A 144,179-nucleotide genomic window follows, 5' to 3' on the forward strand; every position below is an offset into this window, starting at 1 on the left:
ACATATTGTAAAATATTTTAGACTAAGTTCATGATAATTAAGTTCATCTAATCAAAATATTAATGAACTCCCACTTAGATTAGACATCCCTCTAGTCATCTAAGTATTACATGATCCGAGTTAACTAGGCCGCGTCCGATCATCACGTGAGACGGACTAGTCAACATCGGTGAACATCTTCATGTTGATCGTATCTTCTATACGACTCATGCTCGACCTTTCGGTCTTCTGTGTTCCGAGGCCATGTCTGTACATGCTAGGCTCGTCAAGTCAACCTAAGTGTTTGCATGTGTAAATCTGTCTTACACCCGTTGTATGTGAACGTCTGAATAAAACACCCGATCATCACGTGGTGTTTTGAAACAACGAACTGTCGCAACGGTGCACAGTTAGGGGGAACACTTCTTGAAATTATTATGAGGGATCATCTTATTTACTACCGTCGTTCTAAGTAAACAAGATGCAAAACATGATAAACATCACATGCAATCAAATAATAAACGTGACATGATATGGCCAATATCACATAGCTCCTTTGATCTCCATCTTGGGGCTCCATGATTCATCTGTGTCACCGGATGACACCGTTGTGATTCATATTTAGCATGAATCTCCATACATGATAGATCATTCATCATTATACAAGATTTGGATATCAATAATTAAAAAGCATTTGCTGCAAAAAAGTTGACCGTCTCTAATTGGTGTTGCATGTTTTACCGTGGTGAGAGTAGGGTTTGAGAATGTTTTCTTACCTAGTGAAAGACACATGTGATTTGTAACTTTTTTTACTTCATAAGGACCTTTTCATCGATCCGCTCCAGACTAAAGTAGGAGAACAGACACCGAGCCTTATTCAACTGTGCATGTTAAGTCGGTGGAACCGGTCTCACGTAAGCGTACGTGTAAGGTTGGTCCGGGCCGCTTCATCCCACAATACCGTTGAAGCAAGATAAGACTAGTAGCGGCAAGAAAGTTGACAACATACGCCCACAACAAATTGTGTTCTACTCGTGCAAAGAGAACTACGCATAGACCTAGCTCATGATGCCACTGTTGGGGAACGTTGCAGAAAACAAAAAAATTTCCTACGGTTTCACCAAGATCCATCTAGGAGTTCATCTAGCAACGAGTGATTAGATGCATCTACGTACCTTGTAGATCGCGAGCGGAAGCGTTCAAAGAACGTGGATGAGGGAGTCGTACTCGACGTGATTCGAATCACCGAAGATCCTAGCACCGAACGGACGGCACCTCCGCGTTCAACACATGTACGGAACAGCCACGTCTCCTTCTTCTTGATCCAGCAAGGGGGAAGGAGAGGTTGAGGGAGATGGCACCAGCAGCAGCACGAGCTAGTCCATAGTCAGGAAATCATGACTATCTGTTGATCAACGAGCTAGTCAACTAGAGGCTTACTAGGGACATGTTGGTGTCTATTATTCACACATGTATTACGATTTCCGGATAATACAGTTATAGCATGAATAAAGACAATTATCATGAACAAAGAAATATAATAATAATACTTTTATTATTGCCTCTAGGGCATATTTCCAACAATTATTATGGACTAACCATTTATGTTATTTGAATTATTGAGTATCCCTGGGACGGTTCTACCTCCTAGATATTCTCTGTGATTATTTTTATATATAAGCCCTTTATGTGGCGTCGCTCAGACGCCCGACTGTGGCATGTTTGTTATTTCATTTACTTATAAGCCCTTTATGTGGTGTCGCTCAGACGCCCGACTGTGGCATGCTTGTTCTTTCATTTACTTATAAGCCCTTTATGTGGTGTCGCTAGACGCCCGACTGTGCATGCTTGTTATTTATTTACTTATAGCCCTTTATGTGGTGTCGCTCAGACGCCCGACTGTGGCATGCTTGTCATTTCATTTACTTATAAGCCCTTTATGTGGTGTCGCTCAGACGCCCGACTGTGGCATGCTTGCATTATTACTTTAAGCCCTTTATGTGGTGTCGCTTAGACGCCCGACTGAGGCATACTTTATATTGTTATCCTTTCGAGGCGTCGCTTCAGACACCCGATCGGTGCATTCTATTTCTACTCGCTGATTGCATATTCATATATGACATGATTAACCTGCTTGCATGCATCATGAGCTTCATTATGACTGACGAAGTAATCATAGAATATTTCAAAGCATGATTATAGTGGCTATATTATACCTGTGTTCTTAATGTTTGCGAGTACATTCAAAGTACTCACTGGCTTGTCCCTGGCTATTGTCTTGGCCAGATTTCTTGCGTGGAAGGAGCGTTGTGCGATGACAGCCCCGGAACCTACGCAATGGTGATAGCAAGCCTCGCGAAGATAGGAGTTATCCTGGTCAGCTGTTCCTGTGGGAAATGGAGTCCCATAGACGCTGATGATCCGCAAACCGCTTCCGCCATCAACCACTAGAAACCAATTGTTGTACCCATAGGCCAGAATGGTCTTGTACTACATATTTTGTAGTTTGCTTGGAGTTTCTGTAACAAGTTGGTGTCTCATCAGCTAACAGTAATCCTGGGGCTAGGTGAGCACAAGGGCCGCTTTTGGGAAATTAATATCCCGAAAAACCGGTCCTGACAAACTTGGTATCAGAGCCAGGCTGACCATTGGCTAATCCTATCTTAGCCAGGTCGAAAAACCTAGGTAAACCAACCCACCAGACCTTAACCAAACCCCGGCCAAGCTTCTCGTGTAAGATAGCCTCACAGTGACCCGACACCTTTTGGCAGTCGGTGCCCAACCTATCAGCCTAGCCTTGTCGATCACACGCCAGTGACCGGCCCCTGAAATAGTCTTTTTCGCAAGCGTGCGAAGGAAGACTCTCCCCTTTTTCTATAAAAGGGCACGCTAGCCTCGAACCCAGCACAGCACAGCCTACCCCAAACCGAGCTAAAATGCCAGGACCCATTGTTCACAATGAGACCACAGCAACCAACCTTGGAGGTTTTGTGACCGTGCTAGCAAACCTCACCCGCCGTGCCTTTGCATTAGAAGAGCCCCCAGAATATGTTGTGTACCAAGGGTCCATGAGCGGTGAGAGCCGTCAATTTTGGGCCACTGTGCACGTCTATGGTAGGGGTCTATCGCCAGAACGCCCCTACAGGTTCACCGGAAGGACAACTTCCTTTGAGCCACAAGCCATCCAACTAGCTGCTCGAGAAGCTATAGTTCAACTCCGGCACTTGTCGCCCAGAGTTAACTGTCGCTCATTCTACTACTACCCCAGCCGTGACGGGTATGGTAGACCACCCCAGGTTGCCAACGGAGATCACGAGACGGACCCTGCATTATTGCATCTGGTGCGCTATGTAAGTGCACTAGAGGAACTGTTCGATCAGATCACCCTTGATCTAATCGCAGCTCGTGGAGAACTGATCTGCCAGACAAGAAGAGAAGATGAGCCCGACGCCGACAATCCAGTCGTGCTGTTCGGACAACCGATCGAGACCTTGAGGTCAGCCCCAGCCATCAACCAAGGTGCTTTGATGACCCCAGAAGTGCTTCGTCGCCTTTTGGGAACACACTCCAACGGGATTGTGGCCAACAATCCCCGCGATGGTCATCATCGCTACCCCGACCCTGCAGTTCCTCAACCCCCTCAGCTAACCCCGACGGTGAGGCCAATGGAGAAGCCTCGGCATCCACAAGGCACGCCCGCTTGGATATAAACGAGGTAGACTAAGTCACTCGAGTAGTACCGAGTCCTTAAGTATACAAAAAAAACACAACACAAAAGAAAAAAAAAAAAAAAACAACAAAAAGCAGAAACTGTAATTGTTGTGAGATGTATGCATATTGAAGAAATAGAATATGCTTGTGCATCCCTAGTTTTGAATAGTGGCCATGATGAGTGCGTTGGTGTACGGCTGCATTTTAATTCCGGGCGTAGCTACCAAAACCAACCCCGACGGCACAGTAACACGTCACTTTTGTGAGATGTGTGTATCTGTGGCTTTGACCCCGACCCCCATGAGAGTAGAACCAGCAAACTAGTGCCCCTCACCGCGGTAAATAACCCAGCCCAGGCTATATAAAAGGCCACTGTGACCTTGCCGAGTACCCCTCATCTTGTGCGCAACCCTCACAACCATTTCTTGCCATGCCGAGCCCTAGCATTTATCTGAGAACCCCAGATGCAACCCCGGGTAGTTTTGTTAAAATATTGTGGGACTTTACCTGCAGTACCATGGGTTCTACCCAGCCACCCCAGTACGAGCTGCTCAAGTCGAGGATCACCTCATCCACCTCGAAATATTGGGCAGTAGTGCACATCCCTCCCGTAAACTCAAAAAAGGACCCACAGAAGTCTCCTTCCTAGGGAAATCTATGCCGACTCCGCAGATGGCCATAGAAGCGGCTGCACACGAAGCGATTGTTCGCCTTCGATTCGCGGTACCCTATGCCAGCGAACGAGGGTATTATTACTTTCCGAGCCGTGAGCACCCGGAGAAGTACATCTTTCGGTGGACGAATTGAGAGAGACCCAGTACTGGCCAACCTTGTCCAGTATGTCATCGCTCAAGGAATGTTTGACCCAGCGAATTATGGGTTATCTCCAGAGCCTCGCTGATTTAAATCCTCAGATCGCCATCGACAGACCACTGAGGCCCGACCAAGAGAGACGCGTCATCGACTGGTCAACCCGCTTCCCCGATAGAAGAAGAGTGTGCCCAATACCAGAGACATTTTCTCGGGATTGTCCTTTTACCGTTTTCATTGTAAACGTCATAGCTATGTTTATTTATGTGTTGCAACTTATGCGATGTACCCAAGTTGTGCTATGAGTAAGCTGTTTGGTTTCAGCTGATAGGAGCAATATTTTTCAAAAGACCCTTAGCAAATCTCGAGGACGAGATTTTTTTCTTAAGGGGGGTAGTGTTGTGACACCCCAAAATTTTAACCTTGTTTTATTAATTAAAATTTTGCCAGGAAATTTAAACTTTTATTTTCTGGATTTCTTTTGATTTCATGAGCCATTCTTTTCCTTATTATTATGGAGTTTTTACCTCAAGTGAAAACTTTCCAAATATATTATTGGACTTGTTTGCCCCTTTCAAGAAAAACATTTCCCATTATCAGTGGATTTATTTGCATAACTATTTCTCTCTGAGCTTTATTCCTTAAAGTGGTTTTTCATTAGTTTTGGAGCTCTTTTTGAACTACAACCACTTGATAAATTTATTTAAAATTTTCACCAAAATTTGGAGATGTCATGTGATGTTTTTAAATCACTTTTATGCAAAAATATATTTCATTCATTTAATATTTTGAGCTCTACACCAATTTTTCAAATCTGGTCCAGATGGCAGTATTGCACTACAACCCATTTAAATATTTCTTTCTAGCTTCCACCAAAATTATGGGATGTTCATAGGATTATTCAACTTTATGCAAAAACCCATTGATGTTCTTTGTAAAATTTGAGTGAATCAACCTCTTTTTCATTCTGGTCCAGCTTGCTGATTTCTACTACATCCCTATTTAATGTTTGCTCTAGTGCCCTTGAGCTTTTTCCTACTTATAGCCCATGCTACAAAACCCTTAAGTCCAGGAGAGTGGACTCATTGGAGGATTTTAAATGCATGCAAACATGCCTTTTTCTTTCTGTCCAAAACTGTAGATTTGCAAAACTTGCACGAACAAGTTTTTGCTTTTGACAAACTAACTCACCACCCTCTGTATCATTAAAGAGACCCCAATATGGAAATTTGGGCCACCCCAAGAGTTGCCTAGATGCCACTAGCATTCTGTCAAACACCTTGAGTGCATGAGCAGATTTGGCATGAATTTGGTTTGCATTGTGAACTTGATCCTCTGACCCCAGCAAGCTTGTCCACTGATCTCCTTGCAAACCCTAGCCTAGACCTGCTAATCCCCAGCTCCACGCAAGCACTAGCATGCCCTGGAATTTCGCGAACGCTTGGGTGCACGCTCTGGGCACGTAGAGAGAAAAAAAAAAAAAGTATATATAAGACGCGCGCAAGAAGAAAAAAGGAAAATAAAGGAAAGGGCGGGTCCTGGGATGGCAGGAAGCCGACGCGCTCGTTTAGCCTTCCTCTCCGTCGATGCACTGACCTCCAGCGTCAGAGCTGCCTGGAGCCAGGTGGCTTCAGGTCGGCCAGGCGTCTATGCGGCGCACAAGACATCTGACGTGGATGGGCCGCCCGAGCCTGTGCCAGCTGCCCCTTGAGCAGCTCAAAAGCGCATCAAAGCTTGTCCGCAAGCACTCGTCGCCGCCACGTCCCTTGCTGCTACAGAAATGACGGTCGCCGGCGATCTTATCCACGGCCACCGTCGGAACCGACCCCGATCGCTATTTAAGGAACCCCCGAGCTCGCCAAACCCTCAAGCAACCTCTCTCACTCCCTCACTGATCCTCCCGTAGCAGTAGAAGGACCGGAGATGGTCGTCTTCTTCTTCTTCTCCGGCAACCACAGCCGCCGCCACTATCTCGACCATTCCGGCACCACCAGGGCCTCCCCCTCTCCACTCTCTTCACCAGAAGCCCTCTCTTCATCTCGTGAATCCATCCCCCTACTCAATTTTGATCAGGAACGCCGGAGGCAAGAACCCACTCTGCCCGACAGCCACCGCCCGCTGCGAAGCTCGGCGGCGACTGCGTCCACCGGACCCTAGCGACCACCGAAGGGACCTCCTGGCCCCTTGAGCCCGCGGATGGCCTCAGTTTCGAATCTGCCACCGTTCGGTCGGCGAGCATCGCCGGATCCACGCCGCTCGGACAGAGGAGGGAGAAGAGGCGCGGCGACTTGTCAAACCTGACCAGTGGCCCCCCTAGACCCACTGTCAGTGACCCCGAGCTGGCCCGCGTGTTTTAAGTGAAAGCGCAATCAACCAAAGTACGTCTCCTCTACCCGAAAGCGTATTCTTATTTGAAATGTTTCCTTTTTCTATTTTATTTTAAAAACAGAATTTGACTAAACTTTGACTGGCTATAACTTTTTATATATATATCCAAATGACTTGATTCTTTTTCTGTTGTTTCCCAAATATTGTCTAGTTTATTTTCATATTTATTTCAAAAAAATTCAAACAACTTTTTTGTACTGTTTTCAAAGTATGTGTTATTTGAATATTTTCAAAAATAGGAGTTTGAAGAAGGACAAAACTTTCAAAAAGTTTTGGAATGCACCCTGCCTCTCCACAACTTGAAGGCAAGCATTTTTGAACTCTGGCATAATATTATTGTATGTTGTTTGATATAGTTACAACACCACCGTGACACGGAGTATCCGTTACTTTTTTTGTGAGAGTATGATCATACTTGCATACTAGTGACCTCATGCTATTGGAGCTTGATATGTTTGCGATAGTAATCATTCTCACATGCCTTTTTTGCCTACCGGAAGGAAGCCGAGAAAGTCTCTGTCTTGGGTAGACATGAGCTTATCTCTGGTTCCCCGTCGGGACGGTTGTGTCCGGTATGGCAAGATGAGGTATGATGAGTAGTGATACTGTCTGTTGGATTGAATCATATTTGTTATACTAATCATGCAGGAAAAACTTAAGCCTCCTGAGTCGGCCGTAGATCGAGTCTTGTTCCAGTAACCCCCATACTTGTTTCGTGCTGCCACTTATCCCTGCCGTAGGTAGGGTACGATTCAGTAAGTTGTCACCCCCTGTCTAGCACACACCGTACAGAGAGGCCATAGTGGAAGATCCCGCCTGCAGCCGGTAGGCATGCCACTTGGTCCGGGGGCATGGGTGTTTCCGGTTGGGACTGAGAGGGGGGCACCCCTTAGAGCGCGCGATAGAAATTTGATCCCATACTACGCGAGGTTGTAGCCTCCCCACTTAGAGTTTTGCTTAACAGGTGTCATGGGTGATTCCAGACACGAGTAAAGTTAAGCTGGTGTGTGCAAGTCAGGCGTGTTTTCGACTAAAAGACCGTTGACGGAATTAGTTCCGATGGACTAAAGAAATCCGTTACTCGTGGTTAAAGAGTACACCCTCTGCAGAGATATTAAACCTATTCGAATAGCCGTGTCCATGGTTAAGGACTACAGTCTGGGATGGGTCAAGTGTCGGTCTTAGTGTCGGTCTTCGAAGGGGAAACTACGAAACCAGAACATTAATCATGACTTGTGACGTATGATGATTATGATTATTATTATTATGGACTAACCATTTATGTTATTTGAATTATTGAGTATCCCTGGGACGGTTCTACCTCCTGGATATTCTCTGTGATTATTTTTATATATAAGCCCTTTATGTGGCGTCGCTCAGACGCCCGACTGTGGCATGTTTGTTATTTCATTTACTTATAAGCCCTTTATGTGGTGTCGCTCAGACGCCCGACTGTGGCATGCTTGTTATTTCATTTACTTATAAGCCCTTTATGTGGTGTCGCTCAGACGCCCGACTGTGGCATGCTTGTTATTTCATTTACTTATAAGCCCTTTATGTGGTGTCGCTCAGACGCCCGACTGTGGTGGCATGCTTGTCATTTCATTTACTTATAAGCCCTTTATGTGGTGTCGCTCAGACGCCCGACTGTGGCATGCTTGTCATTTCATCTACTTATAAGCCCTTTACGTGGTGTCGCTTAGACACCCGACTGAGGCATACTTTATATTGTTATCCTTTCGAGGCGTCACTTCAGACACCTGATTGGTGCATTCTATTTCTACTCGCTGATTGCATATTCATATATGACATGATTAACCTGCTTGCATGCATCATGAGCTTCATGTATGACTGATGAAGTAATCATAGAATATTTCAAAGCATGACTATCAGTGGCTATATTGTACCTGTGTTCTTAATGTTTGCAAGTACATTCGAAGTACTCATTGGCTTGTCCCTGGCTATTGTCTTGGCCATATTTCTTGCGTGGAGAGGAGCGTTGTGATGACAGCCCCGGAACCTACGCAATGGTGATAGCAGCCTCGCGAAGATAGGAGTTATCCTGGTCAGCTGTTCCTCGGGGAAAGGGAGTCCCATAGACGCTAATGATCCGCAAACCGCTTCCGCCATCAACCACTAGAAACCAATTGTTGTACCCATAGGCCAGAATGGTCTTGTACTACATATTTTGTAGTTTGCTTGGAGTTTCTGTAACAAGTTGGTGTCTCATCAGCTAACAGTAATCCTGGGGCTAGTGAGCACAAGGGCCGCTTTTGGGAAATTAATATCCCGAAAAACCGGTCCTGACAGTCGTCGCAGAAGATGGTGGCGTGGTCAACGACGGCGATGGGGGCGTCACCGACGGCGGTGACGATTCCGATGAAGGTGATGACGATGCGAGCAACGCGTCCCTGGACGACGCAGCGAGCGATATCTCTGGCTGATCCCATATTCTCCTGTTGTTTTATTCTGCACGCAAAACTCGGGTGTGGCCCTTGGAAAACTTGTGAGAGCATTTTGAGAGGGGAAGCCCCTCGTGTAAGCAAATCATAGTTTTTATTTTCCTATGCAATGTGGGTATGTGTCCTCGTGAGCTCGTGAAGCTGGGGGTGAGTTTCTAGACGTGGATTACCTTAGTCAGCGCCTGCTTAGGGCTGGGTCGTGAGGCGATGAGTTCCTGAGAATCCCGCGGAGCTTATCGCCCTGTTTGAAGGGGGCCTCGGAAAGGGTGAGCACCAGGCGTAGTGCTAGCACGTGCTCTGCACGGTCCGGCTCGCGAGGAGCTTTGCGAGGGAGAGGCGACGAACGTGAGTCCCAAACCAAACAAGATCCAGAAGGCGAAAGACGGCTCGAACGAGAAAAGGCACCCCCCGCGTGCAACGATAAAAATTCAGCTTCGACTTAAGTCCAGAATCATAAAGCAAAGAAACAGAAAGAGAGATCCAAAGCAAAAGGTCGCGTCTGGCACCTAGTCTAGTCTTCGGGTCTTCAAGTCTTCTCACCAGCACGGAGCTAAGTGTTGTCTACTAGGCGTGGGAGGGAGCCCCAAGGCCTGAGGCCGGCGCTCCTGAGACTCCAGGGCGTGTACAGCCCCAACTCATTATTACGTGAGAGTGTCACGAGCGGCGAGCTTCATAGGACCGGGCCTTCTTCACAGGTACTGGCCTTGCTTCATATCGCCAGACGAGGGCCCGCCTTGCGCCACTCTTGACCTCCTTTGAGGCCGGAGACCAGGACGACACAAAGGAGGGAAAGAGGACGCCAACGGTTCCCTCGGCGACCACGGGTCCTCTGCCGGAGGAAGGGTCGTTGAAGCCACCCCGGCAGAGGGCCTACCTCGGTGTCCCCTGGTTTCGCATGCCTTGGGGAGGGGCCTTGCTCTGGCTCCCTCTCGGCGGCCCCCAGCGTGTTTCCCTTGTGAGACGGGTGCCGCCGTGCCGGGGTCGTCGATCGGTGCTGCAACCTGATTCATCTGTAGCCCATGGTTAGCATAAGCCTATTCCTGAGAGGTTAGTGGTACCCTGTAGTTCCGTCCTGGCGCGATCGCTGTGGTTCTCCGCTGGCTCTTGGAAGGCTTCGATCCTAGCGCCCCTTCTCCCCAATCTTCTCCAATGAATGAGCCGATGTCGTCCTCTGGTGCGTACCCTTGGTCCATCATGCGGGGCACGTAGGCTTCCGGGGCCGTCACCCCGAACACCTCGCCGTGGTGCCCACACTCCATGTTGCTCCGCCCATGATGGCGTCCTGGGGATGATAATATGGCATCCGGCGGACCATGGGGGTGACGCTTGCGCTCGTGCTTAGGGCGGCATGGGGGGGGGTTGGAGCCCCCTACGCCGCCAGTCGTGCTGATGTTGGCGAAGCCCCCGGGCGTAGTCGACGCGCGCAGATGTGGTGAGGCTCGCCGCGCGACCTTGCATTGGCCTGGGGGGAGTCGATAGCTGAAGGGTGGCGCTCCCGACGCCGCTGCGTCCAGCAGCTCAGCAACACGCTCAAGCAGCGTGTCCCGGCCGCTCTCCATCAGCCTGCATCGCAGCAGCTCCCTTGCCACGTTGTGAGTGCCGCTGGCTGGTTCGCTTGCCCCCGCCGTGAGCGCGGCGCCGTTGCAGCGGCGTGACTCGCTGCTCTCACCGCGACTCGTGCTTGCCGTGGGGTGAGGGTGGATGATGCCTGGCCGCACTGTCCACGCCCGGCGGAGCTTGGTGACGCCCGCGCCGCCTGGGGTGCGGGGTCGAGATCTTCATGGGAAGGCGGTGCCATCCAGGCTGGCCAGGCTGCCCAGCTGTCGGATCCGGCTCTTGGGTCGCCAGACATCGTTTCCGGTGAACATCGGAGAGCTGATTGGCGAGAAAGAGGCCCCGCCGCACCCCTACCTGGCGCGCCAAATGTCGGGTATGGGGTCCCAGCAAACCCTTAAGGTTCGAACACAAGTGTGCACGTGAAGTCTTTCCCTCCAACCGATCTACGCTCTAGCTCGCTAGGATCTTGCAGACGAACTCGACGAACACACAACACAGAAGGACACATGGTTTATACTGGTTTAGGCCACCGTTGTGGTGTAATACCCTACTCCAGTGTGGTGGTGGTGGATTGCCTCTTGGGTTGATGATGAACAATACAAAGGAAGAACGGCCTCCTGAGGTTGAGGCGTTCTTGAGCTCGGTGAGCTTGTGTGCGTGGGGGTGGTCTCTCTAGCCAAGATCAGATGCCTCCTCTCCGATCCTCCCCTTTCCGATCCTCCCTTTCCGATCCTCCTCTTTTCACCGTGGTGGTTAGTCCTATTTATAGAGGCCCTGGTCCTCTTCCCAAATATCGAGCGGGAAGGGAGCCAACAATGGCGGGCTAATTTGAAGGGGGGCAGCTAGTACAAGCTATCCTGACAAAAGTAGTCTTCGCTTGCACAAAGTTCTGGTGGTGACGCTGTTCTGGGCTCCATGATGACCTCCGTCTTGCAGTCCATGGTCTTGATCTTGTTGCACCAAAATAGCAACCTTTGCTTAAGGCCTCGGTACTCCGCGGCTGCGCTTGCCCCCTTTGCACCAAAGAGGAAACAAGGACGCTGTGTACGCTGGCGCCTGCCTGGTGTCGATCGTCATGGCTCACGTCACGAGAGCCTCGTGAGGTTCGCCCCGCCTTGATATCTCCGCTCCTCGTGAGCCTGCCTAGCTAGGCCACTCCGGAGGAGGTCTTGCGTCGTCCGCCTCGTGAGGGTCTTGGGTGCTTTGTTGGTGAAGATGGGTCGTACGGCCTGCTGGCTTAGCCACACCGCGGGCCGCAGGCAGGCAAGTCTAGGGACCCCCGTTCCCAGAGCACCGACAGTGGGCACAACCCACCTGGGCGTGCCTGGGGGGCCGAGGCATGCCGTGGTGGGTTGTGCCCCCCTCGGGGCACCCCCAGGTGCTTCTTCGGCCCATTGGATGTCTTTTGGTCCATAAAAATCCCACAAATAGTTTCGCTGCGCTTGGACTCCATTTGGTATTGATTATCTGTGATGTAGAAAACATGCAAAAAAACAGCAACTGGCACTTGGCAATATGTCAATAGGTTAGTACCAAAAAATGATATAAATGATTATAAAACATCCAAGATTCATAATATAACAGCATGGAACAATCAAAAATTATAGATACGTTGGAGACGTATATCATGTTCCTCTCAGAAACTAGGCAAGGCAAGACTTTTGTGGAGGGTGTGGGGCGTAGAATTGGCTTCATACACTGTCACATTGTCACGGTCATAGGAAAGGGGAAGTCTAGCCCTCTTCTGGGATGATTTCGTAAATGTCGAGTTAATAAAATACGGAGTCCATCATATCGATGTAAAAGTTTCTGTTTCTGGTGAAATAAAATGGAGAGGAACTTTTGTTTACGGTGACTGAGGGAGTCCTGGATTAGGGGGTGTTCGGGTAGCCGGACTATACCTTCAGCCGGACTCCTGGACTATGAAGATACAAGATTGAAGACTTCGTCCCATGTCCGGATGGGACTTTCCTTGGCGTGGAAGGCAAGCTTGGCGATGCGGATATTCAAGATCTCCTACCATTGTAACCGACTCTATGTAACCCTAACCCTATCCGGTGTCTATATAAACTGGAGGGTTGTAGTCCGTAGGCAATCAACTCCATATACAACAATCATACCATAGGCTAGCTTCTAGGGTTTAGCCTCCTTGATCTCGTGGTAGATCTACTCTTGTACTACCCATATCATCAATATTAATCAAGCAGGACGTAGGGTTTTACCTCCATCAAGAGGGCCCGAACCTGGGTAAAACATCGTGTTCCCTGCCTCCTGTTACCATCCGGCCTAGACGCACAGTTCGGGACCCACTATCCGAGATCCGCCGGTTTTGACACCGACATTGGTGCTTTCGTTGAGAGTTCCTGTGTGTCGTCGCCTTTAGGCCCGATGGCTCCTTTGATCATCAACAACGATGCGGTCCAGGGTGAGACTTTTCTCCCCGGACAGAACTTCGTCTTTGGCGGCTTCGCTCTGCGGGCGAATTCGCTTGGCCACCTGGAGCAGATCGAAAGCTACGCCCCTGGCCATCAAGTCAGGTTTGGAAGCTTAAACTACACGGCTGACATCCGCGGAGACTTGATCTTCGACGGGCTCGAGCCACGGCCAAGCGCGCCGCACTATCTCGAGGGGCATGATCTAGCTCTGCCCGGACAGTGTCCTGGAGGCCGCACACGCATCGGTTCCGACCCCTAACTCGGAGCCTATTGCGCCAATCGAGGATGAGCGGTTGGACGTCACCTCGGGGGCTGCGATCCCAAAAGCGATCGAGCCGAACGCTAGCCCCGCACTCTGCACGACCCGTGACTCCGAGGATCCGGACTCCTCCCGGACTCCGAACCCCCGCGCCCCTGCCAATCGGAATCCGATCGGGCACCGATAATGGAGTTCACCGCCGCAGACATCTTTCAGCACTCGCCTTTCGGCGTCATCCTGAATTCTCTTAAGTCTCTCTCTTTATCAGGAGAGCCCTGGCCGGATTACGATCAGCAAGGATGGGATACGGACGATGAAGAAATTCAAAGCCCACCCACCACCCACTTGGTAGCCACTGTCGACAATTTAAACGACGTGCTCAACTTCGACTCCAGAGACATCGACAGCATGGATGACGATGCAAGAGATACCGACGAACCAACGCCCATAGGGCATTGGACAGCCACCTCATCTCACGATGTGTACATGGTGGATACCCCTAAAGGAAGCGACAACGAGGAAAACGGGGACGGAACGAGAGATCGACCCCCCGAAAAGCAATCAAAGCGTCGGCGTAAACGCCGACCCAAGCCCTGCCTTGATAAAAACCCAGACATAGAGCAGGACAAGCAGGCCTTAGAGCAACTGTCCGAACATGGCAACGCGGATGGAGAAACCGAACATCCCTCCTCTCGCAAAAACGGCATTCCGAACGACCTCATGCCGGATAAACCTATGGAGCAGAAGAATCTCCACGAGAGGCTCGTTGCAACTGCACGCAGCCTAAAAAAGCAGAAGCGGAAGCTAAAAACAGCGGAAGATGCACTCCGGATTAGATGGAGCAAGGTAATCAATACCGCAGATAAATACGGCGACAGTCGCCGCACTAAAAGCTATCCGAAAAGAAAGCTACTGCCTGAATTCGACGAAGAGGCCCTAGAGCCATCGCATTCAAAAAATGAGAAAGCCACACGGTCGGATAGACGACCCCATAAAGCGGCAAGCGGCGCCGCACTTAAATCGGCATGCGACCCACTTAAGGATTCGCATCATGGCCCAGTCAGGTCCATTTATGGGCCAAGAAAGCAAGCTCTCGTAAGCAATGCTATGAAGCCATCATCAGAATCCGGCACACCCAAATACAGGGGCGCCGCACACCCTCTATGTTTCACCGATGAGGTCCTGGACCATGAATTTCCAGAGGGATTCAAACCCGTAAACATAGAGGCATACGATGGAACAACAGACCCTGGAGTCTGGATAGAGGATTATATCCTCCACATACACATGGCTAGAGGAGATGATCTCCACGACATAAAATATTTACCCCTTAAGTTTAAAGGGCCTGCCCGGCATTGGCTTAAAAGCCTTCCCGAAAACACAATTGGAAGCTGGGAAGAGCTCGAGGATGCTTTCCGAGCAAACTTTCAAGGGACCTATGTCCGCCCTCCGGATGCAGACGATCTTAGTCACATAACTCAACAACCCGGAGAATCAGCTCGGCAGTTCTGGAATAGATTCCTCACTAAAAAGAATCAGATAGTCGACTGTCCGGACGCCGAAGCCTTAGCAGCTTTCAGGCATAACGTCTGAGACGAATGGCTCACCAGACACCTCGGCCAAGAAAAGCCAAGAACAATGGCCGCACTAACAAACCTCATGACCTGCTTTTGTGCTGGGGAGGACAGCTGGTTGGCAAGGTGCAGCCCCAGCGACCCAAGTACATCCGAAACTAGGGATGGAAACGGAAAACCGTGACGCAACAAGGACCGTCGCCGGACTAAGGACAAAAGTCCGAAGAGCACGGCAGTCAATGCCGGATTCAAAGGCTCACGAAAAAATCAGGCAAAATTGCCCCCCCCCAGGATAACAGGGACGATCCATCCAACCTAAATAAAATCCTGGACAGGATATGTCAGATACACAGCACTCCCGAGAAGCCTGCTAACCATACCCATAGAGATTGTTGGGTTTTCAAACAATCCGGCAGACTCAATGCCGAACACAAGGGGCTTGACATACCAAGCGAAGACGAGGACGAACCCCAAAAGCAGAGTACCAGGAAACAAAAGAACTTCCCACAAGAAGTAAAAACAGTGAACTCACTTCAAATAACAAAATTTGCGGCGCCCGTAAAGGTACGCACCACACGGCCCATCCCCAAAGGGTCCGGCCACTGGTTGTCAAAACCGATCATCTTCGATCAGCTAGATTATTCTAGAAATATCAAGAATGCAGGCTGGACTGCCTTGATACTCGATCCAATAATTGGCGGACTACAGTTTTCAAATGTCCTTATGGACGGCGGCAGTGGACTAAACCTGATATATCAGGATACAATCCAGCACATGAGGATAAACCCAGCAAGAATCCGCCGCAGCAAAACCTCCTTTCAAGGGGTAATACCTGGTCCGGACACCTGTTGTATGGGTTTTCTCCGGCTCGAAGTCATATTCGGCTCTGCCGATAAATTCCGCCGTGAAAAGCTGACCTTCCATATCGTCCCGCTCTCAAGTCGCTATCAAGCACTACTGGGACGCGAAGCTTTTGCTCGCTTTAACGCAATACCGCATTATGCATCTCTTACGCTTAAGATGCCCGGTCCACGAGGCACCATCTCTTTGAAGGGGAAGCACTAAAGTGCGCCTCCCCAAGCAGAGGACTGTGCGGCCGCTTTGACAGTCCCACAGCAAAATGGCCTCACCGGCCAGAAAACTTCGAAATAGGTCATTAAAGACCATGAACGCGGATAGACGAGTTCGGTACAAAATCATCATGCAGGCTTAGTGGCCATATACCCCCGCACTAGGGGCTCCATGCATATACAACAAGAGACAATAAAGCTCAATTTTCTATATTTTACTTTACACTTTGTTTATTTTAAATTTTTTCGGCACGACCCGTTTTCAACTCAGTTCCTCTCTTTTACAGATGAACGTCATGCGGCGCCCGTCCAGGACACGGCACAACGGAGACACATGCGCAGACGTGCAGTAGGGACCCGTCCTAAAGGATTCTTTTTAGATTAAGACCCTGCGTAAACCTTTTTTACTGTCTCTTGTTGCTACACATCCCCTGGTTTTTTTTGATATAACCAAGGAGGAGGCTGGCGTCTTGGCATGTGGCCACGTCAGAATTTTTGCACTTACCTGGACACTAGGAGCTTTTTTAATAAAGAGTGTTGTTTCGCCCGCACTCATAAAGACCGAATACCTTAGGGAGTGTTCGGCATCACGAGTTTTGGCATTATATGCATCAGCTCCGAATCATGTCTTTGGTCAAATGTTGGGTTGCCCGGCTCCTGAGTTCGGCTACCTTACGTTCCGCTCTATCGGCTAAGGTAGCACCAGGAGAACTACTGCGATTGTGCCCCGGTTCGGCCGGGGGAGCACCTCAGTAGAGAAAGCCGAAAACTGACTGTCATGATGTAGCGTGAGACTGGTCAGCCACTCGATGACTTAGCAGAATCTATCGGATTCCTCCGCTTTAATGAAGGGCCGCTTCCCGGTCAGGCACATACGCGCCCCGAACTCGGATGAGCGCAGTCGCCACCAAGGAGCTACCTAAATAGTCTCACTATCAAGCTCCTATGGCTAAGTGAAAGTGTTAAAGCATTATAGTCCGATTGCCTGGCCCGCTGCGCTATCACCTCCTTTGTAGGACCAAGACATTGGGTTAAGTGTGAATATGCGTCTTCTGCGAGCACCCCCGCACTATGTGCGTGGGGGCTGAAGCCAACGACTGCCATCTTTCAGATTTTATATATTAAAACGGCCGCACAGGAGGTGTTACCAATACTTGAAGGCACAAGTATAGAAAGGCCACTACAATTCATCAAAATATTACTTTATAATTACATGTGCTATCATAACATAGCATCTTTCGAGCACTGTGTCTCTATTACATGAGCGCCTTCAAGGACTTCCTGAAAAAAGTGCTCGGAGGGTACTCGGCTTTTGTCCGAATCTCGGGACGCAACAACGGTGGTCTCCATCTCCGCCCAGTATGTCTTAACACGGGCAAGAGCCATCCTTGCGCCCTCTATGCATGCTGACCTCTTCATTGCATTTATACGCGGCACCGCATCAAGGAATTGCTGCACCAAGCTGAAATAACTCTTCGGCTCCGATCTCCCCGGCCACAGATGACCCATGACTTACTTCATGGCAATCCCGGACAACCTATTCAGTTCGGCCCATTGAGCCAAACGATCGTCCACTGCCGGTGGACGCTCTGGATTGTGAAACTGCGACCAGAAAAGCTTTTCCACTTCGTGATCTTTCCCATCTCGAAAGTGTTCGGTCGCATCAGCAGCACTCGCTGCCAAATCCAGATAGGTATCCTCCACACTCCACATCCGGTCCAACGGAGCAAACTTTGGGTTGCAAAATTTCCTTCGCGGCATAAAGGGCTTTCCAGCCGCAATCTGTTCGGCCTGACGCAGCTCCTCCTTCGCAGCTCTCATCGCAGAGCGCGTGTCCTTGGCATTGGCAGCGGCCTTCTCTAAGTCCGTCTATTTCGCCTTGTCTTCTTCTTCAAGAAGTCTGCAATGGTCTGTAGTGCTTTTTAACTTTTCGGCCATCTTGGCCATCTCTTCCTTGCTTCGGCAATGGGCAGCCTGTTCGGCTCTCAGCTCTTCAAGGGCTTTCTTGGCGGCCGCATCACTTTTTCTGGCTTGCTCTTTAGCTTGGGCAAGTTCTACCCTAAGACTCTCCACGGCGGCCGCACCATCTGCGTCAAGCACACATATTGTAAGACACATGCATCAAACTGTTCTTACCTCATGCCGCCCATGGAATTGCATACCTTGAGCCTCCTCAAGCCGCTTGTTGACAAGCGTGATGTCGGCTTCTGCCACGTCCAGTTGCCGCTTTAGTTCGGCAAAATCATCAGTTCGGCTCGATTCCGGACACCCTGCCGCCTACATTCAAAGGCGACATCTTAGACCTGGGATTATGATCCTCCGCGTGCTGTCATTTCTTGACGACGCGCAGAGTCTCAGGGGCTACTATCTACACAGGGCGCATCTTATTCATGCGCAACTGCCAAAAGTGTACATTATCTAATATACCTCGAAACTCGTCAGTAAACTTTTGACGGCCTCATGCAATCCGCTCTCTGCGGATGAAATCCTTTCAATCACCGTGCCCATCAAGGCACGGTGCTCCTCTGAGATGCAAGCTCGCCCCAGCAGAATCTTTAGCTCCTCCGACCGAGCACCAGACGGTGCCGGGCTCGTCCCATGACCTCTTTCAAAGTCCGGACGCGGAGAACCTCGGGGGGCCACACTATCTTCCGCTCCTGCCGGATTCGGAGAAACCCTCCGCGACGACACCTCAGGATCGCCCGCCTCGCTAGGCGGCACGGCAGGAGGAGGCGTCCCGCTCTCCATCATCTCCGGAAGAAGATCCCCCGAAGACGAGCTCTGCTGAGAAGGGTTGAGGTCCGAGCTACAAGGTAAAAGTTTGGTTAATCTTCTCAGACATAAATCAAGGATTTCCCTCATCCCTCAAAAGGAAAATCTTTCTCTACTTACGGCTCGCTGGAGGGCTGATCCCCTTGAGGGCGTAGTCCGGCCGAGGAACTCCCCGACGTCGGACCCTCTGACGAGGATTTTCTCCCCCACTTTGCGGCCATGGTTTCCGGGTCGTCAGAGGCGGCTCTCTTCTTCCCCTTAGGAGAAGAATCGTCGGTTCCTCCCTTCGGAGCAGCCTCCGAGGAGGCCATAGCTTCCTTGTCTTCCCCCTCCAAAGGCATTATCTCCAGCATCCTGACTAGCACGGGATCCGGCCTGGTTTCAGGAAGGGGAGCTGGACACCTGATCAGCTTTGCCTTCGCTATCCACTCCTGTTTAAAAGGACGGCTCTTTTAGGGGCAAGTTTATGACAATTATATGGATAGAAGGTCCGGGCACAAGGTTGCTTACTTGAGTATCCGGGCGATTGCGGCTTAGGCCTGCGTCCTCGGTTAAATCCAGACACATCTCTTGTGATCCGAAGAACAGTTTGTACATCTCCGCAGGCGTTGCGCCCATAAAGTTCTGGAGAGCTCACGGTCCCTCTGGATTAAACTCCCACAGGCGAAGGGGGCGTCGTTTGCCGGGCAATATTCGGCGAATTAGCATGACCTGCATCACCTTGACCAAGCTGAGGTCTCCTTCCAAGAGATCCTTAATTCGGCCCTGTAACAAGGGCACGTCTTTGGGCAAACCCCAATTTAACCCTCCGTTGACCCATGACGCTAGCCGTGGCGGGGGACCCGAGCGAAAGGCAGGAGGCGCCACCCATTTGGTGCTCCGGGGAGCAGTGATATAAAACCACTCTCGTTTCCACGAGCCTAGCTCCTCTTGAAAAGAGCCCTCGGGCCATGGAACATCAGCATTTTTGCTTATAACAGCGCCTCCGCACTCTGCGTGCCGTCCCTCGATCATCTTCGGCTCCACTTTGAAGGTCTTGAGCCATAGTCCGAAGTGAGGGGTAACACGGAGGAACGCTTCGCACACAACGATAAACGAGGAGATATGGAGGATGGACTCCGGAGCTAAGTCGTGGAATTCCAGCCCGTAATAAAACAGCAGTCCCCTCACAAAGGGATCTATCGGGAAGCCTAACCCCCGAAGGAAGTGAGACATGAACACTACGCTCTCACCGGGCTGGGAACTGGGGATAGCCTGTCTTTGAGCAGGCAACCTGTGCGAAATTTCGCCGGTCAGGAACTTAGCCTCTCTCAACATTAGCATGTCTTCCTCCGTAACGGAGGAGGGCATCCATCGGCCTTGAAGGTCGAAACCGGACATTGTCGAAGGTCCGAGGCACCCGGAATCTGGAGCCTAGGGTGTTGGAACTCAAGGCGACGGGCGAACTTGTTGAAGAAAAGATAAGGCCTTGGTCTCTTTATAAGAGGCTGAATACCAGGAGCCCTCCCCGTAACCGTTTGGGACTCGCCTTTAATCGAGAAAATATGCTAACGGGCACGATTGGGTTACCCACATCCGTATTGATGAGAATCCCGTAAAAGGGGGGTACACGATCTCTGCTTTGACAAGACGTGCCAAGGAATCCGCCTCGCAAAACACACTGAAGTGAAAAAGTAAAAACGATTCGTAAAAGACTTGGCCGTGGTGTGATAGCGCACTGCGGAATACGTCAGCAGATTTGATTTGTGTTAATATTATTCTCTCTATGGCAATATGTGGAAGCTTATTTTGCAGAGCCAGACACTACTCTTGGTGTTTACAATCTTCTATGAAGGACTTGGACGAGGAACCTGCCTTGCAATGCCGAAGACAATTTGCGCGCCGGACTCGTCGTCATTGAAGCCTGGTTCAGGGGCTACTGAGGGAGTCCTGGATTAGGGGGTGTTCGGGTAACCGGACTATACCTTCAGCCGGACTCCAGGACTATGAAGATACAAGATTGAAGACTACGTCCCGTGTCCGGATGGGACTTTCCTTGGCGTGGAAGGCAAGCTTGGCGATGCAGATATTCAAGATCTCCTACCATTGTAACCGACTCTATGTAACCTTAACCCTATCCGGCGTCTATATAAACCGGAGGGTTTTAGTCCGTAGGACAACTTCATCAACTCCATAGACAACAATCATACCATAGGCTAGCTTCTAGGGTTTAGCCTCATTGATCTCGTGGTAGATCTACTCTTGTACTGCCCATATCATCAATATTAATCAAGCAGGACGTAGGGTTTTACCTCCATCAAGAGGGCCCGAACCTGGGTAAAACATCGTGTTCCCTGCCTCCTGTTACCATCCGGCCTAGACGCACAGTTCGGGACCCCCTACCCGAGATCCGTCGGTTTTGACACCGACAGGGGCGACGCCGAAAGGGGGGCGTCAGCCACCGGGGCTACAGCCACCGCAGGGTAGACCACCTGATCGACCAGGGGCAGACTGGGGACCGGAGTATCCGCCGAGGGGAGGACCAACTCCGGCCCCAGTGCGACGGGAGCAGCCGAGGAGGGAGAGCGCGATGAAGAAGCCGGGCAGACGACCAGACCGACGCTGGAGATGTCGCTCGCCTCGGAGGAGGTCGCCACAGATGTCGAGGGACCGCCGAAGGCCTGGTTGAGGGCGGCCTGGCGTCCCTTGCCCCGACAGCAGGAGGAGGGGGCGAGGGGGACGGGGAGCGGGAGTCCTCCGAACCCCCCTCCTCATCCGAGCGGTGGGAGCGGCCACGGTGACGTCCGTGGTAGTCCCCATCGGCCCCCGGGTTGCCACCAGGGAGGCTGGCATTGAAGAAGCGGGGGCGACCGACGTGGTTGGGAGGCTCGGGGAGATCCTGAGTTCCAAGCCCTGGTCGTTGCAGAAAACACGAACGGTGGTGCGGAGCTTGGCGGAGTCGAGACACTTGACCTTGACCCGGACCTCCTCCTCTTTGTGCAGAGAGAGCGCATCGACCACCACCACTTTGCCCAAGAGACGGGACATCTGGCGGATGAATAGCTCAGACCGCGCAATATCAGGGAGGCCGGCCACAAGAATCCAAGTGGTGTCAAGAACGGCCACGGCCTGAGCATCAAGGATCGGCTCAGAGATGTCGACAACCAGCTGGTTGAGAGCGAGCGTGATCCGGCCACTGCGCGTCGCGTAGCCGTAGCTGATGGCGTCGGGGAAGACGACGGTGAAGATGTGGCCAGCGGTGGGGGTGACTGCCCAGTCCCACTAGCGACGGTAGAGGTGGTTGAGCTCAGCCTCGATCATCTTCGGGGAGGCCACCCCGTCGACCACCATGACGACCGCCTGGAGGGAGGGGAGGGAGACGGCACATCAGGGACCTCGAGGTGGAAGAAGCCCAGCCACTCGATGTCGTGGCCATACATCATGAGGTCGAACAACACCGGACGGTCCGGGCACGGAGGGCAGGGTGCCCCGGATCCTTGCAGAGGTAGAAGCACTGGGGGTTGACACATTTGACTTGCGAGTGGCCCGCCACCCTGCAATTGAAGCACGAAGGGCGGGGAAGGCCGGAGATGGGGCCCGGAGCGGAAGAGGAGCGCGGAGCCGGGGGGTAGGGCCGGACTGGGCGCCCCGCCCCGCGCCGCGACGCTTCTTCTTCTTGGCGGGGCCGGAGCATCCATGGGCAGGGCCCCCGCCAGGAGCAGCAGCCGCGAACGAGGGCGCGGACACCACCGCATGAGGTGGCACGTAGTTTCGGGCGGGAGCCACCGGAGGCTGGGCGGGACCGCGCGGAGAGGTCGGTCGAGAAGACCGAGGCGGAGTGGGAGATCGGGTGCAACGGGGAGCAGGGGAGGGCGAGCGGCGCCGGGAACGCCAGTCACCCGAGGCAGCCGGACGGGGGGAACGGGATCGTCCCCACGAGTCGCGGCGGCTCGGGGAGCGGCGGTCCGCGCGACATCCCTCCTGGAGGTCACGAAGCTCGTGACGCAGCTCGTCCTCACGGTGGAGCACCTCGGGCGACGGCAGAGGCGGGTCGCGCCGGTTGGACCGCTCGTCGGTGCGGCGTTTGTGCCGCACGCCGCCGTCGTCCCACTCCCGGGGCATCGGGGGCCGAGGCGCGGGAGGGGGGCGGGGGTGTTGGGGATCGTAGCAGAAATTTAAAATTTTCTACGCATCACCAAGATCAATCTATGGAGTAATCTAGCAACGAGGGGAAGGAGAGTGCATCTACATACCCTTGTAGATCGCTAAGCGGAAGCGTTGCAAGAACGCGGATGTAGGAGTCGTACTCGTAGCGATTCAGATCACGGTTGATTCCGATCTAAGTGTCGAACAACGGCGCCTCCGCGTTCAACACACGTGCAGCCCGGTGACGTCTCCTACGCCTTGATCCAGCAAGGGGAGAAGGAGAGGTTGGGGAAGACTCCGTCCAGCAGCAGCACGACGGCGTGGTGGTGGTGGAGGAGTGCGGGACTCCAGCAGGGCTTCGCCAAGCACTACGAGAGACGAGGAGGGAGAGGGGTAGGGCTGCGCCAAGAGAGAGATCGAATCGTATGTTGGGCAGCCCCCATACCTCAAGTATATATAGGGGGAGGGGAGGGGGCTGCGCCCCCTCTAGGGTTCCCACCCCAAGGGGTGCGGCAGCCCCAGATCCCATCTAGGGTGGCGACCACAAGGGGGAGAGGGGGAAGCGCACTTGGGGTGGGCCTTCACTAGTAGAAAAAGGGTCAAACGTGAAGCACATTAGTGCCAGTTTGAATTTGAGCCGGCACTAATGTGTGCATTAGTGCCGGTTCCAACGGCTAGCCGGCCGCTCTCATTAGTACCGCTACGTGGCGAACCTTTAGCACCGGTTCGTGCCACGAACCGGTACTAAAGTGAGTGGTGGCAGGATGTTGTCAGTCCGGGGCCCCTCCAGCACCTTTAGTACCGGGTCGTATCACGAACCGGTACTAAAGGTCGTCCTACATAGACCCTTCGTCCACCCGAGCTCGCTCTGCTCTTCCCCTTTCCCCTCTCCTCTCTGTTCTTTTCCCTCTTCCTCTCAAGCTCATCACACATTTTGCCCAAAATTTGTCAAGATTTGAAGGCCCCCATCCATTCAAATGATCACAAAGGTTAGCAACTTTGTCCTTTCATCTCTCATTGCTAGATTAGCTCGTGCAATGCTTTATATAGTGATTGATTTTTGAGTTTAGTAATTTGGAAGGAATTATATATATGTGCTAGTATTTGATTTATATGCAATTTGAGGTCAAAAATAACACTTAGTTTGCATATGTCGGTGTGGTTTACTTAGTACCTTCTAAATCTCCGTCGTAACCACCGTCGATCGCTCGCAACGTCCCGTCGCCGGCACCACCTTGTGGTGAGCCTCTTGTTCATGAAGTTTTATATAAAAAATTGATGTTTGTGTGATTTGGATATATAGTTACTCGTATAATTATCTTACACATACGTTGTTTGTTATACATAGTGCCATGGTTTTCATATCCATCCCCGTCGGCCCTCGTCCGGGTTATGATTCGGATGTGGTATATTCTCTTTTAAAACTATTCATTGCATTTCGTGTTTATGACAAATTATGCCCATCAAGTTGACATAGATATTTGTATGTAGGAGGTAGTTGAATCGGAAATTCCAACCGACCCTATTGTCGAGAGGTTAAATTTAGTTGAAAGAGAAAACGAGGATTTGAAGGAAAAATTGAAAAGAATTGAGAGGGAGAAGATGGAATTGGAGTTGAATGTTGCCGATGTCGTCGATGATCACAAGATTAAGATGGAGAAAATGCGCTTGAAGATTAGAAAGATTAGAAAATATGCCATTCATAGTGATGCTTGGTATCATTATGCTGTTGGATCAATTGTTACCTTAGTTGCGATCTTGATCGCATTTGTTGTTGCATTTAAATTCTTTAGCTAGAGAGTTATTTGTTTGTTGCATTTAAGTGTTGTATGATCTTTATGTATGAACTTTATGTATGTATTAATTTGGTGTTTTCGGTGCTGTGTATTGAAGATGAGCCGGCAATGAATGTACGATGACCGATGCTGTCCCGAGTTCATTAATGGCATGCGTACTTTTCTGCTTGTGGCTGAGGCAAACAAGCGGGCGGATGGTTTTATGCCTTGTCCATGTGCTGGCTGTAAGAATGGTCACAATTACTCTACGTCAAGAACCATTCACGTCCACCTGTTTGAGTCCGGTTTCATGCCCCACTATAATGTTTGGACCAAGCATGGAGAAAGAGGGGTTATGATGGAAGACAATGAAGAAGAAGAGGACGACGACAGCTATCTTGGCCATGGGTTCCCTGAATACGATGATACAACAATGAGGGAAGAAGCTGAGCCGGTAATGCGGGAAGAAGCTGAGCCGGCAATGCGGGAAGAAGCTGAAGCAGAGGCATCGGATGAGCCCGTTGATGATCTAGGTCGGGCCATTGCCGATGCAAAGAGAAACTGCGCAAGTGATTTGGAGAAGAAGAAGTTGCAGCGCATGTTAGAGGATCACAAAAATTTGTTGTACCTGAATTGCGTAGGTGACAAGAAAAAGCTGGGCACCACACTGGAATTGCTACAATGGAAGGCAGAGAATGGTGTATCTGACAAGGGATTTGGAAAGTTGCTGGTAATGATAAAGAATATGCTTCCAAAGGACAATGAATTGCCCGAGAGTACGTACGAAGAAAAGAAGGCTGTCTGCCCTCTAGGGTTGGAGGTGCAGAAGATACATGCATGCCCTAATGATTGCATCCTCTACCGCGGTGAGTACGAGGATTTGAACGCTTGCCCAGTATGCGGTGCATTGCGCTATAAGATCAGCCGCGATGACCCTGGTGATGTCGAGGGCGAGCACCCCAGGAAGAAGATTCCTGCCAAGGTGATGTGGTATGCTCCTATAATACCACGGTTGAAACGTTTGTTCCAAAACAAAGAGCATGCCAAGGCGATGCGATGGCACAGAGAATACTGTAAGAAAGATGGAAAGTTGAGAGTACCCGCTGACGGGTCGCAGTGGAGAAAAATCGAAAGAAAGTATGGGAAGGAATTTGCAGATGACGCAAGGAACGTATGGTTTGGTCTAAGCGCAGATGGCATTAATCCTTTTGGGGAGCAGAGCAACAACCATAGCACCTGGCCTGTGACTCTATGTTTGTATAACCTTCCTCCTTGGTTGTGCATGAAGCGGAAGTTCATTATGATGCCAGTGCTCATCCAAGGTCCTAAGCAACCCGGCAACGACATTGATGTGTACCTAAGGCCATTAGTTGAAGAACTCTTACAACTGTGGAATGGAACAGGTGTACGTGCGTGGGATGAGCACATGGGGGAAGAATTTGACCTAAAGGCGTTGCTGTTCGTGACCATCAATGATTGGCCTGCTCTCAGTAACCTTTCAGGACAGACAAACAAGGGATACCGCGCATGCACGCACTGTTTGGACAATACCGACAGTATATATTTGGCTAATTGTAAGAAGAATGTGTACCTAGGACATCATCGATTTCTTCCGAGCAGGCATCCCGTAAGAAAGAAAGGCAAGCATTTCAAAGGTGAGGCGGATCACCGGACGAAGCCTCGCCACCATATTGGTGCTGATGTACATGATATGGTCAAGGATTTGAAGGTGGTCTTTGGAAAGGGTCCTGGTGGACAACCTGTTCCGAATGACGCTGACGTACGCGCACCCATGTGGAAGAAGAAATCTATATTTTGGGACCTGCCCTATTGGAAAGACCTAGAGGTCCGCTCCGCAGTCAACGTGATGTACGTGACGAAGAATCTTTGTGTGACCCTGCTTGGCTTCTTTGGCGTGTATGGGAAGACAAAAGATACACCTGAGGCACGGGAGGACTAGCAACGTATGCACAGAAAAGACGGCATACATCAGGGTCATGCAAGCTACGCTCTTACCAAAGAAGCGAAGGAAATCTTCTTTGAATGCCTGCTCAGTATTAAGGTACCATCTGGCTTCTCGTCGAATAAAAAGGGAATAATAAACATGGTAGAGAAAAATTTCCAGAACCTAAAGTCTCATGACTGCCACGTGATTATGACGCAACTGCTTCCGGTTGCATTGAGGGGGCTTCTACTGGAAAACGTTTGATTAGCCATTGTGAAGCTATGTGCATTCCTCAACGCAATCTCTCAGAAGGTAATTGATCCAGAAATCATACCAAGGTTAGAGAATGATTTGGTGCAATGTCTTGTCAGTTTCGAGTTGGTGTTCGCACCATCCTTCTTCAACATCATGATGCACGTCCTAATTCACCTATGTGAAGAGATTAACATTTTGGGTCCTGTATTTCTACACAATATGTTCCCCTTTGAGAGGTTCATGGGAGTCTTAAATAAATATGTTCATAACCGTGCTAGGCCAGAAGGAAGCATCTCCAAGGGCCATGAAAATGAGGAGGTCATTGAGTTTTCTATTGACTTTATTCCTGACCTTAAGCCGATTGGTGTTCCTGAATCGCGGAATAAGGGCAGACTGGATGGAAAAGGCACGCTAGGAGGGGAACAAATAATATGTATGGACGGACATTCTCTCACTGAAGCACACTACACAGTTCTACAGAATTCCGCCTTGGTGGCTCCGTATATGGATGAACACAATAATTTGCTACGCTCCAAACACCCAGAGCGGTCTGATGACTGGATTACACATGAACAAACCAGGAGTTTCGCCAGCTGGTTGCAGACACGTACCATGCATGACGCCTCTATTGAAGATGACCTGTACTTGCTGTCCCAGTTACCATCTTCGAATATAATGACTTTCAAAGGGTATGAGATAAATGGTAATACATTTTACACGATCGCCCAAGATAAGAAGAGCACCAACCAAAACAGTGGTGTCCGCTTTGATGCAGAAACCAAGACGGGAAAGGAAACATATTATGGTTATATGCAGGACATATAGGAACTTGACTATCGACGTGGTTTGAAGGTCCCTTTGTTTCGGTGCAAATGGGTCAATATGACACGAGGCGGGGTAACGGAAGACCCGCAGTACGGAATGACAATAGTGGATCTCAACAATCTTGCGTATGCAGACGAACCATTCGTCCTAGCCAATGATGTGGCACAGGTTTTCTATGTGAAGGACTTGTCTACCAAGCTGATAAAAAGAAAAGATAAGGAAGCGAATGCATCGTACGATGAGCCAAAGCGGCACATAGTTCTTTCTGGGAAGAGAAACATCATGGGAGTGGATGACAAGACAGACATGTCAGGAGATTATGAAAAGTTTGATGAAATTGCTCCATTCACAGTGAATATTGACCCGAGCATCCAGTTAAATGATGAAGATTTTCCATGGCTACGGCGCAAAGGGACACACGCGAAGAAAAAGTTTCACACCCAAAGATCTGGGATGTGATCTGCTTCACTATCATCACTTTCTTCTGTGTTTCACACCTAGGAGGGAATCTCTGTAATAGTTAGGGTAGCTAGTTATGTGTTTTGGCATTTGAAACGCGAAGAAATTTTATGTGCAAGCAAATTCTTTCATGCATTTACTGATTTTTTTCAGCTAAATGACCCTGAAATTGAAAAGCATTTCAAATGAACTCAGAAAAGGTTGAAAGTTGGCATGGTATCATAATTTCACCCACATAGCATGTGCAAAAAAGTAGAGAGGGTTACCGCAAAAACTGGATGCACTTCGTTTACAAAATGGACAATCTCTTTCGAAGTATCAGGGTTTCGGACGAAAACTCATCCGTTACAAAGGCATTTCATTTTTTAAATAACCTAAGCATTACCAAATTGAATATAATGATAAAACATACTAATATTAAACATAATAAAAAAGAATCACTGAAAAATCTATTTTCAAAGTTAAGTTATTCACAAACTAGTGATTCACACAAATTTCAAATAATTCAAAATTTAAACTATTCAAATTTGTAAACTACCGGTACTAACAGAAAGTTTGTAATTTTTTGTACCTAAAGCAAAATATTCACAAACAAACTCTAAATACAGCAAAAAAACAACTCTAAAATAAATAAAACAAAAATAAATAAAGCAAAAAAATAAGAAAAAAGCCCACCTACTGGGCCACAGTGGCCTGCATACGACTAGAAACCCAAATTCTAGTTGGGCCAGGATGCAGGCCTACTAGCCCAGTAGGCCCAACAGGGCATCGCAGAAGAGGTAGGCCCAGAAGGCCTGCTTAAGAGAGGAGCTCGAGACAGCAGCGACGGCGGGGCTTATAAGCAGGTGCGAGTGCCCCTCGGCTAGCGAGGTGGGACTAAACTTTTGCGCCCCTCGCCTGGCAGCGCACACCCTTTAGTACCGGGTCGTGGCTCCAACCGGTACTAAAGGGGGGGTCTTTAGTACCGGTTGGAGCCATCACCCGGTACTAAAGGGGTGCCGTTCCCGCCGCTTGGCCTAGCCAAAACAGATCTTTAGTACCGGTTGGTGGCTCCAACCGGTACTAAAGGTTGTTCTATATAAGAAAACACTTCAAAAAAATTGTCAGTTTCTCATCTCTCCCTGCTTCTTTCTCCTCTGCCCCATCGCCGCCGCCCCTCGTCGCCGCCCCTCATCGCCGCCCCCGTCGCCGTCCCCGTCCCCGTCATCCCCGTCGCCGCGCCGCGCCCCGCCCCGTCCTCCCGTCGTCCCCGCCCGGCCCGTCCTCCCGTACATCGTCCCCGCCCGGCCCATCCTCGTCCCCGTCGTCGCCGCCCCATCTCCGTCCCCGTCCCCGTCGCCGCCCACCGTCGTCGCGCCTCGCCGGTGAGCTATACCCCAACCGCCAACCACACACACACACACACATTGTTATAGAATTGTTAGCAATCTTTCTGGTTTTTAGTTATAGAATTATTAGAAATGTTAGTTTTAGTTATAGAAATGTTAGTTATATAGAAATGTTTTTTAGTTATAGAAATATTAGAAATGTTTTTTAGTTATAGAAATATTAGAAATGTTAGTTTTAGTTATAAAATTTAGAATTTGCATATATGAAATCACAATCCATCATTTAAAAAATGTTACTTTACTTTTGCGGCATATAGTATTTGTTGTCGACGATGCCCGACCCGCATCCTCGCCGTCGACCCGTTCGCGACGACGTCCTGCTTCAGAGCACCCATGTCCGGGACTAGGCTCCGCCGGGCTGGCACTGGGAGGTGTTACCTTCAGGGTCGCGACGCTTGGTGAGGAACCCGGCCCCGGGTCCCGTCGTCGACCCTCATCTCCTTTGGTGGCGTTTGCGTGGGCCACTTTCGGTGCGGAGGGAGCCGGCCCCGCCGGAGGTGGTACGTCGCCGTGTCAGGGAGGAGGACGAGCACGTCCATCGCTACATGGCTGCTATGGACGTCAGGTTCTCCAATACCTGGCAGGTTCTTTTGGGAGATCACCCGAGCTATGATCCAGTGATGGTTCCTTCTCTTTGGGTGTCCTCCGCCCGCACCTCAGGAACCGCAAGTGGCCTAGATTACTCTATAGTATTCGATCTTTATTAGCTTGCTAGCTAGCTAGCTAGTGATGTATTCGATATTATATCTATTATTCGAGACGATGTATTCGAGATTATATCTATTATTTGAGACGATGTATTCGAGATTATATCTATTATTCGAGATGACGTATTCGATATTATATTCGATGATGCTTATTATGTACTATGATTGATTCAGTTTTTTCCTTATTAATTGATTGCATCCATGCATTGTAATTTGAATATATTTCTTTTGGATTAGTTAAACAAAATCTATGGCGGACAATACCGGCAGAGAGGGAGAAGAGGCCCTGTTCAATATCATACGCAATCCTCGCGGGCCAGATGATGATCAGAATGAAGAAGATTATGACGGCTCCGAATATCTAAACAACACTGGGGAGGGTGATATGATATTCGATTGCGACGACCGAATTGATGAAGTCATGAACTATGAACATGATGAAGAAAATGTTGATCTTGAAACAACAAAGACCGGCGAGGTATATATATTTATATAAGCAGGCATCTGGTGATCATCACATGTTTTAAATGACTTGAAGATATATTAACGAATCGATCTTTCTTCTTTCAGCCATCCGGATCGAGCAAATCTTCAGGCAACAGGAAACGTGGCCCGAACAAAAAGTTGAAGGAGGGCGTAAAGTACAATATCGAGGCCATCAGACCTAATGGCGAACCATTAGCGCCTAAGAAGATTGCGGACAAGTTCATTCGTCAGTGCGGAGTTCTTGTGAAGGACCAACTCCCGATCTCCCTTCAAGAATGGAGAGAGCCAGCAAAGCCATATCCAGGAGTTACTTTTGTCGACGACAGACAAAAACTTCTGCTTTGGGAAACGCTCATGGAACATTTCACCCTACCAGATCATTTCACAGATGCAGATGTGGAGAAAGTCAAGGACGCTGCTCTTAGGAAGATGGCGGTTGCATTCAAGAACCACAAGATTCGTGAATGGGCCAAGTACGTCAACGGAGGAAGGAAGACTCCAGTATTCGAGGGAACACTAGAGAAGCAAAGTGCTCATTGGGACGATTTCATGAAATTCAAGGATTCGGAATTATCTAAGGAACGGTCGAGAATAAACAAGGCCAATGCCGCAAAAAAGGATAAGTTCCATAAGCTGGGGCCAGGTGGCTATGCGGTGGGAATGCCTAAGTGGGATAAGTCTGAGAAAGAGATGCTGGATGCAGGTGTCACTCCAGAAACATTGAGCTGGCCCCCCAGGTGCAGGACTTGGTTCTATGCGCATGAGGGGGAGTTGGACCCGAAGACAGGCAAAGTTTCGAAGAAGGCATGTCTGGACGGAGCCGAAGATAAGCTACTTGTTGCAATAGAAGAGGCTCGATCAGGGTTGTTCGAGCCCAACAGAGAGAACGACGAGCTTACACGTGCCCTGGGAAATCCTGAACACCCGGGAAGAACACGAGGCATGGGCGCTATTCCGTGGTATGAGGGGTTTTCGGACTGGAACACCGACTACAGAACCCGTGCGAGAAAGAAGATTGTGGAGGAGAAGAAGAGGAAGATGGAGGAGGAGCAGAGGAAGCTAGACTATGAACGCCTTCAAGGCCTAGAATCAGCGCACGCGGACTTGGCAGTCAAATTCCAGTGGCAGCAGGAGCAGATCGACTCACTTAGCCAGGAAAGGGGGTCTCAGCAGCTAGCGGATGATCCACCATTGGATAGCACCGTCCCATCCATGCCAAGAAGCAGCGTGGGTTCCGCCCCGGGCGACGCATTGCTGGATAGCTACCCAGTGGATGACATCATGGAGAACACTAACTGCGAGCTACACTTCAAAATGAAGAACATATCCATGAAGGTGGCGGACGCCCTTGCTTTTACAAATCCCCCCGAGGCAACCTTCCATTGCAACCCGATTCCAGCGGGCTATGCTCGTGTCTTGGTTGATGAGGTGGTGGACCAATATTCGGGGCTAGAGCTTGACATTCCTGGAGGTGACGATGAGCACACACTAGGAGAGGCCAACCATCGTATCATCCTATGGAGAAAGGATTGCATCATCTTTCGAAGGCCACCGACACCGCGTCATCCGACTCCTCGTCGTAGTCCGCCACCGAGTCAGCAGACCCCTGCTCCTCCAAGTCCACCAACGCGTCAGGCCACTCCTCCTCCAAGTCCGGCACAGCTTCAGGCCACTCCTCCTCCAAGTCCGGCAAAGCGTCAGGCCACTCCTCCTCCAAGTCCGGCACAGCTTTAGGCCACTCCTCCTCCAAGTCCGGCACAACTTCAGGCCACTCCTCCTCCTCCAACTCAGCCACGTCAGCCGTCTTTGCCGCCTCAGCAATCACGGAAGAGAGCCGCCTCAGCTATGGTGCGTAGCGGTACAAGTCGAGGTAGTACTGGAGGTACAGGCGGAGGCAAGCGATTTCAATATGGTCCAAGCCTCGCGCCTCTTCCGCAGAGGCCTTACGACAAGTCCGAGGAGGAAAACGTAGCCATATCGAAGGCCGAGGTGGAAGCCCATTTTGCACCAAAACCGCCACCGCCGCCAAGGGAGAAAGTGCCTCTGGAAAAGATTGACCACTTCATTCGTATGGCTAGAGCACCAGCTCCCAAGCCTGTTGACACAGACTATGAGCGCCACATCAAGAATTTAAATCGAGCACGTCTACAGAAAGAGGCGAGCTCGGGCAAATCAGCTGGCAAAAGGAGCGGTAAAACCGTTCCCCAGCTGGGAGAACAGGCGGCGCAATCAATCCCCCCGCTTGTTGTGCCAACAACACATGAGAGTAGGCGCGCCCAATATTATTGTGGGCAAACCATTAATGTTCCTGGGGTGAGCGATGTGGTAATAACCGAGGAGCATATTGTGCAGGCTGAATCAATCGGGATCACTGTTGGACAACTCCTCGATATCGAGCCCATGTCTCCGACTAGAGAGGAGGAAATAAAACGGAAATATGCCCGGGGCCAACCTTTGGTCGAGCCAGAGGAGGTCCATAAGCTCCCAACGAGAATGTATGAATTGCATCAATGGTACATGGACATTACCAAGATTTCCAATCGAGAGTCCCTCATGGTGAATGTCAACAAGGATCATTACTACCATGAGAAAGCTGTGATCGTTGAGTATTCAGAACTATTTTAGCTATACAATCAAGACGCACTCGACAAATCTATCATCAGTTGCTATTGTTTGTAAGTGATTTCTTTCTGTAATTTAAGTCTCAAGCTAGCTGTAGTGATCATTTTGATCAATCATTACCTGTAATTATCCTCACTATATTCTTTTCTGTGGTATTATGCAGGATGAAGATTTATGAAATGAAAAAAGGTGAACGCTATGGCATTGGGTTCGTTGACCCAAATACCATAAATGAATACACATGGAAAATAGATCCATATCACGAAAAAAGTGTAGAGGAAAGCATGCTACAGTTCTTCAAGGAACTCAAATACAATGAAGATATACTACTTCCTTACAACTTCCAGTGAGTCACACTGTCTTGTACTACAAATTCTGTTTTTCCCTACTAGCTAGCTACATGTTTTTGCTTACATATGCCCGCTTAATTAAGACATGCAAACGTGTGTGCATGCAGATTTCACTGGATCTTGTTAATCATTAAAGTTGATGAAGGAACAATTGAAGTACTAGACTCACTACTTAAGAAAGCAAGTGACTACACCATCGTGAAGGGGATAGTCAACAGGTAATTTCAATCATTATTAACTCTATCTCGGCCTATTTAATTAGTTTGTCATTTCCTAATAACAACTATTTAATAACCCATTTATTCATTTTCTTTGTCGGCGGGCAGGGCTTGGGCAAAGTTCATCAGGGCCACTCCAGGCGCATGGAAACAAAATCTAAAATGGTATCGACCCAAGGTAAGTAATTAAGTAGTACTAGCTAGCTGCCATCTCTTTAATTATCATGCTTGATTAATTATTATCTGATCAAATTCCATTCTCGTAAAGGCCCTGAAGCAGGCGTCGGGGAATGATCTATGTGCATACTACGTTTGCGAGAACATTCGCATGATGGCGTCTGAAAGGAGCAAATCTCAAAGACAGGAGTGGGTACGATATCGATTGTCAGAATACTATTCACAATTTTTACATCATTCTCGATATCTAGTCACACAACTAATACACATGCATATTGATCTCCTTCTTAACAGTTCAAAGAGGTGCGGGACAAGCTCCTAGCACATGACCGCATAGAAGCAATTCAAGAGGAAATAGCAGGATTTTTGCTCGGCCAGGTCATAGATCCCAAAGGAGAATACTATTACCCGCTACCGCCCCCATGAACCACTTCCAATTGTTATCGTGCTCCGAAGGCACCAATTAGATAGGCTAATGCCACTGGCTCCGAAGGCACCAATTAGGAGAAATTGTGTGTGTGTGTGTGTGTGTGTGTATATGTGTGTGTGTATATGTGTGAATTAATTAATGGTGGTTGTGAGACATTCGATGATATATATATATATATATTATGATCGGTTCTACTAGAAATTCTATTTATATATATGCATAACGTGTACAATATGTAGTATCATAAAATACCAGCAAACGAAAAATAATTAAATGGAAAACACAAAATTAAATAAAAAAGAAATCATAAACCCAAAACCCCCCAACCTTTTAATACCGGTTGGTGACACCAACCGGAACTAAAGGGCTCCCTGCCCCCGAAGTTGGCTCGTGCCCGTGGTTGCCCTTTAGCACCGGTTCGTGCTGAACCGGTACTAAAGGGGGGGGGGGCTTTAGTGCCTACACTTTAGCACCGGTTACCAAACCGGCACTAAAGGGCCTTACGAACCGGTGCTACTGCCCGGTTCTGCACTAGTGCTTAGGGCCCAACTGCCCTAGGGTTTGCCCCCCTCCTCTCTTGGAGGCGCCTTGGGCCTTGGTGGGAGGCTCCCCAGCCCACCTAGGGGCTGGTCCCTTCCCACTATTGGCCCATGTAGGCCTCCGGGGCTGGTGGCCCCACCTGGTATGTTACCAATAGCACCCGAAACTTTTCTGGTGACCAAAACGGGACTTCCCATATATAAATCTTTACATCCGGACCATTCCGGAACTCCTCGTGACATCCGGGATCTCATCCGGGACCCCGAAAAACATTCAGTAACCGCGTACATACTTTCCCTATAACCCTAGCGTCATCGAACCTTAAGTGTGTAGACCCTACGGGCTCGGGAGTCATGCAGACATGGCCGAGACAACTCTCCGATCAATAACCAACAGCGGGATCTGGATACCCATGTTGGCTCCCACCTGCTCCACAATGATCTCATCGGATGAACCACGATGTCAAGGATTCAATCAATCCCGTATACAATTCCCTTTGTCTATCGGTACGATACTTGCCCGAGATTCGATCGTCGGTATCCCGATACCTTGTTCAATCTCGTTACCGGCAAGTCTCTTTACTCGTTCCGTAACACATCATCCTGTGATCAACTCCTTGATCACATTGTGCACATTATGATGATGTCCTACCGAGTGGGCCCAGAGATACCTCTCCGTTTACACGGAGTGACAAATCCCAGTCTCGATTCGTGCCAACCCAACAGACACTTTCAGAGATACCCGTAGTGCACCTTTATAGCCACCCAGTTACGTTGTGATGTTTGGCACACCCAAAGCACTCCTACGGTATCCGGGAGTTGCACAATCTCATGGTCTAAGGAAATGATACTTGACATTAGAAAAGCTTTAGCATACGAACTACACGATCTTGTGCTAGGCTTAGGATTGGGTCTTGTCCATCACATCATTCTCCTAATGATGTGATCCCGTTATCAACGACATCCAATGTCCATGGTCAGGAAACCGTAACCATCCATTGATCAACGAGCTAGTCAACTAGAGGCTTACTAGGGACATGGTGTTGTCTATGTATCCACACATGTATCTGAGTTTCCTATCAATACAATTCTAGCATGGATAATAAACGATTATCATGAACAATGAAATATATAATAATAACTAATTTATTATTGCCTCTAGGGCATATTTCCAACAGTCTCCCACTTGCACTAGAGTCAATAATCTAGTTCACATCGCCATGTGATTAACACTCACAGGTCACATCGCCATGTGACCAACATCCAAAGAGTTTACTAGACTCAATGATCTAGTTCACATCACTACGTGATTAACACTCAAAGAGTTCTGGGTTTGATCATGTTATGCTTGTGAGAGAGGTTGTAGTCAACGGGTCTTGCCATATTCAGATCCCTATGTATTTCACAAAAATTTATGTCATATCGTAGATGTTTCTACCATGTTCCACTTGGAGCCATTCCAAAATGTTTCTCCATTATACGTATCTGATATCTCTACTCAGAGCTATCCGGATAGGTGTTAATCTTGCATCGACGTAACTCTTTACGTCGAACTCTTCATCACCTCCATATCCGAGAAACATTTCCTTATTCCTCTAAGGATAATTTCGACCGCTATCTGGTGATCCACTCCTAGATCACCTTTGTACCCTCTTGCCAGACATGTGGCAAGGCACACATCTGGTGCGGTACTCAGCATGGCATACCGTATAGAGCCTATGACAAAAAGCATAGGGGACGACCTTCGTCCTTCCTCTTTCTTCTGCCATGGTCAATCTTCGAGTCTTACTCAACTTCACACCTTACAACTCAGGTAAGAACCCCTTCTTTGACTGATCTATTTTGAAATCCTTCAAAAACATGTCAAGGTGTGCGTTCTTTGAAAGTATCATCAGGCGTTTTGATCTATCTCTATAGATCTTGATGCCCAATATGTAAGCAGCTTTATCCAGGTCTTCCTTTTAAAATCACTCTTCAAACAACCGTTTATGCTTTCCAGAAATTCTACATTATTTCGAATCAACAATATGTCATCCACATATACTTATCAGAAATGTTGTAGTGCTCCCACTCACTTTCTTGTAAATACAAGTTTCTAGCAAACATTGTATAAACCTAAAAGATTTTATCACTCCATCAAAGCATATATTCTGACTCCGAGATGCTTGCTCTAGTCCATAGAAGGATCGCTGGAGCCAGCATACCTTTTAGCATCCTTAGGATCGACAAAACTTTGATTGTATCACATACAACTCTTTCTTACGAAAACTGGTAAGAAAACTTGTTTTTGACATCCATCTGTCAGATTTCATAATTGAAAAATACAGCTAATGCTAACATGATTCCGACGGACTTAAGCATCGCTACAGGTGAGAAATTCTCATCGTAGTCAACTCATTGAACTTGTGAAAAGACTCTTTCCCACAAGTCGAGCTTCATAGACGGTAACATTACCGCCCACGTCCGTCTTCTTCTTAAAGATCCATTTATCTCAATGGCTCGCCGATCATCAGGCAAGTCCACCAAAGTCCATACTTTGTTCTGATACATGGATCATATCTTGGATTTCATGGCTTCTAACCATTTGTTGGAATACGGGCCCACCATCGCTTCTCCATAGCTCGTAGGTTCATTGTTGTACCACTCTGGAGTAGTACATATCCTTGTCGACCTATGAGGTTCGATAGAAACTTGATCCGAAGCTTCATGATCACTATCATTAACTTCCTCTTCAACAGACGTAGGCGCCACAGAAAACATCTTTCTGTGTTGCATCACTCTCTGGTTGAAATAAAGGTTCGACAACCTCATCAAGTTCTATCTTCCTCCCACTCAATTCTTTCGAGAGAAACTCCTTCTCGAGAAAGGACCCGTTCTTAGCGACAAACAATTTTCCCTCGGATCTGAGATAGAAGGTATACCCAACTGTCACCTTTGGGTATCCTATGAAGATGTGTTTGTCCGCTTTTGGGTTCAAGCTTCTCTGGCTGAAGCCTTAAGCATCGCAGCCCCAAACATTAAGAAACGACAACTTTGGTTTCTTGCCAAACCATATTCATACGACGTCGTCTCAACGGACTTAGATGGTGTCCTATCTAAAGTGAATCCAGCTGTCTCTAATGCATATCCTCAAAATTAAAATGGTAGATCGGTAAGAGACATCATAGATCGCACCATATCTCATAAGGTTCGATTACGACGTCCGGGCACACCATTACCCTGTGGTGTTCCATGTGGCTTCAACTGTGAAACAATTCCACAATGTCTTAAGTGTTTGCCAAACTCATAACTCAGAAATTCTCATTGATCAGATCGTAGGAATTTGATCTTCTTGTTATGATGTTTCTTAACTTCACTCTGAAATCGCTTGAACTTTTCAAATGTTTCAGACTTGTGCTTCATTAAGTAAATATACCTATATCTACTCAAATCGTCAGTGAAGATGAGAAAATAGCGATATCCACCGCACGCTTCAATTCTCATTGGATCACACGCATCAGCATGTATGATTTCCAACAAGTCACTTGCCCATTTCATTGTACCTGAAAACAGGATCTTAGTCATCCTGCCCATGAGGCATGGCTCGCATGTGTCAGGCGATTCAAAATCAAGTGACTCTAAACATCCATCAGCATGGAGTTTCTTCATGCATTTTATGCCAAAATGACCTAAGCGGTAGTGCCACAAGAAAGTGGTACTATCATTATTAACTCTACATCTTTTGGTGTGAACATGTGTATTACCATGACCGAGATTCAATGAACCATTCACATAGGGTGCATGACCATGAAAGGCATTATTCATGTAAACAGAATAACCATTATTCTCTAACTTAAATGAATAACCGTATTGCAATGAACATGATCTAATCATATTCATGCTCAACATAGACACCTGATAACATTTATCTAGGTTCAATACTAATCCCGAAGGCAGATGGAGCATGCGATGGTGATCTCATCAACTTTGGAAACACTTCCAACACACATCGTCACCTCGTCCTTAGCCAGTCTCCGTTTAGTCCGTAGCTTTTGCTTCAAGTCACCAATAATAGTAACTGAACCGGTATCCAATACACAGGTGCTACCAGGAGTACTAGTGAGGTACACATTAATAACACGTATATACTTTGTTGAAGTTGCCAGCCTTCTTATCTATCATGTATTTGGGGTAGTTCCGCTACCAGTGATCGTTCCCCTTACAATAGAAGCACTTAGTCTCGGGTTTGGGTTCAACCTTGGGTTCCTTCACTGGAGCGGCAACTGGTTTGCCATCCATGAAGTTTTCCTTCTAGCCCTTGCCCTTCTTGAAACCAGTGGTCTTGTTAAACCATCAACACTTGATGCTCTTTCTTGATTTCTACCTTTTGCGGTCTTAAGCACCGCGAACAACTCTGTGGTCATCTCCATCCCTTGCATGTCATAGTTCATCACGAAGATCTAGTAGCTTAGTGATAGTGACTAGAGAACTCTATCACTCACTATCTTATCTGGAAGTTTAACTCCCACTTGATTCAAGTGATTGTAGCACCCAGACATTCTGAGCACATGCTCACTAGCTGAGCTATTCTCCTCCATCTTGTAGGCAAAGAACTTGTCAGAGGTCTCATACCTCTCAATACGGGCATGAGCCTGAAATCCCAATTTCAGCTCTTGGAACATCTCATATGTTCTATGGTGTTCAAAACGTCATTGGAATCCCGATTCTAAGCCGCAAAGTATGGTGCACTTAACTATCAAGTAGTCATCAGGACATATCTGTCAGATGTTCATAACATCCACAGACGACGCTGGAGGGGTTGGCACACCGAGCGGTGCATCAAAGACATAAGCCTTCTGTGTAGTAGTGAGGACACTCCTCAGGCAACGGACCTAGTCCGCGTCAATGCTTACAATATCTTTCAACTTAGTCTTTTCTCTAGGAACATATTAAAACAGGGAGCTAAAGCGTGAGCTATTTATCCACAACATATTTGCAAAGACAATTTAGACTATGTTCATGATAATTAAGTTCATCTAATCAAATTATTTAAAGAACTCCCACTCAGATAGACATCCCTCTAGTCATCTAAGTGAAACATGATCCAAGTCAACTAGGCCGTGTCCGATCATCACGTGAGACGGACTAGTCAACATCGGTGAAGATCTTCATGTTGATCGTATCTTCTATACGACTCATGCTCGACCTTTTGGTCTTCCGTGTTCTGAGGCCATGTCTATACATGCTAGGCTCGTCAAGTCAACCTAAGTGTATTGCGTGTGTAAATCTGGCTTACACCCGTTGTATTCGAACGTTAGAATCTATCACACCCGATCATCACGTGGTGCTTCGAAACAACGAACCTTCGCAACGGTGCACAGTTAGGGGGAACACTTTCTTGAAATTATTGCAAGGGATCATCTTATTTAAGCTGCCATCGTTCTAAGCAAATAAGATGTAAAACATGATAAACATCACATGCAATCAAATAGTGACATGATATGGCCAATATCATTTGCTCCTTTTGATCTCCATCTTCGGGGCTCCATGAACATCGTTGTCACCGGCATGACACCATGATCTCCATCATCGTGTCTTCTTGAAGTTGTCTCGTCATCTATTACTTCTACTACTATGGCTAACGCTTTAGCAATAAAGTAAAGTAATTACATGACGTTTATGTTGACACGCAGGTCATAAATAAATTAAGACAACTCCTATGGCTCCTGCCGGTTGTCATATTCATCGACATGCAAGTCGTGATTCCTATTACAAGAACATGATCAATCTCATACATCACATATATCATTCATCACATCCTTTTGGCCATATCACATCACACGGCACATGCTGCAAAAACAAGTTAGACGTCCGCTAATTGTTGTTGCAAGTTTTTACGTGGCTGCTATAGGTTTCTAGCAAGAACGTTTATTACCTACGCCATAACCACAACGTGATATGCCAATTTCTATTTACCCTTCATAAGGACCCTTTTCATCGAATCCGATCCGACTAAAGTGGGAGAGAAAGACACCCGCTAGCCACCTTATGCAACTAGTGCATGTCAGTCGGTGGAACCAGTCTCACGTAAGAGTACGTGTAAGGTCGGTACGGGCCGCTTCATCCCACGATGCCGCCGAATCAAGATAAGACTAGTAACGGCAAGTAAATTGACAAAATCGACGCCCACAACAACTTGTGTTCTACTCGTGCATAGAAACTACGCATAGACCTAGCTCATGATGCCACTGTTGGGGATCGTAGCAGAAATTTAAATTTTTCTACACATCACCAAGATCAATCTATGAAGTAATCTAGCAACGAGGGGAAGGAGAGTGCATCTACATACCCTTGTAGATCGCTAAGCGGAAGCGTTGCAAGAACGCGGATGAAGGAGTCATACTCGTAGCGATTCAGATCGCGGTTGATTTTGATCTAAGCGCCGAACAACGGCGCCTCCGCGTTCAACACACGTGCAGCCCGGTGACGTCTCCTACGCCTTGATCCAGCAAGGGGAGAAGGAGAGGTTGGGGAAGACTCCGTCCAGCAGCAGCACGACGGCGTGGTGGTGGTGGAGGAGCGCGGGACTCCAGCAGGGCTTCGCCAAGCACTACGATAGACGAGGAGGGAGAGGGGTAGGGCTGCGCCAAGAGAGAGATCGAATCGTATGTTGGGCAGCCCCCATACCTCAAGTATATATAGGGGGAGGGGAGGGGGCTGCGCCCCCTCTAGGGTTCCCACCCCAAGGGGTGCGGCAGCCCCAGATCCCATCTAGGGTGGCGACCACAAGGGGGAGAGGGGGAAGCGCACCTGGGGTGGGCCTTAGGGCCCAACTGCCCTAGGGTTTGCCCCCCTCCCCTCTTGGAGGCGCCTTGGGCCTTGGTGGGAGGCGCCCCAGCCCACCTAGGGGTTGGTCCCTTCCCACTATCGGCCCATGTAGGCCTCCGGGGCTGGTGGCCCCACCTGGTGGACCCCCGGGACCCTCCCGGTGGTCCCGATACGTTACCGATAGCACCCGAAACTTTTCCGGTGACCAAAACGGGACTTCTCATATATAAATCTTTACCTCCAGACCATTCCAGAACTCCTCGTGACGTCCGGGATCTCATCCGGGACTCCGAACAACATTCGGTAACCGCGTACATACTTTCCCTATAACCCTAGCGTCATTGAACCTTAAGTGTGTAGACCCTACGGGCTCGGGAGTCATGCAGACATGGCCGAGACAACTCTCCGGTCAATAACCAACAGCGGGATCTGGATACCCATGTTGGCTCCCACCTGCTCCACGATGATCTCATCGGATGAACCACGATGTCAAGGATTCAATCAATCCCGTATACAATTCCCTTTGTCTATCGGTACGATACTTGCCCGAGATTCGATCGTCGGTATCCTGATACCTTGTTCAATCTCGTTACCGGCAAGTCTCTTTACTCGTTCCGTAACACATCATCCCGTGATCAACTCCTTGATCACATTGTGCACATTATGATGATGTCCTACCGAGTGGGCCCAGAGATACCTCTCCGTTTACACGGAGTGACAAATCCCAGTCTCGATTCGTGCCAACCCAACAGACACTTTCAGAGATACCCATAGTGCACCTTTATAGCCACCCAGTTACGTTGTGACGTTTGGTACACCCAAAGCACTCCTACGGTATCCGGGAGTTGCACAATCTCATGGTCTAAGGAAATGATACTTGACATTAGAAAATCTTTAGCATACGAACTACACGATCTTGTGCTAGGCTTAGTATTGGGTCTTGTCCATCACATCATTCTCCTAATGATGTGATCCCGTTATCAACGACATCCAATGTCCATGGTCAGGAAACCGTAACCATCCATTGATCAACGAGCTAGTCAACTAGAGGCTTACTAGGGACATGGTGTTGTCTATGTATCCACACATGTATCTGAGTTTCCTATCAATACAAGTCTAGCATGGATAATAAACGATTATCATGAACAATGAAATATATAATAATAACTAATTTATTATTGCCTCTAGGGCATATTTCCAACAGGGGGGCGGGGCGGGGGAGAAGGAGCCGCACCGGACGCCGGCCGGGACGAAGGTGAGCAACAGGGGGGACGCAAGGGGGACTCGGGGGAGCAGAGGGGATCGATCGAGGAGCAGGGGGCGGCGGACGATGGGACTGGGGGAATCGGGAGGCCCTTGGGGAGCCAGATCGAGGGCACTAGAGAGCTGGGCCTAGGGCACCCAGGTGGCCCAGCTCCCATGGGCCGATCCAGCTGAGGGGGAGGCCCAGTCGGCGGGGAGCCGAGGATGGGCCAGGCCGGGGCCCAGCACACCCGGCGCGGAGGGGGACTGGCCCAACAGGCGGCGCGGGTTGCACGCGCGTAGGGTTTCCCCTCCCGCGGAAGGCGCCGCCGCCACCACCACCGGCGCAGTACCGCAGTGAGCCAGCGACCGGCGAGATGGAGCGAGGGAGGGCCGGAAACGGAACGCGGAGGAGCCGAAGGCAGCGATGAACGGCCGGAAGGGCGACAGCCGCCGCACCGGGAGCGAGGGCTCAGGGCCGCTGCGAGCCGTGGGCGACGTTGGGGGCGCCACCGGGCCGGCAACGGGCACCGGATGGCACCAGGAGGAGCGGGCGGCGCCCCTTTCGGAGCGGCCGGCCACGCCCCAGGTCCGAGCGTGCCGGCGGCAAGCAGCCCCGGCCCTCAACGCCGCGCCTTGGCAGCCATTGGCCCGAGACTAGCTCAAGGGCAGCGCCTGCACCCGCGACGGCCGCGAGCCGGTGGCAGAACCCCGTTCCTGGGGGGCTGAGCCACCGGGCCGGCAGGGCCGCGCGGAGCGGCGCGAGGGGGTGGCGGCCGGAGAGGCATGCGGGGGGAAGGGAGGCTCGTCGACCAGATCCACCCAGCATAGCCGGGGGATGGGGGAGGGGGGAGAGGGGGAGGTACCAGACACGGGGGCCGCGGCAGCCGTCGACAGCAAAGGGGACGGAGCCACGAGGGCCGGGGAGGGACAGGCGACGAGAGCGCCGGCGAGGACGCCAGACGTCGCGGCCGGGAGCGCGTCATCCCGGACATCGCCAGGAGAATCGCCGGAAGCCGAAGCCGCCATCTCTTCCTTCCCTATAGGAAGTTACAACCACCGTGCATGGCACCATGCATTTGTGAACACATTTTCTCAAGACTGACTTAAGACCAGTCAAATTGGTTGTCATCAAGACTGACTCATGGCCACCTAATGAAACACGCCTTTCTTGTAATCAAACACGACTTTTTCAACATTTTCTTCCCACCTTCCTCGTTGTAAATTATCAATACTTGTATATAATAAAAAAGGGCAATCTGCAGATTTGCTGATATAAAATATGACCAATGTAGGGATCCCCTTTTTCTTCACTCCATCCCGCTTTCAGACCTGCAAATTGGAAGCTCTTTCTGCCTACGAGGGAGGCTACGACAACCGGCTACAGTCAGCAACCATACGAGTCTACTAGGAGCAAACATATCGTAGGAAAGAATACACGCATGATTCCCTGGGCATTTCATCAAACAGTTGATATGCATCTACTTACTCGTTGCAATAGTGCCAAATATCCAAGAAGATTTCAGCCAAGGAGTATCCAATCATTGTAGTTACTCTACTTACGCCTCGGCCAGGCAACGTAAGACGGTGGAAACAAAAAATTGAGGCTTACCGCAGCCTGTTGCAGGATAAGGGGCTTGCTTACACAGCTTACTGCTTACGTGGTTGAAGCAGCAGCCACCGGCGGCAGACGAACAATGCGGATCTCGCTATTTTTCGCGGTGCCCGCGAACGCTCAAGATCTCGATGAGGTGCACGTAGGGGACGCCGTCCTTGGAACGGGCGGCGGCTGAGGGGCAGGGCACCGCCGGCAGGCCTGTCGTGCGGCATCTCCTTCTCCTGCTGCTGCACGGAAGTGGAGAAGGAGAAGATGATGTGGGATCCGACCATGGCTTAGGCGGCGAGCACGCGAAGACGGGCGGCTTTGCCCTTTCTTTGATGGCGCGCGTGCTGTATCTCTCAAACCCTCTCTCAATTTATCACCCAAATCGCCTTACTAGAGCATGTTGTTTTTTGCGGCTAGTGCGTGTTGTTACAAGAATCATGGGCGCCGTGTAGATTGTGAGGGGACACTTTTAACTTGGTAGAGTGATATTAGTTGCATCTTTCATATGGTGTCTAGCTTGCATTGTTTCTAATTTGTTAAAATGTCTTCTGCTTAATTTATATACATTATAGGTGTGAATATGCCAACACCAGTGGGTCTAGCAGACCTTCAGCGTGCACCACATGTGCATGTTGTAGAATCCGTCGTTGTCTTCTTTCGCATCTTCTTCAGGAACAAACAATGTACTGATCTTGGCGGACCCTTCTATCGTCGACACCACCACGACGCCGGACAATGCTAGCCTCCTGCACCTTCCTCCAAGACTCATCGTGTCGATACTGTAGATGGCACATCATTCCATCTCGGTCACTGCACGAGAAGAGAAGCATACGAAGACCTGTGCCTAGCCACCAAGCCAAACAACTGTCCCTCCGTGTTCGGTCTAGACTTGTAGCGCTTGTCAGCAATGTTGCCTATGTCGACCACGTCCGGAGGTCCCCCGAAACGAGGTCCTAGACAACGACTGCAGCTCTACTACGTTGGTCCTTAAGGGCACGTGCACAGACTTGCCCGCTATCATCGGCAAGGTCAAGCCGGCTCCGATAGGGGGGCGGCGACAACGACACATCATTTTGGTGGCGGTGGTGGCCATTCGGTAGTCTTGAAATTTCGATGTAATTTACTTTTGATGAACTTTGATAATAGATCTGGATATATTTCAAAAAAAAAAAAAGATGGCGGTGGGCTCGCTCGACCCTGGTCCGGATTCGGCATATCAGCATTAAAAAGGTGCCGTTCCATGCTTAAGCAACATGTTAAGCAGACATCTATCCAACCATAGGTACACCATTATTATTACTCAATCAATCCAGAAATCAATGAACCAAAAGAATATAAAAAAACGATGAAATAGTCCTTCAGAGCACAACTTGCTACAGTAATAAAAATGCAGCAATGACAGTTGGCTATAATCAGCTTCAGGTTTGTCATGCCATTTTTGCTGTCAACCTTATTTATCCTCTGTAGGTAGTCCAAGTGAAATATTCACCACACCAAAACCAAAAAGGTAGAAAAAACAACAACATTACAATCTACCATTTGACAAACAGATACCTTCCATTGCCCTGCTCCGATCAAAGAGCTCCATTGCGCTTCAAGGCTTCACAAAATCTTTTAGTATTTTCAGATACCCATCATGTCTTCATTACGCCCCGCTCTTGTACCGTAAGGCTGTAACAAGAGTAATATGTTGAAGGTCTCTTTGGTTCGTATTAATGAAATGAATTTCAGAACAATGCTGCTATGCGCAGGACACATGCTAGCCGATTTATGCACGGCGTTTAAGATCAAGCCGTACATGCATAGGACTAAAGAGTTGACAGCCGCTGGATTGATTTGTCGTGCAAGGATCGGTCCATAATTATCGTGTGTGAAGCAGTTTCGATTTCAGATTAATAAAGCAGTAGAAACAGAGCAAGTTTCTCTTACCTATTAATTTCACTGACCTGTCTAGTTATAGAGGGATTCATCCGGGAAGATATTATGCCCATCTGTCGCAACATGGACTAGGATGCCTTGTTCTTCTTCCGCTAGACAATTCCTGAACACTTGGGCATGCAGGCAGTCAATCATGTACACACGTTTCAGCGAGCACAGGTTCTCTGTGTGATCCAGCATTGGGCAGTCCTGTGCAAACAGGTCCTGCAGCTTACAAAGGTTGGAAATCCTCCTTAAACATGTGTTGTTCTTCACCTTGAGCCACACAACTGCAGGAAGGTCGACAACTTCTTGAAGCTTGTGAGCACCTTCAATGTGGATTCTCTTCAAATTAACAATCATGTACATGTCTTGAGGCAGAGCTCTCAGTTTGGGGCAATCAAAAAGCAGCAGACGCTTAAGGCAAGGCATCAAAGAGAGCTGTTGAGAGTTGTCCTCCATGTCACCGCACATATTTCTTATGTTCAGTGACCATTTTTCCAAATTACCCATGCTAACGAGGCGAAGCAGTTCAAGTTTTGGGAAGAAAGCCGCTGCACTTCTGACACCTTTCCCCAGGAGTTCTGTGCCAATAGTTACAACTTCATCTGCACCTTTAATGTGAAGAACTAGCAATTCTGGCATCTGACCTGCTGGTGGAAGCACTGAACATGATATACACTCATTCAGGTGCATGTGACACAAACTTGGCATATTAAGCTCTGGTTCCGAACATAGCCATTCTGGGAACCTTATGCCCGGGAACCCATCAATATAAATATATACTAGGCTTGGTGAAGGAATAAGCATATCAAAGACTTGCTGAATTCTCTCAACCACACCAGTCTGGTAACGGGTTCTCTCTCCGGTACTGCCCATTGTGCAACCCAGTCTCAGTTCCCTAAGATTATGACTGTTCTTCAGTACAAGTTCACCCACTGGTGCTGCTTTCTCTAGCTGCTGGACCCACAGACGTTGGATATTGGGGAGGCGTCGCAATTCGTCCAATCTGAATCCAGTCCCACTCTCGAAAACTCCTTTTAGGCTATAGAGCTGCTGAAACTTTGCAATTCCTTTTGGAACATGATCAATTGCAGTCCAGTCTAGCTGCAAAAAACTTATGTTGGACAACCTCATGAGACCAGCTGGCAGGCTATCCAATTGACGACAACCAAGCAAAGAAAGGTATTCAAGGCTGATGAGCCTTCCCGTGGACTCCGGAAGTTTGTTAATCTCCGTATAGCTCAGATCTAGCAACCTCAACAACACCAAGTTTCCCACTGAGTCTGGTATGTCCTTGATGCTTGTCCCTCTGAGAACCAAGACACGGATATGCTCAAGCTTTCTGAAAATATCCTTGCGAATTGACTTGAAGTTCTTGTTATTAAAAAGTAGGAGGCTTCTCAAGCACTTGTGCTCTTCTAGAGGGGGGATTTCTTCTATAGCATGGCTGATACCTAAGCGGCGCAGATTCGACATGGAATTGTTACTTTCCGCATTCATGAACAGGGAGTGATCCTTTGTCAGATATTGCCCAAGTGACCTCAATAAATCATGCATCGTTGACTCACCTTGTCTACAAACATAGGTATTGGTTGAATAAGATTCCTCCTAATTAGCTCAAGATAATACTCTTCAGCAATTTCATGTACTGAGTAGTCATGCTCTTTCCTCACAAAACCTTCGGCAACCCACCAGTAAGCAACATCATCACGGTGGATTTCAAAATTAGGAGGCAATAAAGCACACCAGAGAAAGCACTGCTTGAGTCGAGGGGGTAAATTGTTGTAACTTAAATACAGTGGGCCTCCAAGTTCTTTCGGGAGTCCATGAATGGACCATTTGCTATCTCGGATGCTCTTCCATTCGGCAACTGTTTTTTTGGTAGATAGGACACCTGCAACGACCTTTATGGCAAGAGGAAGGCCATCACATTTCTTTACAATTTCATACCCCATATTCTTGAATTCACATATTTGCTCGGATGATTGAAAGGACTTCTTCATAAGCAGTTCTAAGCCATCATTGTAATTCATTTTGTTTACTCGGTGGATATATGTTGCATGCATTTCTGACAAAACATCCAGGTCTCTTGTGGTGACAAGGACATGGAAATTAAAGGCTCTCATGAAAGGCGATAGAAGAAGATCAATCCAGACATCAGATTTCCACACATCATCCAGCACAAGAAAAACACTCTTTCCTTTGATAGTGTCCACTAAAAGTGGAAGAAGCTCAGTCTTGGTCTCTAGTTGATCACACTTTTCTCCAGCCATTCGTATTGCCTGCTTTATCAACCCGGTCTCTGTGTAGCTCTGCGAAATGCACAGCCATATATGAACTTGGAATTTCTCTCTTATCATCTGCTCATTATATATCTTCTGGGCTAACGTTGTCTTACCAATGCCTCCCATTCCTTGAATCCCCAGAACACTTCTACTATTCTCATGGCAGCCACTGACAATCATTTGTACTATGTTACCAACAGATTGTTTGATTTCTCTTCCAACAACCTCTAGTTCATCTATAGGAGATGTCTGATTTCTGTCCACAGTTGTTACCTGGAACTGTTGACGAATGGATCTATCCAAGCTGAACATCTCTGTGTTCATTTTAATCTCATCAAGCTTTTCATTTATGTCCTTAATTCTTCTAGCCACCTTGTGATCAAATAAAAGCTTTTCAAAACAAGAGACCATAGGCTGATTGAAACAGAGGGATCTAGCTGGTAGCAAAAATTTCTGTGATTGAACCATAACAAGATCTATGATGACATCAACATCAAACATAACATCACTCATGTTCTTCCACCATGCCTCTATCTGTCTATCTTCCATGGCCAGAGCTTCCGCATCCTCACGAACTGCGCGGAAGTGTTCCAGATTTTTCTTCAGCCTTTTGATGTCCTTTTTCACGCTTAGTGTCATCACAATCTCATCTTCAATAAGCTGACTCAGCCTTGTCAAAAATTTCGAAGTAAGAGCATCCAAAACTGTGCCCATGGTGCCCAAACCAGTGGATTCTGACTTTGATGCAAGTGTGCCTCCTTTGATGTTTCGCAGGCCTTATGCTGTGTGAGTTCTACCCTCCTCCGTTCATCACAGGATCATTGTCCAAACAATGCTCTTCTCTGCATAAGTCAGTCATAATTTATGTCATCACACCAAGCTCAAGAAACACCCCCCCCCCTCCACCCCCGAAGACAAATTCGTACAAGAAAAACAATGGGGCACACTAGTTCTTTTTGTAGAATAAAATAGCCTCATCACATTAAAAAAAATCCTTTATAGTAATCGACAAAGTGAAACCCATGTGGCAGATTTTTATAAATCAAGAACGAATAAGATTTCAAACTTCGAAAAATCAGGATCTTGAAAGCAGCGACACAGGAGTTTGCAGTGACAGAGAATGAAGGTAAACTTAAGATTGTACCTTTCTCCTCCATTGACAGATGAAAAAAGGAGCTGAGCACGTGATGGCGGCACTTCCTATGATTTTATGGTTGAAGCCATGATCATTTGTGGAGACATCTGGATAAATAAAAGATGGATGGTTGCCCCAAGCCAGGACCATATAAGAGGCCATATGTGCAATTCAGGATTTCAGGCACGGGGGATAAAAGAAGCAATCATACCACAGTATACATGAGCGGCTTTGACTCCAGCCTAGCTGAGATCTTGCTTGGTTGCACAGACTAGCTTCTTGGATGCTTGCTCCCACCTCATGGCTGCTTCGTTTACATGGAAGGTGGGAAGACTAGCCGGTCTGTCTCTTGTCAAGCTTGTCTTAGGACCGATCCGTCCCTGTCATAGCCACACAATCAAACATGTGTTTCTTTGCATTTTCCTTTCCACCTTCCAACTTGCAAGGTGAAGACCCTTTCAGTATCTATCCTTTCCTTGATTTTACTGAGATTCCAGATCTGCAAGTTCGAAGCTCTTTCTCCTTATGACAACCAGCTACAGGAACCATACGCCAGAGACTTCAACTAGGAGCAAATATATTTGCGAAATACGCAGACATGTTTATTTGGGTATTCATCAAACAATTCATAAGCAAAACTAAAGAAAGCGTGGAACCCAAATACAACTCATAAACAAAACTAAAGAAAGTGACAAGAGAATGAAGGTAAACTTAAGATTGTACCTTAATAAGATTGTAATGACAGATGTGAGAAGGAGCCGAGGAAAAGGCAGCTGCGCAGTGGTGGTCTCTTGCTGAGATGAACAACGAAAGGATTCTTGCAAGCCAGGAGCCCAGGACGATGTAGTATATGAAATTCAGGGTAAGAAAGAAGAACCGGCCATGGTGTAGACAAGCAGCGGCGGCCCTGCTCCAGCTGGGAAGTGGTAGAAGGGGGATCTGTTGCTTAGGTGAGATCAAACAGCTCTTGTTGGATGGTTGCTCATCAGAACGTCAAATGCAGAATCGGTCACCTGATCAATTTCTTACAGTATTTGCATCGGATTCCATTAGTATGAAATTAGCCAGGAAAGGACAATCATTGATGCACTTGAAGTCCTTCAGTCTGTTTAGTTTATTGATCCATAATATAGTATGGTTGTCCTCATCTACTTGCACTGACAAGGCCTGGGTTAGGTGTAGAATCATTATATAGCAAGTGCCAACTTGGCTTGTCTCCTAGTACAAGGTTGCAAGATTTTGATTAGGGTAGCGATTTTTTAACGCAGAAAACACGTAGCAGCGAGTGAGATTAGGAAGCGCACCTGAGCATTTCGTCGAACAGCTCGCATGCATCATGTGACTGAGTTGTTGTCTCAAGCAAATATTCAACGGAATGCTAGCATCCAACTGTTTCCGTTCCTGCTCTCCCTGTGTCTCACGAGTCACCGAAGCAATCAGGGAGGCATCAAAGTTAGTCATAAGAAAACGATGGAAGTAATATGCTAGAAGGGGCTTATACAGTCAGGCTCAGCAACCACCGGGGCGGTGGGCAAGGGCAAGCAAGCCGGCGAGACCGGTCAAGGCTTGGAAAATGCAGCGAATTTCGTTTAAACCAAGAAACAGAGGAGCAGCTGGTGAGATTAGGAAGCGCTAGCGAGCATTTCGTCGAACAGCTCGTGTGCATCCGCTCATCTGTTGTCCCAAACATTTGCATTCAGTGGAATGAATGCTAGAGCAGTAGAGCAGCAACCACCGGGCGGTGGGCAAGCCAGCCGGCGACACCGACCAACAATCACATGGCGGTTGGTCCTCCCATGAACCGAGCAATGAACGAACGAGCAGAGCAGAGCAGCTGGCCCGGAACAATGAGCCGGCAAGTCCGAGGCAGCGAGCTGCTCGTACTAGATCGGGGTGATGCGGCACGAGCAGATGGGAGGCGGCGAGAGCAGTTTGGAGCCGGCCAGCCGGGGACCGGGGATGCCGACGCCGAGAACCCACCACGGCGAGGCTCAACCCTGCCAAAAAAAAAAATTTGTGTTGATTAACTAAGCTTGACTAATAACCCTGCCACCGCAATATACTTTCTTGGAGAAACAGTAAAAACTTCTGTGGCAAGAAAACGCTACCGCTATACAAAGTTCTCGCGGATGGCTATATTGGCATATCATTCGTTAGTGAGTGAGTCAAAATCTTCTTATTATTCGGACACGCGTGACATATTAGAGATTCGCCCATACATTCTGTGTGGCATAATTAGGAGGCGGCCCATACAGGTCATGTATAAATGAACATTAGAACTACCCACATGTGTGGGCGCATCTACTTCGTGCCACACGTCCAATAAGTACTCCCTCTGTTTCAAAATAGATGACCCAACTTTGTATTATTAGTACAAAGTTGAGTCATCTATTTTGGAACGGAAGAAGTACTACTCATCCCTACCCCATGCGTGTGGCACGAAGCAAATATGCCCATACGTTCTGGCGCAGCTACGTTAGTTACCGTGGAATGACGCTTTAGTTACCAATGCATCGGCTGAAAAGAAAAAGCACAAATATTTTACCTCTTCGACATTTCATCGACCACTTGGCGGCCACAAACCCGAGCGACGACTGCACGGGCCGAACGCACTAGATAAGGGGGGGAGGGGAGGGTGGCTAGAGACGGGGTACGAGCAGCCGGACAAGGACGAGGTGTCGGACTCGCCATCTTCTTTGCCTCCGCCCTGGCGAGCACCTTCATGACCACCGTCGGCTTCATCGCCCGCTTGCCATCGACCGGATCAAGGTGATTGCGCCCTGTCGTCACCGGGGCCGATGTGGCCTTGCCACCGCCCTTGCTTCCGGCCTTGATTGACGATGTGGCGACCCGAAGCAAGTTTTTGCTCCCCAACCTATTCCTTTGTGCGGGCGGCGGCATTGCGCTAGCGGTGGTGGCCGGCAGGGTGGCAGAAGGGTTGTGGAAGGGTCTTGATGTTACATTCCAGAAGGAATCGGGGGCAATGGTGGCGAGAATGGGCGGCTGCGAGAAGTGGTGGTCGGTTAAGTGGGCAGGGAGGCCCGACAATTTTATTTTTTTACTCTGGGAGGCCACCTTAAGTATATTTGAGAGAGTTGGGCTGCTTTTTGCGGCCGACTCTTATAATATTTACTCCTCTTAACGGTTTGAGAGGTCGGCTAGGTGCGCTTAACTCCTCAAAGGTTCTTAAGGGATAAGTTAGAGATTCTCTTCATAAACGTTTTTTTAATGAGGGTTTCGTTGTTCCAACAGTACAAATAGGTATTTTTTATACAAAGGATTTTTATAGAAATATTTGAAGGATTGGACCATTTTTGGATTTTTTTTATGTTAGTTGTTTAATTTGTACGATTGTGTCATGTAGGAAATTTTCGTAAGTTCTCTAAGACTATATTTCATAGGAAAACTTTGAATCTCTTGAAAAATAATACTTTTGAAATGTACTCTCTCCGTCCGCGAATAAGTGTACTTCTAGCTTTTGTCTTAAGTCAAAGTTTTAAAATTTTGACCAACTATATACAAAAGAATAGTAACATATATGACATCAAATTGATATATTATGAAAGCACAATTCAAAACGAACCTAGTGATAGTAATTTAGTGCCATAAATGTTGCTACTTTTTCCTATAAAGTTGGTCAAAGTTTTAAAACTTTGACTTAAGACAAAAGCTAAAAGTACACTTATTCGTGGACGGAGGGAGTAGTGCCAATTGTTAGGAATAAGCAACTTGTATTCCCATGAGGCCATAGGCCGATATATATATACATGTACAGGTGTGGAACATATGCAGGAAACCTCTTATACAACGGGATAAATACAAAGGGGTACATGACTTATATTATAACTCTAACACCCCCCTCAAACTCATGGTGGATGAACAACACTGAGTTTGGAGAGATAAAAGCCATGTTGTGCTCTAGTCTGAGCCTTCGTCAGGAAATCCGCCAACTGTAACTCGGAAGGCACATACTGAAGAGCAATAACCTGATCCCGCACACCAGTGCGCACATAGAAAGCATCAACACCAATATGCTTGGTGAGCTCATGCTTCACAGGATCGCGTGCAATGCTGATAGCACCTGTACTGTCAGATAAAAGCAGAGTCGGTGTAGTGACAGAAACACCAAAATCCTGAAGTAACCACCGTAACCAAGTCACCTCTGCCGTCAAAAGAGCCATTGCTCGCAACTCAGCCTCGGCACTCGAACGGGAAACTGCAAGATGTTTCTTCGTCTTCCAGGCAATGAGAGAACCACCAAGAAAAACACAGTAAGCAGAAAGTGAACGGCGATCGGAAGGATCACTAGCCCACGTAGCATCCGAATAGGCTTGGTGTTGGGGAACGTTGCAGAAAACAAAAATTTTCCTAATCGTTTCACCAAGATCCATCTAGGAGTTCATCTAGCAACGAGTCATCAGATGCATCTACATACCTTTGTAGATCGCGTGCGGAAGCGTTCAAAGAACGGTGATGATGTAGTCGAACACGACGTGATTCAAATCATCGATGACCAAGCGCCGAACGGACGGCACCTCCGCGTTCAACACACGTACGGGACGGGAGACGTCTCCTCCTTCTTGATCCAGCAAGGGGGGAGGAGAGGTTGATGAAGATCCAGCAGCACGACGGCGTGGTGGTGGATGCAGGGCGTCACAGTAGCAGGGCTTCGCCTATACTACGAGAGAGAGACGTAACGGGGAGAGAGGGAGGCGCCACGGGCTGGTATATGAAGTCCTCCCTCTCCTCAACTATATATAGGGGTGCCAAGGGGGGGGGGCGCCGGCCCTAGTAGATGGATCTACTAGGGGGGGCGGCGGCCAAGGGTGGGGGGCTTGCCCCCCAAGCAAGGGGGCGCCCCCTCTAGGGTTCCCCCCCCAACCCTAGGCGCATGGGCCCTTGGGGGGTGGCGCCCCAGCCCACTATGGGCTGGGTTCCCTCCCACTTCAGCCCATGGGGCCCTCCGGGATAGGTGGCCCCACCCGGTGGACCCCCGGGACCCTTCCGGTGGTCCCGGTACAATACCGGTGACCCTGAAACTTGTCCCGATGGCCGAAACAGCACTTCCTATATATAATTCTTTACCTCCGGACCATTCCGGAACTCCTCGTGACGTCCGGGATCTCATCCGGGACTCCGAACAATATTCGGGTTACTGCATATACATATCTTCACAACCCTAGCGTCACCGAACCTTAAGTGTGTAGACCCTACGGGTTCGGGAGACAAGCAGACATGACCGAGACGACTCTCCGGTCAATAACCAACAGCGGGATCTGGATACCCATGTTGGCTCCCACATGCTCCACGATGATCTCATCGGATGAACCACGATGTCGAGGATTCAATCAACCCCGTATGCAATTCCCTTTGTCAATCGATATGTTACTTGCCCGAGATTCGATCGTCGGTATCCCAATACCTCGTTCAATCTCGTTACCGGCAAGTCACTTTACTCGTACCGTAATGCATGATCCCGTGACCAGACACTTGGTCACTTTGAGCTCAATATGATGATGCATTACCGAGTGGGCCCAGTGATACCTCTCCGTCATACGGAGTGACAAATCCCAGTCTTGATCCATGTCAACCCAACAGACACTTTCGGAGATACCCGTAGTATACCTTTATAGTCACCCAGTTACGTTGTGACGTTTGGTAGACCCAAAGCACTCCTACGGTATCCGGGAGTTACACGATCTCATGGTCTAAGGAAAAGATACTTTGACATTGGAAAACTCTAGCAAACGAACTATACGATCTTGTGCTATGTTTAGAATTGGGTCTTGTCCATCACATCATTCTCCTAATGATGTGATCTCGTTATCAATGACATCCAATGTCCATAGTCAGGAAACCATGACTATCTGTTGATCAACGAGCTAGTCAACTAGAGGCTTACTAGGGACATGTTGGTGTCTGTTATTCACACATGCATTACGATTTCCGGATAACACAATTATAGCATGAATAAAGACAATTGTCATGAACAAGGAAATATAATAATAATGCTTTTATTATTGCCTCTAGGGCATATTTCCAACACCTGGAGCTGTAAAGAACTGGAGCGAGGAAAGAATAGACGGTGAGAGATCGTGCCTCGAAGATATCGAAGAACACGAATGAGATGACTATAGTGAACCGAGGTGGGGGCAGAGACAAACTGACTCAGAATATGAACCGGATAAGAGATGTCCGGACGAGTGACAGCTAGATAGACAAGACTGCCAACAGGATGACGATAACGCGTCGGGTCAGGGAGAGGATCACCATCAGTAGCACGGAGGTGAACGTTGAGCTCCATAGGAGTCTCAACAACGCGCTCGTCAGTAAGAGCAGCACGAGCAAGAAGATCCTGAATATACTTTTCCTGGGATATAAAAAAGCCATCAGAGGTAGAAGAGACTTCAATCCCAAGAAAGTAGCGAAGAGGTCCAAGATCAGACATAAGAAACTGCTCACTAAGACGGGCCTTTACAAAGGCAATATACTCGGGGTCATCCCCCGTGATGATCATGTCATCAACATAAAGAAGAAGAAGAGTCCGACCACGAGGAGAAAGGTGAATAAACAATGCTGGATCATGAGCACTTGCTAAAAAACCAGCAGCAGTGATCACAGAGGAAAAGCGCTCAAACCAGGCGCGGGGGGCTTGCTTAAGGCCATAGAGAGAGCGACGAAGACGACATACCATGCCATCAGGAACAGAATACCCAGGTGGTGGCTGCATGTACACCTCCTCACGCAGCTCACCATTAAGAAAGGCATTCTTAACATCAAGCTGAGATATAGACCAGTGGCGTGCAGAGGCAACGACAAGAAGTGTACGAACAGTGGTCATATGAGCCACAGGAGCAAAAGTCTCATCGTAATCACGACCATGCTCCTGCTGAAAACCACGAGCCACAAGACGAGCTTTGTGACGCTCAAGAGAACCATCGGAGCGAGTCTTAACCTTGTAGACCCACTTACAAGTGATCGAACGGACTCCGGGAGGAAGAGAAACAAGATCCCAGGTACCAGTGCGTTCAAGAGCAGAAATCTCCTCTGCCATCGCAAACTGCCATTCAGGATGAACAACAGCCTGACGGTAAGAAGTCGGCTCAAGAACAGCAGCACCAGCGGTGGGAAATCCAAAGAGATCAACAGGCGGACGAGGACGAGAACGCAAGCCATAAGTAGGCTGAGAGGAAGATGATGACCCATCCACAGAGGCATCGACTGGTCGTGGACAACGAGTGTAATGTTGAGGAAAAGATGGAATAATAGAAGGAGGAATCGGCAAGGTAGAATCAGGGGGTGGCGACGAAGAAGTCACCGGAGATGAAGGTGTAGAATCCGGTGACAGGCTGGGAGAGGAGACCAGGGAGGAAGTCACCGGAGATGTAGGTGGAGAACACGGTGACATGCTAGGAGAGGAGACCGGGGAGGATGGAGGCTGCAAATCAACTAGATGTGGAGAAGGAGAGGAAGTGGAACGGAGAGGTACAGTCTCGGCGGGGGTGATAGGTGAGTCAGGAAAAGTGAGGAAAGAGATATCCTGCACTGAAAAAGTCGAGGAAGATGGGCGTGGGTAGAAGGGACGAGACTCTTCAAAAGTCACATCTCGAGAGATACGCATCCGACGACCAATAGGATCCCAACAACGATAGCCCTTATGCTCATCACTGTAGCCTAAGAAGACACACTCAACAGATTGAGCGGTCAGTTTGGTGCGTTCGCGAGGGGCAAGAAGAACATAGCAAACACAACCAAACGAGCGAACCATCAAATAATCGGGAGAACGAGCAAAAAGTCGCTCAAAAGGAACACCACCCTGTAGAGCAGCGGAAGGCTGTATATTGATAAGATAGGTGGATGTGGAGACGGCCTCAGCCCAAAAATGAGGCGGGGAAGAGGCAGCAATCATCAATGCACGAGCCGTCTCAAGAAGATGTCGATGCTTTCGCTCAGCCACACCATTCTGAGCATGAGCACCAGGACAAGAGAATTGAGAGAGAGTCCCATGCTCAGCAAGAACACCACGCAACATCTTAGAGATATACTCGCCAGCGGAGTCAGCACGAAAAACACGAATGGGTGAAGAGAACTGAGTATGAACCATGGCAGAAAAACGCTTATAAATAGACAACACCTCAGAACGAGAAGTCATGAAATAAAGCCATGTGTAACGAGAGAAATCATCTATGAAAATAATATAGTATTTATGACCACCTTTCGAAGCGAAAGGGGCCGGACCCCATACATCAGAATGGACTAAATCGAAAGGACGCTTAGACACTGACTCACTATGTGAATATGGTAACTGAATCTGCTTGCCAAGACGACAACCCTGACACTCTAAAGAGACATCTCCTGAGACAGACCCCAGAAGACCTCGATGAACTAAAGAAGACAACGGAGAACCACACAGATGACCAAGACGATGATGCCACTGCTGGAAGGAACCAGTGATGGAGGCGACAGAAGCGGAAGAACTGGCAATGGTGGTGGCAGCAGAAGGAACATGAAGCCAGTCCAACTCCCAAAGACCCTGAGAATCACGGCGGCGAGGGCCAGCCCCAACCAGAGTGTGCGTGTGACGGTCCTGGACAGAACAAGAGTCAACATCAAGGATGACGCGACAACCAGAATCCGTAAGTTGACCAGCAGAAAACAAATTCATGGTAAGTCGAGGAACATGAGCAACATCAGGAACAGAATAAGGAGTAGTAAGATTGCCTCTACTAGCAACAGAAAGTGGAGTACCATCAGCAGTGAAGACATGAATAGGAGAATTCAGTGATCGAAGAGAGGACAAAGTGGAAGAATGAGAAGACATATGAAAAGAAGCTCCAGAGTCCAGAACCCATGGGGATGTACCTGACTGTGTAGAGGGTGATTGCTCAGTGCGGGAAGCATCAGTCACAGAACCGGCAGTACCCGTCGAGGAAGAACCTGAAGCCGCGAGCAGACGCTTAAGTCTCAGAATATCCTGCTCAGTCAAAGCAATGGCTGAAGCTGTCGAGGTAGAGGACGAAGTCCCTGAAGATGATGATCGAGCCTTGCGCAGGTGTTTCTTCTTCGTGTAGCACTGAGACTCAAGATGACCATCATTGTTGCAATAGGCGCAATGTGGACGGGGGCGACCTGAGCCTCCAGAAGGAGTGGGCAAGAGCGGCGGAGCACTCGAGCGAGAAGGGATCGGTGGAGCAGGTGGCGTAGGAGCACGAGTAGCGAGCACAGAGGGAACCTCCAGCAAACCAGCACCACGTAAGCGAGTCTCCTCAGCACGAATCTCAGAAAGCGCCTCCATGAGAGAAATACGGCCACGAGCAAACAACTGAGCACGCCGGGGCTCAAACTCCTTACGGAGCCGAGACAGGAACTCATAGACGCGATGAAACTCCAAATTGGCCTGGACAGCCTGGCAACAGGGGCAGGTACGACACCCAGCACTACGGAGAGAATCAAGCTGGCGCCAGATAGCAGAACTCTGTGCATAGAAGTCATCAACAGTAGAGTCACCCTGCTGAAGAGCATGCTCCTGACGGATCACAGAGAGGTATAAGGCATCACCAGAGGGCTGATAGCGCTCACGAAGATGGGTCCACATCTCAAAGACAGTAGAAAGACCCAGAAATTCAGAAGCAAACTGAGGCAGAACACTAGCAGTGAGAACAGCTGCAGCATGAGCATCATCATCAAGCCACTAGGTGTAAACAGACGGAGCACCATGATATGTCTGAAGAGCCTCCTCATAAGCCAAAACCCTCTCATCATAAGCACGATCAGCAGCCTCATCAGCAACCTTAGCCGCATCCTTGGCGGCCTGATTAGCATCCGTAGGAAGAACCGATGGAGTTGGCGGAGTAGGGGCCACCGGAGGAACTGGACGTGGCGGACAGCAGACCTCGCCAGAAAGAACACCCCAAAGACGGATGCCACGCATGTGAATGCGCATAAAGCCAGTAAACTCGGTGTAGTTAGTACCATCGAAAATCACCGGACAGCGAGGTACAGCAACATAGCCAGATGCAGCAGGCATTTTTTTAGGAAACAAGGACGAGACGATCCCGACGAGAACCGCAGACAGCCGTCGCTAGCAGCAGGGGACGGCTGCAGGAAAATCGGCGCTGGCACCCAGGCTGCTGCCGGGAGTGCTGGATCGCAGGAGAGGCAGGCGCGGCTGGAGCCAGAGAAACGACTTCAGTGCACTGGATCGGGCGACGGGATCGGAGCGGGAGCAGCTTCGAGCGGGAGCGGAGTCGATCCGATCAGGGCTACTAGAGCAGGAGCGGCTTCGAGCGGGAGCGGCTTCGAGCGGGAGCAGGGCCTGCCGGAGTCCAGGGCAGGCGGGGCCGGCTGGAGGGAGGACCTGCGTTGCTTGGGGCTGGACAGGATCGGGGCCGGACGGGATCGAGAAGGACGAGTTTCGAGCGGCCCGGTTTGGTTAGAGATCGATCAGGTGGAGATCGATCGGATGGATCAATCGCACGAGTTGCAGCGTGCAAAAAATTGACCTAGCTCTAATACCATGTTAGGAATAAGCAACTTGTATTCCCATGAGGCCATAGGCCGATATATATATACATGTACAGGTGTGGAATATATGCAGGAAACCCCTTATACAACGGGATAAATACAAAGGGGTACATGACTTATATTATAACTCTAACACCAATAAATCTGGAGACCTTTTTTTTCCAAGGTTCACTCCAACAGATCAAACAACCAAAATAATTTATTTTCTTCTTCTTAGAATTCCTATACGATCTTTTGAATCAAAGAGGTCTAAGTAGCTACAAAGCCAAAAATACTATTATTACTAGCAGTTTGGATCGCCTTAATTTTTCACTCCCAAGATAAGAAACACAACTCCAAACATATTCCAGATGAGTGCCTGCCTAATTCCATGCACATATTGACAAGCATAACAAAGGTGCAGCTCCATGCTTAAGCAGTTAAGCTAAGCAGGCATCTGTTTAACTTTCCCTGATACCAGATAGTCACGTTCCTCAAAGTGATAGTACAAAAGCCATTTGAAAATCAACCATAGGTACGCCATTATCATTATTCAATCAATCCAAAAACTAATGAGCTTCTGACGCCGTTTTTGTAGGCAGCCCAGGTGAAATACTCACCTGAACTCCACAAGAACACACTAAAAGAACAAATGTTACAGAGAAAAAGCAACAGCATTTCACTCCAGAACTCAACAAACAGGGACCTCCCATCGTCCGCCTCCAATCGAAGAGCTCCATAGCACTTCAAGGCTCGAAGATATGATGAAGGATTCTGAGGAATCCCCGAGCAGCAGCTCCCTGCAAAAGGCCATATCCGTAACCAATCTGATATTTTGAGCGGCCATGTAAAACAGAGAAAAGGCAACAACACTGCACTCCAGCATTCGACACTCCCATTGCCTGTCATCAAAGAGCTCCTTGCACTTCAAGGCTTCACAAAATTTTGAGTATTCACAACTAACCATCATGTCTTCAATACGAACCGATCTTGTAAGCCTGTAAGAAGGAAAATAATTAAAATAATTTCAAGTGAGTGTCCACAGTTTCAGAACCAAAAAATTAGAATAATAAAGTAGTAGAACTAGAGCAAGTTTTTCTTAGCCCGCTATTCCACTCACCTATCTAATTATAGAGAGATTCATCCGGGAAGATATTACGTCCATCTGCTGCAACATGGACTAGGATGCCTTGCTCTTCTTCCGCGAGACAATTCCTGAACTCTTGGACGTGTGGGCAGTCAATCATGTACACCCTATTCAGTGAGCACAGGTTCTCTGCCTGATCCAGCATTGGGCAGTCCTGTACAAACAGGTGCTGCAACTTACAGAGGTTAGAAATCCTCCTCAAACATGCGTTGTTCTTCACCTTGAGCCACAGAACGGCAGGAAGATTGACAACTTCTTGAAGCTTGTGAGCACCTTCAATGTGGATTCTCTTCAAATTAACAATCATGGACATGTCTTGAGGCAGAGCTCTCAGTTTGGGGCAATCAAGAAGCAGCAGACGCTTAAGGCAGGGCATCAGAGTGAACTGCTGAGAGTTGTCTTCCATGTCATCAAGCTTATTTCTTATGTTCAGTGACCATTTTTCCAAACTACACATGCTAATGATGTGAAGCAGTTCAAGTTTTGGGAAGAAAGCCGCTGCACTTCTGACACCTTTCCCCAGGAGTTCTGTGTCAATAGTTACAATTTCATCTGCACCTTTAATCTGAAGAACTAGCAATTCTGGCATCTGACCTGCTGGTGGAAGCTCTGAACATGATACGCACTCATTGAGGTGCATATGACACAAACTTGGCATATTAAGCTCCGGTTCTGAGAGTAGCCATTCCGGGAATCTTATACCCAGGAACCCTTCCAGAAAAATATATACAAGGCTTGGTGATGGAATAAGCATATCATAGACTTGCTGAATTCTCTCAACCTCATCAGTCTGGTAACGAGTTCTCTCTTGCGTACTGGCCACTGTGCAGCGCAGTCCCAGTTCTCTAAGATTATGGCTGTTCTTCAGTACAAGTTCAGCCCCTGGTGCCGCTGTCTCTAGCTTCTCGACCCAAAGACGTTGGATATTGGGGAGGCGTCTCAATTCATCTAATCTGAATCCAGTACCACTCTCAAAAACTCCTCTTAGGTTGTAGAGCTGCTGAAACTTTGCAATCCCTTTTGGAACATGATCAACTGCAGTCTGTTCTAATTGCAAAAAACTTATGTTGGACAGTCTCATGAGACCAGCTGGCAGGCTATCCAGATGATGGCAACCAAGCAAAGAGAGGTATTCAAGGCTGATGAGGCTTCCTGTGGACTCTGGAAGCATGTTAATTTCAGTATAGCTCAGATCTAGCAACCTCAATAGCACCAAGTTCCCCAGTGACTCTGGTATATTTTGGATGCTTGTTCCGCTGAGAACTAAAATACGGATATGCTCGAGCTTTCTGAAAATTTCCTTGTGAATCGACTTGAAGTTCTTGTTATTAAACAGTAGGAGGCTCCTCAAACACTTATGCTCTTCTAGAGCGGGTATTTTTTCTACAGCATGGCTGATGCCTATGCGGCGCAGATTCGACATGGCATTGTTATTTTCCGCATTCATGAATAGGGAGTGATCCTTTGTCAGATATTGTCCAAGTGACCTCAATAGATCATGCATTGTTGACACAGCCTTGTCTACATACTTTGGTATTGGTTGAATAAGATTCCTCCGAACTAGCTCAAGATAATACTCTTCAGCAATTTCATGTACTGAGAACTCATGCTCTTTCCTCACAAAACCTTCGGCAACCCACCAGTAAGCTACAGCATCACGGTGGATTTCAAAATTAGGAGGCAATAAAGCACACCAGAGAAAGCACTGCTTGAGTCGAGGGGGTAAATTGTTGTAACTTAAATACAGTGGGCCTCCAAGTTCTTTCGGGAGTCCATGAATGGACCATTTGCTATCTCGGATGCTCTTCCATTCGGCAACTGTTTTTTTGGTAGATAGGACACCTGCAACGACCTTTATGGCAAGAGGAAGGCCATCACATTTCTTTACAATTTCATACCCCATATTCTTGAATTCACTTATTTGCTCGGACGACTGAAAGGACTTCTTCATAAGCAGTTCTAAGCCATCATTGTAATTCATTTTGTTTACTTGGTGGGTATATATTGCATGCATTTCTGACAAAACATCCAGGTCTCTTGTGGTGACAAGGACATGGAAATTAAAGGCTCTCATGAAAGGCGATAGAAGAAGATCAATCCAGACATCAGATTTCCACACATCATCCAGGACAAGAAAAACACTCTTTCCTTTGATAGTGTCCACTAAAAGTGGAAGAAGCTCAGTCTTGGTCTCTAGTTGATCACACTTTTCTCCAGCCATTCGTATTGCCTGCTTTATCAACCCGGTCTCTGTGTAGCTCTGCGAAACGCACAACCATATATGAACTTGGAATTTCTCTCTTATCATCTGCTCATTATATATCTTCTGGGCTAACGTTGTCTTACCAATGCCTCCCATTCCTTGAATCCCCAGAACACTTCTACTATTCTCATGGCAGCCACTGACAATCATTTGTACTATGTTACCAACAGATTGTTTGATCTCTCTTCCAACAACCTCTAGTTCATCTATAGGGGATGTCTGATTTCTATCCACGGTTGTTACCTGGAATTGTTGACGAATGGTTCTATCCAATCTGAACATCTGTGTGTTCGTTTTAATCTCATCAAGCTTTTCATTTATGTCCTTAATTCTTCTAGCCACCTTATGATCAAATGAAAGCTTTCCAAAACAAGAAACCATAGACTGATTGCAACATACCGATCTAGGTGGTAGCAGAAGCTTCTGTGAATGAACCATAACAAGATCTATGATGACATCAACATCAAACATAACATCAGTCATGCTCTTCCACCATGCCTTTATCCGTCTATCTTTCATGGCCAGAGCTTCCATGTCCTCACGAACAGCGCTGAAGTATTCCAGATTTTTCTTCAGCCTCTTGATATCCTTTTTCACGCTTAGTGTCATCACAACCTCATCTTCGATAAGCTGACCCAACTTCGTCAAAAATTTCGAAGTGAGAGCATCCAAAATTGTGCCCATAGTGGGCAAACTAATGGACTCTGACTTCGATGCAAGTGCGCCTGCCTTGATGTTTTGTGGGCCTTGTGCTGTGCAAATTGTCCACGCAATGCTCTTCTCTGCATAAGTGAGTGATAATTTATTTTTATTTCATTACAACAAGCTCAAGAACCTTCGAGACTTAAATTCCTACAGGAAAAACTGTGGGATACTCTTTACTTTTTTTATGAATAAAATACCCTGGTCACATTCCAAACAAATCCTGTGTAATCTACAAAGTGAAACTTATGTTTCCAGACCACTAGTAAATAAGATATCAAATTTGAAAAAGTCAGGATCTTAGAGCAGCAACACATGAGCCTGCAGTGACAGAGAATGACACGTAACTAAAGGATGTACCTTTCTACTCTTTGATAATGAAAGAAGGAGTCAAGGACGTGGCGGCAGCACTGTCTAGGATTTAGTGGTTGAAGCCATGATCAGTGAATGCTGAGACATCTGCATCAATAACTGATGAATGGTTACCCAATGCCAGGATCATATAACTATAAGAGGCCATATGTGCAATTCAAGCACGGGGGATAGAAGAAGCAGCCATACCACTGTATAGACGAGCGGCTTTCGCCATACTCCTGTGCTCCAGAAGGAAAATCTCCTGCCTAGGTGAGATTTAGCTTGGCCACACAAACTAGCCTGTTGGATGCTTGCTCACACCTCATGGTTACTTCATTACATGGAAGGAGGAAGACCAGCTGACTGTTTTCTTGTCAAGCCATAGGACCTGTCCGTCCCTGTCACAGCCACACAATCAAGCACACCTTTCTTGTCATCAAACACGTCCTTGTTCGCATTTTTCTTCCCACCTTCCTCATTGTAAATTCCCACTAATGATGAAATAAAAAATGGACAAGTGTTGTTGCAGAATTACAAGGTGAAGGCCCTTTCAGTAATTATCTTTTTCCATACATCCACTTGCTAGTAAAATATATGAAAAATGATGCCCCTTTTCTTGATCCTAGTCAGATTCCAGACATGCAAGTTCGAAGCACTTTCTTCTTACGACAACCAGCTACAGGAACCACATGCCATAGACTTTAACTAGGAGCATATATATTGTAAAAAGTGGACAGATGATTATTTGGGCATTTCATCAAACAATTCATAAGCAAAACTAAAGAGCATGGAACCAAGATATGATACTCAATTTTAAAGGAATAACGCCATACCTTTCGATTTTAACGGCAGATGCGAGAAGTAGTAGAGACAAAGGCGGTGGTCCAGTGGTGGTCATTCTCCGCAAGCCAGAAGCCCAAAATGTAGCATATGCAATTCAGGCTCGCGAGAAAGAAAAACCGGCTGACAAGAAAGGAATTGGTCACCATGCCTCGGTGTAGACGAGCAGCGGTGAGCCTGCTCCTGCTGGGAGGTGGTAGAAGAGGAATCTCTTGCTTAGGTGAGATCAAACTACCTCTTGTTGGATGGTTGCTCATAGAGTCACACGCTAAGCCACTCCTTCTGCCTACACAGTCAATTCGTCAACCCAGCAGCTGGAAGAAGAGAACCTACCAATCCCCCAAAGTCAAATGCAGAATGGCTACCTAATCAATTTCTTGTAATATTTGCATCAGATTCGTTTAACATGATATTATCCAGAAAAGGACAGTCATTGATGCACTTGAAGTCTTTCAGTCCGTCTATCTTAATCAGCCAATAACATTTCAGCCATAATATACTAGTATGGTTGTCCACTTGTCCTCATCTACTTGCGGCAAGACCTCGGTTCGGTGCAGAATCATTACATAGCAAGTGCCAGCTTGGCTTGCCTCCTGCGAAGTTGCAAGATTTTGATTAGGATAGCGAATTTTTCAACCCAGAAACAGAGGAGAGGTTAGGAAGCGCGCATGAGCATTTCGTCGAACAGCTCGTATGCATCCACTGATTTCCAAACAAATATTTCAATGGAACTCCTGCCATTTTCGATGATGCTCTCTCCTTGTGCCTCAAGGCTGACGAGTCGCCAAAGCAATCAGGGAGGCGGTCTATGTTAGTCAACACAAAACGATGGGAGTGATACGAGAACGGGGCTTACAGTCAGGAACCACCGGGCGGTGGGCAAACCAGCCGGCGAGAACGATCAACTTCAAGGAGGGAGGTCGCGATTTGCAAATCCGCTTCCGCCGCCGCTTGACTCCCACAATCGCATGGCAGTTGGTCCTTCTCCCTTGAACCGGACGCCGAACGAGCGAGCAGAGCAGAGCAGCTGGCCCGGAACAATGAGCCAGCTAGTCGAGGCAGCGAGCTGCTCGTACTCGATAGGATTGATGCGGCACCGGGAGATGGGCGGCGACGAGAGCAGTTTGGGGCGCGGGGCCTGGGACGCCGACGTCCAGCATCCACCGCGGCGACATGCCGCGCTTGGCGGGGGTCGGCGGCCTGTGTCGTCCTGCAACTCTGATTGCAAACACGAGTCATGTTCTATTGTATTTTTTTTAACATCAGTACAGACACAAACGCTCGTATATACGCGCATACACTCATCCTAGAAACGCACATCCTACCTCTATAAACATGTCTTGTAGTCGACAGAAACGTCTCCTCTCACGCAGAGCGTATCGCCAAAAATCCTGAAATAATTCAGAATAAAAATAAATGCGAGCTGCAGCCTGCAGGACTTGAACCCTGATGGACTGGAGATACCAATGTTCACCTAACAATTCAACCACAGGTTGGTTTGCATGTTCTACTGCATCTGTCTCTAATGATATCTGATGGGGTGAACTCACGCATTCAGATGCATCCTTTCACATTACCTCACGTAAGGAGTATTTCACATCTTACATAAGTGATATATTAGCCAAGTGAAGATAGAAAGTAGTGGTTCATCAACTACTGTTGGCAAGAGCTCATATATGCACTAGAAACTCGATGACTATAACTTGATCCATGTTTAATAGTATGGATGTGTGCGCCATGTGATGCAGAGGCTAGCGTAACCCCTTTTTAGAAAATGCATTGAGACAAACATAAGTTGTAGATTAGTACTTGATGATGTGAGGCGTGTTTTCAACATAAGATTGAATTTATCGTCGTGAGCAAGTTTGATGATACCAAGTAACCTAGTTACTTCGGCAAAATAAAGTGAAAGATCACCAAAGACTTTTTGATCATGGCTCGAATAAGTAGGCAAGGTTTTCTCTATGTGACTAATTATGCGATGAAGTGTCGAAACATTGCTGAGAAAGAGCATTCAACTGACTTTGTGGCACAAGATCCTTGGGCATATGAGTGAGAAAGGCATGCATGCTCTTGCTCACATTGAATACCTTCCTAAGTTGAAATTTATATCTTTGAAACCATGTGCACGTTATTTTTGTTATGTCGACACGAATGAGAACTGTGGACCATGAAAACAGTGCAGGATTGTCGGAGTCTGCCGAGTCAGGATTTTGGAGATCCTATGACCTTACTCAATCTCTGTCACAGTGTGTGATGACGACCTTCGCTGTTGGGATCCTTTGGTGGCAACTGACTGTGGCCGTGACTCAACGACCAGCTTGTAACAGGATCTTGACTTGCTTGGCATTCCACATCCAGACCATGTTATGCACGCAACATCCGGAATCGTGGAAAGTGATGGCAACAATACATGATGACTTCAATTTGATGGTGCTTCTTCAATACTTGAAAATTCAAGGTCTGGCCCTATTTGATTATACCTCATGCCGTCCGTCGAGACCCCCATCAACGCCAGCATGCTCATCCATGTGCTCCTTGCACCCCGCAGACGCCGCGTGAGAGTAGGGGAGTACGAGCGAGAGGAATTGGGAGGTCAATTTACGGTTCTTCTTTGCCACATCAACATGGACCGGTCAAAATCGGGGTGAGGCAGCACCAAAACCGATCAAAACAAGAGGAGGAACTTGTCCGGTTTGAAGAGTTGGGGATGTAAGTTGTCTAGTTTTATAATTGGGGACCAAATCTATACTTCGACAAGAGTTGAGAACAAAAAGTATACTTTTCTCTTAATAAAATCTATAAAAGAATATATATATATATATATATATATATTCCATTTGAGTTTTTTTTCTTTCGGCAGGTAGAAAAAAATGCAGTCATAAATACTTTTTGGTGGAAACAGAAGAAATAAAATCGACAAGCTATGCATTAACTACTCTTCATCTTGGCGATCCCGCACGGTGATCATGAAGCGTCTCCGCGATGTCGGCGGCCATGGCAGACATCCAGTCGCTAGCATTGTTCCCATCCGACACCGGGTCCTTGGGGGTCGAGTTCCCCTCCATCAGCGCCAGCTCGCAGTAACCCGGCTGGTACGAGGCGTCCTTGAGCGCCAGCCACGCCGCCTCGACGCGGCCCGCGCGGAGGTCGTCGACCGCGCCAACGACCCATCCGTTCATGTCCCTGTACATGTCCAGGCACTGCTGGATGCTGCCAACGAGGTCTCTGAGGGCGCGCACCGTCGACGTGACGTTGGCGGCGGTGAGGCTGGCCGCGACGACCGCGAGCCCCCGTGCGTCGGCGGCGAAGGTGGCCCTTGGATCGGCCGAGAGCATGTGCACGCAATAGTGGTATAAGGTTTTCCAGGTGTACTTGGTGGCCGCGGCGCACGTTAATTTGATGAGGGGGGACGCGCGGCGGGGCGCAAGGCCTGACACCCCGGCCGCCCCGAGGAAAAGGAGAAGGGGTATGTGCTGATGGATAGCCATGGCTTCTTCACTGATCACTTGTGCGGAGTGTGGATTTTTGGAACATCTGCACCGGGCCCTGCTATCTTGACTGTATAATATTGCTTTAAGATATGTGCAACACAACTAACTTTTTATATGAAATTTTCTCTTTTTTGTTTCTCTCACATAGAACATGTCTTGAAGTTCAAATCTTTGCAGCGTACAAAGCATTCTATCTAGAATCTAGAATAAATCTTTCTGATCATAATTTGTATATTTATATTTGACAAGAAAATCAGAAAGATTTATCCTAAATTCTAGATAGAAAACTTTGCCACGCTGCAAAAGTTTAAACTTTAAAACATGTTTTATGCGAGAGAAAAAAATTGTATTTGCACGAATTGCGATGCGTAGAATGGATGGCTAGATAGGGAGGATCTGGGTGCAGGTGTTCTATTTTATGTTTTCGCACTTGTGCGTTGTGTGCCACAACTCCCACCGACTGGAGGGGTTGTTGAGAGAAGCACGCATGGGGATCTTTGGGATGAAATCAGTCTTGTTTGTGTGGCATTCCGTTTCTTTCTCCCGTGCGTGCGGCCGAGCCCTCCGCTCGCGGCCCGTTTGCTCAGTCTCCTCGCATGCATCCTAAGTTCCTAACTGACGGAGCCAACATAACTCGCGCACACAAAGTAGAGAGCCAGAATCAAATATTGTGTTGTACCCAGGAATTGAAGTTTGGGCTGATGTGTTTAGCTCTTTTATATGGATAACGAGAGTAAGATCCTATTTGGGGCAATAAGTCATCTGTGCCTCCTAGGGGGCTTCCATTCTTGAAAATCAGTCCATTAATTTATTTGTTTTGACCCTCCAAATATTCCAACATCCCATGATTATGATATCCATGCTGAAAGGTCGAGCAATTTCTTAAAATTTGAGATGCCACTGAGAGGATAGGAAGGTAGGAGGATTTCCTATGTAGCAAGCTCCTAGTATTTATCCTGTCGTGCAACATGCATTTTTGTCAAAAAGAAGGTTGAAACTCCGGCCTCTGCATCTAAGGATGCACACGGCCATCATGCAACATGCATGAGCCAGCAAAATATTCGGTGTCTTAACTGGTAGGCACTTTTCTAGATCCAATTGAAATGACCTGGAGCATATCCATCTCTCATAAGAGCCTTACGCTTTGTTCAGTTGAGATGGATTTGAAGGAGGTGAGGGGGATTAAAACCCCTAGAAGCCAAAATCCACTCCAATCCCCTTTGGAGGAATGGTCCGAGGACAGTCGATCTCCCATTGCATCATTGCCCCATGAGGAGGAAAACAACAGCAACTCCAAGCATGCTCCCCTGGACGTGCGCCGCGTAGGTTTCCTTGTCGTTTGTTCTAACTTCTTGACCGTAACAATGCACGGCCATGATTTCATAGCCTTTTCACATGTAAGTATATTTTGTAATCAGATATGGCTGCCTTGTCTAGGAACATGAACTCATCTAATGCGCAATCAAGGAGTTATGGCTTCCCTTACCCTGGCCAACGCCCGGGCTCGCCTTCTGCTGCCATGGAAGCCCTGTGAAAGCTCTAGGACACGCGGTAACGCGGGCTTTTGGGGGATAGAGGTGGCCAAATGTCAGAGCTGGCAGGCCTCTATGGTAATTTTTTTAATTGATCCAGATGAAATATGAGGACGTGGCGCGCATCTGTGTGTTAAGTACAGGTGCAGTGTTGTTGTTGTTGCCTTTTGTAAGCGACTTCCTTCGTTCCAAAATGTAAGGTGTATTAGTATGTCAAAAAGTCAAACTTCTTAACTTTGATAAGATTTATAGAGAAATATACCATTATTCATAATATCAAATCAATATCATAAGATTCACCATCAAATGTATTTTCATATTTTATTTATTTAATATGGTAGATGTTGATATTTTTTGTTATAAACTTGGTCAAAGCTAAAGAACTTTGACTTTTTAGAAAACTATAACTACTTATAGTTTGGACCGGAGGGAGTATGATTCTTTATTAGCTTTGTTGCGTGAATAGTGCAAAAAGGGCAGGGAACTCCTAGGAATTGGATTTGACTATCTCTATCCCATTTTTCCTCTATTCTTCTTGCCACCGAGTGCACATTAGCTTCCGCCTATCGAAGAATCTCTTCTTTTCTCTACTACCTAAAAGAAACGGAGTGTTTCGTCTCTCATCTTACGTTTCGTCGAACCTCTTTGGCCCATCCTGACGTACGATGGTTTCCCACCTCTCTACGGTCTTTGGTTTTTCATTGATTTGTTTGTGTAACTAGAACAATGTTCATGCGTTGCAACGGGATATAAATATTCTACTACATTAGCTTGTGATTTACCTATCAATAATAATGCGATTGTGTAAATAAATGTTCATCAAATTCCGGCCATGAATTTCCTTATATTTTGATTAGAAGTTTGGTAAGTAAATTAAAGTGGAATTGGTTCAGAAGATAAGTAAATTAAGATGATTGATTATCATATACATAGAAGGGTGGACGAAGGGGTGGTGCGAAAAAAGATGAAATGGAAACCTTGCATTCTTTTTAAGTAAGTAGAGATAATTGCTCTTCTTGTTTTTTCGTTCCTTCCCCACGTCGCACTCCTAGGGCTGCGTAGCCGCCTCCTCCTCCATCCGAAATAGAAGGCTCCTCCAGATCCCATCCCCCTCATCCTCAGCCCACTACCGTACGCCGACGTCCTCGTCCTCAGCCAGCGAGCCGAGGATTGACATGCCATTAGACTAACCACAATGAAGAGTAACATAGACTAGTAACATACACATATCATTAGACTATGTTATTACCTTCATAGTGGGTAGTAACTTAAGTGTGGTAACATGCAAAGATTCATTTATTAGGTTATAGACTCATATTGCATTGGGACATGTGATGTTACAGTAACTAGCTAAGTTACTACAACTACCTCTCTCCTCATTAACTCATTGCCACATAAGCAAATTTGCTGAGTTGGACTCGATATTACTACTGAAATTACTCCCACTGTGGGTAGTCTTAGGCAAGTATGACCCTCCAACCCTCTGGATTACAGCAAAAGAAAATTAGTATTGTCAACTGTCACGGAGACGCCGAACTTTTTTTTTAGAACGAAGACACACGATGCGTCCGGCTTTAAATTAATAAAGCCCACCACAGGCAGCATCCAACAAGTTCAACATAGAACGACAACAGAAAGTAAGTGGCCGAAGCCAATAGTACGAAACATGCAACCGGCCTCAGCCTGATAGGGAAAGACAGCAACAAAAGAACACAAGCAACCAGTCCAAAATAGCGCCACGAGCAGCATCTTAGTGACGAGCTTCAAACTGAATCGTGCGGATCCGCTCCATGGCCTCCATCGTCCGATCTGCATCACGCCGTTTCCCCAACGGTGTCCATGTCTGGAGAAACAAGTGGCATTTGAAAATAATATCAGCAGGATGAATAGGGAACTTGTGTTCGATAGTCATCTTATTACGGGTGGTCCATAATGACCAGCACAACGCCCCTACGCATCGCCACAGCACGCGCCCGAAGCTACCCCTCTGAGCGAGAAGGATCCCACGTAGGTCCGAAGCCGTATGGGGATTCCAGTTCTGCGCAAACGCCTCACGAACGGCACTCCAAGCAAAACGAGCTAGGTGGCAATTGAAGAAAATGTGGTTCGCATCTTCATGCGCTCCACATAACGCGCAAGTCCCATCCGAAGGGCCGTGTCTAATGGCAATGTTGTTAGAAGAAGGAAGGCGGTCACGGAATAATTGCCAAAGAAAAACTTTGATCTTCAGGGGAATAGACGCTTTCCATAGCCCCCTAGCTATGTCAAGAGTCGGTCCCTCGGTCAGCTTATTGTAAAGCGACTGGACCGTGAACTTTTCGGAGCTCGAGAGGGACCACGAGACCGTGTCGGCCTCAGGGCATAGAGAAACACCCTGCAAGGCAGTTAGGAGCCCATCCCAACTTGCCCGTTCCTGGGCGAGGAGTGGTCTTTTGAACGATATGGCTGGTGGGTTAGTTCTGAGCGCGTCAGCCACCAAAATGTCAACGTTAGTGGCAAGTTGGTAGATGATAAAGTGGCTACGCCAAAGAGGTTCCGACCCAAGCCAATGATTGAGCCAGAACCTCGTGGAGTTCCCGTTCTTAACGCAGAACTTGGCCCCTAACGTGAAGGTAGGCTTAACAGCCTGAATCCCGTTCCAGAAAGGCGATCCCTTCGCCTTTGAGGTGAGGAAATTCCCATCGGGGAAATATTTGGCGCGAAGGATTTCGGCCAAAGCCCTTGTTCGTTATGGGAAAGTTTTCAGATCCACTTGACAAGGAGCGCTACATTCATGAGTTTGGAGTTGAGGATCCCAAGGCCACCGAATTTCTTGGGGCGGCAAAGCGCCGCCCACTTGATCAGGTGGTATTTCTTTTTTGTCCCAGTCCCTTCCCAAACGAACTTAGACCTAGGGGTATCGAGCTTGGCGTGGACTCCATCGGCCAGCAGGAACATGCCCATAGTAAACAGGGGCAGGGAGGACAAACTAGAGTTTGTCAGAATCAGCCTAGCCGCAGAAGATAAAAACCTGCCACGCCAGGGGCTAACCCGGTTCGCCACCTTACCGTATAAGGGTTCCCATTCGAGAATCGAGATGTGTTTGTCCGAAATGGGAAGGCCTAGGTACTTAAATGGAAAACTCCCTAGTTTGTAGTTAAGTAGGTTGGCAATGCGGGAGGCACGGGGATTGTCCATCCCAATGGCAATCACCTCACTCTTCATAAAGTTTATCTTCAGGCCGGAAATGATCTCGAAAGCGAGGAGGATGAGCTTAATCGAGGCTAAACTATGGTCATCGGGCTCGAAGAGCAGCAAAGTGTCGTCCGCATATTGTAAGTGGGTGATCCCTCCGGGGCAAAGGTGTGGCACCACACCTCGAATGTGACCGGCGTTCTTGGCCTTGTTCACCATGGCCGAGAGGGCATCAACAACAAAGTTGAAAATCAAAGGCGAGGAGGGATCTCCTTGTCTGAGACCTCGTTTGTTGTGGAAGAAGTTCCCCACTTCTCCGTTAATCGACACCGCAGTCTGTCCCCCCGAGACAAGTTGCATGAGGCGATGAATGAAACCCGACTCGAATCCCTTGCGAGTCAGCACCTTGCAAATGAACTCCCAGTTCACTCGGTCGTAGGCTTTCTCGAAGTCAAGCATAAAGAGCACGGCCGGCTGACGCATGCGCTTAAGCTCGTGAACGATCTCTTGCAATACTACCGGACCTTCTAGGATGTTACGGCCTTTGAGGAAACCCGACTGGCTACGGTCGATTACACACTGTGCAACCGGGGCAAGTCTCGTAGTGTAAGCCTTGGAGCATAATTTGAAAGGCACGTTAATAAGGGTGATTGGGCGGTATTGCTTAATCGAGTCAGCCCCCTTAACTTTAGGGATGAGGCTGATGACGCCGAAGTTGAGGCGCGAGATGTCTACTGTGCCAAGCGCAAACCCGTTGATAATATCGTAGAAAATGTCTTTGAGCGCCGGACAAAACCGCCGGAAGAAGGACACCGGCCAGCCATCCAGCCCTGGAGCGGTATCGATCTTCATCAAGCCAAGCGCATCGTCGATCTCCCCCGTGGAGCAGGACAAGGCCAGGCCATCATTCTCAACTTGTGACACCCGTGATTCTTCCCCCCAAAAGTCCTCACGGAGGCGTAGGGGCTTCTCTTCCGCTGTTCCGTAGGGGCTTCTCTTCCGCTGTTCCCAACAGGTTAAGGAAGAAATCGTAAATGTGCCACGATATTTCGGCTTGGCTGACCAGTAACCCGTGGTCTGATTGCAATCTCAAGATCGAACATTTCCTTTTTCGGCCGTTGGCGAAGGCGTGAAAATAGCCCGTATTTGCGTCCCCCTTGGTAATCCACTTGACGCCACCCCTCCGGCGCCAATATTCCTCCTCTTCCCTGAGGATGGCCAGCACTTGGTTTTCGAGGGCATAACGGTTAGCCCACTCCGCTTCCGAAAAGGATCTAGAGTCAGCTTGGACGTCAAGGGCTTTAATTTCCTCGATAAGAGCTTCCCTAGCTCGTTTAGCGTCACTTCCGTGGTTTGCACCCCACCCTCGGAGGAAACCATGCAGGGCCCCGCCGCCGAAACCCAAGTGTCAAGAGGACCCCTGGAGCGACCAGCCGCAGCCCTAGCTTGCTCCCAACGCGCGAGGAGCAAAGGAATGAACCCCTCTACCTCGAACCACCCTGTTTCGAAGTAGAAACGTGGACTACACTTGATCCTATCCTCCCCAGAGGCCAGGATCAACGGAACATGGTCAGAACCGATGCGTGTTTCAGCAACCAGCGTGCACATGGGGAAGATCACCTCCCAGTCAGCCGTAACAAAAACACGGTCCAGTACGCTCCGAACCGGAGTGAGTTGCTTGTTAGTCCACGTGTATCTAGCCCCTGTCCTAGCAATCTCCCGCAATGCGCAAGCCGCAATGGCATTGTTAAAAAGGGAGACCCTAGGCCAGTCTATGTTGCCATTATTTTTGTTCGCGCCCGAGCGAATGAGGTTAAAATCACCCCCAAGAACAATGGGTATGTTAGTGGCTTGCTTGGCCCCGACCAAGACTTGGATTTCTCCCAGGAAATCAGCCGCGTGCGAGTGATCGGCCGAGCCGTAAACACAAACAATCGCCCAGGAAGCGAGAGAGACTCTATGCTTAATCGTGACAGAAATGAAAAACGAACCCACGTCCCAAGTTACAACATCACAAACATCAGAGTTACATCCCAGAAGAAGACCGCCCGAATGGCCAATGGAAGGGACCCAGCCCCACACGAAGCGGTGGAGAGGGTCATAGGCCGCAAGATCACGATACAAAAAGTCTGTTTTGATTGTTTCTTGGAGAGCCACAACGTCACTCCTTTCGCGCGCGATATACTCCCTAAGTTGCGTGCGACGACCCGAGTGCCCGCAACCCCGAATGTTCCAAAAGATGTAACGCATCAAATAATACGGTTGCGAAGGCGAACCCCTCTGGAGGTCACCGGTTTTGCCACACGCTTCTTAGCCTGGGCTCGGCTCGTCGATGGCGCTGCGTCAACCTCCCTGGTTGCGGCAGCCCCCTCCGACAGGACTAGCATGGTGGGAATACCCTCAGTCTCTGGGTCAGCAGAGACCGCCAGCGCCGTGGAATTGGCCTCCCTGGCCTTGGTCGCAGCGGCGGCCTCTGCCAAAGCCGCTTGGGCCTCCTCGCGAGCACGGATAAGGGACACAAGCTCCCCACGATCCGCTCCTAATTCGAAACCGCTGTCGTCTAAGATAGAAGCTAGCTGCGGGTCTGTAAACGCGTTCAGAATCTTAAAGGAGGGGGTGGGTTACCTGAAATCTCTAGGTTCTTGTCCGCCAGTCGAAGCTGCTGAAGGAAATATGCCCTAGATGCAATAATAAAGTTATTATATATTTCCTTATATCATGATAAATGTTTATTATTCATGCTAGAATTGTATTAACCGGAAACATAATACATGTGTGAATACATAGACAAACAGAGTGTCACTAGTATGCCTCTACTTGACTAGCTCGTTGATTAAAGATGGTTATGTTTCCTAACCATAGACATGAGTTGTCATTTGGTTAACGGGATCACATCATTAGGAGAATGATGTGATTGACTTGACCCATTCCGTTAGCATAGCACTTGATCGTTTAGTTTGTTGCTATTGCTTTCTTCATGACTTATACATGTTCCTATGACTATGAGATTATGCAACTCCCGTTTATCAGAGGAACACTTTGTGTGCTACCAAATGTCACAACATAACTGGGTGATTATAAAGGTGTCTACATGTGTCTCCGAAGTTACTTGTTGGGTTGGCGTATTTCGAGATTAGGATTTGTCACTCCAATTGTCGGAGAGGTATCTCTGGGCCCTCTCGGTAATGCACATCACCTAAAGCCTTGCAAGCATTGCAACTAATGAGTTAGTTGCGAGATGATATATTACGGAACGAGTAAAGATACTTGCCGGTAACGAGATTGAACTAGGTATTGAGATACCGACGAACGAATCTCGGGCAAGTAACATACCGATGACAAAGGGAACAACGTATGTTGTTATGCGGTTTGACCGATAAAGATCTTCGTAGAATATGTAGGAGCCAATATGAGCATCCAGGTTCCGCTATTGGTTATTGACCGGAGACGTGTCTCGGTCATGTCTACATTATTCTCGAAGCCGTAGGGTCCGCACGCTTAAGGTTTCGACGACAGTTATATTATGAGTTTATGAGTTTTGATGTACCGAAGGAGTTCGGAGTCCCGGATGAGATCGGGGACATGACGAGGAGTCTCGAAATGGTCGAGACGTAAAGATCGATATATTGGACGACTATATTCGGACTTCGGAAAGGTTTCGAGTGATTCGGGTATTTTCGGGAGTACCGGGGAGTTACGGGAATTCGTATTGGGCCTTAATAGGCCATACGGGAAAGGAGAGAAAGGCCTCAAAGGGTGGCCGCACCCCTCCCCATGGGCTGGTCCGAATTGGACTAGGGAGGGGGGGGGGCTTCCTTCCTTCTCCTTTTCCCTTCCCTTCCCTTCCCTCCTACTCCTACTACTTGGAAGGGCTCCTAGTTCTACTAGGAAAGGGAAAATCCTACTCCCGGTGGGAGTAGGACTCCCCTAGGGCGCGACATAGAGAGGGCCGGCCCTCCCCCTCCTCCACTCCTTTATATACGGGGGTAGGGGGCACCCCAAAGACATAACAATTGATCTCTTGATCTCTTAGCCGTGTGCGGTGCCCCTCTCCACCATAATCCACCTCGATCATATCATAGCGGTGCTTAGGCGAAGCCCTGCGTCGGTAGAACATCATCATCGTCACCACACCGTCGTGCTGACGAAACTCTCCCTCAACACTCGGCTGGATCGGAGTTCGAGGGACGTCATCGAGTTGAATGTGTGCAGAACTCGGAGGTGCCGTGCGTTCGGTACTTGATCGGTCGGTTGTGAAGACGTACGACTACATCAACCGCGTTGTGCTAACGCTTCCGCTTTCGGTCTACGAGGGTACGTAGGCAACACTCTCCCCTCTTGTTGCTATACATCACCATGATCTTGCATGTGCGTAGGAAATTTTTTGAAATTACTACGTTCCCCAACAGCTGCGCACTCTCCAAGGAAGACAGATCGCCCAGCGCGGCCTTGGCCCAAGCACTTGGAGCGCGCTGAGGGCCCGGAGATGCCCGAGAGCGCCGCGCCTTGGTCGCCATGCCCGCAGAGCCCAGCGCGGCCTGAAGATCCACACACGCGGGCGCCACAGGCGAAGGGAGCGCCAGCGCATCTTGCTTGACAGGAGGCTTCCGCCCGGCCGTCTTCTTAGGGGCATGCCCGGATCCCCCCGAGATGCAATGGCTAGACAACGGGGTGCGAATGGATGGCTCATTGGGCACCACACCCGAGTCTGAGCCGAGCAAACTGGGGGAGGCTGGGGCGACAGCCGCAGCGGCGCGACCAGCAGCATCGGCGCGACCAGCAGCATGCAGCGACGCCGAGCCCACCAGATTGAAAGCCCCCACCAGAGCGTGGGACGGAGGCGGACTGCTCCCAGCCATGTCCGAGATCGCCAGCGCCCCAGGCACCACGTTCTCCTTCCCTTCGTCGAGCGCAAGTTCTTTGTTACCCAATTGATCCCAGGTCTCCGTGTCAATTGACGTGTCTGGCATGCTATCCTCAGGTTCATCCTCACGGCCGGCCATGTCCACATCCATAGCGCGGCCCTCGTTACCAGTGTGTTGCCCGCCCTGGGCCCCTGGGTCTATCTGCTGCTGCCCAGCTGTCCCTCCGCTCCCCGGACCAGGCGGTCCAGCACTCTTGTCACCCGGGTGAGAGGGTGTGTTGTTAGGACCAGGCGCCGCCGGCCCGTCTCCAGGGCGCTTTGGGAGCCGCTCCACCTCGACCCGAATGTCGTAACCCTCTTGATTAAACCAAACTTGCACAAAACCATTCATCTTGTCAGGGGCTCTACAAACAAACTTCATCCTCACCGGTCCCACCCGGATGAGGGATAGCTCGTCCACCACGATAGGTCTGCCCAGCATCTTGAGCCCCTCCATCAGACGGTCAACACGCCGGTGCTTCTTGGGGATGCCATGAAGGCAGAGCCACACCTCTGGCATGGAGAGGGGCACAATCGTCTCATGGATCGAGTCACGAACCAGCACCGTAATGTCGTTGATGGAAAGGAAAAGCTTGCCACTTGACTTGGCCATATGCAATAGATCTGCAGAGGGGAAGACCACCGCAAAGTCGTTGTCGCCAACCTGCGCAATCTGCCAGTCCCAGTCTCCAGCCACCATGTGCTTCAGCTCCTGCTTGAGCGTACGCAACGAAAGCCTCCCCGGCTCTGCTGACAGAATGGCACCATTGGCAACTTTACGGTCGTCGCCCTCCGCCATCTCTTCTTCTTCTTCGAACTCCATGCAGAAAAATCCCTCGCCCGGAATGGCACTGCCCATGATCTAGAGGTGCGGCTGCTTGCCCCGTGAAGGGCAATAAGCCGAGGCGTGGCCCTCCAGCTTGCAGATCACACAAAGGGGGGGAGGTGCATTTGGCCTGGTAGTGCCCAGTCCGGCCGCACTTGAAGCATTCCCCGCCCTCCTCCTCGACTGGGATGGGGGCGTCCGCCGAGCACCGCGGCGCATCGGGCGCGACCACCGCAAGCGGTGCAGCCGAAGCCCGTGGCTTTTTTGCCAGCGGGTCCCCATGGCCACCGCCGCAAAAGGGGTGCTCCTGCGGCTTACGCTCCAGCTCGCGGCGCCGCGACCCATGCTTGCGCTTCATCTTCTTCTCTTGCTGGCCCCACCAGGGTGGAGGAGGACCCCAATCCCCCTCGCGCCCGTGGAAACCAGATCCGGAGTCGTGGCCCTGGTAGCCACCGTAGCCACGGCCAGATCCGCCGTCATGGCCATGCTCAAAATCGCCTCCGCCGTCCGCACGCCTAGCCGCCTTGGCCTGCTGGCCACGCTTCGCCTGCACCCGTAGGGCCTTCTCACGCCGCCATTCCTCCTCAGAGAGCGGAGGCTCCATCGGGCGCTTGTCTGCGCGCTTGTCGCCCATGGCCGTCGCCGCGGCAAAGGACAGAGTGAGAGGGGGAGGAGGGGGGATGGGAACGAGAGATCTGACGGAGAGACGATGGCGCCGCACCTCACTGGGGCGAGCAGGAAACCCTAGCGAGGGGTCGCGGAGGCCCCTGCGCAGCCATATATAGCGCTGGCAAGCGGGCTTACGGGCCCCTCCCAGGGCAGGCTGACCGCGTGGGCTGTCAGGGCCAGGCCCAGGCCCAGCACATGAACCTGAAGGCCCCCCCCCGCAGATGCCAAGGGCCCCACACCTGGAGGCCCGACGACCAAAGGACATAGCGGGGCCGGCCCAGGCCCAAAAGCCCCCGGCAGGCCCAAGGTAGGGGCAGACGACGCCAACCCTAGCGCGTCAGCCACCTCAGCCACCCGCTCCGCCGCCGCCGCCGCCATCAACGCCGTCGAGGGGAGGGCAGGGAGAGCAGGCCACTCCTCGGGCGTCACCGGAGCCACCGCGGGCACAGAACGCCAGGGAGATAGCGGGGACGCCAGCCGTGCCCCCCGAGCGCCCGAGTCCATTTGCGCCTCTGGCCTCCAGCATCGCACCGCTGTTGCCCGCGAACCGCCTCCACCCGGCGCAAAACGGCGGCGCCGGTCTCCCCAACCAGCCCCGCCTTGTGTCGCCGCCAGCACGAAATCGCCCAGCGTCACCCCCGTCGGAGAAGGAGCCAGCCGCGGTGAGGCAATCTCATCCTCCTCGTCGGACGCATCCTCCGACAAAGCACAGAACCGGCCACCCCGCACGACCCGCCCCAGGGGAGCGCGCCGGGGCAGGGGACGTCGGGGCACCACAGTGACCCCGCCGCACCAGCACCCATGACGTCGCCGCGGCAGCACCGCCGGGGGGAGCGGGATCGCCGCCCGCGTCGCCCCGCGCCGCCTCCAACGGCTCGCGCGTTTCAAAACCCATCGCACCCATACCTAGCTTTCTTAATCACAGAACATTGCAAAACCTTAAGAAAACTCATGACCTGTTCGCGAATCCTGGCTCCATAGTGCCGTCCGTGCCGTCGTGCCGCTACTCCGGCCGCAGGCGGCCAGTGAGACGACGTCCTACTCCTCCCCGTCCAGGTCGGCAAAGTTGCCGGCGTCGGGCCGCCCCTCCGGTGAGCTCTCAGAGGAGAGCAACCCGCCATGGCTGTCGGGGCACCGGCGTGCGTATCTGTGATATTCCCTGGCGGCCAAAAGAAGACGGGCTATGCAGTGAGGCGACTGAAGACAGTGGCCGCAAGTTTCAGTGCACACTGCAAGAGCTGTTCGATGACAACGACATGATCGTTATGTATCCGCCGAAGTCAGCGTACGTCTCTTGTTTGCGGTCGGTAGTTTCACGTGATGGCCGAGTGTGATGGAAAACTGCGAATCTTGCACAGCATCCAGCTGATGATCCAGGAACTACATGCATGCATGTGATAGACAAACATGTGTTATCGATTGAGAAACCAACCGTTCGTGAGTCGATTCCTCCATTTAAGCGTGAATTAATAATTAACATAGGCAGTGGATGATGAAATCAGTGTACTTTTTTTACGGGTGAAAATCAGTGTACTTTTATGCAAACGATTATGAGCTAGGGATGATGCTTCTGTGGTGCTTTTGAATTTGCTAATTGTTCTGTTCATACCTAGGTACACCATGGGATGTCTTCGTGATAACTGTTCTCCACATGCTTCTTTCAAGGAAGCACTTCTCAATGTGTCTCCGAAGGCTTGCTTCTTTGATTAATGGTCTGGATGGATGACTGGGTGCAACCAAAACATTGTCATGTCTCATGTGTACATAGCAGGTACTCTGTCCGAAATTTTAGAGCAATTGTATTTTGGGTTAAACTTTTATCATAAATTTCCAATTGTATATATTTTGTTACATATTAATGATATTTTATTAATTAAATATAGTATTATTATTTTCAAAAGTTTAACTTGTGCATTTTTTATCATGTTCTTAGAAAAAAATTAATATCTATAATACCAAATTTGTATCATTGGATCCATCGTAAAAAGTATTTACATATTTTATTAAAAATTTATTGCACATGTAGACATTTTATTCTACAACCTTTTGACTTTTATGAAAATTGATGTGCCTTATATTCTGGAATAGAGGAATTATTACACATGATGCATTTTAATTATGTATGCAGTCTATGGTTTTCACAACAATTGCCGAGATAAACTACTCTTCCCCGCACACGTAGTAACTTTGTAAATCATTGTTTTCTTTATTGCATCTTCTAACTAATCCATGTCTGGTTCTCTTTATGTTAACAAAACGAGATAGTTACATGTTTCCAAGTCAAAATATGTGTGGGTGCCAGTCGGATGCGCCATTGACAGAGGTGACAATTTAGGATCAGGGAGGCGAAGGTTGTCGGTAGAGGATCCTAACGGCAAGAAGAAGAAGAAGAAGAAGAAGAAGAAGAAGAAGAAGAAGAAGAAGAAGAAGAAGAAGAAGAAGAAGAAGAAGAAGAAGAAGAAGGAGGAGGAGAAGATAGAGAGTGGTTTATAACAATAAAAAAAGGGATCCCATAAAAAAAGTTGAAATGCTGCCCTAAATATATATGTTAGGCACTTTCTGTATATACTCCCGCTGCAACGCACGGGCAATTAGCTAGTGACTATATATGTCTTATGTATTTTTTCCATGCACCTTCCACACACCAAATAAGCCATCTCCAACCGGAAATAGGGGAAGGTTTATATCCCAAATGGGCTCAATTAATGCATGTGAACAAACCTTTCTTTTAAACCACTATTTTCATGGCGCATTACATATATAACATACTTTCTGCAAATGTTAGTACCTTGTCTCTCTTTTTTTGCGGGGAAATGTTAGTACCTTGTCACAGTCAGGCTAGATACATGAGATAAAATCTAGTACCAATCGACAGCTTATTCAGGTTTCTTTCCATTTTGGAATTCCATAGACAACTAAAAAGACAACCCACTGTAGAAATATGTACATATGACATTTTTGAAAGAGCGACAAGTTTTTTTTTAGAAAAGGAGGATGACTCCCGGCCTCTGCATTTGGGCGATGCGTATGGCCACTTTATTAATTATTCTCACAAGAGACTTTACAAAGTCAAACAACAGCAAGACTAAAGCCACCGTCTACGCAACAACTGTTGCTACACCTATCCAATTGATGAAGGGGTGCAGATAGTCTGGGCCTAATACCAAACAGACATTGCAGCCAAACCTAAACATCTAAGACCCGAGGTCCCAACCAGGACGCCTGTTTGGTATGGGGCACCTACCAGTCCGGTGCACTCCTCAACCAGGACGCCTGCTGGGTATGAGGCCACCACAGCCACCTGCCACCACTCCATCTTCAAAACTGTACTGTTGCATGTACCATGCCAGGTCTCTCTACCATCGACGCCACCAAGACGCCCGACATTGTCGTCCTCCTGCGCGATGGATCCCACAGCGAACTCCGAATCTGCACTGCGCCACGCCGTCAAGATCCGTCGCCATCAGTGTGTAGGATGAATCACCGCTCCACCAAAGAATCCGTCCTCTGGTCCCTCGATCATGTGTGTACCTCCAAGAATGACGCCCCCAAGGGAGAAACAACACTAGAGTGCCGCCGTCATCCGATCATTCGATCTAGGGTTTCCCCCGGAGGTGGCAGAGAGTGGCATTGAACTTCTCCACGGCGATGCCTTCAAGAAGGGAACGACGCAGATAGCGCCGCCACCGCCGGCCTTAGTAGACGCCGAAGGCAAGTTTTCACCCAGATCAGTTCAAAGGGATCCAACTCTCGTGCACGGGCCGCCGTCACCACCAGCACCACCAGGCAGAACCATGGAGCACTGGCAGATCAGCGAGCCGCCGGCACCACCGCATCCAGATCGCTGGCCACGCCGGGCCGCCGCCATCCCCGCGCCGTCCGGGTCAGAGTCGGAGCCGCCGACAGCGCACAGGGACCATTGCCACCTGCACACGCCGGAGCGCTGCCGAGAGCCCAGCGCCCGCCACCGCTTGCCGAGGGCCGCCGCCGCGCGCCCCGAGCGGACTCCCACGCACATCAGGAGAAATCACGAGCGTGAGCCCTGCCGTCGCCCCCAAGCCCGCGCCGGCGCGCCCCGCTTCTAGCGCGCCGCCAACAACCACCTTGATCCGCCCACGCCAGATCCAGCTAGTCGTGGGAGAAGAGATCCCGCCGCCGCCGCCGCCGACCTGGCTTTGCCCGGCGGCGCGCCCCGGCGGCGGCGAGGAGGAGAGGTCGGGGGAGGAACGAGGACGGGGCAGCGCTAGGGTTCCCACCGGTCGCCGCGCAGGGCGACACGGGAGGAGTTGGGGCGTGAAAATATATGGAAGGCGTTGGGAGAAGTGACATAAAGGAGTACTATAGACAGCTGCAGTCTAGACTTTCGTACATGTCCTTGTGTTCCTCAAGCAATGGAGATGGTGGCTGTGGTGGTTCATCTGAAGCTACAATCAACTTGGCATCAAGGGGTACAGTTGATTCGCTGGAGGCTGAGAGCCTGAGACTACCTGTGAGAAACAAGTTAAAAACACGAAGGGTTTAGAAATGAGATAGGCAGCTAAACCAGAAAGTTGATGCTTATATTTTGACATTGAGTAAGCTCACCTCAGAAACTGTTTCTCCCGTCTCTTTTGCACTTAACTGTGGGACACCAGATGCCTTCAGATTGCCCGTACCAGAAAGTGTATTAAGAGTCTCAAGTGACAAATCCTCCGTGGGTTCTTCTGAGTGGCAAGGTGCTAGTAGTTGTGCATCAAAAACAACATCCAAATTTACCTCATCAACCACGTTGTCCCTCTCTTTAACAAACATGTCTTTAGTTATGTCACTAGATATAAGAACATCATCCACTTTGGTGCTTCGCACGACAAAGACGCCGGGGTGCTGGAAATCTCTTGGAGAATTGTCCTGTTGTTCCAATGTTACATTGATACTACACTTGGATCGTGGTGACACGATGCCTCTTTCTGGCTGTGTGCAGTATGGCAGGAGACTAAATGTCTCGATGTTGAATGCCATATGAGCATTTGTCTCGTTTCTTAGCTCGAGTGAGCATGATACCTTCTTGTTAAGCTCATATGGAAATCGTAGCTCGAGCGGCTCAACCCCAAGCATGTCATCTTTTGAGTAAGGGTTTATCATCTATAAAATAAAGATCGAGATGCATGATCACCAAGACATATAAAGCCCACATGCCATTTCATATGTTATGGCCAAAGTTGAATGTATCCTCACAATGACACCTTTTCTAAAAAAAAATCCTCACAATGACAATTTCTTTACAAATCTTTCTATTTTGTAAGTAAACTGTTTGTTTGTGCTGCCATGAGAAGGCTTAAGTGTATTCTTTCATATGACCACATTTTGCTGATTTCAGCATACTATGTACAATAATACTGTTGTGGTGAAATTCCTTACAAATTTTTTTTGCGGGTGAAAATTCCTTACAAAAATTGATTGTGCAATTGAGAGGAGATAAGAAAGATAACAATAGTTGGACGTTGTACATTGTACAGTTTGACTACGTAGCTAGCTAGCAAAGCTAGGCATATCAAGTTGCCGTCTACCGGAAATTCCTAGGCTTGAGTGCATGACGACTTCCCAGAGTGGTCGAGCCCGTGCATTACAACGGGGAAAACAAATCCTTATATGTGCATAGTAGCCCGTCCATATTGTCACTTCTCTTCATCACCATCGTCGATGGTTGTTAGTCATCCACCAATTAACGACGACCATGATCAATCTCAAGGTGAGCTTGGTCATCACACTTTAACACGCTGTTTTTGCCAGCCCCTCCCTTTGTCACATTGTCAACCAGTTCAAGATGAATGTGGTCAATTCCATGGTGATGAGTTTGGTCATCGCACTGTAGCATGTCGTTCCCGCGAGCACCTCGCTATACTAACTTATAATTTCATGGACAATGATGGTGTTCGCTGCGGTCAGGAGAGTAATAGAGGACAGGTGGAGGCTGCGCCATGCGTGCATCAGCAGAAGCACATGGACCACATATCCAAACCAATGCTAGATGCAAATGCGCTTGTATATTTCACTTAACATACAATCTTTCCCTAATAATAAACATATTTGAAAGTCTAGGCCCTACGGAATACAAAAACACAAAAATCATAAAGAAGAAACGTTACTCCCTTTAATTAATTTCCAGCACATTATTTTTGCGTCCCTGCCTGTCTTCATCGGTTGTGGGCTGCCGTTTGTGAGGCTGCCAGCAAGGTCTACGATGGGGCTGAGGCCCGGGCGAGTCACAAAGATCGTTTTAAGGAATTTTAGCGAAACTTTTAGTGTGCACGTACAATTAGAATTATATTTTAGTACCACCTCGCGTATATGTTTTATATTCAATCTGAAAGCGTAAATTCACGGGAAGAAGCGTATTGTGACGATGAATCCACAGAGTCAATCCGTACTTTATTATTAGGAAAATATATATATAACTAATTTAGCTTACATGGCCGAGCTAAGATTCACTAGCGCCGTCGATTATCTCATTCACACTTTCCATTTTCTTGATATCTTCCATTATTTCCCATATAAAAGGTCTGCCGTAGGGGTTTTTTGACCGGCAAAGTAGACCTATATCAATGCACTTATTTACTTGTTGGTAACACAAAGCTGATCCCTTCGTTGATTTACTCCATCTATGCCTTCATCTCCTAAGTACCTGCCATTTCACAAAGACAACTACGATGATGCCAACATATATGCATGTCCTCAAATCTATGTATTTTCTAGAAAGAGCATGCTCAGTGCTTAAGTAACTCAGTAAACGTCTATGAACCGCTTGCCTACCTACAATTAACGTGGTGCTATGCTGAGAGGAATCTCCATGGCACTACAATTTGCAGGCTAATTAAGGAAGGAGGTCCTATCTGACCGCCACACATATTCACATAGTTTGTTGTTTAGTGAGGATGCCAATCTATGATGTATAGCCTGTACTGGAAGCTCGTGACATGGAGTCTGAGTTGAACACTACACATGTTTGTATTCTTGGTTTGACTTGTAGAGGAGGATACAATCGGACGTAGATAAAACGATCAGATTGTGTCCTCTACAAGCCAAGCCAAGAATACTCGATGTGATAAAGTAGGAATGCAATTTTTCTACAACTAGTTGATTCGCACCCAATGGGGCACATGGAGTTTCCGAGTTTAAAAAAAAATCTAGAAAATGCATGCATTGAATTTTATGATAGAACATAATTTATGCGCATGGATTTTTTATTTAGTAATAGTTACAGTTATAATTTTTCATCTAAAAGAATATGGTTGTAATTTTTGACACTATATGGGTTTCTATTTCTTGATCCAATTGTTGGTGTTTTCTTCTATCAATGACAATGGGGGAAGAGACACAAATACTGAGAAGCCTCCACACATCTACGGTATCTTTTTTTTTTGTTATGCCTCCTCTTAGCTCTGCTCGTAGTGTTCTTGTGACCAACTGGTATACAAGTATTGTGATTATCTAACTCTTCAACAATCTGAGTAATATCCTCATTCTCTGAATCAGAGCTTACATTGATGTCAGTTTAGCAAACTGAAAGGAGTATTATTTAAATATGACATGCCTTCATTTATTCATACTATAGTATGCATAATAATAAAACATAGAAAAGATAATGACAAGCAAATGCAGAACCGTGACATAAATATTTCTAAAAGGGACCATATCCATGTTGAGAGAAAACACTTACATCATTTTTATTATCGGGAATGCCCTTTTGTCCGGTCACTAGTTCGACAATAATAACGCCCAAACTGTACATGTCCGACTTCAATGACATCTTGCCATCAAATTGGTATTCCGGAGCACAGTATCCTCTGCATAATAGTACAAAAAATTGTTTCTAATTTAAGCAAGTAGAAGCCAGGGAAAGGAATTGGCTTGCTTGATGCAGAGCTTATACTCATGGTTTGTGAGTTTTCCTCAAGTCTTGAAAGGCCGAAATCGGAAATTTTTGGTACCATTTGATCATCTAGTAGTATATTGGCCGGTTTAAGATCCATATGAATTATACCATTTTCCTTGTGAAGGTGATGCAATCCTTCACAGATTCCTTTAATTATGGCATACCATATGTTCCATTCAAGTCCCCTCAATTCATCTGCAGAATAAAACTTCCAACATTCGATTTGAGCCTGATAAAAATTATGCGCCAAAACACAATATTTTTATTGGTCCAGTCTAGTTGCCACATGCTAATACTTGAAATGTTGAAGCGGAACATATGTATGAACTAAGAAATAAGAAGGATAAGATTTACATAATACATAGTATTGTCTTACCCGTAATATATTTATCAAGGCTTCCATTGTTGATATACTCAAAACAGAGCAATCGTTGTCTTAACTCAGCAAAAATATATTCTGCTGATCCGCTAATTTGTATGGCTTTATGCTCCGTATTAGAACAGAACCCAAGAAACCGTACTGCATTTTTATGGTTAACCTTCATCAAGCTGGTAACCTCGCGACGAAATAGCTTCTCGTCAATTGTGTGAGTGTTCATAATTTTCTTTACAGCGACATTCCCATTTCCGAGCACACCCTGTTGGGTTAACGTTTGAAGGCCCAGTAAATTATTGAGGAAATAATTCACAGCCCACTCAGATTTGCAGAAATACTTTATGCAACTTTAGATATCATGCCATAATTTTTCTCTAAACAGTAAATTTTACCTTGTAAACCATTCCAAACCCACCCTCGCCTATTTGCCGCTCTTTGGAGAAATTGTCTGTGATGTTCTCTAAAAGTGCTAAGCATAGATCCGTTGGCTTCATGTTTCCGTCGAGTATTTCCTTCAGGACATTAGGTTGCATATGTCTAGCGTCCATTCTAAATACAAAGTACCTTTTCGAAGTTAAGAGGGGGAAAAGTTATTTTGCATGGGGCAATTAACAAGTGTCTTGGGCATATATTTGAAGTTCATACCTTTTGAAGGCAGAGCACGACCCAAAAGTGATATGAGGTGCAAAATGAAGTGATCAAAACCTGCATTAATTTGGACGTGGAAATTTTCTTAAGAGGTAGACTAAACATATAGAGGAAACAAATATGCTTGTAAAATTAAGACGACCGTCGAAAAAAAGGCTGACTACATATGAAGCAAAACACTTATGTGGAGTTAAACAATATGAAGGTTGCATCTTTGGTTGTGTGCATCACAATGATGCAGAGGCAAGGGCTTTTAACCTCCTTTCCGGAAAAAAGAAATGAAGATCACATCCTTCTTTTTATGCGAGGGAATATAAAGGCCATAATCACATATACTAAGGTGATATTCCATAGATCCGGAGAAGCAAACCAGAATGATATTAGGCTCATAGGCCAAAGCAAAAGTACATTGACATACCAGTTAGCTAGCCAAGGAGAGCCTGTGGCTGGGAACGGATGGAGTGGAGCTTCGAGGAACGGAATGAAACAAACTCTCAAGTCCGACTTCCTTCTTTATATATGTTCTTGGTGGTTGGGATCGAAGACCTGCAAAGTCTACTCTGCACCCCCACGTTATATTGGATTACTTTGATGACAACAAACCGGTTTGCGTGTAGCAAAGACTTCCATTTTCTTGATCCAGCTGCCAGCTCACTGCCTGCCATATACAAAAAGACGTCCAACATTCTTTATCACAGACAACCTATGCAACTCCCATTGATAAAAATGTGGTAGATGGCTTTCATTATCATCCGCAACACTTACACGGAAGATGGCCTGGTGAAAAAAATTTGGCATTTCCGTCATATATTTTTCAGACGCGCTATAGCTTAGATATATTTGGAATGTTGCTCAATGAGCGTTTGATTTGTCTATGGCGCCTACCAGTTTAGGTGTTGAGATACTAGCTTGCTTTTCCGGAATGCGGAAAAGGCTTGTTGCAGCTGACATTGCTGGTACTGTTTGGACGATCAGGAAAGCATACTCAACAATGCATGCTTTCAGAGGGGGTCTTTCCTGGCGATCCCACTTCTTTGATTTACTAACTTGTCATTTAAATTTATTGATGAATGTGCTGGTTTGCAGAAGGAAAATGAGCTGAAGCTTCTGCGACACCGATCTAGAAGACTCGCCGCGGTAGCCACCAGGGTGTTCAATAGATCAGAAGATGGATGCTAGCTGGGTACACGTATGATTTATTTATTGCTTGGAGAAAATTGTACGTGTAGCTAATATTCTGCGTCGCTGGTGGACATGTTTGTTGGCATAACAGAAGTGTGTGCAGTGTCCTGCTAAGACATGTTTATGCTGTTGTTATGTTTGTAATCTTGGAGACATAATTTTGTCTTTCCATTTTGCTTTGCTATTTTGAGACCTTCCCTTGTAAGCGGAAATTGGCAATGGCTCCTAGGTGCATATGCACCCATTGTCTAAATACACATTTTGAGAAGTTGGAAAATTCCGAACAAAAATCCTGCGTGTATATCCGGACATTCTATGTGTGTGCACAAAGTTTTCGGTGAAAAATGAGGTTTTTTGTGGCTTGTCTAAAAAAGACAATTTCTGATGCTTCATTACAACTATTCATTTTGCATTTCTTTATCTTTTTTAAGCAAGCCACAAAAAATGTTGTTTTTCACCGAAACTTTGTGCATGCACATAGAATGTCCGGATATACCCGTAGGGTTTTTGTTCCGTATTTTTCAACTTTTCAAAATGTGTATTTAGACAATGTGTGCATATGCACCTAGGAGCCAAAACACCAAGAGCCTACTATATTTTTGAAAAGGAAGATCATAATATATGATTTATTCAATGAAATCAGGGCAAAGATCCCTCTCATAAAAGGAAAAACATTGGGTTAGGTAGGAATCATTTGAGATATCATCAAAGGTTCTTAACTACCGACAGGATGTCATGACAGCTGGCTCCGTATTATAGAAGAAAAAAATGTTTCGTTGACTAAGTTGCCCAATCTCTGGCTCTTTTTGCTGCCAATCATTGTATACATCCCACAAATGCTTGCTCTGTCTAACATAAGCGTTGGTTCTATAAAACAAGTTGCTAGTTAAATGTTATACCTTAAACATCTTGACCTCTAACCTACTCTATCCTAAGCTAGAAGCGCCATATGAAAGCTACAGTAAACAACCTGCAAATGGTATCAAAGTAACATGCGACTGGCTAGCGAGACACCCGATTAAAAGGAAGACTTCATATAAAAGAAATCACGACTTTCAATATACACAGTATAGCTGTTCATCTTTAAAGCTTCAGTATATTCCCATGGATCTACTGTGCATTTGTAGCATGCATGATAGCACCCAAATGTGCTTATAGTATTAGAACTCTTCTTAGTAAGAACTAAGATGTTGAGAATCCCAGCGTGGTGCCCACCAGGAAGGTGGGTTCCACCTTCTGTGGATACCGAGCTAACAGGCTAGACTTTTGGGGGGAGATCAAGGGTCCAAGGTCTTTCATAAGTCGGTGTTGCTCTCCGGTTGCGCCTGGTGACGCAGATGGATCGGAACGCTGGTGTTAGCAGACTCGAGATTGCATAACAAACCCCAAGATAAACATATGGTCTCGTGATAGCCAACACCTCCAAAGTAAATCCAAACCTAGAACAACATGGAACTGAACACCGAGTGTGGTACATAAAGATAACGTCTTCAAGAGGAAATCACTACTCATATGTAATGTTGCAAGGTCTATCTAAGAAAACCACATAAATTTAATTAATACAATGTTTAATCAATTGAGTTTTAAGTTTCATTCCATTTCGGAATTTTACATGACACACTACGGAAACTGTCTTTAGTGTGTCTATAAATGACATGGATGGTACTAAAGACAGCTGCTGTCTAGACTTTCGTACATGCCATTATCTTCTTGCGGTATAAGAGACGGTGCGCCTGAAGAAACTGTCAAATCCACCACCTTGGTTACTAGGGTTTCAGCCGACTCATGGGAGAGTGAGAGTACCTGCCGGGAATAATTTGAGTTACAAAGGGCTTAGGTGTGAGATGTGAAGTTAGTGGGAAGTTGATGCAACCTAACTAAAGTTGCTGCAATTAAGGAAATTTTAAAATAAGGATATTTTAGTGTGGAGATAGAATGATAATATACAAGCACATAAAGCTTTGAATGGATCAAAACGTATGGCGTTAGTACACAAATGAGTTCTTATATTTGGATATTGAGTAAACTCACCTCAGGAACTGTATGTGTTGGACCAGTATGTAGTACACCTAACGGTGGCATATCAGTCCGCAGTAGTGCATCAAAAACAACATCCACATTTACCTCATCAACCACATTACCATCCTCTTTAATGAACATGTCTTTGGTTAAATCCTCAGAACAAAGAAGCTCATCCACTTTGGTGCTTCGCATGATAAATTTGCATGCATGTTGGATATCTCTTGGAGACGTGTCATGTGGTTTCAATGTTACGTTAACACTACACTTGGATCGTGGTGACACGACGCCTTTTCCTGGTTCTGTGCAGTATGGAAGGGGACTCATCATCTCGATATTGAATGCCTTATAAGCATTTGTCTCGTTTGTCAGTTCAAGTGAGCATGATATCTTCTTGTTAAGGTCATAGGGAAAACGCAGCTCGAGCGGCTCAACCACAAGCATGCCATCGTCCAAATAAGGGCTTAACTGTAAGAAAAGATATGAATCATTATCTTGATTTATATTCCCTACCTACCAGACACTAGTAGAAAACATGGCTTTGGTCCAGGCAGGACAAGCCCATTAATCCCGGTTCACACACGAACCGGGACCAATGGGGGCATAGGTCCCGGTTCATGAGGCCAGGGCGCGGGCTGGGCCTCGGGGGCCATTGGTTTCGGTTCGTCTGAGAACATTGGTCCCGGTTCCAGAAACAAACCGGGACCAATGGACCTTGCTCCTGGCCCACCACCATTAGTCCTGGTTGATGTCTGGAACCGGGACCAAAGGTGTTTTTTCCCAAACAAAACTAAAACAAACTATAATATTCTACAATAGCAAAACGAATCAACTAAAAAGCTTTAATAAAACTCTAATTGGAAAAGGAATCAACTAAAAATAATCAATAAAACATAAAATTTATGCAACTTAAATTAGATAAAATTTATGCAACTAAAATGAAAACCTTTGTAACAGATGAGTTTTCGTCCGAAACCCTGATACTTCGAAAGAGATTGTCCATTTTGTACACGAAGTGCATCCAGTTTTTGCCGTAACCCTCTCAACTTTTTAGCACATGCTATGTGGGTGAAATGATGATACCATGCCAACTTTCAACCTTTTCAGAGTTCATTTGAAGTGCTTTTGAATTTCAGGGTCATATAGCTCAAAACAAATCAGTAAATGCATGAAAAATAACAAATGAAGTCAGAAAGGGTTGAAAATTGATGATGTGCCTTTGAATGGTGCATTTTGAACACATAAAAAGTCTGCAGTTCTAATAAGTTCAAAAAAATAAAATCCCTTTGTAACAGATGATTTTTCGTCCGAAACCCTGATACTTCGAAAGGGATTGTCCGTTTTATATACACGAAGTGCATCCAGTTTTTGCCGTAACCCTCTCAACTTTTTAGCACATCCTATGTGGGTGAAATGATAATACCATGCCAACTTTCAACCTCTTCAGAGTTCATCTGAAGTACTTTTGAATTTCAGGGTCATTTAGCTCAAATAATGAACTAATATAAAAAAGAATGATTTGAAAAACTTTTATGAAACTCTAATATAAAAAATAATAAACTAAAAGAATGAACTAGAAAACTTTAATGAAACTCTAGTAGAAAAAAGAATGAACTAGAAAACTTTAATGAAACTCTAATAGAAAAAGTATTATTGAAACTAAAATTATATAAAATTTATGCAACTAAAATTATCAAAGTATTTGTTGTTCAAAACATTATAAGCAAAAAGAATTTTCATAAAATAAATAAAAAAAGCAAAAGAAAAAATAAAATAAATAAGTAGAAACAAAATAAACTTTAATAAATAAGTAGACACAAAATAAAATAAAATAAAACTTAATAAAATAAGAAAATTTTAATAAAATAAATAAAAATAGCAACAGTAAAAAAGAAAACAAAAAACTGGGAAAAAATAAAGTGCCATCTACTGGGCCACCACGGCCTGAATACGACTAGGAACCCAGCTAGTTGGGTCAGGATTCATGCCCGCAGAAGGCCCAGCAGGCCCACAGGCATAGCAGTGTGAGATTAGGCCCACAGGCCTGCAATTCAGAGGAGTTCGAGAGAGATGGCAGGGCGGCGCTTATAAACAGGTGCGGCAGCTCCTCAGGTAGCGAGGTGGGACTAAACATCCCACCCCACCGCGGCTTTGGCAGGCGCAGGCCATTGGTCTCGGTTGGTGCCACGAACCGGGACCAATGCCCCCTTTGGTCCCGGTTTGTGACACCAACCGAGACTAAAAGGGGGCATTGGTCCCGGTTGGTGGCATCAACCGGGACCAAAGGTCTCTGTTTCTCGCCCTTTGGGCTGCTGAAAAGAGACCTTTGGTCGCGGTTGATGGCACCAACCGGGACTAAAGGGCGGCATTGGTCCCGGTTGCTGCCACGAACCGGAGCCAATGCTTCATGTATATATGGCAACCACTTAGAAAATTTCAGTTTTCGTCTAGCAGTTGCCCCCGACGACGCGCGCGTAGGACCTCCTCGACACCGCCAGGCTGCCAGACGCCATCGCCGTTGCCCCCGCCCCGGAGCCCACGCCTCGCGCCGTCGCCGTCCGCCGCCCACGACGACGTTGTCCATCGCCCACGCCGCCGCCGTCGCCCGTGCCCCTGCCCCCGGCCCGCGCGCCCCCGCACGCCGTCGCCGTCCGCCGCCCACGCCCTCGCCGACCGGCCCCGTTGTGAGCCGCCGCCGCCGCCCCGGCTCTCTTTTTTTCATTTTTTCTCATATATGTATTTTTTACTAAATTTTCTATTTGAACATTTCTTTAAAAAAACTAAGCAATACTATTTTTTTGAACATTCTCTGATTTAGATTAGTGAATTAGATGTTAGGTTAGTGTGCATTTTAGATTAGTTGAATTAGATGTTTTTCAGTAAGTGTTTAATAGAATTAGTTAGAAAAATAATAGAACTAGTTAAACTAGTTTATTTTTAGTAAGTACTACTTTATTTTATTTATAGTAAGTGCTTAGTAGTTGAACTAGTTGATTTAATAAAACTACTTTATTTTACTATAGAAGTAGTTTATTTTTAGTAAGTACTACTTTATTTTATTTATAGTAAGTGCTTAGTAGTTGAACTAGTTGATTTAATAAAACTACTTTATTTTACTATAAAAATAGTTTTTAGTAATAAGAAAATTAATAGAACTAGTTTATTTTTTTAGTTAAAGCAATTATTCCCGCATCGACGTCGACAATGCCTATCTCGCATCCTTGTCATCGACTCGGCGGAGGAGGCCTGCTTGATTAGAGGGGCCATGTCCGGGAGTGGGCTCCGCCGGGCTGGTATTGGGAGGTGCTATCTTTCAGGGGCGTAGCTTGGTGAGGAGCCAGCCCGTCGTTGACCCGAACCTTGTTTGGTGGCGGTCGCGTGGGCCAGTGACGGTGCCGAAGCTTTCGGACACCGCGGAGGTGGTACGTCAGCGAGGAGGACGAGCACGTCCGTCGCTACATGGTTGCGTTGGAGGGCAGGTTCGACAATACCTGGCAGGTTCTTCAGGGATCTCACTGCAGCTATGATCTTGTGATGGTTCCTTCTGTTTGGGTGTCAACCGCCCCCGCCGATACCCGTCGGCCGCTACGGTTCTAGCTGTATTAGCGATGCTATATGTATGATACTATTCGAGGTGTATTAGTGATAATATTCGATGATGTACGGACGCAAGAGATGATGTAGTTTTGCTTATTGGATGCATGCTAATTTGAATACTAATTTATTTTATAATTTGGTTTTTCTTATTGAATTATCAAATTGGAAAACTACTCCTACTTTGAATGCTAAAATTAAACGCTCGAAATGTCCTTTTTAGAAAGATAATTAAACGATATTTCAGGTTGACTTTAAGTATGTCGAGGCTCCACCATATATGAGAGAGGACGAAGAAGCCTGACTGTTTTCGTGGGGATCGTTTCTCCTTCTTCTCCGGGTGCTAAACCTTTGTTATGCACTAGGGGAAGAAGGAGTAACGACCATCACCGACGGTCACAAATGTCAGAGAGGAATCAGTGAGGGAGAGTCTCCACCATATAGACTCGGTAGACCGATAGTCAACCCGTGATGAATAATAATGATCTATTTTAATTTCTATAGTACATATATTGAATTGTACAAGTTTAATATTTGAATTATGAACATAGGAAATGTCGTCATCAGACGATGAAAAGTCTCCCGGGGAGTGCAGCTGGTGCAACGACGACCGAGGTCTGTGCGACAGGCCTCACCTAGACGAAGATCGGCGCTTCAGCATTAAGCTCCAGGAGACCTTCGATGTTGAAACGGCACGCAACGACGAAAAGTGTTTTTTTCGTAATTAAGCATGACCTCAACTATTTCAACGTGTAATTTTTATCTTTTACAATTCGAGTAGCTTATCCCATGCCATGCAAGACGCTATGTCTTGGAGAGGATGGATTTTGAAGACCATGAAAATTTTGAAACAAAGAAAATTCACCTAAGGACCCATCATGATGTGGATTTTGAAGTAAATTTGTATAATTCCGAGAGCGTAACCTATTTTGGTTGCAAAAATTGGGAAGCACTTTGCAAGATGTATGGTTTTTATGAGGGTATGCTTGTCATCATGGATCTTGGTGATCCTGACATCGACCAAGACAATATGACATTTGGGTCCTTGTTGATACGCTTCCAATTCTACCGCTATGTGAGTTTCTCAAACATAGTTATTAACTAATTTATATTGTTCATTTCAAAATAGTTGACAGCTTATTTTCATTGTTCAAACAATGTGCGGAACATGGTAGACAGAACCTACTACACCGATGGCTCTGAGTTAACTTATCAGGAGAAAAATCATCTGATCGCATTTTGTACTGATCTTAAGAATTACAATATCTATAATAAAACTCCTCCACATTATGGTCAATACGTGCCACTAGTGCACGTGTTGAACTACGGTAACATCCATGGAGATGCCATGGTAAGATTTTTTACTATTATGACATCCATGCATCTTTTGCATAAATTCTTTTAAAACTTAACTACATTGCTAACTACGAAGTTATTACTATGTTTTTCAATAAAAAATCCCGGATGATTGTGTGCCTCATCTGATGTATCAGAATGGTCACCTTGATGTTTTGAACATACATCCAGGTCATCCTACGAATCTCACCTGTCCATATCGGATTTCTAAAAGAAGTGGAGACATGGAAATCACAGAATGGAAAAAATGTATGGACAGTCGTAAAGAGGTACTTGGAAGCAAAAGGAAGCGAAGCGCAAGAATTGGAGACAGGATGATCTCCATTCTCCATAATGGAGAGTCAGGGCCTATATTGTTTTATGCTATTTTACTTTAAAGAGGGTATTTAGGTCCTACCTAATACTGATGATCATGTGCTAAGAACAATTAAGTTGGATTGGTTCGATGACTATGAGGATGATGATCGTATGACTTGTTATTAATAACGAGTAGAAGTTGTATGATGATAATTAGTAGGACTTGTTATTATGATGAAGCATGATGCGAGCATGAAGAGTTTTTATATATCAGTGCGTGAAATGAACATGGATTGGTTTGAAGTGAAGGCAACATGTGGTGCATTTCGAAAGTAGTACTAATCCAAACTTGATCAAGTTATGATATTAGTATTATTTTCGACATGCACCACACATGTTGCCTTCACTACAATTTAAGCCATGTTTAGGCATAGTAGTAGCATTGGTAAACCAAACACGGAGATAAGAGAGAACACTTCTCTCTATTAGCTAGCTAACACCCTAAATTAACCCCCCAAACCCCCTAAACCACCCTCTTTCAAAAACACCTCAGCTCCTGCCAGCTGCTGACGCATGGATGCCTTTTGGTCCCGGTTGGTGCTACCAACCGGGACCAAAGGCCTTCCTGCCTGGGCTCGCCGCAGCGGCACGTGGAGGCCCATCTATCCCGGTTGGTGTAAGAACCGGGACTAAAGGTATAGGGCTTTAGTACCGACCCTTTAGTCCTGGTTCCCCAACCGGGACAAATGGGCCCTATGAACCGGGACTATATGTCATATGTTGTGATCAATGCTACCTCAAGCTTACAACATCATGAAAATTAGTTATTCTTTCTTGTTTGGCTTTGATCCAATTTGCACCATTTTTGTAAATCATGGTTGTCCACATATTGTGATGGAGAGGTAGAATACTTTCCTTTTTAATATTTAAGAATTCTTGGCACAGAATAATAGGGTGGAAGTACTAGTCTAAGCTAAGAGGTATCTTGAGGAGATTACTAGCTTACTTGTCAATTGTAGATTCACTAACATCCTTGAGTTTCCCATTCTTACATCCCATTTCGTTTATATCGCCAATTATTTCCCATATAAAAGGTCGCCCATAGGGGTCTTTTGCTTGGCAAAGGAGAGCTATGTCAATGCACTTCGAAACTTGTTGATAACACAAGGGTGTTCTATTTCCTGATTTGTTCCATCTGTGTATCCACCTTCTAAGTACCTGTCATTTCACAAAGATAGTCTATGATAACATGGATACACAATGCAAAATTATATATGTGCCTAGCGAATATATACATAGCCAACACTGCTAATTCTCAAATAAATACTTAAAATTTGAAGGAACCAACTATCTCTAACTTCCACTTATCTCTTTAAAACCCGCTCTCTCTCTCTCTCTCTCACACACACACACACACACTTGCCAACACCTCCTTCTCCCTCTACCTTTGCAAGCTGCATCTGCGGTGCAGGCACATAACATGTATTAAAGGTAACCCCCTCGCCCGGTTCGAAAGGTGTCACACCCAGAGAATCTGTTTATTACCTTTAATACATGTTCTTGTATTGAATTAAAACTGCTCAAGATTTTACTTACTGTATATATTCATGACTAATGTTACATTTATATACAATTAACACTTCTCAACATTCTGAGCTAGCTTGTGCAAACGCATAACTGATGACTAGTGTTATTTAAACTAGATATGTGGAGAGTAAGCTAATTAGCAGTACAATGACAGAATACAACTGTGTGTAATGCAAAATTTTGGCACATATTTCTGAAAATTGACAACCTATACGGCCGGGGATAAAACGTCTTACATCATTTTTGTTAGAGAGAAGTGCATATTACACCCCCCAACTCTAGCCCTAGTCTAATATACACCCCTTAACTCCAATACCGTCTAAAATACACCCCCAACTCTCAAAACCGGCTAGAATTCAACCCTCCCCTCCCTGTTGACCGGTTTTGACCCAGTTTGACCGGTTTTGACTGAGTGAACAGTAAAAATAAAAAAATTTAAAACAAAAAAAATATTTTTTTGACAAAATTCAAAAAGTTCCAAGTTTTTTCTCCGCGTGAACAGTAAATTCAAAAAAAAATCACCTTTTCAGCATGTTTGGACACCTGAGTAAATTTGAGATGTCCGTAAATTCGAAAAAAAATTCAAAATTTTCAGCATTGTGAACAGTAATTCGGGAAAAAATTCAAAAAAATCACCACGCGCTCAAACATCATCCATGCAAAAAAAGGGTTTTTTAAAAAAATCGATTTTACTGTTCACCAAGCTGAAATTTTGAAAAAAAAAGTCGAATTTACGGACATCTCGAATTTACTCAGGTGTCCAAACATGATGAAAAGGTGGTTTTTTTAATTTACTGTTCACCCGGTGCAAAAAACTTGGAACATTTTTGAATTTTTTCAAAAAAAAGTATTTATGGTTTTTAAAATTTTATTTTTACTGTTCACTCAGTCAAAACCGGTCAAACTGGATCAAAACCGGTCAACAGGGAGGGGGGGTTGAATTATGGCCAGTTTTGAGAGTTGGGGGTGTATATTAGACGGTATTGGAGTTGGGGGGTGTATATTAGACTAGGGCTAGAGTTGGGGGGGTGTAATATGCACTTCTCTCTTTTTGTTATCAGGAACTCCTTTTCTTCCGTCACCAATTCAATGATAATGATGCCCAAACTGTACATGTCCGACTTGAGTGACATCCTACCATCGAATTGGTATTCTGGAGCACAATATCCTCTGCACAAAAATACAACAGTTTGATGCAAAGCTAGGCAAGTAAAAGCCAGCTGGTAAAGGAATTGGTTCGCTTGATGCAGAGCTTACGTACAGTGATAAAAAAGGGTGCGTACTCATAGTTTATGAGTTTTCTTCGAGTCTCGAAAGGCCAAAATCAGTGATTTTTGGTACCATTTTATCATCTAGTAGTATATTGGTTGGCTTGAGGTCCATATGTATTATGCCATTTTCCTTGTGAAGGTGTTGCAAGCCCTCACAGATTCCTTTAATTATGTCAAACCTTGTGCTCCATTCAAGTCCCCTCAATTCATCTGCAGAAGAAATATTCCGGCATTTTATATGAGCATGATAAATTATATGCAGCAAGACAAAATATTTTTATTTGTCTGCTGTCCCTGTGCTTATAGTATAAAAAGGAAGGAAAAGTCTGCATGACAAGCAATATTAATTGTCGTACCCGTAATATGTTTATCAAGGCCTCCATTGCTGATATACTCAAAACAGAGCAATCGCTGTCTTATCTCGGCAAAAATATATTCTTCCGATCCGCTAATTTGTATAGCTTTATGCTCTGTGTTAGAACAGAAGCCAAGGAACCGAACTGTATTTATATGGTTAACTTTCATGAGACTATTGACCTCACGACGAAATGGCTTCTCATCGATTGAGTGGCTGTTCATCATCTTCACAGCAACATTCCCGTTTCGTAGAACACCCTGTTTAACTTGTCTTGTAAGCATTTCGAATGACGTATATCGTATAGATAGCATATATATATATATATATATATATATATATATATATAGGCATTTTGGTTGTAGAGATAGTTTAATGTAAATCTACTGGGGAAATAAATTGTACCTTGTAAACAGTCCCAAATCCACCGACGCCAATTTTTCGCTCTACAGAGAAATTGTCCGTGATGTTCTCTAGAAGAGCTAAACGTAGATCCATAGGCTTCATGCTTCCATCGAGTATTTGCTCTAGGACATTAGGTTGCATATGTCTGTCGCCCATTTCTGAGTACACAACTGTTTCCAAGCTAAAGTTATTTCCCTTGGTAACTATGCCAACTCAGAGTTTAGCCGTGAATTCGACGGGAGCGAGTACTGCTACGAGTTGTAAGATGATGCGTTCAATCAAACCCTGCATTAATCGACGCAAACAAACATCATTGTAGGATGTGGACCTAATGCATGGAAAAAATAGGATCAAATCATATATGCTGGCTTGTCAAAGGAAGACTAGAATGATTTAAAGGCTAAATTAAAACCCCACACCTAGATCTGAACATATATAGTTCCATCCAGGAGCATGAAGAGAGAATGAGTTTGAATCACAAATATACATAACTGAAGGCTAGATCCACACATGTGATCATTGGGATGTAATACAATCATAGAACAGAAACTGAACTGGAAGACATTCAGCTTATTGCCAAAATGAACGCACCTGTTTGCCATGGAGCGCGCGGAGGAGCAGGGAAGCCAGGGATCGGAACTTTGGTGCAAAATGAGAATGACTTCCCTTCTTCTTTATGCCATTGGCTTGACAAGTTGGGATCCAAGAGTTGACAAAGTCTACTCTATGGATGGATAGCGGGCCCACCTGGCATCTCTCTACTTGCAGTAGTCTACACTGCACTGAGTGGTTGAGTAAGCTGCCCATCGCTGGCAAACATTGTATACGGCTCCACGGTTGCGTGCGTTTACAGATAGACATTGGTTATATAATGATGATTCCTAATTAGATATGATACCTTAAGCGTCTTTGCCTCTAACCTACTGTGGTCAAGTTACAAAAATCACCCTACAAACCGTGTGAGTGTGACCAAATATGTTTGACGGGTAAGAAACGGTACCAATTAGATCCAAGGAAAGACCTCATGTAGCACCAAGCCTGCGCTCTCAGTATAGTAGTTGCAGCTGCCCATGTGAACAATGGAAGTCTCCAGGCTCCCTGTGCTCCTTCCTGTCATATGTGCAAGAGGTGACCAACATTGATGCAGCGACATGGTCATGGTAGGGAGCATCCTGGTGCCCCGTGGAGGGTGTAGGATCATGGAACTGAGGGTGCCATAATTTGCATGTACGGTGTATGAATTGTTATAGATATTGTGGATCCTCAAAAATGGCATGAGAAGAAAATGGTAAGGAACACATTTTTTTTGCCTGAGATTGTTGGAAGATGAAGTCAAATTAAAGGTTAGAAACCACCATTGGATAGCCCTCTCCAACAAGATTAGAATGGATATAAGGATAACTCAAATCGGAGCACACATGTGAGAGTTATGACAAGTTCAAAGGGGCTTGTGTTGGCACCAAATTTTGTCTTGCATTCTTCCATCCTCAAGATGGCCTCAAATGAAGAGGTGTTCAACATAAAAGTTGTTCGCTTTATTGAGCCGAATGATTTTGCTTTTTTCTATCATCTCAATCTGAGGTCGTATGCAACTTCTAGACTTGCATAAAAATTGCCTCGGATCCTCCAGGGGATCTCCGGGGTGCATATGGACTTAGTAGGAACTTTACAATGTTTGTTGCAAAAATTGACACCGGAATCTCCCGGTACAGAAATATTATAGTATGTTGCCCAATTTTTCCTACTGGAAAGCGTGTGCAAGATGATGTCAATTGGAAAAGTTTGCAACATAAAAATTGATCATCTCGTCAAGACAAACAATTTCGCTCTTTCGCTCATCTCTATTCAAGCTTGTGAGCAAACTCCAAGGCTAAAGCAAAGGAGTTTTGGACGGGATTTAAGTACTTTTTCTTAGATGGGAAGTTCAGCCACCTCATATATAGATGAGAGGTGATGACCGATTTTGATGAGACAACACACAAATTGACAAATCAATTTACTACTTTTACTTTTACTTCTATCTTGTTATATTTCCTTATTTTCTTATATTTGTTCTTCGTGTTGCAGGGGAGCGAATCTCAAGGCCCTATATATGGGTGATCAAGTCGATCTTGGGAAGCCCATAGCCTCCTCCGTCCTAATGTGTCAATCAGGGCAACGTGTCTTTCCCCTTGCGTTACATGCTTCATGTGCTTTACATTAAAGGTAGATGTACTAACTCATATGCAAGGTTCTCCATCACAATTGAATATTTGCTTGATGTATTGCGCTTCAATTCATGTTAATTGTAATGTGTTCTATTCTAGTTTTCATTTGTTATGGTTGCATATTTTGTAAGCATGTTTATTTTTATAGGTTCCACAAAGTTTTTTCAGTTTCTCCTGCTTTTTTTAGTTGTCATTTGTGCATAGTGCTCTTTATTTGAGTGCAGTGATTCGGTGCCCAGACTCATCTGCACCCGATTAGAAAAAATAAAAACAATATTAGAAAAATTCAAAAAATTCCAATTTTTTCCCTATGGTAGAAAATTTATTGCGTGAGGTTCGCTCCAAATATTAGCTCATTTGGACATCTGAGTAACTCTCAGCAAAAAAGACAAAATCAGGTCAAAACAGTACGTGAACAGTAAACTATTTTATAGACCCCGAATTTGTCTTTTTTGTGAGAGTTGCTCATCAGTGTTCCAAATCGTTTGAAAATTGGGTTGGATCTCACGCACCAAATTGTCTACCATGGGAACAAAATTGGAAGTTTTTGAATTTTTCTAGTATTTGTTCTGATTTTTTTATTCAACACGGTTGCAGATGAGCCCGGGCTCATAAAAGGATTTTCGTCTTTATATTCCCTTCTTTGTTCCTTGGCATCCATGACTGGAGATTCCGGCCCAAACGGCGTGCTTGCATGAGAGCTAATTTTGATATGACAACTTGTATGTTAACAGACTGACTAGATGATGCAATGTTGATAAATATTAGGATACATCTGTATTTGATATATAATACTAAATTTGTCATTTGAAACAAATTTGCACTAATTTTGTAGATTATTTTGTAACCAAGAGTTAAGTAAATATTTTCTCGGTCCTACTTAAAATAATATGTGTCACGCCCAATATGCGACACTATCTTAAAGGGACTCGAATGTCCCACCAAGGATAGAACCGCATATTGACACGCTTTTTCAAGGTGGATATCATTACATCGATCCATTACATAACAGATGGGGATACATACAAGACATACGAATGTCGCAAGAATACATCAATACATCATACGTAGAACAACATCCAAGTATGGATGAAATACAAACAAAAACTCTAACGACATCCACCCTGCTAGCCCAGGCTGCCGACCAGGAACCTAACCCAAGTCGACGAAGAAGAAGAAGAACTCTAAGACAAAAGCAAACATCACTCTCGCGTCATGATCATCGCATTACCTGTACCTGCAACTGTTGGTGTAGTAAAGTGTGAGCCACGAGGACTCAGCAATCCCATTATCATGGGTATCAAGACTAGCAAAGCTTAATGGGTATGGAAAGGATAGGTGGTGAGGTTGCAACAGCGACTAAGCAAAGTATGGTGGCTAACTTACGAATACAAGAGTAAGATGAGAAACTATGCAAACGGTCGCACACTAGTAACGATCAATAAGTGATCCTGAACTACTTACGTTCAAACATAACCCAACCGTGTTCTCTTCTCGAACTTCCCCAAAAAGAGATAGTCACGGTTACACAACGCGGTTGGTGTATTTTAAACGAGTTTACTTCAAGTCCTCTACAACCGGATATTAACAAATTCCCATATGCCACATGACCGCGGGCACGGCTCTCGAAAGTTTAAACCCTGCAGGGTGTCCCAACTTAGCCCATGACAAGCTCAGGATCCGTGGAGACAATCCTTCATCGCGGGACACCCGATCAGACTCAGAATCCCGGTGCACAAGACATTTCGACAATGGTAAAACTAGTCCAGCAAGACCTCCCGATGCACCGACCTAGCCTGATAGGAGTTGCGCGGTCTCGTTGTCAGGGTACACTGGATGAGCGAAGCGTACATGTATATACCAAATACCCCAAGTTGCCAAGGGGCGGCCCTGCACGGTGCTCTAGTTTGGACCAACACTCATGTGGAGCACTGGCCCGGGGGTGGATTAAGTCCACGGGTGCTAGCCGGTCCCTATGCAAGTTTTAGTTGTGATTAGGCAAATGGTAAAACCTGAAGGAAATATGCCCTAGAGGCAATAATAAAGTTATTATTTATTTCCTTATATCATGATAAATGTTTATTATTCATGCTAGAATTGTATTAACCGGAAACATAATACATGTGTGAATACATAGACAAACAGAGTGTCACTAGTATGCCTCTACTTGACTAGCTCATTAATCAAAGATGGTTATGTTTCCTAACCATAGACAAAGAGTTGTTATTTGATTAATGGGATCACATCCTTAGATGAATGATCTAATTGACTTGACCCATTCCGTTAGCTTAGCACTTGATCGTTTAGTTTGTTGCTATTGCTTTCTTCATGACTTATACATGTTCCTATGACTATGAGATTATGCAACTCCCGTTTACCGGAGGAACACTTTGTGTGCTACCAAACGTCACAACGTAACTGGGTGATTATAAAGAAGCTCTACAGGTGTCTCCAAAGGTACATGTTGGGTTGGCGTATTTCGAGATTAGGATTTGTCACTCCGATTGTCGGAGAGGTATCTCTGGGCCCTCTCGGTAATGCACATCACATAAGCCTTGCAAGCATTGCAACTAATGAGTTAGTTGCGAGATGATGTATTACGGAACGAGTAAAGAGACTTGCCGGTAACGAGATTGAACTAGGTATTGGATACCGACGATCGAATCTCGGGCAAGTAACATACCGATGACAAAGGGAACAACGTATGTTGTTATGCGGTCTGACCGATAAAGATCTTCGTAGAATATGTAGGAGCCAATATGGGCATCCAGGTCCCGCTATTGGTTATTGACCGGAGACGTGTCTCGGTCATGTCTACATTGTTCTCGAACCGTAGGGTCCGCACGCTTAAGGTTTTGATGACAGTTATATTATGAGTTTATGAGTTTTGATGTACCGAAGGAGTTCGGAGTCCCGGATGAGATCGGGGACATGACGAGGAGTCTCGAAATGGTCGAGGCGTAAAGATCGATATATTGGACTACTATATTCGAACATCGGAAAGGTTCCGAGTGATTCGGGTATTTTTCGGAATACCGGGGAGTTACGGGAATATGGGGGAGAAGTATTGGGCCTTATTGGGCCATACAGGAAAGAGAGAGGGGCTGCCTAGGGCAGGCTGCGCGCCCCCCAAGGCCTAGTCCGAATTGGACTAGGGGGAGGGGCTGCGCCCCCTCCTTCCTTCCCTTCTCCCTTCCCCTTCCTTGTCTCCTACTCCTACTACATGAAAGGACTCCTAGTTGGACTAGGAAAAGGGGAATCCTACTCCCGGTGGGAGTAGGACTCCCCTAGGGCGCGCCATAGAGAGGGCCGGCCCTCCCCTCCTCCACTCCTTTATATACGGGGGCAGGGGGCACCCCATAGACACACAAGTTGATCTTCGTGATCGTTCCTTAGCCGTGTGCAGTGCCCCCCTCCACGATATTACACCTCGGTCATATTGTAGCGGTTCTTAGGCGAAGCCCTGCGACGGTTGATCATCAAGATTGTCACCACGCCGTCGTGCTGACGGAACTCATCCCCGAAGCTTTGCTGGATCGGAGCCCGGGGATCGTCATCGAGCTGAACGTGTGCCAAGAACTCGGAGGTGCCGGAGTAACGGTGCTTGGATCGGTCGGATCGGGAAGACGTACGACTACTTCCTCTATGTTGCGTCAACGCTTCCGCTTCGGTCTACGAGGGTACGTAGACAACACTCTCCCCTCTCGTTGCTATGCATCACCATGATCTTGCGTGTGCGTAGATTTTTTTTTTGAAATTACTATGTTCCCCAACAGTGGCATCCAAGCCTAGGTTTTATGTGTTGATGTTATATGCACGAGTAGAACACAAGTGAGTTGTGGGCGATATAAGTCATACTGCTTACCAGTATGTCATACTTTGGTTCGGCGGTATTGTTGGACGAAGCGGCCCGGACCGACATTACGCGTACGCTTACGCGAGACCGGTTCTCCCGACGTGCTTTGCACAAAGGTGGCTAGCGGGTGACAGTTTCTCCAACTTTAGTTGAACCGAGTGTGGCTACGCCCGGTCCTTGCGAAGGTTAAAACAGCACCAACTTGACAAACTATCGTCATGGTTTTGATGCGTAGGTAAGATTGGTTCTTGCTTAAGCCCTTAGCAGCCACGTAAAACTTGCAACAACAAAGTAGAGGAGGTCTAACTTGTTTTTGCAGGGCATGTTGTGATGTGATATGGTCAAGACATGATGCTAAATTTTATTGTATGAGATGATCATGTTTTGTAACCGAGTTATCGGCAACTGGCAGGAGCCATATGGTTGTCGCTTTATTGTATGCAATGCAATCGCGATGTAATGCTTTACTTTATCACTAAGCGGTAGCGATAGTCATGGAAGCATAAGATTGGCGAGGCGGCAACGATGCTACGATGGAGATCAAGGTGTCGCGCCGGTGACGATGGTGATCATGATGGTGCTTCGAAGATGGAGATCACAAGCACAAGATGATGGTGGCCATATCATATCACTTATATTGATTGCATGTGATGTTTATCTTTTATGCATCTTATCTTGCTTTGATTGACGGGTAGCATTATAAGATGATCTCTCACTAATTATCAAGAAGTGTTCTCCCTGAGTATGCACCGTTGCGAAAGTTCTTCGTGCTGAGACACCACGTGATGATCGGGTGTGATAGGCTCTACGTTCAAATACAACGGGTGCAAAACAGTTGCACACGCAGAATACTCAGGTTATACTTGACGAGCCAAGCATATACATATATGGCCTCGGAACACGGAGACCGAAAGGTCGAGCGTGAATCATATAGCAGATATGATCAACATAGCGATGTTCACCAATGAAACTACTCCATCTCACGTGATGATCGGACATGGTTTAGTTGATTTGGATCACGTAATCACTTAGAGGATTAGAGGGATGTCTATCTAAGTGGGAGTTCTTAAGTAATATGATTAATTGAATTTAAATTTATCATGAACTTAGTCCTGGTAGTATTTTGCAAATTATGTTGTAGATCAATAGCTCGCGTTGTTGCTTCCCTGTATTTATTTTGATATGTTCCTAGAGAAAATTGTGTTGAAAGATGTTAGTAGCAATGATGCGGATTGGATCCGTGATCTGAGGTTTATCCTCATTGCTGCACAGAAGAATTATGTCCTTGATGCACCGCTAGGTGACAGACCTATTGCAGGAGCAGATGCAGACGTTATGAACGTTTGGCTAGCTCAATATGATGACTACTTGATAGTTTAGTGCACCATGCTTAATGGCTTAAAATCGGGACTTCAAAGACGTTTTGAACGTCATGGAGCATATGAGATGTTCCAGGAGTTGAAGTTAATATTTCAAGCAAATACCCGAGTTGAGAGATATGAAGTCTCCAACAAGTTCTATAGCTAAAAGATGGAGGAGAATTGCTCAACTAGTGAGCATGTGCTCAGATTGTCTGAGTACTACAATCGCTTGAATCAAGTGGGAGTTAATCTTCCAGATAAGATAGTGATTGACAGAATTCTCTAGTCACCATCACCAAGTTAGTAGAACTTCGTGATGAACTATGATATGCAAGGGATAACGGAAACGATTCCCAAGCTCTTCGTAATGCGGAAATTGACGAAGGTAGAAATCGAGAAAAACATCAAGTGTTGATGGTAGACAAGACCACTAGTTTCAAGAAAAGGGCAGAGGGAAGAAGGGGAACTTCAAGAAGAACAGCAAGCAAGTTGCTGCTCAAGTGAAGAAGCCCAAGTCTGGTCCTAAGCCTGAGACTAAGTGTTTCTACTGTAAAGGGACTGGTCACTGGAAGCGGAACTACCCCAAGTGATTGGCAGATAAGAAGGATGGCAAAGTGAACATAAGTATATTTGATATACATGTTAGTGATGTGTACTTTACTAGTCTTTATAGCAACCCCTCAGTATTTGATACTAGTTCAGTTGCTAAGATTAGTAACTCGAAACGGGAGTTGCAGAATAAACAGAGACTAGTTAAGGGTGAAGTGACGATGTGTGTTGGAAGTGGTTCCAAGATTAATATGATCATCATCGCACACTCCCTATACTTTCGGGAGTAGTGTTGAACCTGAATAAGTGTTATTTGGTGTTTGCGTTAAGCATGAATATGATTTGATCATGTTTATTGTAATACGGTTATTCATTTAAGTAAGAGAATAAATTGTTGTTCTGTTTACATGAATAAAACCTTATATGGTTACACACCCAATGAAAATAGTTCGTTGGATCTCGATCGTAGTGATACACATAATCATAATATTGAAACCAAAAGATGCAAAGTTAATAATGATAGTGCAACTTATTTGTGGCACTGCCGTTTAGGTCATATTGGTGTAAAGCGCATGAAGAAACTCCATGCTAATGGGTTTTTGGAATCACTTGATTATGAATCAGTTGATGCTGGCGAACCATGCCTCATGGGCAAGATGACTAAAACGCCGTTCTCCGGAACTATGGAGTGAGCAACTGACTTATTGGAAATAATACATACTGATGTATGAGATCCGATGAGTGTTAAGGCTCGTGGCGGGTATCATTATTTTCTGACCTTCACAGATGATTTGAGCAGATATGGGTATATCTACTTAATGAAACACAAGTCTGAAATATTTGAAAAGTTCAAAGAATTTCAGAGTGAAGTGGAGAATCATCGTAACAAGAAAATAAAAGTTTCTACGATATGATCGCAGAGGTAAAATATTTGAGTTACGAGTCTGGCCTTCAGTTAAAACAATGTGAAATAGTTTCACTACTCACGCCACCTGGAACACCACAGCATAATGGTGTGTCCGAACATCATAACCGTACTTTATTAGATATGGTGCGATCTATGATGTCTCTTACCGATCTACCACTATCGTTTTGGGGTTATGCATTAAAGACAGCTGCATTCACGTTTAAAAGGGCACCATCTAAGTCCGTTGAGACGACACAATCTGAACTGTGGTTTGGCAAGAAACCAAAGTTGTCGTTTCTTAAAGTTTGGGATTATGATGCTTATATGAAAAAGTTTCATCCTGATAAGCTCAAACCCAAATCGGAGAAATATGTCTTCATAGGATACCCAAAGGAGACTATTGGGTACACCTTCTATCACAGATCCGAAGGCAAGACATTCGTTGCCAAGAATGGATCCTTTCTAGAGAAGGAGTTTCTCTTGAAAGAAGTGAGTGGGAGGAAAGTAGAACTTGATAAGGTAATTGTACCTTCTCCCTTATTGAAAAGTAGTTCATCACAAGAAATCTGTTCCTGTGACTACTACACCAATTAGTGAGGAAGACTAATGATGATGATCATGTAACTTCAGATCAAGTTAATACCGTATCTCGTAGGTAAACCAGAGTGAGATCCGCACCAAAGTGGTACGGTAATCCTGTTCTGGAAGTCATGTTACTAGACCATGACGAACTTGAGAACTATGAGGAAGCGATGATGAGCCCAGATTCTGATAAATGGCTTGAGGCCATGAAATCTGAGATAGGATCCATGTATGAGAACAAAGTGTGGACTTTGGTGGACTTGCCCGATGATCGGCAAGCCATTGATAATAAATGGATCTTCAAGAGGAAGACGGACAATGATAGTAGTGTTACTATCTACAAAGCTAGAATTGTCGCAAAAGTTTTCGACAAGTTCAAGGTGTTGACTACAATGAGAGTTTCTCACTCGTATCTATGCTTAAGTCTGTCCGAATCATGTTAGCAATTGCCCATTTTATGAAATCTAGCAAATGGATAAACAAAACTGCATTCCTTAATGGATTTATTAAAGAAGAGTTGTATGTGATGCAACAAGAAGGTTTTGTCAACCCTAAAGGTGCTAACAAAATATGCAAGCTCCAGCGATCCATTTATGGACTGGTGCAAGCATCTCGGAGTTGGAATATACGCTTTGATAAGTTGATCAAAGCATATAGTTTTATACAGACTTGCGGTGAAGCCTGTATTTACTAGAAAGTGAGTGGGAGCACTACAACATTTCTGATAAGTATATGTGAACGACATATTGTTGATCGGAAATAATGTAGAATTATTCTGCAAAGCATAAAGGAGTGTTTTTAAAGAAGTTTTTCAAAGAAAGACCTCGGTGAAGCTGCTTACATATTGAGCATCAAGATCTATAGAGATAGATCAAGACGCTTGATAAGTTTTTTCAATAAGTACAAACCTTGACAAGATTTTGAAGTAGTTCAAAATGGAGCAGTCAAAGAAAGAGTTCTTGCCTGTGTTACAAGGTGTGAAGTTGAGTAAGACTCAAAGCCCGACCATGGCAGAAGATAGAAAGAGAATGAAAGTCATTCCCTATGCCTCAGTCATAGGTTCTATAAAGTATGCCATGCTGTGTACCAGATCTATTGTATACCATACACTGTGTTAAGAGAGGGAGTACAATAGTGATCTAGGAGTAGATCAATGGACAGCGGTCAAAATTATCCTTACTGGAATAAGGATATGTTTCTCGATTACGGAGGTGGCAAAAGGTTCATCGTAAAGGGTTACGTCGATGCAAGTTTTGACACTGATCCAGATGACTCTAAGTCTCAATCTGGATACATATTGAAAGTGGGAGCAATTAGCTAGAGTAGCTCCATGCAGAGCATTGTTGACATAGAAATTTGCAAAATACATGCGGATCTGAATGTGGCAGACCCATTGATTAAACTTCTCTCACAAGCAAAACATGATCACTTTTTGGGTCTTAATCACATAGCGATGTGAACTAGATTATTGAATCTAGTAAACCCTTTGGGTGTTAGTCACATGGAGATGTGAACCAATCACATAAAGATGTGAACTATTGATGTTAAATCACATGGCGATGTGATCTAGATTATTGACTCTAGTGCAAGTGGGAGACTGAAGGAAATATGCCCTAGAGGCAATAATAAAGTTATTATTTATTTCCTTATATCATGATAAATGTTTATTATTCATGCTAGAATTGTATTAACCGGAAACATAATACATGTGTGAATACATAGACAAACAGAGTGTCACTAGTATGCCTCTACTTGACTAGCTCATTAATCAAAGATGGTTATGTTTCCTAACCATAGACAAAGAGTTGTTATTTGATTAATGGGATCACATCCTTAGATGAATGATCTGATTGACTTGACCCATTCCGTTAGCTTAGCACTTGATCGTTTAGTTTGTTGCTATTGCTTTCTTCATGACTTATACATGTTCCTATGACTATGAGATTATGCAACTCCCGTTTACCGGAGGAACACTTTGTGTGCTACCAAACGTCACAACATAACTGGGTGATTATAAAGGAGCTCTACAGGTGTCTCCAAAGGTACATGTTGGGTTGGCGTATTTCGAGATTAGGATTTGTCACTCCGATTGTCGGAGAGGTATCTCTGGGCCCTCTCGGTAATGCACATCACATAAGCCTTGCAAGCATTGCAACTAATGAGTTAGTTGCGAGATGATGTATTACGGAACGAGTAAAGAGACTTGCCGGTAACGAGATTGAACTAGGTATGGGATACCGACGATCGAATCTCGGGCAAGTAACATACCGATGACAAAGGGAACAACGTATGTTGTTGTGCGGTCTAACCGATAAAGATCTTCGTAGAATATGTAGGAGCCAATATGGGCATCCAGGTCCCGCTATTGGTTATTGACCGGAGACGTGTCTCGGTCATGTCTACATTGTTCTCGAACCGTAGGGTCCGCACGCTTAAGGTTTCGATGACAGTTATATTATGAGTTTATGAGTTTTGATGTACCGAAGGAGTTCGGAGTCCCGGATGAGATCAGGGACATGACGAGGAGTCTCGAAATGGTCGAGACGTAAAGATCGATATATTGGACGACTATATTCGGACATCGGAAAGGTTCCGAGTGATTCGGGTATTTTTCGGAGTACCGGGGAGTTACGGGAATACGGGGGAGAAGTATTGGGCCTTATTGGGTCATACGGGAAAGAGAGAGGGGCTGCCTAGGGCAGGCCGCGCGCCCCCCAAGGCCTAGTCCGAATTGGACTAGGGGGAGGGGCTGCGCCCCCTCCTTCCTTCCCTTCCCCCTTCCCCTTCCTTGTCTCCTACTCCTACTACATGGAAGGACTCCTAGTTGGACTAGGAAAAGGGGAATCCTACTCCCGGTGGGAGTAGGACTCCCCTAGGGCGCGCCATAGAGAGGGCCGGCCCTCCCCTCCTCCACTCCTTTATATACGGGGGCAGGGGGCACCCCATAGACACACAAGTTGATCTTCGTGATCGTTCCTTAGCCGTGTGCGGTGCCCCTCTCCACGATATTACACCTCGGTCATATTGTAGCGGTGCTTAGGTGAAGCCCTGCGACGGTTGAACATCAAGATCGTCACCACGCCGTCGTGCTGACGGAACTCATCCCCGAAGCTTTGCTGGATCGGAGCCCGGGGATCGTCATCGAGCTGAACGTGTGCCAAGAACTCGGAGGTGCCAGAGTAACGGTGCTTGGATCGGTCGGATCGGGAAGACGTACGACTACTTCCTCTACGTTGCGTCAACGCTTCCGCTTCGGTCTACGAGGGTACGTAGACAACACTCTCCCCTCTCGTTGCTATGCATCACCATGATCTTGTGTGTGCGTAGGAATTTTTTTGAAATTACTACGTTCCCCAACAAAATCAATGTTGGGCCTTGCTGGAAGAGTTTTATTCAAAGTTAACTGTCAAGAGGGTCCCATACACCTCATCGTGTTAGGGACGCAAAAACAAGGAACATAACACCGGTATGACGGAAACTAGGGCGGCAAGAGTGGAACAAAACACCAGGCATAGATGCATTAATTAAATAAGACATATTGTGATATCCCATGAAATCCATGTCCCAAGATGGAACAACCTGCAACTGCATCTGCAACTAGCAACGCTATAAGAGGGGCTGAGCAAAGCGGTAACATAGGCAAACAACAATTTGCTAGGAGGGGTGAAAATGGTTAGAGGTTATCATGGCAATTTGGGAGGCTTGATAACAAGTGGTAGGTAGCGCGACATAGCGATAGCATCGAGACAACTAGCATAGCAAAGATAGTGGTGAGGTCCAAGGTGACGGTCATCTTGCCTGAAATTCCACTAGGAAGAAGAACGAGTCCATGAAGAAGACGTATCCACGTAGACGAACGAATCCTGATAATCGCAACGAAACAGGAACTATCGAGAAGGAGCGCAACCGGAAAGAAGCAAACAACATGGTAAACACACAACACATAAACATGGCATGATTCTCAACCAAGTATGATGCATGACAAGGCTAAATGATGCTACTCATGGCAAGAGATAATGCATACAAGAACCACACATCAAAGCAAGTATAAATGAGGCCGGAAACAACATATGACAATTTTGGTAAGTCCTCATATGCAAATTTCGAAATTGGTCCAGATCTGATTAGAACACAATGTTGAAGTTGTTAAAAATCAAGTTAAAATGCACCAAGATGATCTACACGGTTTTCCAGTCAAGTTACATATAAAGTTTGTTTAATTCGGAGCTACGGCCTAGAAGATATGAGCAAAACAAGTTAAACATGGCATTGATGCAAAATGCATTCAAACATCAAGTAAACACACTCGAAACATAGAAGCAACAAGGTGACATGAAACTACATGCAAAACTAAGCAAGTTTCATATAGATCATTCTCAAAACAAAGCAACGGTTCAACACATACACTCAATACAAGATTCAAACACAATCTGCCTAAAACAGCAACTAAGCACTTTGCAATCAAGGAAACAACATGCTACAGGAAACATATGAGCACAAACTTGACATGCACTCAAAGTATAGATTACATGCTTCAAATATCATTAAGGTTCAGGTTCATAGGCATCAAGATTAATCCAAGATGATCAATGCAAAAGCAACTTAATAACACGGATTATGACTTAATGAAAAACAGAGCATACATGGGCAGGAATAACATGTTGACATGTTGGAGGCATGAAACAAAGATGATATAGTGCAAGATCATGGCAAACAAAAGTGTTGGAAATATGCCCTAGAGGCAATAATAAAATGGTTATTATTATATTTCTTTGTTCATGATAATTGTCTATTGTTCATGCTATAATTGTGTTATCCGGAAATCGTAATACATGTGTGAATACACAGACCACAACACGTCCCTAGTGAGCCTCTAGTTGACTAGTTCATTGATCAAAAGATAGTCATGGTTTCCTGACTATGGACATTGGATGTCATTGATAAAGGGATCACATCATTAGGAGAATGATGTGATGGACAAGACCCAATCCTAAGCATAGCTCAAAGATCGTGTAGTTCGTTTGCTATAGCTTTTCCGAATGTCAAGTATCATTTCCTTAGACCATGAGATTGTGCAACTCCCGGATACCGTAGGAGTGCTTTGGGTGTGCCAAACGTCACAACGTAACTGGGTGACTATAAAGGTACACTACGGGTATCTCCGAAAGTGTCTGTTGGGTTGGCACGAATCGAGACTGGGATTTGTCACTCCGTATGACGGAGAGGTATCTCCGGGCCCACTCGGTAATGCATCATCATAATGAGCTCAATGTGACCAAGTGGTTGATCACGGGATCATGCATTACGGTATGAGTAAAGTGACTTGCCGGTAACGAGATTGAACGAGGTATTGGGATACCGACGATCGGGTCTCGGACAAGTAACGTACCGATTGACAAAGGGAATTGTATACGGGATTGATTGAATCCTCGACATCGTGGTTCATCCGATGAGATCATCGAGGAGCATGTGGGAGCCAACATGGGTATCCAGATCCCGTTGTTGGTTATTGACCAGAGAGTCGTCTCGGTCATGTCTGCGTGTCTCCCGAACCCGTAGGGTCTACACACTTAAGGTTCGGTGACGCTAGGGTTGTTGAGATATTAGTATACGATAACCCGAAAGTTGTTCGGAGTCCCGGATGAGATTTCGGACATCACGAGGAGTTCCGGAATGGTCCGGAGGTGAAGATTTATATATAGGAAGTCAAGTTTCGGCCATCGGGAAAGTTTCGGGGGTAATCGGTATTGTATCGGGACCACGGGAAGGGTCCCGGGGGTCCACCGGGTGGGGCCACCTATCCCGAAGGGCCCCATGGGCTGTAGTGGGAGGGGAACCAGCCCCTAGTGGGCTGGTGCACCCCCCTTGGGCCTCCCCCTGCGCTTAGGGTTGGAAACCCTAGGGGTGGGGGCGCCCCACTTGGCTTGGGGGGCACTCCACCCCCCTTTGCCGCCGCCCCCCCCCCCTTGGAGATTGCATCTCCTAGGGCCGCCGCCCCCCTAGGGGTCCTATATATAGTGGGGGGAGGGACGGCAGCCGCACCCTAGCCCCTGGCGCCTCCCTCTCCCTCCTGTGACACTTCTCCCTCTCCCTGAGCTTGGCGAAGCCCTGCCGAGATCACCGTTGCTTCCACCACCACGCCGTCGTGCTGCTGGATCTCCATCAACCTCTCCTTCCCCCTTGCTGGATCAAGTTGGAGGAGACGTCTTCCCAACCGTACGTGTGTTGAACGCGGAGGTGCAGTCCGTTCGGCGCTAGGTCATCGGTGATTTGGATCACGACGAGTACGAATCCATCAACCCCGTTCTCTTGAACGCTTCCGCTCGCGATCTACAAGGGTATGTAGATGCACTCCCCTCTCCCTCGTTTCTAGATGACTCCATAGATTGATCTTGATGATGCGTAGAAAATTTTAAAATTCTGCTACGTTACCCAACAGTGGTATCAGAGCCAGGTTTATGCGTAGTTTCTATGCACGAGTAGAACACAAAGCAGTTGTGGGCGTCGATATTGTCAATTTACTTGCCGTTACTAGTCTTATCTTGATTCGGTGGCATCGTTGGATGAAGCGGCCCGGACCGACCTTACACGTACGCTTATGTGAGACTGGTTCCACCGATTGACATGCACTAGTTGTGCGTAGGGTGGCTGGCGGGTGTTTGTCTCTCCCACTTTAGTCAGATTTGATTCGATGAAAAGGGTCCTTATGAAGGGTAAATAGAAATTGGCATATCACGTTGTGGTTTTGGCATAGGTAAGAAACATTCTTGCTAGAAACCTATAGCAGCCACGTAAAAACTTGCAACAACAATTAGAGGACGTCTAACTTGTTTTTGCAGCATGTGCCGTGTGATGTGATATGTCCAAAAGGATGTGATCAATGATATATGTGATTGATCATGTTCTTTTAATAGGAATCATGACTTGCTTGTCGATGAGTATGACAACCGGCAGGAGCCATAGGAGTTGTCTTATTTTATTTATGACCTGCATGTCAACATAAACGTCATGTAATTACTTTACTTTATTGCTAAAGCGTTAGCCATAGTAGTAGAAGTAATAGATGACGAGACAACTTCAAGAAGACACGATGATGGAGATCATGATGATGGAGATCATGGTGTCATGCCGGTGACAACGATGATCATGGAGCCCCGAAGATGGAGATCAAAAGGAGCAAATGATATTGGCCATATCATGTCACTATTTATTTGATTGCATGTGATGTTTATCATGTTTTGCATCTTATTTGCTTAGAACGACGGTAGCTTAAATAAGATGATCCCTCGTAATAATTTCAAGAAAGTGTTCCCCCTAACTGTGCACCGTTGCGAAGGTTCGTTGTTTCGAAGCACCACGTGATGATCGGGTGTGATAGATTCTAACGTTCGAATACAACGGGTGTAAGCCATATTTACACACGCAATACACTTAGGTTGACTTGACGAGCCTAGCATGTACAGACATGGCCTCGGAACACGGAAGACCGAAAGGTCGAGCATCAGTCATATAGAAGATACGATCAACATGAAGATGTTCACCGATGTTGACTAGTCTGTCTCACGTGATGATCGGACACGGCCTAGTTGACTCGGATCATGTTTCACTTAGATGACTAGAGGGATGTCTATCTGAGTGGGAGTTCATTGAATAATTTGATTAGATGAACTTAATTATCAAGAACTTAGTCTAAAATCTTTACAATATGTCTTGTAGATCAAATGGCCCACGTTGTCCTCAACTTCAATGCGTTCCTAGAGAAAACCAAGCTGAAAGATGATGGCACCAACTATACGGACTGGGTCCGGAACCTGAGGATCATCCTCATAGCTGCCAAGAAAGATTATGTCCTAGAAGCACTGCTAGGTGATGCACCCATCCTAGAGAACCAAGACGTTATGAACACTTGGTAGTCACGTGTTGATGATTACTCCCTCGTTCAGTGTGGCATGCTTTACAGCTTAGAACCGGGGCTCCAAAAGCGTTTTGAGCATATGAGATGTTCGAAGAGCAGAAAATGGTTTTCCAAGCTCATGCCCGGGTCGAGAGATATGAAGTCTCCGAAAAGTTCTTTAGTTGTAAGATGGAGGAAAACAGTTCTGTCAGTGAGCACATACTCAAAATGTCTGGGTTGCATAACCGCTTGACTCAGCTGGGAGTTAATCTCCCGGATGACGCGGTCATTGATAGAATCCTTCAGTTGCTTCCACCGAGCTACAAGAGCTTTGTGATGAACTTCAATATGCAGGGGATGGAAAAGACCATTCCTGAGGTATATTCAATGCTGAAATCAGCGGAGGTGGAAATCAAAAAGGAACATCAAGTGTTGATGGTGAATAAAACCACTAAGTTCAAGAAAGGCAAGGGTAAGAAGAACTTCAAGAAGGACGGCAAGGGGGTTGTCGCGCCCGGTAAGCAAGCTGCCGGGAAGAAGTCAAAGAATGGACCCAAGCCTGAGAGTGAGTGTTTTTATTGCAAGGGAAGTGGTCATTGGAAGCGGAACTGCCCCAAATACTTAGCAGACAAGAAGGCCGGCAACACTAAAGGTATATGTGATATACATGTAATTGATGTGTACCTTACCAGTACTCGTAGTAGCTCCTGGGTATTTGATACCGGTGCGGTTGCTCACATTTGTAACTCAAAGCAGGAGCTGCGAAATAAGCAGAGACTGGTGAAGGACGAGGTGACGATGCGCGTCGGGAATGATTCCAAGGTCGATGTGATCGCCGTCGGCACGCTACCTCTACATTTACCTACGGGATTAGTTTTAAACCTCAATAATTGTTATTTAGTGCCAGCTTTGAGCATGAACATTGTATCAGGATCTCGTTTAATTCGAGATGGCTACTCATTTAAATCTGAGAATAATGTTTGTTCTATTTATATGAGAGATATGTTTTATGGTCATGCTCTGCTGGTGAATGGTTTATTCTTAATGAATCTCGAGCGTAATGTTACACATATTCATAGTGTGAATACCAAAAGATGTAAGGTTGATAATGATAGTCCCACATACTTGTGGCACTACCGCCTTGGTCACATAGGTGTCAAACGCATGAAGAAGCTCCATGCAGATGGACTTTTGGAGTCTCTTGATTACGAATCATTTGACACGTGCGAACCATGCCTCATGGGTAAAATGACCAAGACTCCGTTCTCAGGAACAATGGAGCGAGCAACCAACTTATTGGAAATCATACATACTGATGTGTGCGGTCCAATGAGTGTTGAGGCTCGCGGTGGCTATCGTTATGTTCTCACCCTCACTGATGACTTGAGTAGATATGGGTATGTCTACTTAATGAAACACAAGTCTGAGACCTTTGAAAAGTTCAAGGAATTTCAGAGTGAGGTTGAGAATCAACGTGACAGAAAAATCAAGTTCTTGCAATCAGATCGTGGGGGAGAATACTTGAGTCACAAATTTGGCACGCACTTAAGGGAAATGTGGAATAGTTTCACAACTCACGCCGTCTGGAACACCTCAGCGTAATGGTGTGTCTGAACGTCGTAATCGCACTCTATTGGATATGGTGCGATCTATGATGTCTCTTACCGATCTATCGCTGTCATTTTGGGGCTATGCTTTAGAGACTGCCGCATTCACTTTAAATAGGGCTCCGTCGAAATCCGTTGAGACGACACCGTATGAATTATGGTTTGGGAAGAAACCTAAGTTGTCGTTTCTAAAAGTTTGGGGATGCGATGCTTATGTCAAGAAACTTCAACCTGAAAAGCTCGAACCCAAATCGGAAAAATGCGTCTTCATAGGATACCCTAAAGAAACTATTGGGTATACCTTCTACCTCAGATCCGAAGGGAAGATCTTTGTTGCCAAGAATGGATCCTTTCTAGAGAAAGAGTTTCTTTCGAAAGAAGTAAGTGGGAGGAAAGTAGAACTTGATGAAGTATTACCTCTTGAACCGGTAAGTGGCGCGACTCAGGAAAATGTTCCTGAGGTTCCTGCACCGACTAGAAAGGAAGTTAATGATGTTGATCATGAAACTTCAGATCAAGTTGCTACTGAACTTCGTAGGTCCACAAGGACACGTTCCGCACCAGAGTGGTACGGCAACCCTGTCCTGGAAATCATGTTGTTAGACAACGGTGAACCTTCGAACTATGAGGAAGTGATGGCGGGCCCAGATTCCGACAAATGGCTGGAAGCCATGAAATCCGAGATAGGATCCATGTATGAAAATGAAGTATGGACTTTGACTGACTTGCCCGATGATCGGCGAGCCATAGAAAATAAATGGATCTTTAAGAAGAAGACAGACGCGGATGGTAATGTAACCATCTATAAAGCTCGGCTTGTCGCTAAGGGTTATCGACAAGTTCAAGGGGTTGACTACGATGAGACTTTCTCACCCGTAACGAAGCTGAAGTCCATCCGAATCATGTTAGCAATTGCCGCATTCTATGAATATGAGATATGGCAAATGGACGTCAAAATGACATTTCTTAATGGTTTCCTTAAGAAAGAATTGTATATGATGCAGCCGGAAGGTTTTGTCGATCCTAAGAATGCTGACAAGGTGTGCAAGCTCCAACGCTCGATCTATGGGCTGGTGCAAGCATCTCGGAGTTGGAACATTCGTTTTGATGAGATGATCTAAGCGTTTGGGTTTACGCAGACTTATGGAGAAGCCTGCATTTACAAGAAAGTGAGTGGGAGCTCTGTAGCATTTCTCATATTGTATGTGGATGACATACTGTTGATGGGAAATGATATAGAATTCTTGGAAAGCATAAAGGCCTACTTGAACAAGTGTTTTTCAATGAAGGATCTTGGAGAAGCTGCTTACATATTAGGCATCAAGATCTATAGAGATAGATCGAGACGCCTCATTGGTCTTTCACAGAGTACGTACCTTGACAAGATATTGAAGAAGTTCAATATGGATCAGTCAAAGAAGGGGTTCTTACCTGTATTGCAAGGTACGAGATTGAGCACGGCTCAATGCCCGACCACAGCAGAAGATAGAGAAAAGATGAGTGTCGTCCCCTATGCCTCGGCCATAGGGTCTATCATGTATGCTATGCTGTGTACCAGACCTGATGTAAACCTTGCCGTAAGTTTGGTAGGAAGGTACCAAGGTAATCCCGGCATGGAACAGTGGATAGCGGTCAAGAATATCCTGAAGTACCTGAAGAGGACTAAGGATATGTTTCTCGTTTATGGAGGTGACGAAGAGCTCGTCGTAAAGGGTTACGTCGATGCTAGCTTCGACACAGATCTGGATGACTCTAAGTCACAAACCGGATACGTGTATATTTTGAATGGTGGGGCAGTAAGCTGGTGCAGTTGCAAGCAGAGCGTTGTGGCGGGATCTACATGTGAAGCGGAGTACATGGCAGCCTCAGAGGCAGCACAAGAAGCAATCTGGGTGAAGGAGTTCATTACCGACCTAGGAGTCATTCCCAATGCGTCGGGCCCGATGACTCTCTTCTGTGACGACACTGGAGCTATTGCCCTTGCCAAGGAGCCCAGGTTTCACAGGAAGACCAGGCATATCAAGCGTCACTTCAACTCCATTCGTGAAAGTGTTCAAAATGGAGACATAGATATTTATAAAGTACATACGGACCTGAATGTAGCAGATCCGTTGACTAAACCTCTCCCTAGAGCAAAACATGATCAACACCAGAACTCTATGGGTGTTCGATTCATCACAATGTAACTAGATTATTGACTCTAGTGCAAGTGGGAGACTGTTGGAAATATGCCCTAGAGGCAATAATAAAATGGTTATTATTATATTTCTTTGTTCATGATAATTGTTTATTGTTCATGCTATAATTGTGTTATCCGGAAATCGTAATACATGTGTGAATACATAGACCACAACACGTCCCTAGTGAGCCTCTAGTTGACTAGCTCGTTGATCAAAAGATAGTCATGGTTTCCTGACTATGGACATTGGATGTCATTGATAACGGGATCACATCATTAGGAGAATGATGTGATGGACAAGACCCAATCCTAAGCATAGCTCAAAGATCGTGTAGTTCGTTTGCTATAGCTTTTCCGAATGTCAAGTATCTTTTCCTTAGACCATGAGATCGTGTAACTCCCGGATACCGTAGGAGTGCTTTGGGTCTACCAAACGTCACAACGTAACTGGGTGACTATAAAGGTAGACTACGGGTATCTCCGAAAGTGTCTGTTGGGTTGACATGGATCAAGACTGGGATTTGTCACTCCGTATGACGGAGAGGTATCACTGGGCCCACTCGGTAATGCATCATCATAATGAGCTCAATGTGACCAAGTGGTTGATCACGGGATCATGCATTACGGTACGAGTAAAGTGACTTGCCGGTAACGAGATTGAACGAGGTATTGGGATACCAACGATCGGGTCTTGGGCAAGTAACGTATCGATTGACAAAGGGAATTGTATACGGGATTGATTGAATCCTTGACATCATGGTTCATCCGATGAGATCATCGAGGAGCATGTGGGAGCCAACATGGGTATCCAGATCCCGCTGTTGGTTATTGACCGGAGAGTCGTCTCGGTCATGTCTGCGTGTCTCCCGAACCCGTAGGATCTACACACTTAAGGTTCGGTGACGCTAGGGTTGTTGAGATATTAGTATACGGTAACCCGAAAGTTGTTCGGAGTCCCACATGAGATCCCGGACGTCACGAGGAGTTCCGGAATGGTCCGGAGGTGAAGATTTATATATAGGAAGTCAAGTTTCGGCCATCAGGAAAGTTTCGGGGGTAATCGGTATTGTACCGGGACCACCGGATGGGTCCCGGGGGTCCACCGGGTGGGGCCACCTATCCCGGAGGGCCCCATGGGCTGAAGTGGGAGGGGAACCAGCCCCTAGTGGGCTGGTGTGCCCCCCTTGGGCCTCCCCCTGCGCCTAGGGTTGGAAACCCTAGGGGTGGGGGCGCCCCACTTGGCATGGGGGGCACTCCACCCCCCTTGGCCGGCGCCCCCTTGGAGATTGCACTCCTAGGGTCGGCGCCCCCCTAGCGGTCCTATATATAGTGGGGGGAGGGAGGGCAGCCGCACCCTAGCCCCCTTGCTGGATCAAGTTGGAGGAGACGTCTTCCCAACCGTACGTGTGTTGAACGTGGAGGTGCCGTCCGTTCGGCGCTAGGTCATCAGTGATTTGGATCACAACAAGTACGACTCCATCAACCCCGTTCTCTTGAACGCTTCCGCTCGCGATTACAAGGGTATGTAGATGCACTCCCCTCTCCCTCGTTGCTAGATGACTCCATAGATTGATCTTGGTGATGCGTAGAAAATTTTAAAATTCTGCTATGTTACCCAACAAAAAGCATGGCATTAAAGTACATGTTAAACATGGCAAAACATGATTACTAAACATCTCCATCTGATTCCTAGATCAAAGGCAATCAACAAGACAAGATGCAACATGATATAAGCTGATTCTCAGACTTAGAGGAAATTTGGGAACGCAAAACGTAACATTATGACACTGACTTTGGAGGCACATAACAGCAAGCATAGCAACTTTAATAATGATGAAAAAGACATGGGCATGTAGTAGACATGATATGCTTCAACTTAGTCCAAGGGCACAAGTTCATATAAAGCATGGAGTGGTTTCTATGATTCATGCAAAATGGAACATGCTGTTAACAGGATGACAGATTTAGCATGATGGCAACTTGAGAGCAAGCAAGAGATAAACTACAGCAAGGTATAATGACAACCAAGGGCATGGCATCAAATTACACATAATAAGGAGCAAATAACATCAAGGAATCATATACATATGGCTCAAGGATTAGTGGGAACCAACAAGACAAGTTTGAATGTTATAACAGTTCCAGCAAGGGTAAAACAACAACAACAACAACAACAACAACAACAACAACAACAACAACAACAACATAGCATGTTTGCAAGCTTGGAACAGGGGTCATATAAAATCCAAAATTATCAAACTTGGCATGTGGAAAAAGTACTCATAGCATACTTCAAATCACGTAATTGGAGCATCACCAAAAGAGGCATAGATCAATCAATATCAAGCTCACAACATGGCATCATGGAGTTAACAGAAAACTGGAACATCATTTAGGCATGTTCATGGCAATGAAAACATCTGCTACAGGACATATATATGGCATCAAAAGGCATAGCATGATAGAGCACAACAAGGACATCAAAACATGTCTACTATGAACCTCCAGATTATGCATGGAATGGATGGTAGCTTCAAGTGAACAAGGCAACATATTGTAACAGTTACAGACTTAACAAAATTCACTAAGTCTCAGAAATCAGCAACATTAAATAGCACACTTCACAAGCTTGTGCTAGTCACCACAAGGCACATAAAAATACATGGATTGCACCACTGTAAAGATGGCATGAAGATGCTCCTAAAACATGTAGACATGATGCATAAAAGACAAGCACACAAAATGCAATGAAAAAGACAAAATAGCAAGTTATGACAATCTCAGCAGGTTAACATCATATAGCACTCTTGCAATGGTGATTAGGGCGTCAAGATTAACAGTAACATGCATGAAAATGGCACTGGCATGTAGAGCACTCAGAGGTGAACATTTTGACATATCATACATGCAAAACGAAGCAACATGCATGAAGTTAGAACCACTCAAAGATGCACACATGACATGGATTTTTAGGGACTTAGCCAAATTCCAGAAAAAAACATGCGAGCGTCAAATAGTTAAAAGATGCATGGGCAAGGTTTTGCAGGTCCTCACCATGGGCCAAGGCCCAGGACGCTGGAGAGGGGGTAGGCCGGCTGGGCCAGCAGATCCGGGAGTTGGGCAGGCCCACACATGCAGGTGGCCCACGCGGGCGAGGCCTGCGTGGTCAACATGCGGAGGGCGAGGTCGGGGCATGGCGGCTGCAGAGACGACGAGCTCGCCGGTGACGAGGGAGGGACCGACGGGCGCTGGGGATGCCGGGAATGGACGGATCCGGCCGAGCTCGTCCGGATCCCGGGCTTGGAGCGCGGCGGCGGGTGAGGGAGCTCCGGCGACGAGGTTTCCATGGCAGCGGCGGCTCCTGCTGAGAGAGAGATCGTCAGGGAGAGAGAAGATCGAAGGGGGAGGGAGGAGAAGAAGGCTGAGGCGGCGCGGGCTCACCGGGACGGCGACGGCGCGATGCGAGGCACGACGGGGCGGCGAAATCCGACAAGGGGCGGCGACCAACAGGCGGCGAGGACGGCGGAGTCCGGCCATGCTCCGGCGAGCGGGCGCGGTGGGCGGCGTGCACAGGCGGCGGCGGGCGGATCCGGGCTCGCGCGGGCCCCGGATGGGCCTGGGAGGGCCACGCGGTGGAGAGGAGCCGGCGGGGACAGGTGGCAGCCTCCGGTTGGTCCGGCCGACAGCGCGGACGTGTCCGGCAACAATGGACATGTCCGGCGTGGTGTGGAGGGGAAAAACTAGGGTTTGGATCGCGAATTTCGGGGGGGATGGGACTAATTTATAGGTAGAGGGAGCTAGGAGAGTCCAAATGAGGTGTGGTTTTCGCCCACACGATCGTGATCCAACGACAGAGAGCATGGAGGGGGTTTAGATGGGCTAGTGGGCTGTTATGAAGGGGTGCTGGGCTGCAAAGAGAAGGAGGGTTTCACGGTTACACGGTTAACCGTTGGGGCATCAAACGACCTCCAAATGGAACGAAACAGGCGGTCTACCGGTGATATACCAAGGCCACTCGACAAATCTTGGCCCATTCCGAGAACTTTTTCTCCCACTCACGGAACAAGAACTGAGAGGTGCAACGGGTGCATGTGAGAGTGTCGGATTCCAAAACGGACAACGGAGAGAACTGGAAAACCGGGACGGATGCAAGTTTTGAAAACATGCAGACGAAATGCACATGAAGACATGGCAAAGTGCAACATGCAAGCAGATGACATGGCAACGATGGCAAATAACTAGAAGAATGAAGGAAATATGCCCTAGAGGCCCCCTCCTTCCTTCCCTTCCCCCTTCCCCTTCCTTGTCTCCTACTCCTACTACATGGAAGGACTCCTAGTTGGACTAGGAAAAGGGGAATCCTACTCCTGGTGGGAGTAGGACTCCCCTAGGGCGTGCCATAGAGAGGGCCGGCCCCTCCCCTCCTCCACTCCTTTATATACGGGGGAGGGGGCACCCCATAGACACACAAGTTGATCATTGATCTTTTAGCCGTGTGCGGTGCCCCCCTCCACCATAATCCACCTCGGTAATATCGTAGCGATGCTTAGGTGAAGCCTTGTTCCGGTAGCAACATCATCACCGTCATCACGCCATCGTGTTGATAAAATCTCCATCGAAGCTCTACTGGATCGTGAGTTCGCGGGACGTCACCGAGCCGAACGTGTGTAGATCACGGAGGTGCAGTACCTTCGGTGCTAGATCGGTCGATCGTGAAGACATACGACTACATCAACCGCGTTGTCATAACACTTCCGCTTACGGTCTACGAGGGTACGTAGACAATACTCTCCCCTCTCGTTGCTATGCATCACCATGATCTTGCGTGTGCGTAGGATTTTTTTAAATTACTGCGTTCCCCAACAAAGACACCTGGCGCATCGGTCTCGGGGCATTACAATATGTCATTATCTCGAGTTTCCAAGGTCCAATGAAAATACAATATAATAAAATCATATGCCTCCACATAGTGCTCTTTATTAAGATATTTATGTGTTATGGAACACATTCATGTCTTTAAATATCTTAATAAAGAGCACTAAAGTGTGACTTCTAATCAACACATTGATAGAAACTTCTACGGTGTATGGTTACACATATGAATATATGATGTAACAAACTTTTTTTAAGCAAACAATGGCTGAAATGCTCGCCGCTTGAATATGATCTCAATTCAAAAAAAGAAGATTGATCCAGTTTACAAGAGAAATCATGTCAAAAACCTCAAAAAAATTACCCATTTTAAGAGGAAAATCGTGTTAAAAACATACAAGTAACAAAGGGGAAGAGAAAAGAGTGAAGCGGGTGCCATGAAAAAGCACCGCCCGGCTAGCGAATGGGGTATCACAATAACAAGAGCTTCTAGGTTACCTAAGCACATGCGTACATGTTGGTATCCCCACGGTGCGAAACGAAAGCATACACAATCAATGAATGCTATCGATGTGACCAGGGGCAGAGCCAGGAAATGGGCATAGGGGGGTTGAGTCTAAAATGAAAATTTAGTAGCCTGCAACACAATGTAAATATACTTCTTTTAACAATTATTTATTATAGCAAACATGATAATCCAAAATATTGACCAGGAGATAGATTGATAGAAATTTAGAAATTTACTTCTTTTAACAACTAAGAATTAAACTATGAAATAGAAATATAACAACTATGAGGAATGTTTTTCAAGGAAACGTCTAATTAGTAAATTAATTTATCATCTTAGATGCTAGATTATTAGTTAGGTTGCTAGGTTGTAAGAGCATCTCGCAGCAGTCGTATGATAGGGCACTATAAGTAGTTTGAGAAAAAAATAGGGCACCAAAAAGTGAGTTTTAGTGCCTATGCAGGACCGCTCCTCCATGGATGGATTGTAACACCCTCGATGCGACTATAGCTCCCATGTGTCGAGGCACAACTTAGAGACATAATCGCATTGAAGGCATATGTCGCAAGTTAGGTAATCTTCACAACATCCCATGTAATATAGATAATAAAAGGGGAGATACATAGTTGGCTTACACTCGCCATGTCAATCAAAGTACATAAATAACATTACATCATCCAAACACTCATGGCCCGACTATGGCACCAAAATAAAAGATAACCCAACATGCGACACGGTCCCGATCACCCCAACTGGACACCACTACTGATCATCAGGGAAAGACATGTAGTATCGTTGAGAGTCCTCGTCAAACTCCCACTTGAGCTCAAGCGCGTCACCTGGAGCGGAATCATCAGGCCCTGCATCTGGTTTAATAGTAATCTGTGAGCCACACGGACTCAGCAATCTCGCACCCTCACAATCAAGACTATTTAAGCTTAATGGGAAAGGCAAGGTAAATATGTGGAGCTGCAGCAAGCGACTAGCATATATGGTGGCTATCCTGTTCGCAAAAGAGAGCGAGAAGAGGAGGCAAAGCGCGAACGAGAAACTAGAGAACAACCTGCGCAAGCATTACTCCAACACCGTGTTCACTTCCTGGACTTCGCCGAGAAGAGACCATCACGGTAACTCACGCTGTTGATTCATTTTAATTAAGTTAAGGTTCAAGTTATCTACAACCGGACATTAACAAATTCCCATCTGCCCATAACCGCGGGCACAGCTTTCAAAAGTTCAAATCCCTGCAGGGGAGTCCCAACTTAGCCCATGACAAGCTCTCACGGTCAACGAAGGAATAGACCTCCTCCCGAGACGTTCCGATCAGACTCGGTATCTCGGTTCTTCAAGACACTTCGACAGGTTAAAACAAATCCAGCAACACCGCCCGAATGTGCCGACAAATCCCGATAGGAGCTGCACATATCTCGTTCTCAGGGCACACTCAGATGAGACTAGCTACAAGTAAAACCAACCCTCAAGTTGCCCCAAGGTGGCCCCGCAGGCAGCTCAGTCGGACCAACACTCAGAGGAGCACTGGCCCGGGGGGGTTTAAATAAGATGACCCTCGGGCTCCGGAAACCCGAGGGAAAAAGAGGCTAGGTGGAAAATGGTAAAACCAAGGTTGGGCATTGCTGGAAAAGCTTTAATCAAGGCGAACTATCAAGGGGTTCCCATTATCACCCAACCGCGTAAGGAACACAAAATCCGGGAACATAACACCGATATGACGGAAACTAGGGCGGCAAGAGTGGAACAAAACACTAGGCGAGAGGCCGAGCCTTCCACCCTTTACCAAGTATATAGATGCATTAAGATAACATGGCAATATAATGATATCCCAACAAGTAAATAATGTTCCAACAAGGAACGGTCCTCAATCTTCACCTGCAACTAGCAACGCTATAAGAGGGGCTGAGCAAAGCGGTAACATAGCCAATCAACGGTTTGCTAGGACATGGCGGGTTATAGGTTTGACATGGCAATTTGGGAGGCTTGAAAGCAAGTGGTAGGCATCATAGCATAGGCATAGCAAAAGAGCGAGCATCTAGCAAAGCAAAGATAGTAGTGATTTCGAGGGTATGATCATCTTGCCTGCAAAGTTGTCAGAGTTCACTGGATCCTCGAAAGCAAACTCAACGGGCTCCTCATTAGCGAACTCGTCTCCCGGCTCTACCCAAACAAGACAAACAAGCAACAAGGACACAATCAACCACATGCAAAGCTCAAACAACATGATGCAAGGATGGTATGCTATGATGCGATGCGGGATGCATATGCAAGATTTGACAAGGAATGCATGAACCTGGCCTCAACTTGGAAATCCAAGTGTGCCACTGGAAAGATGAGATGAAATCGCTTGAAAACGATATAAAGAACGCCGGAATCGGAGTTACGGTTTGGAAATGGCAAGCAATTCAAATATGGCCACGTTCTGCGATTTACAGCAAGTAGCCATCTAAATGCAACAAGATGAACATGCTACAGCACCCAAACATGGCATCAAAATACATGGCAGGAATCCATTCATGATGCTTAACAAAAGTCTAGCACTGAGCTACGGCCAATTCATCCATTAACAGGTTCAAACAAGCATGGCAAAAATGCATTTGACAAACAGATTTCAGACTTAGTGAAATTAACACTTGTCTAGAATTTCAGATCAGATAGCACTCTTTGGAGCATGAAAACAATATTCTACAGGACTTGAACATGGCAAAGTAAAGCATAGCATGGAGCTACTCAAAGAGATTAACAAAAGTCCCTTAGTGACCTTGGGCCAAAAGGGATCAGAAAATACATTTGCAAGCATGTGAACATGGCAAAAACATAATCAGATCACAGACTTAGTGAAAACTGGAGCATGCTGAAACAGATATCAAGTGGGCATGTTTACGAGCTCGACGCACTCACTACAGAGCAAGTCATGACAATCTAAGCATACACCCATCAAGAATACACAAAATGCAAGCTAGACATGGCAAGAACAATATCATAGCATGCACAGGTCAACTACAACATCATCGGCAAAATCGCTAACAAGTAGACAATCTGCCCAGATTCACAAAATAGCAAAACTAGAGCTCGATTGACTCAAGCTAGGGTGCTCCATAATTGCAAACAAAGACATGGATGGATAGCGCACTACAAGATTAACAAAACATCCTTACTGATCATCCTTAAAAGAGGCACGGATCACTAGGAAACAACATGAACATATGGCCATATGAGATAAACAGGTCAAGGACTTGGTGGAAATGCTAAGTCCCTGAAATCAGCATTACCAAGTGCCTCACTTTACAAGCTTGTGCTAGTCACCACACACATCACAAAAATACATGGGTTGCACCTCTGGATAGATGGCAAAACCCTTAACAAAACATATGTAGAGCTCATGGGCATATCATGCACACATTAATCATGGCAAAAATGACAAATATCTAAATGGAGCAGCAGATCTGACAATTAACTCAAGTCGCACTCTTCTAACAGCATTTCGGGCATCAAGATGAACTCAAATGAAAATGATGCAATGAGATGAAATGATGTACTCCCTGAGACGAACATTTTGATATGCTATATGCCCAAAACGGAGTTACGGATGAGGAGTTATAGCATGATGAACAGGAGCAAATTATCAGGGTTTGGAGGGGGGAAAGTCAACCGCGAAGTTCCAGATCCAGATCCCGATTGCATGCTTCCCGAGGACGCCGGAGCTGTTCACCGGAGAGGACGCCGAGGTCGCCGGAGGTCGCCGGACTTGGAGGGCTCACCGGCCGGAGGAGGAGGACGACGACGGGGCGGCGCGGCGGAGAGGCCGGGGCGGCGAGGCGCGGCCGGGCGGCGAGGATCGCCGGAGACGGAGCGGGACGGCGCCGGTCGCCGGCGTACGGTGGTGCGGGCGCCGGCAAGAGGAGAGGCGGCGGCGGCGGGCGGGCTCCTCCCGCGGGCGGCGGCGACGAGGAGACGGGCTGCGGGGGCCCGGATCGGGCTTCCCGGCCCGCGGCGGCGGCGAGCGGCGGGCGCCACATGGCGGGACGCTACTGGTGCGGGGCGGCGGCGCGGTGTGTCCGACCTAGGCGGACAATGTCCGGCGCGCTGAGATGAGGTTTTTTTAGGGTTTCGAGGAGGGGATCCGAGATTTGGAATGGGGGAGGTATATATAGGCATAGAGGGAGCTAGGAGAGTCCAAATGAGGTGCGGTTTTCGGCCACGTGATCGTGATTGAACGCTCTAGATGATGGAGAGAGTTTTGGGCCAAATTGTAAGGGTGTTGGGCTGCAAAACACACGAGGCCTTTTCGGTCCCTCGGTTAACCGTTGGAGTATCAAACGAAGTCCAAATGGTACGAAACTTGACAGGCGGTCTACCGGTAGTAAACCAAGGCCGCTTGGCAAGTCTCGGTCCAATCCGGAAATGTTTAATCCTCACACACGAAAGAAAGGTAGAAATGACCACCGGAGGAGAACGAAGCGCCGGAATGCAAAACGGACAACGGGGAAAATGGTCGAATGCATGAGATGAACACGTATGCAAATGCAATGCACATGATGACATGATATGAGATGCATGACAACGATAACAACACACGGAGACAAAAACCCGAACCCGAGAAAATAAAATAACTTAACGTCGGAAACGGCAAGAGTTGGATTACATATTGGGTAAATCATATCCGGGGTGTTACATGGACTCACCCGTTTGTCCATGGACACATCAAAATGTGTCCGGACATCACCCATTTTTTTTAGAAAAATAGTGATACTCAATGGCATCCTCCTGTTGTTCCTTATTTGTTCGAGGAAACGTCTAATTAGTAAATCACTTTATCATCTTACATGCTAGATTAGTTAGGCTGCTAGGTTGTAAGAGCATCTCTAGCGGCAGTCGTATTATGGGACACTATAAGTAGTTTGAGAAAAAAATTAGGACACCAAAAAGTGAGTTTTAGTGCATATGCAGGACCACTCTTCCATGGACGGACTCCCTCGGACACATCCAAACGTGTCCGAACATCACCCATTTTCCAAAAATAGTGATACTCAATGGCATCCTCCACTTGTTCCTTATTTTTTTTGAGGGGAAAGATTGCAATTATATTAAAATATCATCACAGTCATTACAATCAGATTGCACCAGCAACGCCAAAACCAGTGGTAGTTGGCCCATATGGACAGCCCCCCTACCACTGCTCTGGGTTAGTCTGGCTAACTCATGAGCAACTTTGTTGCCATCTCTCCCAATCTTTCGAAAGACAATGTTTGAACTATCTTGAATAAGATCCCTAATCACAATATAATGCTCTCTCCAAGCTGCAAGAGGGGTTGCAGGGGACAGAATGTTCAAAATAACTGCAGCACAATCAGATTCTACGATGATCTTATCATTTCCCAAGTCAAGAACAGCCTTCAGCCCAGTGACACACGCACAAACTTCAGCCTCTTCGGCACTTGCACAGGGATGGAGTTTTACGCCCTCTGCTCTAACAAGTCTGCCCACGAAGTCTCTTATAATGTACCCAGCACTAGATTCACCCGAAATGGCCACAAACGCAGCATCTGTGTTTACTTTCAGCCATCCCACAGGAGGTCTAGTCCAACTAGACATACCAGCATGGCTTGGACCAGGTTTGGTCAACACCGACATATGACACTTCTGAGGAGAAGGCGCAACAACCGGCTTCTTTCCTTTATCATCAGTAGCGAGGCATTCACCCCAAAAAGAAACAGAGAAGTTTTGCAGGAATCTAACCGAGTCTAAAATGGAGCTCTTCCCTTGGTTGTGGACCACATCATTTCGGAGGAACCAAGCACGCCAGAACACAAGAAGCACCAAATCACGCTGCCTTGGTTTGATTTTTGCAAGGAGGATTAGAAGCCAGTCAGGCCCATTGTAAATAAAAACCCTTTCCCCAGGAAGATCCCACACCCCTCGCAACTGATCTCTTAAGGCACGGGCTTTGGTACATTCCACCACAGCATGAAAACTGTTCTCGTCTGCCATACCACAAATATTGCACGTACTATCAATCTCCAGGTTCCTTTTGCATTTATTCTTCTTTGTAGCAAGATTATCACAGGCCAACCTCCAACCAAAGGACCGGACCTTGTTTGGGATATCAGCATTCCACACCAACTTCCACATATTCCTGTCCCCCTTTGGAGCAGCGCTACTTCCGGTCAGGTTGTTATTATAGTGCTTCAAATTATATGCAAGCTTGTACGCACTACGGACAAAGAAATGCCCGGACGTTTCATAGTGCCACGCTGGAGTATCCTCCATCTCATGTATCAGAATCTTTATCTTTAAGATCACCTCCGCATCATTTGGCCAAAACACCTGTCTCACCAACTCCTCATTCCATTCCTTTCTCTCAGGTAAGAAGAGATCACACACTCTGCGAATCCTAGACCGTTTCCTACTGCCAAGAATTTTTAGGGACGGTTCTGTAGGAATCCAATTGTCCCTCCAAATACGGATACAATTACCATTTCCAATCCTCCAGATTACTCCTTTCCTCAGAAGCTCCAAACCAAATTCGATTCCCCTCCACGCTTGAGATGCTTCACCAGAAAACACTGTATCAAGGACATTGCCGTTAGGGTAGTACCTTGCTTTGAAGAGTTGAGCACATAAACTCTCTGGCGACTAGATTAATCTCCAAGCCTGTCGCGCTAAGAGAGCCTGGTTGAAACAAATAGTGTCGCGGAAACCGATTCCTCCCTAAGATTTTGGTTTGATCAAGCATTCCCAAGAGGCCCAATGAACCCTCCTTTGTCCTTGCTCCTCCCCCCAGAAGAAACGCCTCACAAGTTTCATATAATCATCATGGAAACTCATCGGCATCTTAAACACACTCATCGTGTAAGTGGGAAGTGCTTGAGCAATGGATTTGATGAGAACCTCTTTTGCAGCCATGGCCATATATCTTTCATTCCAGTCAGATAGCCTTTTGTTGAACCTGTCGTTGATAGGCTGAAACTTCTCAGCCTTCATACGCCCTTCCGGTGTGGGTAGCCCCAGGTATTTCTCCTCGAAAGTACAATTTTGGACACTTAGAACCTCCTTCACTTCTTCCATCCTAGAAGCTGGGTACTCAGAATTGAACAGGAGGGAACATTTCTCATGGCTAACTAGTTGGCCAGTGCTCCTAACAAACACCTGAATCGCCTTATTTACCACTGAAGCTTGCTGACCATTAGCTTCGAAAAACAGGGTAATATCATCAGCAAAAAATAAGTGAGATATCCCAGGGGCAGAACGAGCAATCTTTAGCTCTCTTAGTTCGCCCTTGTTTACCGCATTCTTTAGTAATCTGGACAGACCATCAACGACAAAGAGGAACATGTAGGGAGAAAGAGGATCGCCCTGGCGTAAACCTCTAGAAGGGGAGAACTCCTCAGAAAGCTCCCCATTCACACTTATGGCATATCGGACAGAAGTAACACACGCCATGACCCAACTCACCCATCTAGGGTTGAACCCCAACTTAGTGAGCACACCCTTTAAATACTTCCAGTCCACACGGTCATAAGCTTTTGAGAGGTCCATCTTGAAAGCGCAGAACGAGTCACTTGAGTTCCTCCCCTTTTGGATGGCATGGAAGCATTCAAACGCGATAAGAGTGTTGTCACTAATGAGCCTTCCTGGGATGAAAGCGCTTGGCTCAATGCCAATAAGGTCGTCCAGGAGCGGTCTCAAGCGGTTCACTAAGCACTTCGACACCACTTTGTAAATAACATTGCATAAAGAGATTGGCCGAAAATCTTTTAACTCCACTGCTTGGTTAGTCTTGGGGATGAGAACAATAGTAGTAGTATTCAACTCACTCGGCATGACACCATCCGTAAAGAATTGCTTTACAGCTCCGACCACCTCTTCTTTTAGAACATCCCAGTTTCGCTGGTAAAAACGCGCGGGGAAACCATCCGGCCCTGGGGATTTTAGCAGCCCAATCTGAAATAGGACGTCGCTGATCTCTTTCACCGTAAACTCTTCCATTAATTTTTCATTCATCTCATTTGTAACAAAGGTCTCAATATGATTCAGCAAGCCCGCAGGGTTCACATTTGAGTCTTCTGTAAACAGATCACAGAAAAACCCCTTTGCAATCGCTTTGATTTCTTCTTCATTGTTTGTGAACTGCCCATTAGCCTTCTGAAGTTTTTTGATCCTGTTCTTTCTAGCACGCCAAGAGGCCCTTCGCTGAAAATATTTGGTGTTTTGGCCGCCCTCACGAAGCCACGTAACTCTACTCCTTTGAAGGTAAAGAAGCTCTTCCCGCAATAACAATTCATCCATTTTTGCTGATAAGATCTTTATTTCCTGCTCATGTGTGTTATAGTCCTTCAACAGATCCGCTAGTTTCCCTCTACATTTGGCTAATTCTTTTGTAATAGAACCAATAGATTGGTTGCTCCAGGCTTTAAGAACTTCCATGATACAGTCCACCTTCTCAGTTAGGTGCTTGAGGTCTCGGACAGGGGCATGATGGTTCCAGGCATTCTCAATTATCCCAGCCAAGGCCTCCTCTCTTTCCCACATCACTTCGTAGTGACCTTTTTTCCTTTTCCTTCTCTTAAATTGCAACTTCTCTAGGCAGAGTAAAAGAGGACAGTGGTCAGATCTCGGCGACACAAGATGTTTGACGCACGCATCAAAGAAAATGTCCTGCCATTCAGGCGAAGCGACAGCTCTATCCAACCGCACTCGAACATTTTTATCCCCTAATTGATTGTTATTATACGTCCAGCCCACTCCTTTAAACCCAAGGTCATGCAGATTACATTCAGATAAAACTTCCCTGAAAGCTTTCATCAGGGGTTCACTCCTTCTTTTTCTAGAGACATGTTCGCTTTGCCACATGGCCTCGTTAAAATCACCGATCATGAGCCAAGGTTCACTAGCGTTTGATTTGATGCGTCTTAATAGATCCCACATACAATGCCGATCCTGGGACCTGGGCTCACCATAAACAGAGGTTCCTCTCCATTTTATTTCACCAGAAACAGAAACTTTTACATCGACATGATGGATTCCGTAGTTTATTAACTCGACATCTACGGAATCATCCCAGAAGGGGGCTAGGCCTCCCCCCTTCCCTTTCCCAGAGACAATGATACTATGCCTGAAGCCAATTCTACGCCCCACCCCCTCCACAAAATACTTACCTTGCCTAGTTTCGGAGAGGAACACAATCTCCGGGCAGTGAACACGCACAAGGCGTGTCAGCTCCTGAAATGTCCGGGGCCGCCCCAGTCCCCGGCAGTTCTAGGCCAAGATTTTCATGGCTCCTGACGGGTGCTATCACTCGCGCCCGTCAGTTTACCGGCAGCCCCTGGGCCGGCAGCTTCCCGACCACCCTTCTCAACCTTATAGTGCTCTACCTCTACAGAACCCACATCTCTAGGCTTTTTGTTACTTGTGATTACATCAGCGCTATTGCTCTCAGGTTCTACAGATAGAGGATCCTTGACTCTGTCCAGCCGCTTGCCGAGAACAGAAGCGGCACCTCCTCCTTTACCAGAATGCATGTCACCCTTATGGCCTCTCTTTCTCAGATATACTTTGTTCTTGACCGTGTTTGGATGGTCCATCTCTTTAACGACCCCCTGCAGATTAACAAGATCCTCAACAACACGCTGGGCGTCGTCGACGGAGCCTCCACCAGCACTAGTCTTTGGAGGGAGCTCCGGGACTAGCCCCGCCGGTAAAGTTATTTCTTCAGGCTCAGGCGTCTTCTTGTTTTCTGCCTCATTTCCATGCATTTGGCCCAGCACATTGGTCTGCATTTGCACCTTGTCTCCCTCCTTTGTGTTGCTGGGGTTAGGTGCAGAAACCAAGGCAGCATCAGCGGTGCGAGAAGCATCCACCATGTCGTTCAGCAGACCCACAGCAGCCGAGGCGCCAACTGGATCACTGGGAGATCCATCCCCCACATAAATGTTGTTGTCTGAACCCTTTCGGGGGCATCGGTTTCCATTAGCTCACCCACTGAAAGGCGAGCAACATCTTCACTCACTTTCTCAACCGTCTTCAACACCACATCCACACTTGGAGTGTTGATTTGAGAGTTGCAGTTTGGCTTTGGGGCACGCCAAGGACAGGTAGCAGCCTGCGAGGGCTTTGGTTTCCCCATCTTATCGGCAAGGAACCAGGCACGGGGGTCATCAAAGTGCACTGGACGCACACTGATGTCCTTGGAATACCTTAGTTTTTTCTCATCATTAGGAAGATCACAAATGGCTTCCATATGCCCTAAGAAGCCATAGAATAAACAGAAGTTTGGAAGTCTTTCATAGCGCAGGAAAACAATCACCTCTTCTCCAGTTATCTCGTCAGCCAGAGTGATCTCCTTTGGCAGAGCAGAGTACAAGGGGAGCAACACTCTCGCACGCAGAAATTTGTCGCAGATGTTGCCCCTCGTGTGCTGATCAACCAGCAGCATCTTCCCAACCTGTTCTCCCAGATTTCGGGCAAGTTCCTTTGTAAGGAGGTAAAAAGGAATACCCCGGAACTGAACCCAAATAGGAACATGAGAGAACACAGCCGAAGCAGGGTCAGCCCCAGATTCCAAGCCTACAACCAAGAACGGGTCTCCCTTGTACTGCCATGGGCCACCCCTAATGACATGTTGTCGATCACCATCTTCTGAGAATTCTAGGAAGAATTTACGTCCTTCCTTTGCCGACATCTGATGATCGCCCAACGCCCCACGGATCTTCCAGACCCCTTTCATATGGTCAATCAACTGACGGGGGTTCACCATCAGCACAGACAAGAAGAGACCAACAGCCAGAAAACGCGTCTGAACCGCTTCGCGAGCCCCCGATATGTTAATGATCAGGGTTTTCTTCACTGGATCCGCAGCAGAGAGGGAAAGCTCCTTACCCGCCCGGCGAATGGCTTCGCCGTCGTCTTGAGCGGCTGAGCACCCAGCGGCCAACAGGTACCCTGACGCATCCCTCGTGGACTTGGACACCATCCCTGGAGTCACCAGGGAAGTCATCTTCAGATGGGCTTCAGATGTCGCCATCAGGCAATCGGTCGAACACCTGTAGTGCGTGGAGCAAAGGCTGGTGTGGCTTCCCAAGGAGAATGATGGAAAGCGTAGCACCAGAAGCCTCCTAAATAGCAGATCTTCCATGGGCTTGTAAATGCCCTCATTATTCTCCAAATAACTCCCAGAAGATGGAAACGAAAGTTTCTCCTCAAACTGAAACGGAACCCATATACGCTCCAGTTCATCATGGACTTTTAATTCAGAAAATGGAAGGGTCTCTGAAGGTGGATCACGACCTGGATCAGGTGGCTCCTTGTCTCCTTCCTCAGGGGAAGGCAATAGTTTGCCACTCACGATCTTCACTCGAAACCTCAGGAACAGGAGGCGGAGCTTTAGTTTCTGGATCTCCCGCAGAGATTTCCTAAAACGACTCTGGAGGGTGGGTGAAAGGGTGTGCTCTGGTTGGGGAAGGTTGCATAGAGGGGTCTCGAGGTTGGTTTTCGTAGGTTTTTGGGTTACAGGGACAAGCCATCGACGATTTCCACAGGAGGGTAGGAAATCGCCAATGGAGTCGCCTCTGGCGGGTTTCGGGAGGGGAACGGGCTGTCGCATTCTGGTCGGGACTCCCACTTGTTCCTTATTTGTTTGAGCATTTCATCAAACATATGGAACTTTAGAGAGAGGAGATAGAGAGAAAAGAAAGAGGGGAATTGGCTCGTGTGGGCCCATGCTGATATAGTGTTGTATGTGGTTCCACTGACATGTCCAGACAACCTCAATTATTCCCCATATATGGTTGTGTTTGGGGAAGTCCATACATATGGGACATGTTTGAGGGAGCCCACTAGGTGATTGTTTTCATGTCTGGACTGTCCAGGTGGACATATGGGTGCAGAATAGGAAGTACCTCAAACCCCTTAGGGTGCAGTGATATAGGATATGGAAATCGAACGTTTTCCCGAAACCTCCGCATGCAATGCAAACAAATTCGGACATAATTCATGCAAACACGACGGAATTCATGCAAATGGACATAAGTTCGGACATAGTTTACGTAAACCGAACGATATTTCGTCCGTTCAACTAAACTTAAAATAAAACAAAACTAATTTGTAGCAGACGGTGACCTGGTACGCCTGGTCAGGCTGGCCGGCGCCACATCCATCACTGTCTATGTCGTCGATGTTGTCATCAGAGTGGTCCTTCCAACAACGGAAAGGAACTTATACAACAACGGAAAGGCAAGGGCTTGGAAACCATGCCCATCCGCCAGTCGGCGCTCGCGAAGGAGTCGCTCGGCTTCCTCCTACGCCATGCGGAGGTCCGTCTCGGCAAAACGCCGCCCCTGGCTGGGGAGCCCCGCCCTTGCCTCTGCCAACGGCGGCGTAGGTATCACGGAGCGACCACTCCTCCACGATCTTGGCGAGCTCCCTTCGAGGAGGCACAGTCTTCGCGGACGTCTCCGCCGTGGTCTCTGGCCGGTCGCTGGCCCAGGCCTCCACAAGGTCAAGGCCTACGAGGACCCAAGTCGGCACCACGTCGGACTTCTCGAACATCTCCCGGCGTGCCACGTTGCGCCACTCCCTCTGTGTCGCCTCCTCGGCCGTCATTTTCTCCGTCGTCATGGTGCTCCGCAACAAGGAGCTGCTGCCGCCGAAGCCACCGAGGTAGAGGAGGATTCGCCTGCGTGCCTTCACGATCACCGGGGACACCTCCTCCTTCACGAACTTGTCACGCCAGACGTGGAGTGTCAGCGATGCCGACTCCTCCTTCATACAACGTCTGATTTGGACATCGCGATTGTGCCGGAGAGGCGGTGATGCCAGCTCCAGCTTGACGCGGTCGTGATGTCAGCTCCTCCTTGATGCGGGCTCGCGGCAGCGAGGGCGGTGCCGAACCGCAGTACCCGAGCGACTGCGCGATCATGATATCCATTTGGCCCTGGTACTCTTCGTCTGTCGTTGCCGCTTCCGCTCGTCCTTGTCGTCTGAGGAGATGATGATATCCTCCTTCTCGAAGAATCCATCTGCTATGGAGGTCAATGACCCCGGAGAGCGACGGCGGTGGTGCCAAGATCCGGATCTTGAAGGAGATCCGGTAGTCACCTGCCGGCATAGAGAACCACAACTTCGGCATCATCGATGGAGGTGAGTGGAGAGGAGGTGATGTGTGATGTGGTGTGGATGACGCCGTAGCCGTGCTTAAATAGGTGCGGCCATGCGAATGGACTACTAGCCGGCCTCAATGCGGCACACTAGCCAGAGTAGGCTTATCGATCGCCTCGTCGACATTGAAGCGGCACCGCCTGCTCGGCCGTTCACATCGCTCTAACCGGGATCACTGCCATCTGGAGTCATGACCACTCTGGAGCGGGCTAACCGACAAGAATGCGCAACAACCGCTTCGCATAGAGAGGGTTTTTCGGGCGGAGAGAGGTTTTGGGTGGGACCGACCGATCAGGCGCGTACGTTGCGGATGTCCGAACCCCTACAAACCTCCCCTGGTTTGCATATGATTTGCAAGATTTCAAGCGGGCGCGTCCACGGACCGATGGGGCATTGCGTTAAATGGCTTGTAGTGCCCGAACACATCTGTCCAAACATTTGGGGGCGTTTTGAGGGTCCACGTTGGAGATGCCCTTATGCATTTGATTAAGTGCATTGTTTTATTTATTTTTTCAACAATGTTTGATTACTATTGTTTGTACTGGAATGATTACTTCAGAAGCTTGACTTTCCTTATTCCTGAAGGATGTTAATGTTTACTAATATCCACTGAAGCCATATATCTTCTCTTCCTTATCTCTGGAGATTGTCGATAATCATCTCTTCCTCTTGTTACATGTCATAGATAATGAACGCAATGCCTACATTACAGGCCACAGCACAAATTTTGGTAAACATGTTGATGAATTGACACAACTATTAGTATTTCGCAGTATTCAGATTCGTGCTTTCCAGTAATCATAATACATACACATGTTATCTTCTTCAAATGCATATTAGTCACATCATGCTATTCTCCATGATCTGGCCTTTACTCATCCAGATGACACTGATTCTGCACGCTCCTGTCGTTTTTTGGACTTTCGGTTCGTATTCTCGCGCAATGCACTTGCCATGCCTACAGGTTTATCAGTCTGCTGTTACATTTGTACATGCATAACTTTCCCCATGAGCGGCCGAACTACATAGCTACCGAACGAACTACGTGAATCCAAAGAACTAGCTACAGATTGGTGAACTAGCTTGAGCTGTTGGCTGACTGTTCCCCGGAAAACATGCTTCCACTGGACATCGCCGCCGATCCAGACTGAGCAGGGCCCCCACCGCGGTTCCTCTGGATCTGCCTGAGCCTGAATATATCTGGCATGGCTCGACTCTGCGCAGCTGCTGCTGCGTCTTCTTCCTCTTGCCCTGCACACAGTAAGCCAACAAATATTACATAAGCTTTCCCATTTTGTGTTTTTTAGACCACCTGTATTAAACCATAAGACAACTTCAACTTGAATCAATCGTAACAAAAAAAAATTGTTCAACAAATGCCAGAGCACATAATCTTAAACACAATACTGGCATTCTAGACCAATAAAGATTGGAGAGGGAGGGAGAGTACTTTCAACAGCCTTCCTTTTTGGAGGTCTACGAACTGATCCATTTTGGTTGCGGGGACCTGAGATATCAGTTGTGGCAGGGCCAGGAACTGGAGCAGACGGTTTGCCAACATCATGTCCTGTTGGCAGTGTGCTTTGCAGTAGAACGCTAAGCACAATGTCTATATCTGGTGATGGACCTGAAAAGACAAGAATACAATGAATATATGCAAAGGCATTATGCAAATCAAACCAAATTAGAAATAAGGCTATGCTGTGACTATGCACTGTATTTTGTTCATAACCATGCTTTCAATGACAAAAGGAGCATGCCCACAAGAAATAGTCAACATTTCTGAACATTTCTCAACCAATGAATAACATGCACCAAGCCTATGTTAGTGTCTGGTTTTAAACGGACCGGTTACGTGTTCTAAATATAATAGCATCTGGCAAACATTCTACAAGCTATGCATCAGATGACACTGAGTATTCGTACAGTAAGTCTGTAGTACCTTCAATAGCAGGCAAATTTGTGATGAAAGACATGAGTGGTGGAGAAAGCATTTTGAATATTTCATCAACCTCCTTTGTGTACCCACTGGATGTGGCTGAAATCACTGGTCCTGACAAATTAACAATGCTGCCTCATGAGTGAGATAGATAGGCAATTGCAACTGAACGATTGCTGCATTTACAAATGGAACCGCCATGCATCCAGTTCTTTCTCATTAAACAATGTGCCTACTCATCAATATAAATACCTTTCATCTGTCTAGGATCATAAATAACCATTCGAGAAGTCTCAGGACGGATGACTTTTGTAGACTGCGGCAATAACTTCGCATTGGCACCAACTCCAATAGTGCCTTTATCTGAGCCAAAATTCGTAGGGCATATTATAATCAGCAAACACTTTTAATAACATGACGGCACAATTAAGTTTATAACAGAGAGCAGCTTGCCAGCTTACCTAAGGTAGAACCGCCACCACTAGTTAACATAACTGACCTGTCAGCCTTCTTAGACATGTTCTTTGCAAGCCACTGCAATATCGAAATAGAGAAAGCATTACAAGTGAAATTTGTCAATGGAAACCAAGCATGGACTCTCTGAAGTGTCACAAAATACAGCCCGCATCCGACATAAATTGATGGTGAAGAATGTATTCTTTAGCCAAATCAGCAGAGAATTTGAGGGCTACATCTAATTTTGATATCGTATCATTACTAGATGATGTAGCCAACTTTTTATTTATGGGTGTGCTTCATTTCACAATCAACGCCACTTGTTGCCGGAAGTTGCGCACCAACGCCATGTATCAAATGCAAATGTATCGTG

The 144,179-nt window shown here is 46.8% G+C and overlaps 3 protein-coding genes, 2 long non-coding RNA genes and 2 pseudogenes across 8 annotated transcripts in view; all 7 read right to left on the reverse strand.

The window, feature by feature from the left end:
* Positions 1 to 46,242: 46,242 nt before the first annotated feature.
* On the reverse strand, positions 46,243 to 52,387 carry LOC125542654 (annotated as a pseudogene).
* A 6,379-nt stretch (positions 52,388 to 58,766) lies between these two features.
* Positions 58,767 to 60,340, reverse strand: LOC125546603. The gene is made up of 3 exons (XM_048710799.1): positions 60,028 to 60,340; positions 59,176 to 59,976; positions 58,767 to 58,900 (listed from the first exon to the last, which is right to left on the reverse strand). The coding sequence occupies exons 1-3, from the start codon at positions 60,338 to 60,340 to the stop codon at positions 58,854 to 58,856; spliced, it is 1,161 nt and encodes a 386-aa protein (XP_048566756.1). The 3' UTR covers positions 58,767 to 58,853.
* A 934-nt stretch (positions 60,341 to 61,274) lies between these two features.
* LOC125542655 (putative disease resistance protein RGA3) lies at positions 61,275 to 67,365 on the reverse strand. Of its 4 annotated transcripts, none has more exons than XM_048705777.1 (6): positions 66,979 to 67,365; positions 66,488 to 66,715; positions 65,490 to 66,408; positions 65,289 to 65,387; positions 61,937 to 65,008; positions 61,275 to 61,814 (listed from the first exon to the last, which is right to left on the reverse strand). In XM_048705777.1, the coding sequence occupies exon 5, from the start codon at positions 64,908 to 64,910 to the stop codon at positions 61,941 to 61,943; it is 2,970 nt and encodes a 989-aa protein (XP_048561734.1). In that variant the 5' UTR covers positions 64,911 to 65,008; positions 65,289 to 65,387; positions 65,490 to 66,408; positions 66,488 to 66,715; positions 66,979 to 67,365; the 3' UTR covers positions 61,275 to 61,814; positions 61,937 to 61,940. The 4 variants fall into 4 exon arrangements, with proteins under 4 accessions (XP_048561734.1, XP_048561735.1, XP_048561733.1 ...); XM_048705778.1 differs by having other exon boundaries at positions 65,490 to 65,680; positions 66,116 to 66,715; XM_048705776.1 differs by having other exon boundaries at positions 65,490 to 66,715.
* Positions 67,366 to 87,177: 19,812 nt separating this feature from the next.
* LOC125546604 lies at positions 87,178 to 89,556 on the reverse strand (annotated as a pseudogene).
* Positions 89,557 to 92,334: 2,778 nt separating this feature from the next.
* LOC125547860 lies at positions 92,335 to 99,328 on the reverse strand. The gene is made up of 3 exons (XR_007300814.1): positions 99,111 to 99,328; positions 92,870 to 93,325; positions 92,335 to 92,641 (listed from the first exon to the last, which is right to left on the reverse strand). It is a non-coding gene; the product is annotated as an uncharacterized LOC125547860 (long non-coding RNA).
* Positions 99,329 to 100,733: 1,405 nt separating this feature from the next.
* On the reverse strand, positions 100,734 to 102,390 carry LOC125547859. The gene is made up of 5 exons (XR_007300813.1): positions 102,314 to 102,390; positions 101,723 to 102,007; positions 101,319 to 101,577; positions 100,953 to 101,172; positions 100,734 to 100,861 (listed from the first exon to the last, which is right to left on the reverse strand). It is a non-coding gene; the product is annotated as an uncharacterized LOC125547859 (long non-coding RNA).
* Positions 102,391 to 142,136: 39,746 nt separating this feature from the next.
* Positions 142,137 to 144,179, reverse strand: part of LOC125542656 (cleavage stimulation factor subunit 77) — a 10,520-nt gene continuing 8,477 nt past the window's right edge. Inside the window, exons 19-23 of the mRNA XM_048705781.1 lie at positions 143,812 to 143,884; positions 143,603 to 143,713; positions 143,354 to 143,464; positions 142,862 to 143,038; positions 142,137 to 142,662 (exon numbers count right to left, since the gene is read on the reverse strand). Coding sequence (XP_048561738.1) covers positions 142,490 to 142,662; positions 142,862 to 143,038; positions 143,354 to 143,464; positions 143,603 to 143,713; positions 143,812 to 143,884 — 645 coding nt within the window. The 3' untranslated portion in view covers positions 142,137 to 142,489. The remainder of the gene's footprint in view (positions 142,663 to 142,861; positions 143,039 to 143,353; positions 143,465 to 143,602; positions 143,714 to 143,811; positions 143,885 to 144,179) is intronic.

The sequence above is a fragment of the Triticum urartu genome, chromosome 3, assembly GCF_003073215.2.
Source record: "Triticum urartu cultivar G1812 chromosome 3, Tu2.1, whole genome shotgun sequence".
In the NCBI taxonomy this organism is placed as follows: domain Eukaryota; kingdom Viridiplantae; phylum Streptophyta; class Magnoliopsida; order Poales; family Poaceae; genus Triticum; species Triticum urartu.

What these genes read in the sequence shown, in the direction of transcription:
- LOC125546603 (XM_048710799.1), bottom strand. Translation starts at nt 60,340, where the DNA reads ATGCCTGCTGCATCTGGCTATGTTGCTGTACCTCGCTGTCCGGTGATT. An exon ending in GGCTCTTCAGACATATCATG is followed by an intron (nt 59,977 to 60,027) that starts GTGCTCCGTCTG and finishes CTCATGCTGCAG; the next exon opens with CTGTTCTCACTGCTAGTGTT. An exon ending in ATCACCCTCTACACAGTCAG is followed by an intron (nt 58,901 to 59,175) that starts GTACATCCCCAT and finishes TGTTCTGTCCAG; the next exon opens with GACCGTCACACGCACACTCT.
- LOC125542655 (XM_048705777.1), bottom strand. Translation starts at nt 64,910, where the DNA reads ATGGGCACAATTTTGGATGCTCTCACTTCGAAATTTTTGACGAAGTTG.